This window comes from Heteronotia binoei, chromosome 8 (assembly GCF_032191835.1).
Source record: "Heteronotia binoei isolate CCM8104 ecotype False Entrance Well chromosome 8, APGP_CSIRO_Hbin_v1, whole genome shotgun sequence".
Taxonomy (NCBI): Eukaryota; Metazoa; Chordata; class Lepidosauria; order Squamata; family Gekkonidae; genus Heteronotia; species Heteronotia binoei.
In genome coordinates, this window is record NC_083230.1 from 126,245,040 (window position 1) to 126,370,259 (window position 125,220).

A 125,220-nucleotide genomic window follows, 5' to 3' on the forward strand; every position below is an offset into this window, starting at 1 on the left:
CAGAGCTCTCTTATCTGGGAGAACCGGGTTTGATTCCCCACTCCTCCACTTGCATCTGCTGGCATGGCCTTGGGTCAGCCAGAGCTCTCTTATCTGGGAGAACCGGGTTTGATTCCCCACTCCTCCACTTGCAGCTGCTGGCATGGCCTTGGGTCAGCCATAGCTCTGGCAGAGGTTGTCCTTGAAAGGGCAGCTGCTGTGAGAGCCCTCTCCAGCCCCACCCACCTCACAGGGTGTCTGTTGTGGGGGAGGAAGGGAAAGGAGATTGTGAGCCGCTCTGAGTCTCTTCGGAGTGGAGGGCAGGATATAAATCCAATATCTTCATCTACCTCACAGGGTGTCTGTTGTGGGGGGGGGGAAGGGAAAGGAGATTGTGAGCCGCTCTGAGACTCTTCGGAGTGGAGGGCGGGATATAAATCCAATATCTTCATCTACCTCACAGGGTGTCTGTTGTGGGGGGGGGGGAAGGGAAAGGAGATTGTGAGCCGCTCTGAGACTCTTCGGAGTGGAGGGCGGGATATAAATCCAATATCTTCATCTACCTCACAGGGTGTCTGTTGTGGGGGGGGGGGAAGGGAATGGAGATTGTGAGCCGCTCTGAGACTCTTCGGAGTGGAGGGCGGGATATAAATCCAATATCTTCATCTACCTCACAGGGTGTCTGTTGTGGGGGAGGAAGGGAAAGGAGATTGTGAGCCGCTCTGAGACTCTTCGGAGTGGAGGGCGGGATATAAATCCAATATCTTCTTCTTCTTCTTCTTGGTCGCGGTTTGTGGCCCGAGGGGTTGGGGAGCCCTGCTGTAGAGCAGGGGTGGCCAACGGTAGCTCTCCAGATGTTTTCCCCCCTATAACTCCCATCAGCCCCAGCCATTGGCCATGCTGGCTGGGGCGGATGGGAGTTGTAGGCAAAAAAACATCTGGAGAGCTCCCGTTGGCCACCCCTGCTGTAGAGTTTTCAGGGCGAGAGCAGAGGTGGTTTGCCGTTTCCTGCCTCTGTTGAGCGGCCCAGGATTTTTGTTGGTGGTCCCCTCTCCAAATCCTAACCAGGGTTGATTCAGTCTGTTTTCTGAAATCTGATCGGAGCGGGTTAGCCTGAGCCGTCCAGGTCAGGGCAAGGGAGGGACGGTGGCTCAGTGGTAGAGCATCTGCTTGGGAAGCAGAAGGTCCCAGGTTCAATCCCCGGCATCTCCAACTAAAAAGGGTCCAGGCAAGTAGGCATGAAAAACCTCAGCTTGAGACCCTGGAGAGCTACTGCTGGTCAGGGGAGGGACGGTGGCTCAGTGGTAGAGCATCTGCTTGGGAAGCAGAAGGTCCCAGGTTCAATCCCTGGCATCTCCAAAAAAGGGTCCAGGCAAATAGGTGTGAAAAACCTCAGCTGGAGACCCTGGAGAGCCGCTGCCAGTCTGAGAAGACAATACTGACTTTGATGGACCAAAGGTCTGATTCAGTATAAGGCAGCTTCATATGTTCATATATGTTCAAAAGACATGCAGTTTGCCCTCGCCTGCCTCCACACAGCAACCCTGGACTTCTTTCGTGGTCTCCCATCCAAGCACTAACCACAGACAATCCTGCTAAGTTTCTCGTACCCAGGCCTCCGATTCAGCAGGAGCTCACAGGAGCGCAGCTCCTGAACCATTCTGAGGGTTCCCCCTCCTCCTCCCCACCCACCTCGTCCGTTGAATAGGAGGTGCAGCTGCATAACAATCCCTGGATTAAGGAGAGTGGGCAGCCAGCCAGCCAGCCCCCAGGGGCTTTGCCACACCCCCAGCAGCCCTCATTAACCCCTGGAGGAGCCCACACCACCCTTTCTCCAACCCTTATGTGATTTTGGGTGGCAGGTGGCTTGCTGGCCTTTTGACTGGAGGAATGGCCCAGGAGGGTCCCGGACGAGCAAGGCCTGTTTGGGCTGGCTGGATCTCTAGCCAAACCAAACGGGCCTCGCTTGCCCGGGGCTCTCCTTTCTTGCATTGGGTTGATTTTGGCTGGGGGGGGGATATGCTAATGAGTCATGCCAATGAGCTCCAGCACCTATTTTTCTAAAAAACGACCCCTGCTCGTATCTAATGAGAGCAGGCTATCGTGGGCCATCCAAGTCACTTAACTGGGTCTTAAGTTGGGAACAAACTTTTTAGGCTGGAGGGTGGTTGCCCCCCCTCCCCCTCCTGGGAGCTTGTTCCGCCGCTGTCCTTCCTTGCTGGAAGATGCTCGCCCTCCACCTCCAAGTCTCCTTCCTTGCCTCCCAGGTCTCCGCGTCATCGCTCAGAAGTTCCCGGAAGGCCTGGTCACCGGCTCCTTTCCCACCTCTTGCTTCCCGGCCGGCCAGCCCGGGAGCGCCCGGAAAAAAGCCTCCCCCAGGCAACCCCCGCCCCCACCCTCGGAAAATAAATGGAGATTTACAGCAGAGGATCTACAGAAGATACAGTACTACCTAGAAGAGGATCAGCTGCCTTCAGACACTGCCAGTAAGTCCCTGCACTTCTCTGAATGCCTCTGGATTCTAATGTCAGGAGGCAACATCTGGGGAAGGCCTCAGCCTCTGTTCCCTGCTTTTGGACCTCCAGAGGAATTGGTTGGCCACTGGGTGAGACAGGAGGCTGGACTAGATGGACCCTCCCTGGTCTGACCCAGCAGGGCTCTTCTGATGTTCTTAGGAAGGCCTCAGCCTCTCTGCCCTGTTGTTGGTCCTCCAGAGGAACTGGCTGACCACTGGATGAGACAGGAGGCTGGACAAGTTGGACCCGCACTGGTCTGATCCAGCTGGGCCCTTCTGATGTTCTTCTCAGGGGAAGGCCTCGACCTCTCTGCTCTGTTGCTGGCCTTTTGGAGGAACTGGTTGGCCACTGGATGAGACAGGAGGCTGGACTAGATGGAACCCTCCCTAGTCTGATCCAGCAGGGCTCTTCTGATGTTGTTAGGAAGGCCTCAGCCTCTGTGCCCTGTTGTTGACCCTCCAGAGGAACTGGCTGGCCACTGGATGAGACAGGAGGCTGGACTAGATGGACCCTCACTGGTCTGATCCAGCAGGGCTCTTCTGATATTCTTATGAAGGCCTCAGCCTCTATTCCCTGCTGTTGGCCCTCCAGAAGAATTGACTGGCCCCTGTGTGAGACAGGAGGCTAGACTAGATGGACCCTCACTGGTATGATCCAGCAGGGCTCTTCTGATGTTCTTATGAAGGCTTCAACTGGTTGGCCACTGTGTGAGACAGGAGGCTGGACTAGATGGACCCTCCCTGGTCTGATCCAGCAGGCTCTTCTGATGTTCTTATTAAGGCCTCAGCCTCTCTGCCCTGTCGTTGGCCCTCCAGAGGAACTAGTTGGCCACTGTGTGAGATAGGAGGCTGGACTAGATGGACCCTCACTGGTCTGATCCAGGAGGGCTTTACTGAGGTTCTTATGAAGGCCTCAGCCTCTCTGCCCTGTTGTTGGACCTCCAGAGGAACTGGGTGGCCTCTGTGTGAGGCAGGAGGCTGGACTAGATGAACCCTTACTGGTCTGATCCACCAGGGCTCTTCTGATGTTCTTATGGAGGCCTTGGCCTCTCTGCCCTGTTGGCCCTCCAGAGGAACTGGTTGGCCACTGTGTGAGACAGGAGGCTGAACTAGATGGACCCTCACTGGTCCGATCCAGCAGGGCTCTTCTGATGTTCTTCTGTGCTTGGTTCACTCTGCCTTCTTCCCATTTCAGTAAACAATGGATCTGAGATTGCTCCTTCTCCAGTCCTGTAAGAATCAATGTCCTTCTAGGGAACTCTCTGCCAGCTGCTTAAAGTCTGCCATGTATTCTGGCATATTTTGTTTTTATTCTTGATTACCATTCTTCCCCCACAGCATCTGGAAGGCACTTTTTGTTATACTTTCTATTAAGGCACCCAGGATCAAGAAGGTCCTGTTGGTGGAACTCCTGTTGGCACCTGAGTTTTCGGTGCTATGTGACACAGAGTGTTGGATTGGATGGGCCACTGGCCTGATCCAACGTGATGGTTTCTCTTATGTTCTTATGCCTGGAAAGTGATGCTCTGTATTCTTGGTGCTTGGGGGGAACAGTGGAAAGGCTTCTGGAAGTCTGGCCCTGCTGGGGGACTTCCTGATGGCACCTGGTTTTGGCCACTGTGTGACATAAAACATTGGGCTGGAGGGGCCACTAGCCTGATCCAACATGGCTTCTCTTCTGTTCTTATGTGGCACAGAGTGTTGGACTGGATGGGCCACTGGCCTGATCCAACATGGCTTCTCTTATGTTCTTTTGTGACACAGTGCGTTGGACTGGATGGGCCATTGGCCTGATCCAACATGGCTTCTCTTATGTTCTTTTGTGACACAGTGCGTTGGACTGGATGGGCCATTGGCCTGATCCAACATGGCTTCTCTTATGTTCTTTTGTGACACAGTGCGTTGGACTGGAGGGGCCATTGGCCTGATCCAACATGGCTTCTCTTATGTTCTTATGTGACACAGAGTGTTGAACTGGAGGGGCCACTGGCCTGATCCAACATGGCTTCTCTTATGTTCTTATGTGACACAGAGTGTTGGACTGGATAGGCCATTGGCCTGATCCAACATGGCTTCTCTTATGGTCTTATGTGACACAGAGTGTTGGACTGGAGGGGCCACTGGCCTGATCCAACATGGCTTCTCTTATGTTCTTATGTGACACAGAGTGTTGGACTGGATAGGCCATTGGCCTGATCCAGCATGGCTTCTCTTCTGTTCTTATGTGACATGAGTGTTGGACTGGAGGGGCCATTGGCCTGATCCAACATGGCTTCTCTTCTGTTCTTATGTGACACAGAGTGTTGGACTGGATGGGCCATTGGCCTGATCCAGCATGGCTTCTCTTCTATTCTTATGTGACACAGAGTGTTGGACTGGATGGGCCATTGGCCTGATCCAGCATGGCTTCTCTTATGCTCTTATATGACACAGAGTGTTGGACTGGATGGGCCATTGGCCTGATCCAACATGGCTTCTCTTACATTCTTATGTGACACAGAGTGTTGGACTGGATAGGCCATTGGCCTGATCCAACATGGCTTCTCTTATGGTCTTATGTGTGCTAAGCTAGGGGGTGGTCTTAGGGAAAGAGGTCAGTTTTCTTCGCGGAAACACTCCTGCCTCACTCCTTGTTTCCGTTCCGTTTCCTCTAGGCCGCCTCAGTCGTGGCTCTTCCGCCCGAGACTCCAGGGCTGTCGCTGTCAAGAGCAGCCAGAACCTGCCGACCAACACTTCGGCCGTGGCCCTTCCCGCCCGGTCCCTCAGCAGCAGCAGCCTTCAGAACAAGCCTTGGAAATAGACGGTGTCTTTTCCCCCCACTCAAATAAAAAGAGACTCCCGTTCCTGGGGGCCCTTTGATCACTCCTGCCCGTCTGTCGCTTTTAGGCGAATGGTGTGCACAGGCCATGAGGAGGCGGTGTTTGGGGGCGTAGGGAAGGTAGGGGGTACGGAGTAACTGGGGTGGGGGGGGAATGCCGCAGAAGGAAACTCTCGGGGCAAACTAGCCAACCTTTCCGGGCCTCCTAATTCTGATTGGAGTCTGTGTTTTGTAAAAAAACCCCAAACATTTTAAGTAGGAATGTGTTTGAATGTATGTTTCCTGAGAATTTGGGAGTCCCAGAAACGATCTTGAAGCAAAAAACATGGCTGGGGTTTTTAAGAGAAGCAGAGGAGAGAAACGGCCGGTTAAGTCACGAAAGGTGTGGTGGGTAAGGCTGGAACAACATTTTGAGCCCTGGAGTTTGAATCCCTGAAGGGGATTCTGACAAGCAGACAACCCGAGCGCTTCTTCCGTGGCCTTTCGCCCAGCACCATGTTTTGAAGATAACTTACCAGCCCCACTGCTGAACGAAGACCGAGCTTAGATGTGACGGCTGGAGAGCCACGAATGGATTTTCTTGGTTTTTTTTTTTTTTTTTACAAAGATGGAAACCCCCGTGTGTGTGCTGGGGGAGCCATGGTTCTGACGGGGCCCCCAGGGCGTGGAAAGAGGGCTTCCTCCCTCCCCGTGCCATGGTTCCAGATGGAATAAGGGCCACCCACATTAGAAGCTGTTTCCACTTTCAGACGCTAAGAAAACACAGGCCTTAGCTTGGCGCAAGCAAGGGATCTCCTTCTGGCTACAGCCTGGTGGTGATGAACACAGGGCCAGGCTGGGTCACACTTCTGTTGCTCCAGCTTCCGGTTCCCCCCGTGGGCCAAAACTGGACAGTAAACTCAGGGCTTTTTTGTAGCAGGAACTCTTTTGCATATCAGGCCACGCCCCTCTGATGTAGCCAATCCTAGAGCTTACAATAGGCCCTTCAATAAAAGCCCTGTAAGCTCCAGGAGGATTGGCTACATCAGAGGGGTGTCACCTAACATGCAAAGGAGTTCCTGCTACCAAAAAAAGCCCTGGGTATACTTATGACACATGGATGGTCTCCCCCTCTGATTTTTCTCCTCCCATTCTTAACAGAAGTGCAACATGGGACAATGCAATAGGGTGTGGAAGAAAAGCAGGGGGAAGGAGCCGCTTTAAAACCCTTTTCCCCTTCCCTATTCAAAAATCCACATGTTCGCTCCAAACAGGGGAGAAGAAAACAGGAAGAACAGCAGCTCTTTCCTCCCTGCCAAAGCAGACTGTCTCCCCGCGAGGTGTTTCTGTTTGGTTTGGCCTTGTGTTTCGCGGCTCCCAAGACAGCAGATTTATCTCCTGCCCTGCATCTCACCCAGTTTGGACTTGGAGGGTTTCTTTTGGGCAGGAGCAAATCCCCAGGCCGCGTGCCCTCCCAATCCGTTCCTTTCGTTGGGTTTGCCACGCAGCAGAACCAATCCCCCTGGTATGTTTTGCGCCAGTTTCAGAGTGACATTGGTGCCTAAGCTCTTCTTCCCGCCCACATCGCATCTGCTAGGTAGGTGGTGGAGAGAGATCCTTTGGCTTCCAAAATATAGGTACGCTGTAGCCCTGTCCCATGTTGATCATAGGCCGGCATATTTGTCTTCCATAAGATGGTTGTTGACTGGCTGCCGTTGGGGTTACGGTTGTCTCCATGCTGGGCAGTCACACGAGCCACTCGCTTCCTACTGTCGCCCTGATCCAAACGAACATCGTCACAGCTTACGTCCTGGTCCTGTTAAGCTCTTCGGTCTTCTCTCTTCCCCCCCACTTCCCTTCCCTAATGTGAAAGTTACCTCTCGCATGATCGAAACCAAATGGGGGTTCTCTGGACACAGCGTTTGTATGTAGTATCAAAGATTTCAGGTTTTCACGGCTGGCATCATCATTAGGGTTTGTAGAATATTTCAGGCTCAAGTGCCGTGTTCTACTGGAGAAAGTTTTCCTTCCAGACATTTCGTTCTCAGCTGCAGAGAACATCCTCAGTGGCGTTGCAGCTGGAGCAGGCGCTCTGACCTTCTTGGCTGCTGTGCATTGAGTGAGGCCAGAGCTGCTGCAGAGCTGCTATTTCTAGGCTGGAGGGGGTGTTATTGCCCTCTCACCACACCCCCTCCAGCCTAGAAATAGCAGCTCTCCAGCAGCCCTGGCCTCACTCAATGCACAGCAGCCAAGAAGGTCTGAGCGCCTGCTCCGGCTGCAACACCACTGAGGATCTCCGCAGCTGAGAACGAAACGTCTGGAAGGAAAACTTTCTCCAGTAGAACACGGCACTTGAGCCCGAAAGATTCTACAAACTCTAATTTGTATGTAGTGCTCGGAAGAAAAAGCCGGTTCCCAAGCGACGCTTCCAGAACCATGTTCCGCTGCTTGGATGGTCTCTGGAAGACACAGGAACGGAGAGCACGTGTGCAGTTTGGAGGGGATTTCCATGGGCCCGATTCTAGCTCGCTCCACCGGAAGACAACTGGCGCAGGTTTCGGTTTTAGTGTGTTGTTTTCCAGGAAGGTTCTTACTCATCAATTGTTCGCACAGCGTCTCCCAGAACTGAAAACATAGAACCCCCTGGGAGGCAAGTCATATTTGGTGTCTGCCTCTTCCCCAGAGTTAGATTCTTCAGTATATGCTTTCAAAAGTTCTCTATGCCACTTACTGAAACTTCATACTCTTCCACCTCCACCGCAAAGCGTCGGTCAAAGAATTGTCTTGCGTGGAACACAACGAACTGGGAGAGAGCTCTTTGTCGCAGGGGAAACTGCCTTTGTAGTCCAAAAAGAAGAAATTTCCTTCTTAACTTCGAATGTCTGTCATTCCCGGAGTGGTGCTTGAAAGTGCATATTCGGGGAGGGGGTTAGATTTGGGTTGTATCCCATGGCTATGTTGTACTAACCGCAGTGTTTTCTCCTGGGGCGATAAGTGAGAGGCGCTAGGAGAGAGTTCCGCTGTCTGCAAGGGATCTGCAGGATCCAACCCACTGCAGTGGCCGCACATGGGTTTTCTCTGATGCTCCCGTCAAGTGGATAAAAATCGTTTCCTGAAAACACCCCACGAACGACCAATTCCAGCGCTGGGGATTTTGACCAATCCTGTTCTAGAATCATCCCTGTAAAGACTAGCATTCCACCGACAGCAGAGCTTGAGAAAGGCGGATCCTAAGCTCAGGGTGCACCCACAGAGCCACAGAGAGTGCTATCCTCTGTCAGTAATACAAACTAGTTCAAAAGCATACCACTCTTATCGGCGCGCCCGTTTGTACTTCTCAGCCACTGGGATCAACGTTGCAAATGGCATCGAAGTCTAAGAAGCAACGAAACGCAATAGAGTTTGCCGCCGATTCCTGTAGAACGTTTCTTTTCTGTCGTCAGCGAAGCCACGCTTTGGGGAGGCTCTCTTTTTTTTATACATTTTTTAAAAAAAAGATTCCTATTTTTATACGAACTGCAGTGAGATCGCAGCACCTGAACGCTGCAGTCCCCTGTGGGAATCAATAATGTTAGCATTCGTCAGCCGCACACCCAAAGTCTGTGTGCCCGAACGTGAGCCCGAGGTGCTGACCATTTCTTTGTGGTACGTTTGCGGGATCAGTGCGGCCTGCAGGATTTAAGGTCCAAGCGGAGAAGCCAACAGCATGATTATGTTTCCGTTGTGGGATGCTGGCTGCTTTTTAAGCTGTTTTTTCGTGTGCTTCAAAATCGTGTGCTATCTAAATCGACTGTCGATGGGCAGCCGGTTTTCAGTAGCCTCCATCTGAAGATCGGGATCTTTCAACCGACTTCTGCTATGTCATTGGGCAAGTCCTTCCACCGAGGTTGTGTTGTGGTGTGACCAGCTCTAAGAAGTCCACCCCCCCTCCCCTGAACTTCCTTTCCCCCATGTTCTTAATGGCTGCAAATATCCAGTCCGATCGGACACAGATACTTGACTGTCGCAAACTGAGTTGTGTTAAAAGTTCCTGTATTTATTATGAATGGTACGACTGGTGTTTCTTGGTGGGATTGATTTCAATGCATGTCCTGCTCCTGTTGAGTCTGCAGTGGTCCCACCCCATTCTTTTAACGCTCGTGTAGCTCAACAGGTACAGCATTTCCCTCTTGAGCTAGAATTTTTTATTCTGTTGGCAACACTGAGGTTGTTTTTTTTTAAAAAAAAAATTTGCACCTGTTGCCTTGTAAAGTGTGAATAAGCTTACCAGGCAATGCAATATTGCTAGGACCCGTGTGCACTAAAATAATTGACTGGCTTAACTCCCACTGTCCACCAAAGGGATCCTGGGAGTTGTAGTAAATAACAGGCTCTAAGGAGCTCCAGTTGAGAACTCCTAATGCCTTGGACGGCTCTTGAGATTCCTCGGTGCGAATTCGGGAGGACAAAACTGATTTGAAATTAGCTTTGAAAACTCTGAGCTTTTTTGAATTCTCACTTTCTTTGCTTGTCCGTTCCAGTTGCTTGGGGTATTCCCCCCCCCCCCCCCCGTTCTGCATGCGTTTTGCTTCCTGTAGCAGTCGATTCAATATTACATTGCCGTATTCCGGGATATCTCCCCGTGGGTTTTTATGCCAAACATAAAGCAATGCAATATCAAACCGACCAACTAGAGGAAGCAAAGCACATACGGAACTGAGGAAAAACTCTGAAGCGACGAACTCGCAAGTGAAGAAAATCAGAATGCAGAAAAGCCTACAGATTTCTACTTAGTCTGATACGGCTTCTTGTTTTTTGCGAAGCCTAAATACGATTTCATTTTCGTGCAGTTGTTTTGCTATAGATTTCTTGTTCAATTGAAACCTGTTTTATGAAGAAAAATACCTCTAGGTCCCATTCCCCCCCCCCCCCCATTGGGTTTTTATTTTTTTATATTTGTTTTGCTTTGAAGTATGTAGCCAAGCCTCAAACCTTTTCTCCGGACTCCTCAAAACTTTAGCTTGCATCAGAAAGGCAGAGCTCTGACAACTTCCTTCAAGGACAGCATTATTATTTAATCCTTGACAGCGAAAGGACACGCCTTTGATGTTTTTGCTGGCTTTGTGGGTTTTGAATATTTTGCTCATTAGGTTAATTATGTCATACCGCTGCTGCTTTCAAGGACTGGGGTGGGTCAGATTGTTGTGTCTAGTTTGGCTTTCTTTCCCCCCAGCTCAATAAAAAGAAAAACGTTCCCTACGGCTTTCAGCATTTCTTTTTTTTGAGAAAATGTTTATAAGGATAACCAAACGAGTACTGAGATTTTAACTGCCAAAGGAGCTGGGAGGGTTTAAATGTCCCTTGAGAGGGAAACATCGACTGAGTGGTGACATGATAAGAGGTTTACAAGATGATGCATGGGATAGAGAAGGTAGAGAAAGAAGTCCTTTCCTCCCTTTCTCACAATACGAGAACTCGTGGGAACTCGATGAAATTGCTGAGCAGTCGGGCTAGAACATATAGAAGGAAGCCCTTCACCCAAAGGGTGATTAACGTATGGAATTCCCTGCCACAAGAGGTGGTGGTGGTTAAAAGTATAGACGGCTTCAAGAGGGGATTAGAGAAACATATGGAGCAGAGGTCCATCAGTGGCTATTAGCAACAGTATATTGATGGAACTCTCTGTCTGGGGCACTGATGCTCTGTCTTCATGGTGCTTGGGGGGGGGGCACAGCGAGAGGGCCTCTAGTGTCCTGGCCCCATTGATGGACCTCCTGACTGCACCTGGTTTTCTGGGCCACTGTGTGACACAGAATGTTGGACTGGATGGGCCGTTGGCCTGAACCAACGTGGCTTCTCTTAAGTTCTTATGTGACACAGAGTGTTGGACTGGATGGGCCACTGGCCTGACCCAGCATGGCTTCTCTTATGTTCTTACGTGACACAGAGTGGTTGGACTGGATGGGCCATTGGCCTGACCCAACATGGCTTCTCTTCTGTTCTTATGTGACACAGAGTGTTGGACTGGATAGGCCTGATCCAACATGGCTCCTCTTATGTTTTTATGTGACACAGAATGTTGGACTGGATGGGCCATTGGCCTGACCCAACATGGCTTCTCTTCTGTTCTTATGTGACACAGAGCGTTGGACTGGATGGGCCTGATCCAACATGGCTCCTCTTATGTTCTTAATGTGTTTCGCATTTAGGGGAGGGATGGTGGCTCAGTGGTAGAGCATCTGCTCGGTAAGCAGAAGGTCCCAGGTTCAATCCCTGGCATCTCCACTAAAAAAAGGTCCAGGCAAATAGGCGTGAAAAACCTCAGCTTGAGACCCTGGAGAGCTGCTGCCAGTCTGTGTAGACAATACTGACTTTGATGGACCAAGGGTTTGATTCAGTATAAGGCAGCTTCATATGTTCATATGTTCAAACTGGAAAGCTTTCTAGTTCTATCACAGGCAATCAAACAAATCCTGCCGAATCTAGCGGGTGGCCAAGAGTAGAGGCAAGCCACAACTGGCTTTCCGCACCCAGGCCACCTCTTAAGATTGCCACGTGAATGAATCCCAAGACTAGTGTGAAAGCAAAATGCCCTTTGAAAAATGCTTCGAGATTCTGGAGCAGAAAGGTTTTCTCCCTTTACAAGTTGCAACCGATTTATGGCAACATCATAAACAAGAGACATACAGAGGCGGTTTGCCATTCCCTAGAGAGCCAGTTTGGTGTAGTGGTGAAGCACGCGGACTCTTATCTGGGAGAGCTGGGTTTGATCCCCCACTCCTCCCCTTGAAGCTGCTGGTCCCTTTAATTCCTTAAATTAAAAATTCCACCAAGAATGCAAAAGAGGAATTTTTTTCCCCCAGAAGAGAAGTCTACGCCAAATGGCTTTATTGATTCAGGAACATGATCACGATTGCATTAGGGGATTACGCTGGCTAGTTTGACTCCCAGACATGGCCACTGGAGCGCGGTTCTGGTTTAGTAAGGGTGGTCTCGTGTGTGCTCCATGATGACCATCAGGCCAAGCCAGGTCTCCTCAGCGGTCGGGATGATTTGACTGGCAGGGAGCATGAAGCCGTACCGGCCCGTGTCTCTCAGCTCAAACGTGTACGAGTACTTGATGCCTTGCTCGTAGGTCCAGTCGATGGTGCCCCCACTGGCTTGGTCTAGAAGGAAGCACACGAAAGGAAGGGAGAGAGTCATGTCTGGGCTGCATGACTGCCAGTACCTCTTCCTTCAAGAAATGACGGATCGACATCTGGAGGAGAGGTCCATCAGTGGCTATTTGCCACAGCGTATTGTTGGAACTCTCTGTCTGGGGCAGCGATGCTCTGTATTCTTGGTGCTTCAGGGAGGGCACAGTGGGAGGGCTTCTAGTGTCCTGGCCCCACTGGTGGACCTCCTGATGGCACCTCGGAGGTTTTTTGGGGCCACTGTGTGACATAGAGAGTTGGACTGGATGGGCCATTGGCCCGATCCAACATACGTTGGATCCTTCTGTTCTTAAGTCTGGGGCAGTGATGCTCTGTATTCTTGGTGCTTGGAGGGGGCAACAGTGGGAGGGCTTCTAGTGTCTTGGCCCCACTGGTGGACCTCCTGATGGCACCTGGGGGATTTTTTGGGGCCACGGTGTGACACAAAGTGTTGGATTGGATGGGCCATTGGTGTGATCCAACATATGTTGGATCCATATGTTCTTAAGTCTGGGGCAGTGATGCTCTGTATTCTTGGTGCTTGGAGGGGGCAACAGTGGGAGGGCTTCTAGTGTCCTGGCTCCAATGGTGGACCTCTTGATGGCACCTAGGGGTTTTTTGGCCACTGTGTGACACAGAGTGTTGGACTGGATGGGCCATTGGCCTGATCCAACATGGCTTCTCTTATGTTCTTCTGTGACACAGAGTGTTGGACTGGATGTGCCATTGGCCTGATCCAACATGGCTTCTCTTATGTTCTTAACTGTTTATTAAACAACACAGGTGCTTTTGGGACTCGGAGCTGTTAAGATTCTAAGCAAGAGGCGGGGCGAAGCACATGATGCTTGAATTCCATTTTCTATATGGCTTACCGGAAATCACACAAACTATCAGGGCGCTTTTTTTGTAGAAAAAGCCCAGCAGGAACTCATTTGCCTGTTAGGCCACACCCCCTGTTGCCAAGCCAGCCGGAATTGTGTTCCTGTGCATTCCTGCGCAAAAAAGGCCCTGCAAACTATTCATGGTAGACTGGGGATTCGAACTCAGAACTCCAACGTACTGGACTGGACCTCCAAGACCCGTTCCCAAACAGAAGGGGTTTTGTGCCAAAAAAAACTCAGGTAGCAGAAAGATCTGTGGCATCCACCCCATAATTACAGAGAACTCTCTGAAATTATGAGCTCTTTAAAAATAGATGAAGGGCCACAGAAAGATTTATTGCCTGGGCAATGAGATCTCTTCTTCACTCCCAGTATCTTTCACCTTTCTGCGTGTGCCACCAGTTTCCAGTTTTAACTCTCGCCTAGCTAAAAGACTTTTGGGACAGGAAAGAAAACCTCTTACAGAGGGACTTAGAACTGCTGCAACTTAAAAACATCGCTCAACCCTCCACCCACCCGATGTTGCAACTTGTAGAAAAGACTGTCTCTAGGAAAGCCAAATTCTGAAACTAAACCACATGACATAAATACATTATACGTTTTGTCCTGCCTAAGGATGGGCACGAACCACAAAAATGCTGTTTGGTTTGCGGTTCATGACTCAACATCAACCCAGCCGGTTCCCAGATGAACCAAACCAGTTTATTTCAGTTTATGGAGAGCAGAAAGCATGGGTATAAAGGGACTCTGAGTCATTTAAACCCCTTCTGTTCACTCGGAAGAGGGTTTAAATGGCTTGGAGCCCTTTTAAACCTTTGCAGCAAAAAAACAGCTGAGCAGCAGGGAGCAAAAAGCAGAGGTTTAAAGGGACTCCAAGCCCTTCCGAGTGCTCAGAAGGGGTTTAAAGGGCTCGGAGCCATTTAATCCCTTGCAGCAAAAAACAGCTGAGCAGCAAGGAGCAAAAAGGGGTTTAAAGGGACTCCAAGCCCTTTAAACCCCTGCTTTCTGCCATTCACAAACCACTATGAACTGCCTACAAACTGCTTAAAACTTTATGGCACTAGGCCTGCCACAGACTTTAGTTCACAAGGAAGGAACTGGCTAAAATTCATCACAAATTTTTCATTCATGAGCAGGTCCTGGCCTCTGCCTGTAGATTTAATTTAATTTTTTTATTTATACCCCGCCCTATCCCACAAGTGGGCTCTGGGCGGCTTATGACATTAAAAACCTAGCCCCACTGGTGGACCTCATGATGGCACTTGAGTTTTTTGGCCACTGTGTGACACAGAGTGTTGGGCTGGATGGGCCATTGGTCTGACCCAACATGGCTTTTCTTATGTGACACAGAGCGTTGGACTGGATGGGCCATTGGCCTGATCCAACATGGCTTCTCTTCTGTTCTTATGTGACACAGAGCGTTGGACTGGATGGGCCATTGTCCTGACCCAACATGGCTTCTCTTCTGTTCTTATGTGACACAGAGCGTTGGACTGGATGGGTCACTGGCCAGATCCAACATGGCTTCTCTTCTGTTCTTATGTGACACAGAGTGTTGGACTGGATGGGCCATTGGCCTGATCCAACATGGCTTCTCTTCTGTTCTTATGTGACACAAAGTGTTGGACTGGATGGGCCATTGGCCTGATCCAACATGGCTTCTTTTATGTTCTTATGTGACACAGAGTGTTGGACTGGATGGGCGATTGGCCTGATCCAACATGGCTTCTCTTCTGTTCTTATGTGACACAGAGTGTTGGACTGGATGGGCCATTGGCCTGATCCAACATGGCTTCTCTTATGTTCTTATGTGACACAGAGAGTTGGACTGGATGGGCCATTGGCTTGATCCAACATGGCTTCTCTTATGTTCTTATGTGACAGAGTGGTGGGCTGGATGGGCCATTGGCCTGATCCAACATGGCTTCTCTTATGTTCTTATGTGACACAGAGTGTTGGACTGGATGGGCCATTGGCTTGATCCAACATGGCTTCTCTTATGTTCTTATGTGACACAGAGTGGTGGGCTGGATGGGCCATTGGCCTGATCCAACATGGCTTCTCTTATGTTCTTATTTGACACAGAGTGTTGGACTGGATGGGCCACTGGCCTGATCCAACATGGCTTCTCTTATGTTCTTATGTGACACAGAGTGGTGGGCTGGATGGGCCATTGGCCTGATCCAACAGGGCTTCTCTTATGTTCTTATGTGACACAGAGAGTTGGACTGGATGGGCCATTGGCCTGATCCAACATGGCTTCTCTTATGTTCTTATGTGACACAGAGTGTTGGACTGGATGGGCCATTGGCCTGATCCAACATGGCTTCTCTTGTGTTCTTACATTCTTAACCTTACAGAAACTTTAAACAAACCACCTCCAGACCAGATCATGTCATAATTACAGAATTAACAAAGACCATGATCCACATCACTGGCAACAAGTCGTCAACCACATTTAGGCTGATAGCGTTTGGCATAACATAAGCACCTGGATGGTAAGGTGCTAATAAGATGTTGGGGGAGGCGATGACTTCAGGGGACATCCGCTGGATCAATCGAAAGCCAGTACGAAGAACTCCATCAGACAGGCCCTGAGAAACTTGGATAAATCCCGCCGGGCCTGGATCTCCAGCGGGAGCTCATTTCACCAGGTGAGGGCCAAGACCAAAAAGGCCCCGGCCCTTGTTGAAGCCAGTCGGGCATCCTTAGGACCAGGGATCACAAGAAAGATGTCCAGCTGACCTCAGAACCTGGGGTGGGGGGTGGGGTGAGATGGTCCCGAAGATATGCAGGCCCCAGGCCGTAAAGGGCCTTAAAGGTAAGAACCAACACCTTGAAACAGATCCCGTACTCGAGGGGTAGCCGGTGCAGTTCACGCGGCGCCAGATGCATCCGTGCCCATAAAGGCCTTGATGCTAATAACCTGGGCTTGGGCATCCTTTTTGAATGCAACTGAACCAGCCTGTGGCCTAGGAACCGTTCATTCCCTGCCCAGCGGCCTTCCATGTGTCTGTTCAGAGCCTATGTGCAGCCAGGCGGTGGCGCAGAAGGTAGCTAAGGGGATGGCTTGAGCATTGCAGCCTAACTTGCAGCCATTGCTTCCAAGTCAATAAAGAATGCAAAAGCCGGGAAGACATGAGAACTGTTGACTGCCCTCCGGTGGACTGGAGGACCGCTATAGCGACTTACAGATAGTGGTGATGATGCTGCCGTATTTGTATTTGGTCCCGTGCAGGGAAGAAAGAGCATCGACCGCCTTCTTAGCGAGCGCATCCTGGAAGAGAAGAGGAAAGGAAGAATAAGTTCTGAGACAGTGGGCTTTCCCTGAAGCTCATTTTCCTCACTTGTGTTGCCATTTTGGTGTAGCGGTGAAGTGTGCGGGCTCTTATCTGGGAGAACCGGGTTTGATTCCCCACTCCTCCACTTGCAGCCTTGGGTCAGCCATAGCTCTCTTATCTGGGAGAACCGAGCTTGATTCTCCCCTCCTCTACTTGCAGCTGCTGGAATGGCCTTGCGTCAGCCAGAGCTCTTTTATCTGGGAGAACTGGGTTTGATTCCCCACTCCTCCACTTGCAGCTGCTGGAATGGCCTTGGGTCAGCCAGAGCTCTGTTATCTGGGAGAACCAAGTTTGATTCCCCCCTCCTCCACTTGCAGCTGCTGGAATGGCCTTGGGTCAGCCAGAGCTCTCTTATCTGGGAGAACCGGGCTTGATTCCCCCCTCCTCCACTTGCAGCTGCTGGAATGGCTTTGGGTCAGCCAGAGCTCTCTTATCTGGGAGAACCGGGTTTGATTCCCCCCTCCTCCACTTGCAGCTGCTGGAATGGCCTTGGGTCAGCCAGAGCTCTCTTATCTGGGAGAACCGGGTTTGATTCCCCCCTCCTCCACTTGCAGCTGCTGGAATGGCCTTGGGTCAGCCAGAGCTCTCTTATCTGGGAGAACCGGGTTTGATTCCCCACTCCTCCACTTGCAGCTGCTGGAATGGCCTTGGGTCAGCCATATCTCTCTTATCTGGGAGAACCGGGTTTGAGTCCCCACTCCTCCCCTTGCAGCTGCTGGAATGGCCTTGGGTCAGCCATAGCTCTTGCAGAGCTGTCCTTGAAAGGGCAGCTTCCGGGAGAGCTCTCTCAGCCCCACCCACCGCACAGGGTGTCTGTTGTGGGGGAAGGTGATAAAGGAGATTGTGAGCTGCTCTGAGACTCTGAGATTCAGAGTATAGGGCAGGATATAAATCCAATATTTTCTTCCGGTTTTTCTTCTTTCTGTTCCACATGTTCCCTCTTGTGGTTGCTTGAATACTACATTGCTTTATGCCCTGCATAAAAAACCTGTAGTTTAAAATTTTGAGAGAGATACGCTGGACAATGACTCTATGTAATATCAAATCGACCACTGAAGGAACCAGCATGTGCATACAGGGGAAAAACCTCAAAGAAACAGGAACTTACAAACAAGAAAAATGGGACTGCAGATAAGCCCAATCTGGGGCAGGAAGAAAGTGTACAGCAGGGGTGTCAAACCTGTGGCCTGGGGGCCGAATCAGGCCCCCAAGGGGCTCCTGTCAGGCCCCCAAGCAACTGGCTCTTGTCTGCTTCCTTCTCCCTCTCTTGCTTCCTTCTGCATCACAGCTTGCTTTGCCAGGCTGACTCAATCACAGGAGCTACAGAACATAGCCTCTATTTTCTCTATTGGCTGAGGCTCCTCCCCCTCCTGGTCCCCTTTGCCCAGTCCCCTGGATTCCATGGAAGAAATACAATGAAAGCACCTTTAAGACCGAGTGCTAATGTTTGAAGTATGTTTTAAGGGGTTTCTTTAAATCATAGAATGCTAGAACTGGAAGAGACCTCCAGGGTCATCTAGTCTAACCCCATGCACAATGCAGGAGCTTCACAGATACCTCCCCACCACCACCACATACATCCCCAGTGACCCCTGCTTAGGGTTACCAAGTCCAATTCAAGAAATTAGGGGGTGGCTCAGTGGTAGAGCATCTGCTTGGTAAGCAGAAGGTCTCAGGTTCAATCCCCGGCATCTCCAACTCAAAAGGGTCCAGGCAAATAGGCGTGAAAAACCTCAGCCTGAGACCCTGGAGAGTAGACTGCCAGGGGAGGGCTGGTGGCTCAGTGGTAGAGCACCTGCTTGGTAAGCATAAGGTCCCAGGTTCAATCCCTGGCATCTGCAACTAAAAAGGGTCCAGGCAAATAGGCGTGAAAAACCTCAGCTTGAGACCCTGGAGAGCCACTGCTGGTCAGGGAGAGAGGGTGGCTCAGTGGTAGAGCACCTGCTTGGTAAGCAGAAGGTCCCAGTTCAATCCCCGGCATCTCCAACTAAAAAGGGTCCAGGCAAGTAGGTGTGAAAAACCTCAGCTTGAGACCCTGGAGAGCCACTGCTGGTCAAGGGAGGGATGGTGGCTCAGTGGTAGAGCCTCTGCTTGATAAGCAGAAGTTCCCAGGTTCAATCCCCGGCATCTCCAACTCAAAAGGGTCCAGGCAAGTAGGCATGAAAAACCTCAGCTTGAGACCCTGGAGAGCCGCTGCCAGTCTGAGTAGACAAGACTGACTTTGATGGACCAAGGGTCTGATTCAGTATAAGGCAGCTTCATATGTTCAAATATGGGGACTTTGGGGGTGGAGCCAGGATACTTTGGGGTGGAGCCAGGAGCAAGGGTGTGACAAGCACAACTGAATGCCAAAGAGAGTGCGTAGCATGAAAGTCTTCCGAAAACAGCAGCTGAGAAGGAAGAGGTCGAAGGGGCAGCCAGCACTGCCGAGCCCTACCAGCTCCGGGGCATCTGCGGCCTTTTTGGTGGTGTAGCCGAAAGGGTAGAGGAGAAGCTGGGAGTAGCTGTGGATGGAGATGAAGGTTTTAATGTTGCCGTGGCTCTTCACAAAGTCCACAATGGCTTTCACTTCGGGCTCGGAGTTGGCGTAGGGTCCGCGGTACGTCTCCGAGCAGGGGTTCCCGCTGGAGCCGGCCACTGCAAAAAGCAAAACTCTCGGTGACGGTTGCTGTTCATGTGTCAAACCCCACTGCATCCTTTCTGTAACCTCCTGATCCAACAAGTCCATGTCTGATAAGGACTGGATGGTGTGCAGGGCTTTTTCCATAGCAGGAACTTCTTTGCATATTAGGACACACCCCATTTATGTAGCCAATCCTCCAAGAGCTTACAGGGTTCTTCTTACAGGGCTTCCTGTAAACTCCAGGAGGATTGTATACATCAGGGGCGTGTGGCCTAATATCGAGGCTTTTTTTTGTAGCCGGAACTCCTTTGACTATTAGGCCACACACCCCTGATGTAGCCAATCCTCCTGGAGCTTACAGCAGGCCCTGTACGAAGAGCCCTGTAAGGAATTCTAGCAGGACCTCCTTTGCAAATTAGGCCACACACCCCTGATGCAGCCAATCCTCCTGGAGCTTCCAGCAGGCCCTGTACGAAGAGCCCTGTAAGGAATTCTAGCAGGACCTCCTTTGCATATTAGGCCACACACCCCTGATGCAGCCAATCCTCCTGGAGCTTCCAGCAGGCCCTGTACGAAGAGCCCTGTAAGGAATTCTAGCAGGACCTCCTTTGCATATTAGGCTACACACCCCTGATGCAGCCAATCCTCCTGGAGCTGACAGTAGGCCCTGTACGAAGAGCCCTGTAAGGAATTCTAGCAGGACCTCCTTTGCGTATTAGGCCACACACCCCTGATGCAGCCAATCCTCCTGGAGCTGACAGTAGGCCCTGTACGAAGAGCCCTGCAAGCTCTTGGAGAACTGGCTACATCAGGGGTGTGTGGCCTAATATGCAAAGGAATCCCTGCTACAAAAAATGGGTAGGAGTTTCATGGCACTGTTATAGCTCCTGTGAAGAAATGCAAGTTTGCAGGGCTTTTTCTTTCCACCACAGCTCCTCTAAAGAATCTTGGGAACAGTAATCTAGTGAAGGTATAAGAGACCCCCCACCCCTCCAAACCAGGCGTCCCCAACATGGTACCTGCGGGTGTCATGGAACCCTTTGATCCCTCTCCTGACGCCTGCCAAGTGTTTTTAGAAAGCGTGTGAGGCCAGGAGGGCTTCTGATTGGCTGCAGGATTTTTTGAAAAGTTGGTTTGCAAAGTTCCACTCGGCCCTAAAGCTCACGCTCAGGCCTGGCTCTGCCATAGGCAAGCTAGGTTATCACCTAGGGCACCACCCTTCTGGGGGTAAAGAATTGTGCGCCCCACCACGGGACTTGGTAACGTTATCCGTGCGAGGGGAACGGTCTGAACTCCCTCAATGGAAAAGGAAAGGAAATAAAAAGGAAAGTACCTCCGAACCCTGCATCCCAGTTCCGGTTGGGGTCTACTCCGACGCAGGACGAGCCGCTGTTGATAGATCTGGTCTTGCGCCACATGCGATTCTGGAGCGGTTAAGGAAAAGGAATCCTTTTTAGTTTACTGTGCTGCTCGGAGCTTCTGGCTTCTGGCTTTTGGTTACTTTAGGCTGGTTTCTTTTTCAAAATCTATTCACTGCAGGCGTGCCTTTTGGCCAGTGACTAACCCTGCCCTGTCGCCTCCAGGTAGTGAGAAATACAACCACACGGTTATACTGACCAAATAACAAAACTATATTAACGATAAAGCAAGGTACAATTGCATTAATAGCAATAAGCAGCAAGGAGTTCCGACGTGCAGGGGATCAACTTGAAACATCCTGCTTCCATCATTCTTCATGGATGGAGTGCTCCATTCATACTAGATATGCAAAGAGAGCCAGTTTGTTATGGAGAGCCAGTTTGGTGTAGTGGTGAAGTGTGCGGACTCTTATCTGGGAGAACCGGGTTTGATTCCCCCCTCCTCCACTCGCAGCTTCTGGAATGGCCTTAGGTCAGCCAGAGATCTCGCAGAGCTGTCCTTGAAAGGGCAGCTTCTGTCAGAGCTCTCTCAGCCCCACCCACATCACAGGGTGTCTGTTGTGGGAGAGGAAGGGAAAGGAGATTGTAGGCCACCCTGAGAATCTGATTCAAAGTGAAGGGCAGGGTATAAATCAAATATCTTCTTAGAGAGCCAGTTTGGTGTAGTGGTTAAGTGCGCGGACTCTTATCTGGGAGAACCAGATTTGATTCCCCACTCCACGTGCAGCTGCGGGAATGGCCTTGAGTCAGCCAGAGCTCTCTTATCTGGGAGAACCAGGTTTGATCCCCCACTCCTCCGCTTGCGGCTGCTGGAATGGCCTTGGGTCAGCCAGAGCTCTCTTATCTGGGAGAACCGGGTTTGATCCCCCACTCCTCCGCTTGTGGCTGCTGGAATGGCCTTGGGTCAGCCAGAGCTCTCTTATCTGGGAAAACCGGGTTTGATTCCCCACTCCTCCCCTTGCCCCTGCTGGAATGGCCTTGGGTCAGCCACAGCTCTCTTATCTGGGAGAACCGGGTTTGATTCCCCCTCTCCTCCACTTGCAGCTGCTGGAATGGCCTTGGGTCAGCCACAGCTCTCTTATCTGGGAAAACCGGGTTTGATCCCCCACTCCCTCCACTTGCAGCTGCTGGAATGGCCTTGGGTCAGCCAGAGCTCTCTTATCTGGGAGAACCGGGTTTGATTCCCCTCTCCTCCACTTGCAGCTGCTGGAATGGCCTTGGGTCAGCTAGAGCTCTCTTATCTGGGAGAAGCGGGTTTGATTCCCCCCTCCTCCACTTGCAGCTGCTGGAATAGCCTTGGGTCAGCCAGAGCTCTCTTATCTGGGAGAACCGGGTTTGATTCCCCCACTCCTCCACTTGCACCTGCTGGAATGGCCTTGGGTCAGCCAGAGCTCTCTTATCCTGGAGAACCGGGTTTGATTCCCCCGCCTCCACTTGCACCTGCTGGGATGGCCTTGGGTCAGCCAGAGCTCTCTTATCTGGGAGAACTGGGTTTGATTCCTCACTCCTCCCCTTGCAGCTGCTGGGATGGCCTTGGGTCAGCCATCACTCTCGCAGAGCTGTCCTTGAAAGCAGGGCCAAATCTAAGGGGGGGCAAAGGGGGGTGCTTTCCCCTGGCGCCGACAGAGGGGGGGCGCCAAATTGGGTATGGGAGTCCATTGTATTCTATGGGACCATTAGAATGGCCATAAGGGGGTGCCATTTTTTAATTCCCCCCCCCCCTCAAAAAACATGTCGATCCGGTCCTGCTTGAAAGGGCAGCTTTTGGGAGAGCTCTCTCAGTCCCACCCAGCTCCCAGGGTGTCTGTTGGGGGGGGGGGGGGAGGAGAAGATATAGGGGATTGTAAGCCGCTCTGAGAAAGGCGGGGTATAAATGTGCAGTCTTCTTCAGGCTCAAGGCATAGTGTGTGAGCAGAGTGCCTGTCTTTAACTTCTGGAAGCGCCGTTTGTGCCTTTGTGAATGTATTAATAATATCTGCGGTTACAATACGTTGTGGAAATACCGCTGTTAGTTGTTTGAAGTGGAAACTTTCTGCATGTCTACTGTGAATGCAGCACCCCATGCATGAAGAATGATCGAAGCCGGATCACTCCGCGTCGGGACGCCTTGCTGCTTCGTGTTGTTAATGCAATTGTACCTTTACTGTATTGTTAATATCATTTCATTATTTGAAGAAGAAGATGAAGATATTGGATTTATATCCCGCCTCCACTCCGAAGAGTCGAGGGGCTCACAATCTCCTTTCCCTTCCTCCCCCACAACAGTCACCCTGTCAGGTAGATGAAGATATTGGATTTATATCCCGCCCTCCACTCCGAAGAGTCTCAGAGCGGCTCACAATCTCCTTTCCCTTCCTCCCCCACAACAGACACCCTGTGAGGTAGATGAAGATATTGGATTTATATCCCACCCTCCACTCCAAAGAGCCTCAGAGCGGCTCACAATCTCCTTTACCTCCCCCCCCCCCCACAACAGACACCCTGTGAGTAGATGAAGATATTGGATTTATATCCCACCCTCCACTCCAAAGAGCCTCAGAGCGGCTCACAATCTCCTTTACCTCCCCCCCCCCCACAACAGACACCCTGTGAGGTAGATGAAGATATTGGATTTATATCCCGCCCTCCACTCCAAAGAGCCTCAGAGCGGCTCACAATCTCCTTTACCTCCCTCCCCCACAACAGGCACCCTGTGAGGTAGATGAAGATATTGGATTTATATCCCGCCCTCCACTCCAAAGAGCCTCAGAGCAGCTCACAATCTCCTTTACTTTCTTCCCCCACAACAGGCACCCTGTGAGGTAGATGAAGATATTGGATTTATATCCCGCCCTCCAAAGAGTCTCAGAGTGGCTCAACAATCTCCTTTCCCTCCCCCCCCCCCACAACAGACACCCTGTGAGGTAGATGAAGATATTGGATTTATATCCCTCCCTCCACTCCGAAGAGTCTCAGAGCGGCTCACAATCTCCTTTCCCTTCCTCCCCCACAACAGACACCCTGTGAGGTGGGTGGGGCTGGAGAGGGCTCTCCCAGCAGCTGCCCTTTCAAGGACAACCTCTGCCAGAGCTATGGCTGACCCAAGGTCATTACAGCAGCTGTAAGTAGAGGAGTGGGGAATCAAACCCGTTTCTGCCAGATAAGAGTCCGCACACTTAACCACTACACCAAACTGGCTCTCCATTTGGTCGCTATAACCCAGTGACTGTATTTCTCTCTGTCTTGAAGTGACCTCTCTCTTGTTTTAACCTCCAGGTAGTAGGCAATGATAACGGAGAGAACCACAGAAGTAGCAACGCAGTGCAAAAAAGAGACCATGGCTGACTGAGTAACAATGTGATCGTACTGTTCTATTGATTTTGAAATGTGATGTATGACATCATTTATGAATAATATTACAATTTGAAAATTAGTTTATCCTGTTGTTAGTTAACCAACTATGGTCTAACCTCCTGGTAGGGTTGCCAAGTCTCTCCGCCGCTGTGGCAGAGGACTTGCTCCCATGTGCACGGCTAGGGTTGCCAATCCCCAGGTGGGGGCAGGGGATCCCCTGGTTTGGAAGCCCTCCCCCCACTTCAGGGTCATCAGAAAGTGGGGGGAGGGGAGGGAAATGTCTGCTGGGAACTTTATTATTCCCTAAGGAGATTTATTCCCATAGAAAATAATGGAGAATTGGTCTGCGGATATCTGGGGCTCGGGGGGGGGGCTGTTTTTTGGGGTAGAGGCACCACATTTTCAGTATAGCATCTAGTGCCCCTCCCCAAAATACCCCCCAAGTTTCAAAAAGATTGGACCAGGGGGTCCAATTCTATGAGCCCCAAAAGAAGGTGCCCCTATCCATTATTTCCTATGGAAGGAAGGCATTGAAAAGGTGTGCCATCCCTTTAAATGTGATGGCCAGAATAGGCTTCCCAACCCTCCCGCCCTGGCGGGGGACCCCAGGATTTACAGCCTCTTCCCTCGCTCTCCAAAGAAACGGAAGCGGGGGGAGGGGGGGAAACGGCGCCAAGGAGCGTGGCGAGCCGCCCCATCTTGGAGGATCAGCTAAGGTGAACCGGAGAAGAGGCGGCAGCAGCGCAGCGGCATCACCCGCTCCGCTCCGCCTCTGAGGAAAAATCAGAGAAGGGGAGGGTGGAGGCAGGCCAGGAGTGTGGCAAGCCGCGAATCTGGGTCCTTCTAGGACCCGGACTCGCGGCTCGCCACGCTCCTGGCCTTTCTCCACCCTCCTCTTCTCCGCTTCACCGTAGCTGCTCCTCCGAGATTGAGCCCATCTCGGAGGAGCAGTTACGGTGAAGCGGAGAAGAGGCAGCAGCGGCGTCGCCTGCTCCGCTCCGCCTCTGAGGTGAAATCAGAGAAGTGGAGGGAAGGAAGACATTTAAAAAGGTGTGCCATCCCTTGAAATGCGATGGCCAAAACTCCCGTTGGGGTTCAGTGATGCTTGTCACACCCTTGCTCCTAACTCCACCCCAGTGTCTCCTGGCTCCACCCCCAAAGCCCCCAGAGATTTCTTGAATTGGACTTGAAACCCTAGGCCAGAACTCCCTTTGGAGTTCAATTATGCTTGTCACAGCCTTTATCTTGGCTCCACCCCCAAAGTCTCCTGGCTCCACCCCCAAAGTCCCCAGATATTTCTTGAATTGGACTTGGCAACCCTATGCACGGCGCAATGCCAACACAGAAGTGACATCATTGCACTGGGGACATTGTGCCAGAAACGCTCTAGGACTCCTCTGGCTCCACTCCCAAAATCTCCGGATGTTTCCCAACTCAGAGCGGGCAACCCTACCCAGAGGTTTCAAAGAGAAGGCCGTACCTTGGAGTGAGTAAAAGCAAAGCCATCGGGGTTTGTGACGATTTCCAGGAAGATATCAAACTTGTTCAAGATGGAGGTCAGGGACGCGTCCTTGCCGTAACCATCTAGAATCTGAAGGAAAGGAAACAAAGGTTGAGATGAATTTTGTTACTGATTGATTTGTGTTACTTCTAGTATGCCTTTCTCACTGAGACTCAAGGGGAATCACACCAGGTAAGTCAGAGATCCCCAACGTGGTGTTCAGGGGCACTGTTCCATCCCTTGACACCTTTTATGGTGCAGGCCACATCAAGGCTGTGTCGGTTTTTAAGAAGAAGACTGCAGATCTATAGCCCACCCTTCTTTCTGATTCAGAGTCTCAGAGCTGCTTACAATCTCCTTTATTTTCTTCCCCCACAACAGACGCCCTATGAGGTGGGTGAGGCTGAGAAGGCTCTCACAGCAGCTGCCCTTTCAAGGATACCTCTGCGAGAGCGATGGCTGACCCAAGGCCATTCCAGCAGCTGCAAGTGGAGGAGTGGGGACTCAAACCTGGTTCTCCCAGAGAAGAGCTACCGTTGGCCACCCCTGCGCTACACCAAAAAGGCAGTGCTTTGGCAGCAGCTGCCCTCACAACACTGGAGGTAAACTGTGGCGGCCATTTTGTGGCTGGCTCTGTCTCCTGCAGCAGCCATTTTCTGGCAGCTGTTTTGTGGTTGTGTCTACTGTGCTACTGTGTTATAATTCTAAAGGCACCCAGGCCCCAGCGGGTCAAGGAGGTTGGGGACTTTACAGTATTGTACCCTCCTGAGGTAGGTTCCTTCCTTTCCCAAGCCCTCCCTCTCTAGGCTCCACCCCCAATTTCCCCAAAATGTCCCAAACAAAAGCTGGCAATATGAGATGGTGCATCATGCATAACACAAAATGTGTCAGAGCTCAAACCTATCCAGAAGCTCTGCATTCTGTGATCTGTAGGCATGGCTGTAAATAAAATATATTTGCATATATTTTCTCTCACACTCTCACACACACTCTCACTCACTGTCTCTCACTCTCACACACTCTCTCACTGTCTCTCACTCTCACACACACACTCTCACACACACTCTCTCTCACTGTCTCTCACACACACTCTCTCACACGCACACACTCTTTCTCATACACACTCTCACACACATTCTCTCACACACACTCTCTCTCTCACTGTCTCTCACACACACACACTCTCTCACTGGCTCTCACTCTCTCACACACTCTCACTCTCATACACACCCACTCTCACACACTCTCTCACACATTCACACACACTCTCTCTCTCACTGTCTCTCACACACACACTTTCTCACTGGCTCTCACTCACTCACGCTCTCACACACTCTCACTCTCATACACACATACTCTCACACTCTCTCACGCACACTCTCTCTCATACACACTCTCACACACATTCACTCACACACACTCTCTCTCACTGTCTCTCACACACACTCCCAATCTCATACACACTCTCTCTCTCACACACACTCTTTCTCACACACTCTCACACACATTCTCTCACACACACTCTCACTGGCTCTCACACTCTCACTCTCTCACACTCTCACTCTCACACACTCTCACTCTCATACACACCCACTCTCACACACTCTCACATTCACACACACACACTCTCTCTCTCACTGTCTCTCACACACACACACTTTCTCATTGGCTCTCACTCTCTCACACTCTCACACACTCTCACTCTCATACACACATACTCTCACACTCTCTCACGCACACTCTCTCTCATACACACTCTCACACACATTCACACACACACTCTCTCTCACTGTCTCTCACACACACTCCCAATCTCATATACACTCTCTCTCTCACACACACTCTTTCTCACACACTCTCACACACATTCTCTCACACACACTCTCACTGGCTCTCACACTCTCACTCTCTCACACTCTCACTCTCACACACTCTCGCTCTCATACACACACACTCTCACACACACTCTTTCTCTCATACACTCACACACATTCTCTCACACACACTCACACACGCTCTCTCTCTCATACACTCTCACACACATTCTCTCACACATTCTCTCACACACGCTCTCTCTCACTGTCTCTCACACACACACTCTCTCTCTCACACACACACACACTCTTTCACACTCTCCCCTGCACCTTTGTTGAAGGGGCTTTTGAGAAGGTGGCCGCAGGCTTCAGTGGGGCCCATGGGGGGTGGGGAGGCTCTCAGACTCTGAGATAATTTGCAAGAAGGGCCCCAAGATTTCAGCTGCCTAGGAGCCTTCACAGGCTTTAATCCAGCACTGCTAGGAACTTGGACAAAAAAATAAATGCCAAGGTTCTGAGGGTGCTGAATTTTGCACCTCTTCCTAATTTCTGTGTTTGCACAGGACCATCACTGGAATCCTTACTCCTCTGGGTGTACAGCCCGTGAATATATTTACTATCAAGGAGTCAATCAGAGAGCTGCCCTCTAAGCCCTTCTCTTCCTTCCATCCCAATCCACGATGTGTGTTTGAGAACGAAACTGGAGCGGGTACCTTCTTGGCAAACACGATCCCGCTGGCCTGTGTGACCCATTCGCGAGAGTGGATGCCGGTGTCGATCCAGATGGCTGGCCGCTTGACTCCCCCGGTGCTGAACTGTGAAAAGGAAAGACACAAAGCGCTGTATTCCTGCCTCCTTCTGAGGGGGTAAACCTGAACAGACATCTCAACCCCACACAATCTAAAGTGGGGGTGTCAAACTTGCGGCCCAGGGGTCGAATCAGGCCCCCAAAGGGCTCCTATCACGCTCCTGAGCAACTCACCGTCATCTGCTTCCTTCTCCCTCCCTCGCTTCCTTCTGCATCGCACCTTGCTTTGCCAGGCTTGCTCAATCGCACAGGAGCTACAGAGCAAAGCTCCTCCCTTGGGGAGGAAATGGAAGGAGAGCTAGCTTTGCCAGGCTCTCTCAATTGCACAGCAGAGATACTGAGCCAAGCCTCTCTTCCTTCTGTTGGCTGAGGCTCAGCAAGCCAGTGAGGTGGATTAGGCAGAGTGTGTGTGTTTGTCTGTGTCCTTTATAACTCCATGACCTGGCATTACATTATATGGCCTGACAAGGTCAAGATCCAGCCCTCGTAGCAAATTAGTTTGACGCCCCTGATCTAAAGGCTCTGTCACTATGATGGGGAAAATGTGTGCAAACTGTGTGACATAAAATCAACCATTTTGGCTAAAATCTAGCTCTACAAAAGGGATCCCCAAAAAGATATCTGCTGAGCAGTTGGGTTAGAACGGATAAAAGGAAGTACTTCTTCACCCAAAGGGTGATTAACATGTGGAATTCACTGCCACAGGAGGTGGTGGCGGCCACAAGCATGGCCACCTTCAACAGGGGGTTAGATAAAAATATGGAGCAGAGGTCCATCAGTGGCGATTAGCCACAGTGTGTGTGTGTGTGTGTGTGTGTGTATATATAAATTGTTGCCACTGTGTGACACAGAGTGTTGGACTGGATGGGCCATTGGCCTGATCCAACATGGCTTCTCTTATGTTCTTATGTGACACAGAGTGTTGGACTGGATGGGCCATTGGCCTGATCCAACATGGTTTCTCTTATGTTCTTATATGACACAGAGTGTTGGACTGGATGGGTCATTGGCCTGATCCAACATGGCTTCTCTTATGTTCTTATGTGACACAGAGTGTTTGACTGGATGGGCCATTGGCCTGATCCAACATGGCTTCTCTTACGTTCTTATGTGACAAAGAGTGTTGGACTGGATGGGTCATTGGCCTGATCCAACATGGCTTCTCTTATGTTCTTATGTGACACAGAGTGTTGGACTGGATGGGTCATTGGCCTGATCCAACATGGCTTCTCTTATGTGACACAGAGTGTTGGACTGAATGGGTCATTGGCCTGATCTAACATGGCTTCTCTTATGTTCTTATGACACCTTTCCCAATACCCACCGAATGTTTTTCAAAAGTGGAAGGCTCCAGGTACAACACTCATTCGAGCAGGACGTCTGAGGGCCATTGGAGATCTGACAGAAATGCTGTTGTCAGCAGCTGCTGCCACTGCGGTGTTGGTTTTATTCTCTCCCTCTCCTCTTTCCCAGTGTGTGTGTGTGTGTTTTTTTTTAACATGAACCCTCTTCTTCCCTGCGCTTTACTTCTGCGTGTATGGCTCCACCTCTTATAGCTGCCATTTTGCATTTGGCACTGCCTTCCTGGGCAGCCATTTTGTGATTATGGCCACAAAGGTTGGGGAGGGACCCCCTGCTCTACAAGAAAGCCCAGAAAAACCACTCAACAACTTTATAACTATTGGGCACAGGTAGGGTTGCCAGATGGCCTTCCTTAGCCATCTTATAGTTCATCCCTTTTCTTTGGATACCTTCTGTCCTAGTCACCTGGTCCACTCCAGAAACCCAAAAGTCACCTCTCCCTTTGCCTTAGGGAGCCATAAAAAAGGGACATCTTGAAGGAAAAGGGACATGTTTTAGAAGAACAGACAATGGCACCTGGGGTTTTTTGGCCATTGTGTGATCCATTGGCTTCTCTTACGTTCTTACGTGACACAGAGTGTTGGACTGGAGGGGCCATTGGCCTGATCCAACATGGCTTTTCTTCTGTTCTTATGTGACACAGAGGGTTGGACTGGATGGGCCATTGGCCTGCTTCAACATGGCTTCTCTTCTGTTCTTATGTGACACAGTGTTGGACTGGATGGGCCACTAGCCTTATCCAACATGGCTTCTCTTACATTCTTATGTGACATAGAGTGTTGGACAGGATGGGCCATTGGCCTGATCCAACATGGCTTCTCTTCTGTTCTTTTGTGACACAGAGTGTTGGACTGGATGGGCCATTGGCCTGCTTCAACATGGCTTCTCTTCTGTTCTTATGTGACACAGTGTTGGACTGGATGGGCCATTGGCCTGATCCAACATGGCTTCTCTTATGTGACAGAGTGTTGGACTGGATGGGCCATTGGCCTGATCCAGCATGGCTTCTCTTATGTTCTTATGTGACACAGAGTGTTGGACTGGATGGGCCATTGGCATGATTCAACATGGCTTCTCTTCTGTTCTTATGTGACACAGAGTGTTGGACTGGATGGGCCATTGGCCTGATCCAGCATGGCTTCTCTTATGTGACAGAGTGTTGGACTGGATGGGCCATTGGCCTGATCCAAAATGGCTTCTCTTATGTTGTTATGTGACACAGAGTGTTGGACTGGAGGGGCCACTTGCCTGATCCAACATGGCTTCTCTTCTGTTCTTTTGTGACACAGAGTGTTGGACTGGATGGGCCATTGGCCTGCTTCAACATGGCTTCTCTTCTGTTCTTATGTGACACAGTGTTGGACTGGATGGGCCATTGGCCTGATCCAACATGGCTTCTCTTATGTGACAGAGTGTTGGACTGGATGGGCCATTGGCCTGATCCAGCATGGCTTCTCTTATGTTCTTATGTGACACAGAGTGTTGGACTGGATGGGCCATTGGCATGATTCAACATGGCTTCTCTTCTGTTCTTATGTGACACAGAGTGTTGGACTGGATGGGCCATTGGCCTGATCCAGCATGGCTTCTCTTATGTGACAGAGTGTTGGACTGGAGGGGCCACTTGCCTGATCCAACATGGCTTCTCTTATGTTCTTATGTGACACAGAGTGTTGGACTGGAGGGGCCACTGGCCTGATCCAACATGGCTTCTCTTATGTTCTTATGTGACACAGAGTGTTGGACTGGATGGGCCATTGGCCTGATCCAACATGGCTTCTCTTATGTTCTTATGTGACACAGAGTGCTGGACTGGAGGGGCCACTGGCCTGATCCAACATGGCTTCTCTTCTGTTCTTAAAGAGCCCTCTGCTAAGTGAAGGTAAGGATGGCTGCCTGACCAGTCCGGCCATCCTAAACCAGACCCAACACCATGTTGCCTGAATCAATGCCTGAATTAAGGGTAGAGGCGAATAAGCAGGCGTGAGTCTCAGTCTCTTGACACTACTGAAATATAAATTAAACAAGGTCCAGAACTTACGTCAATTGACACTTGGGAGTGGCTTACCTTCAAGATGTTGACTGGGCGACCCTCAGTACTCTGGCCAATCTGGATTTTACTGACCAAGTTGGGCTTCTCAGCCGCCAGGAGATCCATGAAGCCATAGATCTAGTGGACAAAAAGAAAATCAGCACTTGTGGGGGAGGGTATGCTCTAACATTCCACCAAGAAAGGAACTTTCCAAATCGATAATGCCCACAGGATGGGATCTCGTTTCCGTGGAGACTGATGTGGCGATATTAGTCATTTACTGTAGGGTGGGCCAAAGCAGTTCTCCATCTAAGGAGCCAGGTTATACCTGAGCGAGGGCTTCACTGAATCTTTCGACCAGAAATAGTAATTTGGGGGGTTGAACAAAGCAGGAGTCAAGTGGCACCTTTAAGACCAACCTAGTTTTATTCAGAACGTAAGCATTCGCGTGCTCTCTAAGCACACCTCATCAGACGAGGGGATCGGGTATTGTGGGCTGAAATACAAACAGTTTGTCGATCAAGTATGCAGACGGATCACATGGTAAACCAGTGTGGCTTGGCCATTTGGTCTGGGTAGTTGTAAAAGATAATAGAGCCCTCTACCAATTGGTACTTCTTCACCCAAAGGGTGATCAACATGTGGAATTCACTGCCACAGGAGGTGGTGGCGGCCACAAGCACAGCCACCTTCAAGAGGGGTTTAGATAAAAATATGGAGCAGAGGTCCATCAGTGGCTATTAGCCACAGTGTGTGTGTATATATAAAATTTTTTGCCACTGTGTGACACAGAGTGTTGGACTGGATGGGCCATTGGCCTGAGCCAACATGGCTTCTCTTATGTTCTTATGGTGTTTCTGTAAATCTAGGTGAATCACAAAAGGGTGGGTATTTCCTAGTTGTAGTGTGAAAAGGTTTTCAAATATTTTCTTGCTTTGATAGCAAAGAATATTTATCTCCCCCCCCCCCCGTGGCGCAGAATGGTAAAGCAGCAGTACTGCAGTACTGTGGTCTGAACCCTCTGCTCACGACCTGAGTTCGATTCCGGTAGAAGCTGGTTCAGGTAGCCGGCTCGAGGTTGACTCAGCCTTCCATCCTTCCGAGGTCGGTCAAATGAGTCCCCAGCTCGCTGGGGGGAAAGGGTAGATGACTGGGGAAGGCAAGGGCATACCACCCCGTCAAAAGTCTGCCGTGAAAACGTTGTGAAAGCAACGTCACCCCAGAGTCGGAAACGACTGGTGCTTGCACAGGGGACCTTTCCTTTCCTTCTCTTGACTTACCTCATCCAGACTGTGGTAGGAAGCATAGTTAAAGGTCTCAATCGAGAGGGGCATAAAATGACGGATTGACATGTGGAGTTGTTCCTCATCCACCAGTTCCTGAAAGGGACCCAGGGAGAAAGAACTGGTGAGAAACAGTCAGCTGCGCAAACACCGTCCAAAGGAAAAATCAATCTTTGTTTTCTAGTTTCCCTCTCACAGGACATGTTATTTCAGAGTTATCCTTGGATTCTGAAGTATTGAACCCAGTCTGGAAATGTTCCATAGACGAGGGTTTTCTTGAGCTGTTTGTCCATATATCCTTCGTGGTCTCATGAAAGAAAAACATTTATGCTCACTCAGTTACATTCAGCCAGTATCATAATGCCCCTGTATAAATCGATGGTGCGGTCTCATTTGGAATACTGTGTGCAGTTCTGGTCGCCGCACCTCAAAAAGGATATTATAGCAGTGGAGAAAGTCCAGAAAAGGGCAACTAGAATGATTAAACGGCTGGAACACCTTCCCTATGAAGAAAGGTTGAAACGCTTAGGGCTCTTTAGCTTGGAGAAACGCCGACTGCGGGGTGACATGATAGAGGTTTACAAGAGTAGAGAAAGAAGTACTTTTCTCCCTTTCTCACAATACAAGAACTCGTGGGCATTCGATGAAATTGCTGAGCAGCCAGGTTAAAACGGATAAAAGGAAGTACTTCTTCACCCAAAGGGTGATTGGCATGTGGAATTCACTGCCACAGGAGGTGGCGGCGGCCACAAGCATAGCCACCTTCAAGAGGGGTTTAGATAAAAATATGGAGCAGAGGTCCATCAGTGGCTATTAGCCACAGTGTGCGTGTATATATAAAAAATTTTGCCACTGTGCGACACAGAGTGTTGGACTAGATGGGCCATTGGCCTGATCCAACATGGCTTCTCTTATGTTCTTATGTTTTCTCTTGGCCATACTGCAAGGCCGATTTGTGGGCATGCTGTATTCGGGCAGAGTTTGTAAATTTTATTTATTTTATTTTGTTCCACTTAAATCCCGCCGAGGCGGGCTCAGAGCGGCTCCCACAGACATGCGCGTGCATGAATAAACATAATAGTGCAACATTAAAATCATAAAACATAAGAGTAAAATATACATAAATACATAAAAATATTTCGGTGCTCTGATCTTACGATTTCCAAATTGGTATTTCTCTGTACAGCATATCTTAAGTTCTCCTCTCTGCAGCAGCAGATTGTTGGTGGTGGTTCATATATTGATTTAAACCGTAGTGGCCAGCAGCCTAGTACACAAATTCCTGGTGGAAGAGTTCTCTCTTACACACCCTGTGGAACTGTATGAGCTCTTGCAGGGCCCTGACCTCTTTCGGCAATTCATTCCACCAGCGTGGGGCCACTACAGAGAAGGCTCTGGTATCTGGTCAGCTTCGGTCCTTAGGATTTATTCGGTTGGAGTGTGAAATCTGGTCAGATTTGAGAGAAAGGTATTTGTCCTCCCTCTTAATAGGTTACGTGAACTGACCACCTCAAATTATCATCACATTTTTCCTCGTAAATGAGGATTGGAAGACTACCTTAGCAGTTGCTAAGTATTTAGCTGCAGTGATTGTGGCTCTAGGGGTCTGATGTTTGAGGTAGAGGCACCAAATTTACAGCATAGCATCCCGTGCCTCTCCTCAAAACCCCCTCTGAGTTTCAAAACGATTGGACCCAGGGGTCCAGTTCTATGAACCCCAAAAGAAGGTGCCCCTAGCCTTGGAAAGCATTTAAAAACCACAAATTCATTAATCTTTGGAGTTCAGTCACAACCTTGCTCCTGACTCCACCCCCAAAGTCCCCAGATATTTCTTGAGTTGGACCCTGCAACCCCACTGGCTGCGCAGATTGTTAAAAATGTTGTTTTGGCAGTAGCTGCCACCATAGGAAAAAAGGATCTTTACTGTGTGGCTGAAGGTAAGCTCTATGGCAGCCATTTTGTATCTGGCCGCACCTCTTGAGGCAGCCATTTTGTGGACATGCCCACCATTTTGTGTTAGAATTCCAAAGGTGCCGGGAGGCTCAAAAAACGACTGGAGACCCCTGCTAGACAAGGGGGAGTGGGAGGACGTTCCCGGACAAGCCAGTGCCTCACCCCCACTTTGCCATCTGAAAAGCCTCCGCCGACTGACCTGAAGGTCCTCGATCATGACAGAGTAGTTGATGTCATGGTACTCCAGGTAGGCCTTGACCCCCTGCAGGCTGGCGAATGGGACACGAACGTCGATGGGGAGCTCGGAGTGAACAGGAGCCCGCCAGAAATCCAGCTGGGAGGGAAAAGAGGAGATGGAACATGTCCATTTAGATCAGGGGTCACCGCACCTCAAAAAAAAAATTATAGCATTGGAAAAGGGCAGGAAAGGGCAACTAGAATGATTCAAGGGTTGGAACACTTTCCCTATGAAGAAAGGTTAAAACGCTTGGGACTCTTTAGCTTGGAGAAACGTCGACTGCAGGGTGACATGATGGAGGTTTACAAGATAATGAATGGGATAGAGAAGGTAGAGAAAGAAGTCCCTTTCTCCCTTTCTCAGAATACAAGAACTCGTGGGCACTCAATGAAATTGCTGAGCAATCAGGTTAGAACGGATAAAAGGAAGTCCTTCTTCACCCAAAGGGTGATTCACATGTGGAATTCACTGCCACGGGAGGTGGTAGCAGCTACAAGCATAGGAGGCTTCAAGAGGGGATTGTGTTTTAACAATTTATTAATAACATATGGTTACAATATTTAATTGTCTTTTTCTATACTAACCCATATGATATTTCCACCACCCCCTCCCTCCAATATTTGACTTCAAGAGGGGATTGGATCAACATCTGGAGCAGAGGTCCATCAGTGGCTATTAGCCACAGGATATTGATGAAACTCTTTTTCTGGGGCAGTGATGCTCTGCATTCTTGGTGCTTGGAGGGGGCACAATGGGCGGGCTTCTAGTGCCCTGGCCCCACTGGTGGACCTCCTGATGGCACCTGGGTTTTTTGGCCGCTGTGTGACCCAGAGTGTTGGACTGGATTGGCCATTGGCCTGATCCAACATGGCTTCTCTTATGTTCTTATGTGACCCAGAGTGTTGGACTGCATGGGCCACTGGCCTGATCCAACATGGCTTCTCTTATGTTCTTATGGCCCCACTGGTGGACCTCCTGATGGCACCTGGGTTTTTGCCCACTGTGTGACACAAGAGTGTTGGACTGCATGGCCACTGGCCTGATCCAACATGGCTTCTCTTATGTTCTTATGTGACACAGAGTGTTGGACTGCATGGGCCACTGGCCTGATCCAACATGGCTTCTCTTATGTTCTTATGTGACCCAGAGTGTTGGACTGCATGGGCCACTGGCCTGATCCAACATGGCTTCTCTTATGTTCTTATGTGGCACAGAGTGTTGGACTGGAGGGGCCACTGGCCTGATCCAACATGGCTTCTCTTATGTTCTTATGGCCCCACTGGTGGACCTCCTGATGGCACCTGGGTTTTTGCCCACTGTGTGACACAAGAGTGTTGGACTGCATGGGCCACTGGCCTGATCCAACATGGCTTCTCTGATGTTCTTATGGCCCCACTGGGGACCTCCTGATGGCACCTGGGTTTTTTGGCCACTATGTGACCCAGAGTGTTGGACTGGCTTCTCTGATGTTCTTATAATATATTTTTCTCTCTTATTCTAAATTTCATATATATATATATATATATATATATATATATATATATATATATATATGTGTATGTATGTATGTATATATATATATATATATATATATATATATATATATATTTAAAAAGCTACCATCCTGATGGAAATATATATTAAATTCAGAGGCTTGGAGTTTGCATAAAGGAGTCAGATATGATTGCTTATCAAAAGAAGTAAAGTCTACTAGAAAACATCAGGATAGGGTACTTGGGATAAAAAAACATAACCCAGTTTACCAGCTAGTCTAACTATGTCTGTCCTCTCCGTGGCTACATTATACAACCCTTTGTCTAACTTCTTGCTTGCAGGAAGCAGTTGCAAACAGGAAATAACACAATTCAGCTTGCATATAACATCAAAGCATTTCACACCTAACATCCTTTCTGACCAATGTTGTATTTGTATCCTTCCCAGGCTTAGAAGACTCGGATCACAATTGGGTTTAGGTTACAATACATCACTTCCTCTATCAGGTAAATAGTTAACTCTATAATGTCTGAAATGTGCATAGCTTGTATTCCAACACATCCACACCCGCTTCTAGCCATTACCTGCTCAAGCTCTTCCAAATCCTTCACTTTCTCTACTTGGGCTTCATCTGCAGCCAAGATCCTCAGCACCTGGTGACTGTAGAGGCAGAATAGTTACGGACGCTTCTGTTGTCATCACCCTTCAGTAGCCGCAGCAACTTTCAAGAAGGGTAAGTCTTTCTGTGGATGGTTATCTGGGTTTGTAGGCAGTCTTCTACCCTGACCTGGATAGCCCACGCTAGCTCGATCGCATCAGATCTTGGAAGCTATGTAAGGTTGGCCCTGGTAGGACGTGGGATGGGAGACCACCAAGGAAGCCCAGGGTTGTGACAGAGACAGGCCAGGGCAAATCACATCTGTATGCCTTTTGACCTGACCTGGATGGCCCAGGCTAACTGGATCTCATCAGACCTCAGAAGCTAAGCAGGGTCAGACCTGGTTAGTTTTTGGATGGGAGACCACCAAGGAAGTCTGTGCAGAGGCAATCGATGGGAAACCACCTCTGAACATCTCTCACATTGAAAACCCTACAAGGATTGCCATAAGGATTGCTAGTTTACACAAGAGAATCCTTTCTACAAGGGGTGTCAAACATGTGGCCCAGGGGCCCAATCAGGCCCCCGGAGGGCTCCTATCAGGCTCTCGAGCAACTGGCTGTCATCTGCTTCCTTCTCTCTCTCTCTTTCTTCCTTCTGCATCACAGCTTGCTTTGCCAGGCTTGCTCAATCACACAGGAGCTACAGAGCAAAACCTCAATTTTCTCCATTGGCTGAGGCTCCTCCCTTGGGGAGGAAAGGTGGGAGGGATGGCTTGCTTTGCCAGGCTCTCTCAATCGCACAGCAGAGCTACTGAGCCAAGCCTCTCTTCCTTCTGTTGGCTGAGGCTCCTCCGCCTGCTGTTCTCCTGGGGAAGGAAGGAAACAGCCATAGCTTCTTTTGCCCAGTTCCCTGGATCCCATAGGAGAGATACAAAGAAAGCACCTTTAAGACCAACGAGTGCTAATGTTTTAAGTGTGTTTTTTAAATGTTTTTTTTAATCTTTAATTGTGTTTGTCTGTGTCCTTTATAAAGTTTTTATCTCTGCTACCTGGCATTACATTTCATGACTCACATGACCTGGCTCAACAAGGTCTCATTTATGTCAGTTCTGGCCCTCAGAACAAATGAGTTTGACACCCCTGCTTTCTACTGTGAAGCACACAAACATTTCCTATCCCCCCCCATCAACCTGTCCTTTGAACGAGGAACCATTGTTGTGTTGCAATGACAGTACTCTGTCACTAGATGCCGCTATAGTGCTTTCGACTTCATGGCAGCAATTTACGTTATACTGACACCTACCGGCAGAACACAGAAATATGTTCTCACTGAACAAAGGAAAAACTTTGGAAACCAGACTTTTCATTCCTTTCTGTGGCCGACAAATCAAATATAGAGGCCCAGAATGAAAGCTGTTGCAGACAAATGGCCAGCCATCAAAGAAGCCAGCCGCGTGCTAGGACTTTCAAAGAAAAAATTGCTCCAAATTGTAGTTAGAGACTCCCGTGTGGGTTTTCCCCACAAACAAAGACCCACAAGAGCCAAATTAGATGTGACAAGGCAGCCACATTACATTCAAAGGAGGGAGAGATCCCACGAAACAGGAACTGATCGGGAAAATACTGGAAACAGCAGAGATGGACTGTTTATCGCTATTGCTTGCTGGGAAATCCAAGGAAGAAGCAAGAGAATACTGGGAGAAGTTATATGTACGGCTAGACCAGGGATGGGGAACAGTGGCTCTCCAGATGTTTTTTTGCCTACAACTCCCATCAGCCCCAGCCATTGGCCATGCTGGCTGGGGCTGATGGGAGTTGTAGGCAAAAAAACAACTGGAGAGCCACTGTTCCCTACCCGTGGGCTAGACACTTGAATTGCTTTGGTGTGAACTGTGGTTAATATTCTTCAATTTATACGGTTGAAATGCAAGCTAAATTGGTAACCTAAATGGGAACTTACAATATAATCCTACATGACTACTGTGATGAGAGGCTTAAGCGTGTAACAGTACGACGAAATTTTCTTTTATTTGAATGTTTACAGCGGCGTGCAGAATGTACTCTATTTCTCTTTACAGATGTATCATTCCTTTCCTAGTTTCCCTTTCCCTCTCTTTTTTTTCTTGAAAATAAAAACTTCCTACTTAAAAGGAAAACCAAAAACAGAGGAGGGAGAGATTTATCTTAACGTGAAAATGGCTGTGCAGAGGTGAGCTGACGTCTCCATACTCCAACGTATAAAGCCCACGTTCTCCCGCTGGAAAAACTTCCAGTAGCGAAGTTGTGCCAGGTGGAAAGTACCAGGATGAGGTGAGGTGGGGTGAGGGGAGACGCCATGTCCTCTCATCTGCACACTCCTTTCCATCATGAAACTTGTCTGCGTAGCCTGTAGTTTAAGTGGCCAACAGACATGGTCCCTTCTGTCCACATCTGTCCCGTGCATTTAGAGTTGCCAATCTCCAGCTGGGCACCTTGTAGGTGTTCCTTCAAATATGCTGGCTGTTTGGCCTAACACTTAAGAGAAATTGCTAAGAGGATTGTTGCCGCTTGAAGAAGCTCACGCGAAACAAGGGTTCGGTACGACCTCGTCCTTGGAAACTTGGATTATTGGCTGCATCAGACATTAAACATCTGGAGTACTCCACCAGGATTGCATGGAATGAGATGGGAAGTTTTACCATAGGATGAAAAGAAAGACTCTTGGTGCTAGAAAAGCTTCCTTTTCTATTAAGGACTTAAAGCTATGGTTTTTTAAATTTATGATGGTGGAATTTGTGTTTATTTTTGTTGACCTTGTATAATTTAAAAATAGAAGCTGGTTTTCACGGTGGGTTATGTACCTTTGATTTTTTAATCTCCAGGTGGGGGCAGGGGCTCCCCCAGTTTGGAGGCCCTCCCTCCGCCTCCCATCAGAAAGCAGGACGGGGTGGGGGGGGAGGGAAATGCCTGCTGCAAACTCCATTATTCCCTATGGAGACCGATTCTCATAGGGTATAATGGAAAATTGTTCTGTGGATATCTGGGGCTCTGGGGGGCAGGGTTTTTTTTGGTAGATGTACCAGATTTGCAGCATAGCATCCAGTCTCTCTCTCAAAAATACTCTTCAAGTTTCAAAAGGATTGGACCAGGGGGTCCAATTCTATGAGCCCCCAAAGAAGGTGCCCCTATCCTTCATTATTTCCAAATGGAGGGAAGAGCCTGTTCGTTAGCTAGGTGCAGTGTGCTACCATCTGCCATACTTCTTGGAAGATTCCAAGATTGGGGAGGGACGGTGGCTCAGTGGTAGAGCATCTGCTTGGTAAGCAGAAGGTCCCAGGTTCAATCCCTGGCATCTCCAAAAAAAGGGTCCAGGCAAAGAGGTGTGAAAAACCTCAGCTTGAGACCCTGGAGAGCTGCTGCCAGTCTGAGAAGACAATACTGACTTTGATGGACCGAGGGTCTGATTCAGTAGAAGGCAGCTTCATATGTCCATATGTCCATTCCATAAAACTCCCTATGCAAACAGACTGTGCACTTGTGCACGTCCAGAGATAGAAACTTTAGAACACGCGTTCCTAAACTGTACTTTTCCCTCTGATCTGCGCTCCACACTCATCGACCCCTGTTTGAGTGAGCAAACAGCGGAGCCCGACAAATATAACATTGTCTTCCCGTCGTCAACTCGGAACCGACTGCTACTGTTGCAAATTTTTTATATCTAGCATCTAGGAGGTGCTTGCTGTATTTGCAAATTGCCATTTAATGGATGGATTCGTTCCCCGTTGCGTTCAATATCGTGCCCATAAAGGTTATTATATTGAACTGTGTTGTAACAAATGCTCTAAACCCATTTTGCTTGCTTCCAGCTGTGCACCAAAAGTGGCGCTCGGTGTCCCTTGGCTTGGACCGACTGCAATACTTCTTTGGCTACGCTTGCGTCTACCTACCCCACAAAGTTCTCGGTGCCGAAGGCAACAGCCAGGAGAGCAGCAAACACCAATAGGGCCCTCATCTTCTCCAGAGCCGAACACGTCCTGAGAAAGAGGGATCTCCCAGAAACGCCTTATATACCATCCTTAGCTGTGGTAGTTTTGGCACAGTCTGGCAGTGCCCGGTTTCCGGCCTCAGCCAGCTGTCCTCCTTCCCAGGATGCCATCGGAAAAGAGCTGACGCCTCCGTCTCTTTTGCTGATTGATGAAGTGGGGAAGCCGCCACCTGTCTCATCTGGGGAGAGGCCGAAGGTTCGCTATCGGCTCTGCGATGCAACAGGGGCGATTGAATCCCCAGCGCTGCACAGGTGTGAGATAAAGAGGCGCATAACTGAGCCAAGGGTCAAGGGATTTTGGTAGGGTTGCCAGCTCGGGGTTGGAGATCAGGTGGGTGGAACCTAGAGAAGGGAAGATTTGAGAAGGGAAGGTTTGCCAGCCCTGGGTTAGCAAATTCCTAGATACCTATGGCTAGGATTGCCAAGTCCAATTCAAGAAATATCTGGGGACTTTGGAGGCGGAGCCAGGAGACTTTGGGGGTGGAGCCAGGAGCAAGGTTGTGACAGGCATCATTGAACTCCAAAGGGAGTTGTGGTCATCACGTTTAAAGGGACCGCACAGCTTTTAAATGTCTTCTCTCCATTGGAAATAATGAAGGATAAGGGCACCTTCTTTTGAGGCTCATAGAATTGGACCCCCTGGTCCAATCCTTTTGAAACGCGGAGGGTACTTTAGGGAGATGCGCTGGATGTTCTGCTGCAAATACGGCACCCCTACCTCAAAAAACAGGTTCCCCAGAGCCCCAGATACTCTTGAATCAGTTCTCCGTTATACCCAATGGGAATCAGCCTCCATAGGGAATAATGGAACGTCCAGCAGACATTTCCCTCCCCTCCCCCTCTTTCTGAATATGCTGAAGTGGCGGGAGGGCCTCCAAACTGGGGGATCCCCTGCCCCCACCTGGGGATTAAGCAACCAAAAGAGTCACACGGTAAGGGGGGTAAGGAGATGAAGCCCAAGGCTCCGTCTATAACCGGCTTAATACTGTTTCAAAAAGATATTTACCTCCATCGATAAAGCCAAGCTGAACGAAAATATGAAACCAATTTATCGTTCGAGGCAACAAGCCTTAGCCTCCAAGATAAACACATGCAATTTGTCCACTGAAATTGATCTTCTTCCTTAGCCAATTAATCAGTAGCCAATTAATCAGTAGTACGACAGACAAGATTAACCGGTTTGACTTCTTGTTTCCCTCAAAATCCTTTATCCCAGCAGCAGCTTGCTTCATGCACAGCTCATCAATTCTACAACACTTCACTCTCTAACGTCAATCCAAGTTGAATCAATTAATCACTTCTACAACACTTCACTCTCTAACGTCAATCCAAGTTGAATCAATCAATTCTACAACACTTCACTCTCTAACGTCAATCCAAGTTGAATCAATTAATCACTTCTACAACACTTCACTCTCTAACGTCAATCCAAGTTGAATCAATTAATCACTTCTACAACACTTCACTCTCTAACGTCAATCCAAGTTGAATCAATCAATTCTACAACACTTCACTCTCTAACGTCAATCCAAGTTGAATCAATTAATCACTTCTACAACACTTCACTCTCTAACGTCAATCCAAGTTGAATCAATCAATTCTACAACACTTCACTCTCTAACGTCAATCCAAGTTGAATCAATTAATCACTTCTACAACACTTCACTCTCTAACGTCAATCCAAGTTGAATCAATTAATCACTTCTACAACACTTCACTCTCTAACGTCAATCCAAGTTGAATCAATTAATCACTTCTACAACACTTCACTCTCTAACGTCAATCCAAGTTGAATCAATTAATCACTTCTACAACACTTCACTCTCTAACGTCAATCCAAGTTGAATCAATCAATTCTACAACACTTCACTCTCTAACGTCAATCCAAGTTGAATCAATTCATCAATTCTACAACACTTCACTCTCTAACTCAATCCAAGTTGAATCAATTCATCAGTTCTACAACACTTCACTCTAACTTCAATCCAAGTTGAATAAGTTCATCAATTCTACAACACTTCACTCTCTAACTCAATCCAAGTTGAATCAATTCATCAATTCTACAACACTTCACTCTCCAATCCAAATTCAATCAATCCTGAATTTGAATCTATAACCTCGGGGAAGTCAACATTGGAGGGAGGGGAGATAAAAATATCATATGGGTTAGTACTGGAATAGTTAAAAAATAATTAAGTTTTGTAACCATATGCTATTAATAAATTGTTAAAACACAAATTCAATCAATCCAGCATGAAGCAAGCTGTTGCTGGGGTAAAGCATTTTCAGCTAAACAGGAAGCTAAGGAAGACTTGTCGGGTTGCCAATCCCCAGGTGTAGGCAGGGGATCCCCCAGTTTAGAGGCCCTCCCCCCACTTCAGGGTCATCAGAAAGCAGGGAGGAGGAGGGAAATGTCTGCTGGGCTCTCCATTATTCCTTATGAAGACCGATTCCCATAGGGTATAATGGAGATTTGATGCCCAGGTATCTGTGGCTCTTGGGAGCTTGTTTTTTGAGATAAAGGCACCAAATTTCCAGCATAGTATCCAGTGCCTCTCCTTAGACAATCCTCCAAGTTTCAAAAGGTTTGGACCAGTAGATCCAATTCTATGAGCCCCCAAAGTGGGTGCCCCTATCCTCCATTATTTCCAATGGAGGGAAGGCAAAAGTGTGCAGTGCCTTTCAATGCAATGGCCAGAAGTCCCTTTGGAGTTCAACGATGCTTATCACAACCTTTCTCCTGGCTCCACCCCCAATGTCTCCTGGCTCCACCCCCAATGTCTCCCGGCTCCACCCCCAAAGTCCCCAGAAATTTCTTGAATTGGATTTAGCCACTGATGGACCTCTGCTCCAGATGTTTATCCAATCCCCTCTTGAAGCTGGCTATGCTTGTAGGTGCCACCACCTCCTGTGGCAGTGAATTCCATGTGTTAATCACCCTTTGGGTGAAGAAGGACTTCCTTTTATCCGTTCTAACCCGGCAGTTCAGCAATTTCATTGAATGTCCACAAGTTCTTGTATTGTGCAAAAGGGAGAAAAGGACTTCTTTCTCTACTTTCTCCATCCCATGCATAATCTTGTAAACCTCTATCCTGTCACCCTGCAGTCGACATTTCTCCAAGCTCAAGAGCCCCAAGCATTTTAACCTTTCTTCTTAGGGAAAGTGTTCCAACCCTTTAATCATTCTAGTTGCCCTTCTCTGGACTTTTTCCAATGCTATAATATCCTTTTTGAGGTTCAGTGACCAGAATTGTACACAGTATTCCAAATGAGACCGCACCATCGATTTATACTTTTTCAATTACTTTCTCCTCTGTGGCCACAGCGGCATGAGGAAGATTTCCATCTGTCTGCTTTGTAGATTTTGGTTCTTTTCGCATTCTTTATGGGGGAAAATATTAGAAAGTCTGTCAAATCTTAGAGTTTGGCAAAATTCTCACAAGGGCGGGGTTGAACAATGGAGCCCAGAAGTATTTTTTTGGGGGGGGGGAGGAGCACAGTAAAATTTAGAGGTTCAGGAGCTCTGCTTCTGTGAGCTCCTGCCCAAAATGAGGCCCAAAAATTATCATAAAAAGAACTGGGAATGACCTCGGCCTGGGAATGGTACTGTGGAGAATCCTACCATTTTAGAAGAAGAATTGCAGTTTTATACCCCACCCTTCTTTCTGAATCAGAGTGTCAGAGCTGCTTACAATCTCCTTTATTTTCTTCGCCCACAACAGACACCCTGTGAGGTGGGTGGGGCTGAGAGAACTCTGACAGAAGCTGCCCTTTCAAGGACAACTCCTGCAAGAGCTCCATGTGTTAATCACAGATGCAAGCAGATGCCATGTTTATAATTTTGTATGGTGAGTCCCTCCGGCCAAAAAATTGTTAAAAACAGCTGTGAAGTGACTACAAGTTTTAATGTATGGAAGTACCTATTGAAAATGTAATACACTTTTCTGTTTGAAGTCATAGAGTCATAGAATCACAGAGTTGGAAGGGACCTCCAGGGTCATGTAGTCCAGCCCCCTGCACAATGCAGGAAACTCACAAACCCCTCTCCCTAAATTCACAAGATCTTCATTGCTGTCAGATGGCCATCTAGTCTCTGTTTCAAAACCTCCAAGGAAGGAGAGCCCACCACCTCTCGAGGAGGAAGCCTGTTCCACTGAGGAATCGCTCTAACGGTCAGGAAGTTCTTCCTCATGTTGAGCTGGAAACTCTTTTGATTTAATTTCAACCCACTGGTTCTGGTCCTACCTTCCGGGGCCACAGAAAATAATTCCACACCATCCTCTATAGGACAGCCCTTCAAGGACTTGAAGATGGTGATCATATCACCTCTCAGCCGCCTGAGAGTCAAAGTCAGTCTTGTCTACTCTCCAGGGTCTCAAGCTGAGCTTTTTTATGCCTACTTGCTTGGGAGCAGTGACCATAACGTTATTGATTTCACCATTTGTATAAGTAGGGAATTGCCCCAAAAGATCGGCACAACCATGTTTAACTTTAAAAGGGGTACATTCTCTGAGATGAGGAGGCATGTGAGGAGGAAACTGAAAGGAAAGGTAAATACGGTCAAAACCCTTGGGGAAGCTTGGAGGCTATTTAAAGCTACAATTCTAGAAGCTCAGTTAAAATATATACCACAAGTTAGGAAAGGCACAAACAGGTATAAGAGAAGGCCTGCATGGTTAACAAACAAAGTAATGGAAGCTGTAAAAGGTAAGAAGGACTCCTTTAAGCAGTGGAAAACTAGGTCAAGTGAGATTAATAAAAGGGAACACAGGCTGTGGCAAATCAAATGCAAGACTGTGATCAGGCAGGCAAAAAGGGACTATGAGAAACGTATTGCAAAAAACATGCAAAAAGACCAACAATGAAAATTTCTTCAAATATATTAGAATCAGGAAACCAGTCAGGGAGGCAGTGGGGCCCTTGGATGACCAAGGGGTCAAAGGATTACTGAAGGAGGATAGGGAAATGGCTGAGAAGCTGAATGCATTTTTTGCCTCTGTCTTCACTGTGGAAGATGAGAAGTGTTTGCCCGCTCCAGAACCTCTACTTTTGGAAGGAGTGTTGAAAGACCTGAGTCAGATTGAGGTGACAAGAGAGGAGGTCGTACAACTGATTTACGAATTAAAAACTAATAAGTCACCAGGTCCGGATGGCATACATCCAAGAGTTCTGAAAGAACTCAAAGTTGAACTTGTGGATCTCCTGACAAAAACATGTAATCTTTCATTGATATCTGCCTCCATTCCTGAGGACTGGTCTGGAAGGTAGCAAATATCACCCCCATCTTTAAAAAGGGTTCCAGAGGAGATCCGGGAAATTACAGGCCAGTCAGTCTGACTTCAATACCGGGAAAGTTGGTAGAAACCATTATCAAGGACAGAATGAGTAGGCACATTGATGAACATGGGTTATTGAGGAAGACTCAGCATGGGTTCTGTAAGGGAAGATCTTGCCTCACTAACCTGTTACATTTCTTTAAGGAGGTGAACAAACATGTGGACAAAGGAGACGCGATAGATGTTATTTACTTTAACTTCCAGAAAGCTTTTGATAAAGTTCCGTATCAAAGGCTCCTTAGTAAGCTCGAGATTCATGGAGTAAAAGGACAGGTCCTCTTGTGGATCAAAAACTGGCAAATTAATAGGAAGCAGAGAGTGAGTATAAATGGGCAGTCTTCGCAGTGGAGGACGGTAAGCGGTGGGATGCCGCAGGACTCAGTACTGATTCCATGCTCTTTAACTTGTTCATTAATTATTTGGAGTTGGGAGTAAGCAGTGAAGTGGCCAAGTTTGTAGATGACACTGAATTGTTCAGGGTAGTGAGAACCAGAGAGGATTGTGAGGAACTCCAAAGAGATCTGTTGAGGCTGGGTGAGTGGGCGTCAACGTGGCAGATGAGGTTCAATGTGGCCAAGTGCAAAGTAATGCACATTGGGGCCAAGAATCCCAGCTACAAATACAAATTGATGGGGTGTGAACTGGCAGAGACTGACCAAGAGAGAGATCTTGGGGTCGTGGTAGATAACTCACTGGAAATGTCAAGACTGTGTGCGATTGCAATAAAAAAGACCAACACCATGCTGGGAATTATTAGGAAGGGAATTGAAAACAAATCAGCCAGTATCATAATGCCCCTGTATAAATCGATGGTGCGGTCTCATTTGAAGTACTGTGTGCAATTCTGGTCACCACACCTCAAAAAGGATATTATAGCATTGGAAAAAGTGCAGAAAAGGCCAACTAGAATGAATAAAGGTTTAGAACACTTTCCCTATGAAGAAAGGTTAAACCGCTTGGGGCTCTTGAGCTTGGAGAAACGTTGACTGCGGGGTGACATGATAGAGGTTTACAATATTATGATTGGGATGGAGAAAGTAGAGAAAGAAGTCCTTTTCTCCCTTTCTCGCAATACAAGAACTCGTGGGCATTCATTGAAATTGCTGAGCAGTCAGGTTAAAACGGATAAAAGGAAGTTCTTCTTCACCCAAAGGGTGATCAACATGTGGAATTCGCTGCCACAGGAGGTGGTGGCGGCTACAAGCATAGCCAGCTTCAAGAGGGGATTGAATAAAAATATGGAGCAGAGGTCCATCAGTTGCTATTAGCCACAGTGTGTGTGTGTGTGTGTGTGTATTGGCCACTGTGTGATACAGAGTGTTGGACTGGATGGGCCATTGGCCTGATCCAACATGGCTTCTCTTATGTTCCTTCCTTCCTTCCTTCCTTCCTTCCTTCCTTCCTTCCTTCCTTCCTTCCTTCCTTCCTTCCTTCCTCTGATCGTCATGTCTTGTGGCTCTCAAACATCTGACCATGTGCTGTGTCTCTCAAGCATCTGACATTTATTCTGTGTGGCTCTTATATTAAACAGGTTTGGCCATCTCTGGTGTATGTAATACATATAAAAGATAATATACAAACATAGCAGGATTTTTCACAGACTTTACTAGATAGACATCATAAAGAACAGTTATACGGAGTATTTAATAGGACACGGGGCGATTTTGCTGTAACAGTTCTAACCTCCACACCCTGGTCCTTTTTGTTTATTATCCCGTGGTGACTGGCAAATTTATGTCGATCGCTCTCCCCGAGTCCCTGCTTGGTTAGAAAGAATGGTCCCGGACGTGTTCCAAGATCTTCAGGAGAGCCACCCAAGTTTCTTCCGCCGTTGGGATGATCTGATCCGCAGGTAGGACAAAGCCGTAGCGGCCCGTGTCCCTCAGTTCGAACGTGTAGGAGTATTTGACCCCGTTTTCATAGCTCCAGTCAATGGTCGTCCCGTCAGCTCGATCTGCAAGAAAAGATGGCAGCACGAAAGCCTGACAAAGCCCCTTTTCTTGGGGTATCCGATTCTACTTAACCCTGAACCTTAAACCCCACTGAGTCTGACCCCATGACCCTCATCCAGTCCTCCTTTATACAATTTCAGAGGGAGGCCATATTGATCTGCAGCAGAAGAGCTGGATTTGAGTCCAGCAAGATTTTGGGGGCATCAGCTTTTGCGACTCAAAGTTCCCTTCACCGGATACTAGCAGGACTGGAGGAGGAAGAGGAGAAAGAGATTGGATTAATATCCCACCCTACGCTCAAGAGTCTCAGAGCAGCTTACAATCTCCTTTCCCTTCCTCTCCCGCACAACAGACACCCTGTGAGGGAGGTGCGGCTGAGAGAGCTCTGACAGAAACTGCTCTTGAGAGGAACAGCTCTGGGAGAACTGTGACTGACCCAAGGTCACCCAGCTGGCCACATGTGGAGGAGGAGTGGGGAATTAAGTTTGGTTCCCCTAGTGAATACGTTCCTTGTATTTTGTATAAGAGACTGACTGGATTCCCTTTTCTAAATTGTGTTTCTATAATATATGGCATTAGTATTTGATATAACTTTTTCGTATTGGTTTGTTCTTCTTGAGCCTGGTTTTCATGGAAGCATTGTGCTTTGTATTCCCTCCGACTACCTGGAGGTTGGCAACTCTATCGCCTGAACGCATGCAGGCTGGCGGGGGGCTCCATTGCCTCTTGGTGCTCTCCCTGGCTCCTGACCCTTGCAGGGGGCTGAACGAGCCAGTTGGGAAACGGGACAGAAATGCAGCCCCGCTACTCACAGATGGTGTCGATCGTGCTGCCGAAAGTGTACGCCGTGCCGTAGACGTCCGCCAAAGCCGAAACAGCCTTCCGAGCCAAGTTATTCTGGAAGGGAGATTAGAGTCGAGTGAAGAGTTTAGAGCAGGGGTGGGGAACAGGCTCTCCAGATGGTTTTTTTTGCCTACAACTCCCATCAGCCCCAGCCATTGGCCACGCTGGCTGGGGCTGATGGGAGTTGTAGGCAACAAACATCTGGAGAGCCAACGTTCCCCACCCCTGGTCAAGAGGACTGGGGTCACCTTCCCCGCGGCAGAACTGAAGAAGGGGATGGCATTCCTCTTCTGCTTTTTTCCTTGATTTGCAGGATTTCATTGCCACATTTATGGTCAGTGTCCGTCTTTATAGACATGTTTCGGGAGGGTTAAAACCAATGTTCCCTCTAAACTGCAAGAGTCTTTTGAGCAAAAATTCTACTTTGCGAGCTACTGGCATTAAAGTTGTGAGCTGTGTGCTCTGGGGTCATCCTTCCTGAGCGAAGACAAAAATGCGTGAGCTGGAGGCTAAGCATCTGTGAGCAGACTCACACTAACTCAGCTTAGAGGGAACACTGGTTAAAATGCTTGGGGCTCTTCAGCTTGGAGAAACGTCGACTGAGGGGTGACACGATCGAGGTTTACAAGATTATGCATGGGATAGAGAAGGCAGAGAAAGAAGTACATTTCTCCCTTTCTTACAATACGAGAACTCGTGGGCAATCAATGAAATTGTTGAGCAGTCGGGTAGGAACGGATAAAAGGAAGTCCTTCTTCACCCAAAGGGTGATTAACACATAGAATTCACTGCCACAGGAGGTGATGGTGGCTACAAGAGGGAATTGAATAAACATCTGGAGCAGAGGTCCATCAGGGGCTATTAGCCACAGTGTATCGTTGGAACTCTCTGTCTGGGGCAGTGATGCTCTATATTCTGGGTGCTTGGGGGGCAACAATGGGAGGGCTTCTAGTGTCCTGGCCCCACTGGTGGACCTCCTGATAGCACCCGATCTTTTGGCCACTGTGTGACACAGAGTGTTGGACTGGATGGGCCATTGGCCTGACCCAATATGGCTTCTCTTATGTTCTTATGTGACACAGAGTGTTGGACTGGATGGGCCACTATCCTGATCCAGCATGGCTTCTTTTATGTTCTTATGTGACACAGAGTGTTGGACTGGATGGGCCATTGGCCTGATCCAACATGGCTTCTCTTATGTGAAACAGAGTACTGGACTAGATGGGACATTGGCCCGATCCTACATGGCTTCTCTTATGTTCTTATGTGACACACAGTGTTGGACTGGATGGGCCATTGGCCTGATCCAGCATGGCTTCTCTTATGTTCTTATGTGACACAGAGTGTTGGACTGGATGGGCTATTGGCCTGGTCGAACATGGCTTCTCTTAAGTTCTTACGTGACACAGAGTGTTGGACTGGATGGGCCATTGGCCTGATCCAACATGGCTTCTCTTATGTTCTTATGTGACACAGAGTGTTGGGCTGGATGGGCCATTGGCCAGATCCAACATGGCTTCTCTTATGTTCTTATGTGACACAGAGTGTTGGGCTGGATGGGCCATTGGCCAGATCCAACATGGCTTCTCTTATGTTCTTATGTGACACAGAGTGTTGGGCTGGATGGGCCACTGGCCTGATCCAACATGGCTTCTCTTATGTTCTTATGTGACACAGAGTGTTGGGCTGGATGGGCCACTGGCCAGATCCAACATGGCTTCTCTTATGTTCTTATGTGACACAGAGTGTTGGACTGGATGGGCCACTGGCCAGATCCAACATGGCTTCTCTTATGTTCTTATGTGACACAGAGTGTTGGACTGGAGGGGCCACTGGCCTGATCCAACAGGGCTTCTCTTATGTTCTTATGTGACACAGAGTGTTGGGCTGGATGGGCCACTGGCCAGATCCAACATGGCTTCTCTTATGTTCTTATGTGACACAGAGTGTTGGGCTGGATGGGCCACTGGCCAGATCCAACATGGCTTCTCTTATGTTCTTATGTGACACAGAGTGTTGGGCTGGATGGGCCACTGGCCAGATCCAACATGGCTTCTCTTATGTTCTTATGTGACACAGAGTGTTGGACTGGAGGGGCCACTGGCCTGATCCAACAGGGCTTCTCTTATGTTCTTATGTGACACAGAGTGTTGGGCTGGATGGGCCACTGGCCAGATCCAACATGGCTTCTCTTATGTTCTTATGTGACACAGAGTGTTGGGCTGGATGGGCCACTGGCCAGATCCAACATGGCTTCTCTTATGTTCTTATGTGACACAGAGTGTTGGACTGGAGGGGCCACTGGCCTGATCCAACAGGGCTTCTCTTATGTTCTTATGTGACACAGAGTGTTGGACTGGAGGGACCACTGGCCTGATCCAACATGACTTCTCTTATGTTCTTATGTGACACAGAGTGTTGGACTGGATGGGCCACTGGCCTGATCCAACATGGCTTCTCTTGTGTTCTTATGTGACACAGAGGGTTGGACTGGATGGGCCACTGGCCTGATCCAACATGGCTTCTCTTATGTTCTTATGTGACACAGAGTGTTGGGCTGGATGGGCAGCTGTCCTGATCCAACACGGCTTCTTTTATGTTCTTATGAGATGTGGCTCTGTGGAACAGCCTGTGCTTTGCAGGCACTAAATTCCAAATTTTATTTCCTTCTTATTTTGCTTACATTTCTACCCCACTCCTCCCCCTGACCCTAGAGCAGGTGTGTCAAACTCATTTGTTATGAGGGATGGATGGGACATAAATGAGACCTTGTCTGGCCGGGCCATGTGTGTCATAAAATGTAGTGCCAGGTGGCAGAGATATAAACTTTATAAAGGACACAGACATACACAGTTAAAGAATTTGTATCTCTCCTGCGTGATCCAGGGAACTGGGCAAAGGAAGCTCTGGCTCTTTCCCTCCTTCCCCAAGGGATGAGGAGGGGGCGGAGCCTCACTCAATAGAAGGAAAAGAGGCTTGGCTCAGTAGCTCTGCTGCGTGATTTAGAGAGCCTGGAAAAGCAAACTCTTCCGCCTTCCCTTCCTCCCTAAGGAAGGACCCTCAGCCAATGGAGAAAACAGAGGGTTTGCTCCTGTGCGATTGAGGAAGTCTGGCAAAGCAAGCTGCAACACAGACGGAAGCAAGAGAGAGGGAGTAGGAAGCAGACTTGCTGACAGGCCTGATAGGGACACTCCAGATTAGGGTTGCCAATCCCCAGGTGGGGGCAGGGGATCCCCCGGTTTGGAGACCCTCCGCCCACTTCAGGGTCATCAGAAAGCGGGAGAAGGGGAGGGAAATGTCTGCTGGGAACTCTATTAGTCCCTATGGAGATTTATTCCCATAGAAAATCATGTAGAATTGATCCGTGGGTATCTGGTGGGGGGCTGTTTTTTGGGGTAGAGGCACCAAAATTTCAGTATAGCATCTAGTGCCTCTCCCCAAAATACTCCCCAAGTTTCAAAAAGATTGGACCAGGGGGTCCAATTCTATGAGCCCCAAAAGAAGGTGCTCCCATCCTTCATTATTTCCTATGGAAGGAAGGCATTGAAAAGGTGTGCCGTCCCTTTAAATGTGATGGCCAGAACTCCCTTTGGAGTTCAATTATGCTTGTCACAGCCTTGATCTTGGCTCCACCCCTAATGTCTCCTGGCTCCACCCCCAAAGTCTCCTGGCTCCACCCCCAAAGTCCCCAGATATTTCTTGAATTGGACTTGGCAACCCTACTCCAGAAAGGGACCAGAGAGAACTCCAGTTTTCTGGCTTATACCTCTGAGGATGCTAGTCGCAGTTACTGGCGAAACGTCAGGTCTCACAATGCCGAGACCACGGCCACGCAGCCCGGAAAATCCACAACAACCAGTTCAATGCATCTTTATCAGACTACAGTTCCCACGATTCTTTGTGCATAACCCTAACAGCAGGGCGTTTTTGGTAGGGGAGGGGAAAAAATCCCAGCAGGAACTTATTTGCATATTAGGCCACACCGCCTGATATCACTGCTGTTTCACACAGGGCTTTTTAGTAGGAAAACCCCAGCAGGATCTCATTTGTATATTAGGCCACACCCCCAGAGGCCAAGCCAGCCAGAACTGTGTTCCTGTGCGTCCCTGCTCAGAAAAAGCCCTGCCTAACACTAAAACAGAGATCGGTGCACAAGAGGGGACCACGTCTTACCAATTCCTGCTGGTCAGCGGCCGGTTCTGCCTTGTAGCCATAGGGGTACATCAACATCTGGGAATAGCTGTGGATGGACAGCACGGATTTCACGTTTCCGTGGCCTAGGATGAAGTTCACGATGGATTTCACTTCGCTCTCTGAGTGAGGGAAGGGCCCATGGTATGTTTCATCACAAGGATTACTGCTGGATCCGGGGCCTGTGGCAGAATCCAGAAGGAAGCCAAATTAGAACCCAGTGCCCATTAAAAAGGCAGGCGACTTCATTTGGCATTACTTGCAGTTTCCGAACAGTCCTCACGGGGTGGCCCCACCTGTAGCACATTGCAGTAGTCGATACTTTTGTTTGCATTTTCTTAGGCCCAGTTCACGGATTGCAGCAGCTACAGATTGTTTGAGAGGGGGGGATGTGGGAAAGTTCCCACGTGATTCTGTATACCGAAAATTAGTGATGTGGCCTGGGATCGTGCCATAAGGAGTATCTGCCATATCACACCAGCGGCAGATGAAAGTGCCATTAAGTTGCAGCCAATATATGGTGACCCTGGAGGACTGGAGGGGCCACTAGCCTGATCCAACATGGCTTCTCTTATGTTCTTATGTGACACAGAATGCTGGACTGGATGGGCCATTGGCCTGATCCAACATGGCTTCTCTTCTGTTTTTATGTGACACAGAGTGTTGGACTGGATGGGACACTGGCCTGATCCAACATGGCTTCTTTTATGTTCTTATGTGACACAGAGTGTTGGACTGGAGGGGCCATTGGCCTGATCCAACATGGCTTCTCTTATGTTCTTATGTGACACAGAGTGTTGGACTGGATGGGACACTGGCCTGATCCAACATGGCTTCTCTTATGTTCTTATGTGACACAGAGTGTTGGACTGGAGGGGCCACTGGCCTGATCCAACATGGCTTCTCTTCTGTTCTTTTGTGACACAGAGTGTTGGACTGGATGGGCCACTGGCCTGATCCAACATGGCTTCTCTTATGTTCTTCTGTGACACAGAGTATTGGACTGGAGGGGCCATTGGCCTGATCCAACATGGCTTCTCTTATGTTCTTATGTGACACAGAGTGTTGGACTGGAGGGGCCACTGGCCTGATCCAACATGGCTTCTCTTATGTTCTTATGTGACACAGAGTATTGGACTGGAGGGGCCATTGGCCTGATCCAACATGGCTTCTCTTATGTTCTTATGTGACACAGAGTGTTGGACTGGATGGGCCACTGGCCTGATCCAACATGGCTTTTCTTATGTGACACAGAGTGTTGAACTGGATGGGCCACTGGCCTGATCCAACAGGGATTCTCTTATGCTCTTATGTGACACAGAGTGTTGGACTGGAGGGGCCACTGGCCTGATCCAACATGGCTTCTCTTATGTTCTTATGTGACACAGAGTGTTGGACTGGATGGGCCACTGGCCTGATCCAACATGGCTTCTCTTATGTTCTTATGTGACACAGAGTGTTGGACTGGGTGGGTCACTGGCCTGATCCAACATGGCTTCTCTTATGTGACACAGAGTGTTGGACTGGAGGGGCCACTGGCCTGATCCAACATGGCTTCTCTTATGTGACACAGAGTGTTGGACTGGGTGGGTCACTGGCCTGACCTAACATGGCTTCTCTTATGTTCTTATGTGACACAGAGTGTTGGACTGGAGGGGCCACTGGCCTGATCCAACATGGCTTCTCTTATGTTCTTATGTGACACAGAGTGTTGGACTGGATGGGCCATTGGCCTGATCTAACATGGCTTCTCTTGTGTTCTTATGTGACACAGAGTGTTGGACTGGATGGGCCACTGGCCTGATCCAACATGGCTTCTCTTGTGTTCTTATGTGACACAGAGTGGTGGACTGGATGGGCCACTGGCCTGATCCAACATGGCTTCTCTTGTGTTCTTATGTGACACAGAGTGGTGGACTGGATGGGCCATTGGCCTGATCTAACATGGCTTCTCTTATGTTCTTATGTTCTTATCTTGTTGGGCCGGGCCGTGTGTGTCATAAAATGTAATGCAGAGATATAAACTTTACAAAGGACACAGAAGTACACAATTAATAATGTATTTTTTAAAAAATAAAACACGATTAAAACTTTAACAGTCATTAGTCTTAAAGGTGCTTTCTTTACATATCTCCCATGGGATTCAGGGAACTGGGCAAAGGAAGCTCTGGCTCTTTCCTTCCTTCCTTCCCCAAGGGAACAGGAGGGGAAGGAGCCTCAGCCAATAGAAGGAAATGAGGCTTGGCTCAGTAGCTCTGCTGTGCAATTGAGAGAGTCTGGCAAAGCAAGCTCTCCCTCCCCCCCCTTCTTCCCCAAGGGAGGAGCCTCAGCCAATGGAGAAAATAGAGGTTTTGCTCTGTAGCTCCTGTGCGATTGAGCAAGCCTGGCAAAGCAAGCTGTGATGCAGAAGGAAGCAAGAGAGAGGGAGAAGGAAGCAGACGACGGCCAGTTGCTTGGGGACCTGATAGGAACCCTCCAGGGGCCTGATTCGGCCCCCAAACTATATGTTTGACACTCGTGCCGTAGGGCTTTTAAGGCAAGAAACATTCAGAAGTAGTTTCCCAGTGCCTGTCTCTACATAACAACCCTGGATTTCCTTGGTGGTCTTTCACCAAGTGCTAATGAGGGGTTCCAAGATATGACAAAATTGCCAGGTCAGACCATATCACAGTGGTAATGTATAAATTGCCCTTGCATACAATAACTGCTAGATTTGAAGAGAACCCGGCATTGGGAGCCAGTAAAGTAGACCAGTGTTGTTAGTAGTGCTTTTTTTTGTAGCAGGAACTACTTTGCATATTAGGCCACACACCCCTGATGCAGCCAATCCTCCTGGAGCTTACAGTAGGCCCTGTACAAAGAGCCCTGTAAGGAATTCTAGCAGGACCTCCTTTGCCTATTAGGCCACACCCCCTGATGCAGCCAATCCTCCTGGAGCTTCCAGCAGGCCCTGTAGGAAGATCCCTGTAAGGAATTCTAGCAGGACCTCCTTTGCCTATTAGGCCACACACCCCTGATGCAGCCAATCCTCCAGGAGCTTACAGTAGGCCCTGAACTAAGAGCCCTGTAAGCTCTTGGAGGATTGGCTACATCCAGGTTGTGTGGCCTAATATACAAAGGAGTTCCTGCTACAAAAAGCACTGTTTAGGCCACACCTCCTGATGTAGACAACCTCCTGGAGCTTACAGTAGGCCCTGTACTAAGAGCCCTGAAAGCTCTTGGAGGATTGGCTATATCAGGGGTGTGTGGCCTAATATGCAAAGGAGTTCCTGCTACAAGGAAAAGCCCTGGTTGTTAGTTATCTTGAGTTGCCAACCGGTATCAATAGTCCACAATACCAGAAAGTAATAGTTATCAAAGAGGGTGTTAACAGCGAACCCCCCAAAAAACAACACACTCACCTCCAAAGCCAGCATCCCAGTTCCGGTTGGGATCGACGCCAATGCAAGACGATCCAGCATTGACAGATCTGGTCTTTCGCCACATGCGATTCTGAAGAAGAAGACCATAGATTTATACCCCACCCTTCTCTCTGAATCAGAGTCTCAGAGCGGCTCACAATCTCCTTTACCTTCCTCCCCCACAACTGACACCCTGTGAGGTAGCTGGGGCTGAGAGAGCTCTGACAGAAGCTGCCCTTTCAAGGATAGCTCTGCGAGAGCTATGGCTGACCCAAAGCCATTCCAGCAGCTGCAAGTGGAGGAGTGGGGAATCAAACCCGATTCTCCCAGTTTGGTGTAGTGGTTAAGTGTGCGGACTCTTTTCTGGGAGAACCGGGTTTGATTCCCCACTCCTTCACTTGCAGCTGCTGGAATGGCCTTGGGTCAGCCATAGCTCTGGCAGAGGTTGTCCTTGAAAGGGCAGCTGCTGTAAGAGCCCTCTTAGCCGCACCCACCTCACAGTGTGTCTGTTCTGGGGGAGGAAGGTGGGAGAGCCAGTTTGAAGAATAAGATATTGGATTTATATCCCGCCCTCCAATCCGAAGAGTCTCAGAGCGGCTCACAATCTCCTTTATCTTCCTCCCCCACAACCCAAGGCCATTCCAGCAGGTGCAAGTGGAGGAGTGGGGAATCAAACCCGGTTCTCCCAGTTTGGTGTAGTGGTTAAGTGTGCGGACTCTTATCTGGGAGAACCGGGTTTGATTCCCCACTCCTCCACTTGCACCTGCTGGAATGGCCTTGGGTCAGCCATAGCTCTGGCAGAGGTTGTCCTTGAAAGGGCAGCTGCTGTAAGAGCCCTCTCCAGCCCCACCCACCTCACAGGGTGTCTGTTGTGGGGGGGCGGGAGGTAAAGGAGATTGTGAGCCGCTCTGATACTCTTTGGAGTGGAGGGCGGGATATAAATCCAATATCTTATTCTTCAAACTGGCTCTCCCACCTTCCTCCCCCAGAACAGACACCCTGTGAGGTGGGTACGGCTGAGAGAACTCTGACAGAAGCTGCCCTTTCAAGGACAACCTCTGCGAGAGCTATGGCTAGCCCAAGGCCATTCCAGCAGCTGCAATTGGAGGAGTAGGGAATCAAACCCGGTTCTCCCAGAAAAGAGTCCGCACACTTATCCACGACACCAGTGCTGGCTCTCAAGAAGACACACACACGAGCTGTATTCAGACACTGAACCGATGTTCTCAGCTGTGCTAAATTTGAAGAGAACTCAGCATTGGAAGCCAGTTAAGGGCTTTCTTATTCCTTAGGTGTTCTCAGATACTAGCAAAAAGGTCTCTGTTGGCCTGGGATCCTGCGAATCTGGCCCTGAACGTTTCAGACCCTTTCCTTCTCAGAAGACTTTACCGTAGTGTGAGTGTAAGCAAAGCCGTCCGGATTGGTGACAATCTCCAAAAAGATGTCCATGGAATTCAGCACAGCAGTTAGTGCAGCATCTTTGCCATATTCGCTGGCAATCTGTAAAAAGAGGAGAGATCCCTGTTAATTGTAGGGGGCGGAAAGGAAAAGGTAGTCCCCTGTGCAAGCAACGGGTTGTTACCTACCCGGGGGTAGCATCACATCGGGACTTTTTCTTGGCAGACTTTTTACAGGGTGGTTTGCCCTTGCCTTCTCCAGTCATCTACACTTCCCCCCGTCCCCCAGTAAGCTAGGGTAGTCGTTTGACTGACCTCAGAAGGATGGAAGGCTGAGTCAACCTCGAGCCGGCTACCTGAAAACCCAGCTTCCGCTGGAATCAAACTCAGGTCGTGAGCAGAGCTTAGGACTGCAGTACTGCAGCTTTACTACTCTCCGCCATGCAGTTCTCACTGTTGTCAGTACTTCTCACTAAAATAGTGATAATCTAGCCATAGTTCCAAATGCCACACAACACCATTGGTGCTGGCATGGGCGGTGACCAGTAGATGTTCAGATACTCGCACTTCCATATTTCACAAACCGTTTTGGAACAGCAATAGATCTAGCAATAAGATCCCGTGTTTTGCATTTAGGTGAAGGCAGTCCCCTGTGGAAGCACTGGGTCGTTACCGACCCATGGGGTAACATCACATCACGACATTTTCTTGGTAGGCTTTTTATGGGGTGGTTTGCCATTGCCTTCCCCCCAGCAAGCTGGACACTCATTTTACCACCCTCGGAAGGATGGAAGGCTGAGTCAACCATGAGCCGCCTACCTGAGCCCAGCTTCCGCCAGGATCAAACTCAGGTCATGAGCAGAGCTTAGACTGCAGCAGTGCAGCTTTCCACCCAGCGCCGCAAGGCTCCCACCTTTTGAAAAATACCTGCGATCAAGTACCCGCAGCTCCCAATGTCTCATAGGTAACCCCATCCGATAACTGGGTGGTGGGAAAGCAGTCTACTACATTTTCATTTTGGTGACTACCGTCCTCTGGCTGTTCCCAGCCTCACCAAACCCGGCCTGTGCCTCCTTCCGTGTTACCTTGTTGGCTGTCCAGAGCCCTGTGGCTTGGGTAATCCACTCTCGGGAGTGAATGCCGGTGTCGATCCAGATGGCGGGGCGCCGGTCTCCTCCTGTGCTGAACTGCAAGAGGAATCAACAACCACAACTCTTCTTTCAGTGGCGATAAAAACCATAGTCCCCTCCAGTTCCCACCCGGTGGGCCAGTGCGTCATAAAAATGAGAGCCAGTTTAGTGCCGTGGTGAAGTGTCTGGACTCTTATCTGGGAGAACCGGGTTGGATTCCCCACTCCTCCACTCGCAGCTGCTGGAATGGCCTTGGGTCAGCCACAGCTCTCGCAGAGCTGTCCTTGAAAGGGCAGCTTCTGTCAGAGCTCTCTCAGCCCCTCCCACCTCACAGGGTGTCTGGTTTGAGGGAGAAAAAAGTAAAGGAGATTGTGAGCCACTCTGAGATTCAGAGAGAAGGGTGGGATATAAATCCAATATTTTCTTCAGAGGGCCAGTCTACTGTAGTGGTGAAGTGTGTGGACTCTTATCTGGGAGAACTGGGTTTGATTCCCCCACTCCTCCACTCGCAGCTGCTGGAATGGCCTTGGGTCAGCCACAGCTCTCGCAGAGCTGTCCTTGAAAGGGCAGCTTCTGTCAGAGCTCTCTCAGCCCCACCCACTTCACAGGGTGTCTGGTTTGAGGGAGAAAAAAGTAAAGGAGATTGTGAGCCACCCAGAGACTCTGAGATTCAGAGAGAAGGGTGGGATATAAATCCATTATCTTCTTCAGAAAGCCAGTCTGGTGTGTAGTGGTGAAGTGTGTGGACCCTTATCTGGGAGAACCGGGTTTGATTCCCCCACTCCTCCACTCGCAGCTGCTGGAATGGCCTTGGGTCAGCCACAGCTCTCACAGAGCTGTCCTTGAAAGGGCAGCTTCTAGGGAGTGCTCTCTCAGCCCCACTCACCTCACAGGGTGTCTGTTGTGGGGGGAGAAGATATAGGAGATTGTAAGCCGCTCTGAGACTCTGATTCAGAGAGAAGGGCATGGTATAAACCTGCAGTCTTCTTTTTCTTCTTCTTCTTCCCTTATCAAATGTATATCTCAGCCACTTTTATGACCCACATGGCCTGGCCCGATAAGGTCTCGCTTGTGTCATATCCATCCCGCATAACAACTGAGTTCCACACCCCCGCTTTAAAAGGTTAACAGCACAATCCTAGCTTCTTGGAGGTAAGTCCTACTATGTGAATCGGTAGATCCAGCTGGGCAGCCGTACTGAATAAAACTTTGTTGGTTTTAAGGTGCGACTGAACTCCTACTTTGTTCTATGCTAATCGGCGTTGTTGACTACCAAGTAAGTGCGCACAAGATTCTCCTTTCAGAGCCAACGTAGATAATGGATTTCCATCAGTCTCTGAAAAATAAACTTAACTTAGGAAAAGGAAAGGTCCCCAGTGCAAGCACCAGTCGTTTCCGACTCTGGGGTGACGTTGCTTTCACAACGTTTTCACGGCAGGCTTTATACGGGGTGGTTTGCCCTTGCCTTCCCCAGTCATCTACCCTTTACCCCCAGCAAGCTGGGGACTCCTTTGACCTCAGAAGGATGGAAGGTTGAGTCAACCTCGAGCCGGCCAACTGAAAACCCAGCTTCCGCCGGGGATCAAACTCAGGTCGTGAGCAGAGTTTAGGACTGAAGTACTGCAGCTTTAACACTCTGCGCCACGGGGCTCTTTAAAGAAAAGGTCCCCTGTGCAAGCACCAGTCATTTCCGACTCTGGGGTGACGTTGCTTTCACAACATTTTCACGGCAGGCTTTTGACAGGGTGGTTTGCCCTTGCCTTCCCCGGTCATCTACACTTTCCCCCCAGCAAGCTGGGGACTCATTTGACCTCGGAAGGATGAAAGGCTGAGTCAACCTCAGGCCGGCTACCTGAACCAGCTTTCGCTGGGATCGAACTCAGGTCGTGTGAGCAGAGAACTCAGATCACAGTACTGCAGTACTGCTGCTTTACCACTCTGCACCATAGAGAGCCAGTTTGGTGTAGTGGTCAAGTGTGTGGACTCTTACCTGGGAGGAACTGGGTTTGATTCCCCACTCCTCCACTTGCAGCTGCTGGAATGGCCTTGGGGCAGCCATAGCTCTCACAGGAGTTGTCCTTGCAAGGGCAGCTGCTGTGAGAGCCCTCTCAGCCCCACCTACCTCACAGGGTGTCTGTTGTGAAGGGAGAAGATATAGGAGATTGTGAGCCGCTCTGAGTCTCTGATTCAGGGAGAAGGGCGGGGTATAAATCTGCAATTCTTCTTCTTCTTAACTTAGGGTAGCTGTAATTTAGATGGAACAGGAATTTGTAACCCCTCCGTTCCCACTCAGTTGTTAACTGAAACCTATCTGCTGCTAGCATTTTTAAAGGTGGGGGAAAAAAATCTCTCCCCCCTCACATGGACGGCGATTGGTACCTTAAGCCTGCAAGTCACGTACCTTGAGGACGTAGATTGGCCGTCCTTCGTAGCTCCGTCCAATCAGGAGTCGGCTGACTAGGTCCCGGTTTGCAGCCACAAAATCCTCCATCCAGCTGTAGATCTGAAAGGAAAAGATCGCTGCTGAGCCTTGACAGGTGGATCTCCGGAGGGTCTTGTTTTAGCTTTATTTTATTTATAGTTTTATTTATAAAGTTTACATCCTGCTTCACTGTCTGTATCACGGCATCTGATGGGCTGACATGGACACCTTCTGGCAGTCTTCTAGCTCTGGGGGTGTGCTGGGCATCTTTCGTTATTCAACTTATTATGGAGGAATGCTGACTGAGGAGTGACATGATGGAGGTTTACAAGATTATGCCTGGGATGGAGAAAGTAGAGAAAGAAGTCCTTTTCTCCCTTTCTCACAATACAAGAACTTGTGGGCATTCGATGAAATTGCTGAGCAGATGGGTTAGAAGGGATAAAAGGAAGTCCTTCTTCACCCAAAGGGTGATCAACATGTGGAATTCACTGCCACAGGAGGTGGTGGCAGCTACAAGCATAGACAGCTTCAAGAGGGGATTGGATAAACGTATGGAGCAGAGGTCCATCAGTGGCTATTAGCCACAGCGTATTGTTGGAACTCTCTGTCTGGGGCAGTGATGCTCTGTATTCTTGGTGCTTGGGGGGGGGGCAGTGGGAGGGCTTCTAATGTCCTGGTCTCACTAGTGGACCTCCTGGTGACACCTGGGTTTTTTGGCCACTGTGTGACCAGTGTTCCCTCTAAGCTGAGTTAGTATGAGCTAGCTCACAATTTTTTAGCCTCCAGTTCACACATTGTCTCAGCTCAGAAAAAAATGGCCCTACAGCAAACTAATTGATGCAGTAGCTCACAACTTTAATGCCAGTAGCTCACAAAGCAGAATTTTTGCTCACAAGACTCTGTAGCTTAGAGGGAACATTGTGTGTGATACAGAGTGTTAGACTGGATGGACCATTGGCCTGATCCAACATGGCTTCTCTTATGTTCTTATGTGACACAGAGTGTTGGGCTGGAGGAGCCACTAGCCTGATCCAACATGGCTTCTCTTATGTTCTTATGTGACACAGAGTATCGGACTGGATGGGCCATTGGCCTGATCCAAAAAGGCTTCTCTTATGTTCTTAGGAGAGACAGAGTGTTGGACTGGATGGACCACTGGCCTGATCCAACATGGTTTCTGTTATGTTCTTCTGTGACACAGAGTGTTGGGCTGGAAGGGCCACTAGCCTGATCCAACATGGCTTCTCTTATGTTCTTATGTGACACAGAGTATTGGACTGGATGGGCCATTGGCCTGATCCAACATGGCTTCTCTTATGTTCTTATGTGACACAGAGTGTTGGACTGGATAGGCCATTGGCCTGATCCAACATGGCTTCTCTTATATGCTTATGTGACAGAGTGCTGAACTGGATGGACCATTGGCCTGATCCAACATGGCTTCTCTTCTGTTCTTATGTGACAAAAGTGGTGGGCTGGAGGGCCACTGGCCTGATCCAACATGGCTTCTCTTATGTTCTTATGAGACACAGAGTATTGGACTGGATAGGCTATTGGCCTGATCAACATGGCTTCTCTTATGTTCTTATGTGACACAGCGTGTTGGACTGGATGGGCCACTGGCCTGATCAACATGGCCTCTCTTATGTTCTTATGTGACACAGAGTATTGGACTGGATGGGCCACTGGCCTGATCCAACATGGCTTCTCTTATGTTCTTATGTGACACAGAGTGTTGGACTGGATGGGCCACTAGCCTGATCCAACATGGCTTCTCTTATGTTCTTATGTGACACAGAGTGTTTGGACTGGATGGGCCACTGGCCTGATCCAACATGGCTTCACTTATGTTCTTATGTGACACCGGGTGTTGGACTGGATGGGCCACTGGCCTGATCTAACATGGCTTCTCTTATGTTCTTATGTGACACAGAGTGTTGGGCTGGAGGGGCCACTGGCCTGATCCAACATGGCTTCTCTTATGTTCTTATGTGACACAGAGTGTTGGACTGCATGGGCCACTGCCTGATCCAACATGGACTTTCTCTTATTGTTCTTATGTGACACAGAGTGTTGGACTGCATGGGCCACTGGCCTGATCCAACATGGCTTCTCTTATGTGACACAGAGTGTTGATTGGATGGGCACTGGCCTGATCCAACAGGGATTCTCTTATGCTCTTATGTGACACAGAGTGTTGGACTGGAGGGGCCACTGGCCTGATCCAACATGGCTTCTCTTATGTTCTTAGAAATGCAGTCCATGGCCGAACCACGAACCAAACCACTTTGACAGGGAAGGCTCTTCAGATTAGTCTACTCTCTCTCCTCTCGGCTGCATCCTGAATGTGAACTGGATCTCCTTGAATAAATGTCCTCTTTTTTTTGCAATATACTTCTTAGGAGAGTCATTGACTGCCCCTCAGGATCACGCTTCTATGACTGGGCAAAGTCTGTTACGCTAACCAAATGTCCAATAGACTCTATAGCACAGGCAGCCAACATGCTTAATGTAAGAGCCATATAGAATAAGCGTCAGATGTTTGAGAGCTGCAAGACATGAATGTCAGATGTTTGAGGGAGCCACAAGACGGAAGGGAGGGAGGGAGGAAGGGATGGAGGGAGGGAAGGAGAAAGAAAGGAAGGAGGGAGGAAGGGAGAGAGGGATGGAGGGAGGAAGGAGAAAGAAAGGGAGGGAGGGAGGAGGAAGGAAGAGAGGGAGGGAGGGAAGGAGAAAGAAAGGAAGGGATGGAGAAAGGGAGGGAGGGAGGGGAGGGAGGGAAGGAGGAAAGGAGGGAGGGAGGGAGGGAAGGAGAAGAAAGGGAGGAAGGGAGGGAAGGAGGAAGAAGGGAGGGAGGAAGGGAGCGAGGGAGGGAGGGAGGGAAGGAGGGAAGGAGAAAGAAAGGGAGGAAGGGAGGAGGGAAGGAGTAAGGAAGAAAGGGAGGGAGGGAGGGAGGGAGGGAAGGAGAAAGAAAGGGAGGAAGGGAGGGAGGAAGGGATGAAGGGAGGGAAGGAGGAAGAAAGGAAAGAAGGGAGGAAGGAAGGAAGCAAGGAGGAAGGGAGAAAGGAAGGGAGGGGGGAGGGAAATGGCTGGGAGGGAGAGATGGAAATAAAGCAACTTTAAATGCATTCTCCAAGCTGCTAGCTGGCTTGGCTTGGAAAAGTGATTTAAAGAGACAAATGTTTTCTCCAAGATAGCTGACATGGCAGTGGCGGCTTCGAGATCTGCAGAATATGTGTGAAAGAGCCACATGTGGCTCCCGAACCACAGTTTAGGCACACCTGCACTAGATCCTATGGTATTATATCGCTTTGAAGCCCCTCCCCCAAACCCTGCCCTTTTCAGGCTCCACCCCCAAATCTCTAGGAAGCCCCAGCCAATGCAGATTTGAAACTCTGGGCAGATGCCTTATCTGTCAAATTGCCATACCAATGACTCTGAAAATGTGACTCCACAGCCAACCCAATGGTATGCTGGGGCAAGAAGAGGAAGAGAAAATATGAATAGATTTAAAGTACCTCCTGAATGGTGTGGTAGGAAGAGTAGATGAATTTCCCAGAGCTCCTTTCAGACTTCCTGGACAGCAACATTGTTTTCTTTTCGTTATCCAGCAATCCTGTTTTTAAACATATCCCAAAGAATCATAGAGCTGGGAGGGACCTCCAGGGTCATCTAGGTCCAATCCCCTGCAGGAAATCCAAAAATACCTCCACCCCACACACACACAATGACCCCCTCTTCTCCATGCCTGTTGTTGTTGTTCAGTCGCACAGTTGAGTCTGACTCTTTGCGACCCTAGGGACAAAGTCAAGCCAGGCCCTTCTGCCTTCTACCACCCTCCCAAAATCTGTCCAGCCATCTCATCTTTTGCCCTCCCCTTCTTCTTTTGCCTTCTGTTTTTCCTAGCATCAGGATCTTCTCCAGTGAGTGCTGCCTTCCCATTTGGTGGCCAAAGTATTTGAGCTTCAGCATCTGACCTTCCAGGGAACAGTCAGGGTTGATATCCCTTAGGACTGACTGATTGGATCTTCTTGCAGTCCAAGAACTCTCAAGATTCTACTCCAGGGAGTGCTCCCTTCTCCTTGGGTGGCCAAAGTATTTGAGCTTCAGCTTCAGCATCTGACCTTCAGGGAACAGTCTGGGTTGATTTCCCTTAGGACTGACTGATTGGATCTTCTTGCAGTCCAAGGAACTCTCAAGATTCTACTCAGTGAGTGCTCCCTTCTCATTGGGTGGCCAAAGGATTTGAGCTTCAGCTTCAACATCTGACCTTCAGGAACAGTCTGGGTTGATTTCCCTTAGGACTGACTGATTTGATCTTCTTGCAGTCAAAGGGACTCTCAAGATTTTTCTCCAGGGAGTGCTCCCTTCTCATTGGGTGGCCAAAGTATTTGAGCTTCAGCTTCAGCATCTGACCTTCCAGGGAACAGTCAGGGTTGATTTCCCTTAGGACTGACTGATTGGATCTTCTTGCAGTCCAAGGAACTCTCAAGAGTCTTCTCCAGGGAGTGCTCCCTTCCCATTTGGTGGCCAAAGTATCTGAGCTTCAGCTTCAGCATCTGACCTTCCAGGGAACAGTCAGGGTTGATTTCCCTTAGGACTGAATGATTGGATCTTCTTGCAGTCCAAGGGACTCTCAAGAGTCTTCTCCAGGGAGTGCTCCCTTCCCATTTGGTGGCCAAAGTATCTGAGCTTCAGCTTCAGCATCTGACCTTCCAGGGAACAGTCTGGGTTGGTTTCCCTTAGGACTAACTGATTGGATCTTCTTGCAGTCCAAGGGGCTCTCAAGAGTCTTCTCCAGCACACAGCCCTCGCCTTCCTTTCCATGCTAGAAGATGGCAAAAACCCAAACTGGCCTGAGGGAAATTGCTGCTTGCCCCCAAAGTGGTGCTCAGAGATGTTCAGCGATGTTGTTAATTTGACCTCCCCTTCCCTGGACACCACCTCGAAAGCTTCAATGGACAAAAGGCTAGAAGTTTCTGCTGCTACTGCTGCAACAGAATAAGCCAGCCAATAGGGGCTCCAAGCATATGAAATATGCAAAGATAGAAACCCCAAAATGTCACAAGTTACCAGCAGACATCAATCTATTGAAACATAATCATAGTAAATACAGATGATGATGACAACAATAAGAAGATGACGATTTTGGATTTATATCCCACCCTTCACTCTGAATCTCAGAGTCTCAGAGCAGGCACAACCTCCTCTACCTCCCCCCACTCCATAACAGACACCCTGTGAGGTGGGTGGGGCTGAGAGCTCTCCCAGAAGCTGCCCTTTCAAGGACAGCTCTGTGAGAGCTACAGTTGACCCAAGGCCATTCCAGCAGTTGCAAGTGGAGAAGTGGGAATCCAACCTGGTTCTCCCAGATAAGAGATGCACTTAAGCACTACACCAGATAGAATAGGTGGTCACATCTTTGCTACTGCAATAGAGACAACGTGGTCTAGCGGTTAGAGTATCGACTAGAATCTGGGAGATCCAGGTTCGAATCTAACCTCTGCCAGGGGAACCCACTGGGTGACCTTGGACCAGTTACCCACACTCTCAGCCTAAACCTACCTCATAGGGTTATTGTGGTGGTAACATGTAGGAGAGGAGAACAATGTAAACCGCTTTGGGGCACCAATACGGACAAAGGTGGGTTATAAATGAACTAAACGGGTGGAATTCTAGCAGGAGCTCCTTTGCATATTAGGCCACACACCCCTGATGTAGCCAATCTGCCAGGAGCTTACAAAAAAAGAGCCCTGTAAGCTCTCGGAGGATTGGCTACATCAGGGAGGGTGTGGCTTAATATGCAAAGGAGTTCCTGTTAGCATTCCACCCCTGGAAGTAAATAAACTCTTACCTGTAGATCCTCTATCATGATGGTATAGGGGATGTCCTCAGACTCCAAGAAGACCTTGACAGATTGAAGAGTCTGGAAAGGCACTCTCATGTCCACCGGGAGACCGGGCTTAGCTGGACCACGCCAGAAGTCGAGCTGATCTCGAAAAGCGAAAGAAAGTTAGTACACTCAGCCTTTTTTTCACCATTGCTTGAAAGGCACACTCACCTAAGCTGACTGGGAGCCTTCTGGGATATTTTTAGGTGCCATCAGAATTATTGATTATTGATTATTAGAAGATAGTACATGAACTATTGAAATATTGAAAAGACAGGTTAAATTTAAACTGTTAAATATTGAAATATTGAAATATTGAAAAGACAGGTTAAATTTAAACCAGAACTCTTTTTATTGAACATATATCCCAATGACGTTACAAAAGAGTCAAATATCTAATGGCGCATATTAATGCAGCAGCGAGAATATTGTTTGCATAAAACTGGAAGCACCCGGGGACCGCCTACAAAGTAGGAACTGACTGGAACATTCTGGAGACAGCTGAGATGGACTATCTATCTTCTCTGCTTCGTGGCAAATCTAAGGAGGAAGCGAAAAAAACTTTGGGAGCCATTATACATCCGGCTTGACACTCCCAGTTCATCTTCTAAATGCTGATCTTCTAAACGGGCAGTCTTCGCAGTGGAAGATGGTAAGCAGTGGGATGCCGCAGGGCTCAGTACTGGGTCCCATGCTCTTTAACTTGTTCATTAATGATCTGGAGTTGGGAGGGAGTAAGCAGTGAAGTGGCCAAGTTTGCAGATGACACTAAAGTATTCAGGGTGGTGAGAACCAGAGAGGATTGTGAGGAACTCCAAAGGGATCTGTTGAGGCTGGGTGAGTGGGCGTCAACGTGGCAGATGAGGTTCAATGTGGCCAAGTGCAAGAAATGCACATTGGGGCCAAGAATCCCAGCTACAAATACAAGTTAATGGGGTGTGAACTGGCAGAGACAGACCAAGAGAGAGATCTTGGGGTCGTGGTAGATAACTCACTGAAAATGTCAAGACAGTGTGCGTTTGCAATAAAAAAGGCCAACACCATGCTGGGAATTATTAGGAAGGGAATTGAAAACAAATCAGCAGTATCATAATGCCCCTGTATAAATCGATGGTGCGGTCTCATTTGGAGTACTGAGTACAATTCTGGTCACCGCACCTCAAAAAGGATATTATAGCATTGGAAAAAATCCAGAAAAGGGCAACTAGTAGGATTAAAGGTTTGGAACACTTTCCTATGAGGAATGGTTAAAACGCTTGGGGCTCTTTAGCTTGGAGAAATGTCGACTGCGGGGTGGCATAAATGGAGGTTTACAAGATGATGCATGGATGGAGAAAGTAGAGAAAGAAGTACTTTTCTCCCTTTCTCACAATACAAGAACTCGTGGGCATTCATTAAATTGCTGAGCAGTCGGGTTAGAACGGATAAAAGGAAGTACTTCTTCACCCAAAAGGTGATTAACATGTAGAATTCACTGCCACAGGAGGTGGTGGTGGCTACAAGCATAGCCAGCTTCAAGAGGGGATTGGATAAAAATATGGAGCAGAGGTCCATCAGTGACTATTAGCCACAGTGTGTGTGTGTGTGTGTATCCAACATGGCTTCTCTTATGATCTCAGATGATAAATGCTGCTGTTTGCTATTGTATATATTGGTATAAAGACCCAATCTAGATACGTATAAAGTAGAACTTACAGCATCCATATAGTATTTGTTATTTCTAATGTACTTTGATCTATAGGGATGGGACGGTGGCTCAGTGGTAGAGCATCTGCTTGGGAAGCAGAAGGTACCAGGTTCAATCCCAGGCATCTTCAAAAAAGGATCCAGGCAAAATAGGTGTGAAAAGGCTCAGCTTGAGACCCTGGAGAGCAGCTGCCAGTTTGAGAAGACAATACTGACTTTGATGGACCAAGGTCTGATTCAGTATAAGGCAGCTTCATATGTTCATTGAATCTTTGTGATCGCTTTTATTGGTGTATCGAGATGCAGAATGCAAAAAAAAAAAAAAAAAGCGAAAGAGAGTTAGTACACTCCAGCCTTTTCCATCAGGGTGGGGGTTTCTTGAGCAGGAACGCACAGGAATGCAGTTCCGGCTGGCTTGGTGTCAGGGGTGTGGCCTAATATGCAAATGAATTCCTTTTGGGCTTTTGTACAAAAAAGCCCTATGTGAAACAACAGTGACATCATGTCTAATATACCAGGGGTGGCCAAGGGCAGCTCTCCAGATGTTTTTTTTGCCTACAACTCCCATCAGCCCCAGCCAGCATGGCCAATGCCTGTGGCTGATGGGAGTTGTAGGCAAAAAAGATTGGAGAGCTACCACCTGCCACCCCTGTAATATCCAAATGAGTTCCTGCTGGGCTTTTTCTACCAAAAAAGCCCTGTTTTTCACCATTGCTTGAAAGGTGCCCTCACCCTAAGTAGACTGTTTAGGAGCCTTCTGGGATATTTCTAGGTGCCATCAAGCAGAGAGATCGTGCTGCCTGCTCCATTATGCCTAAGACTTGTTTGGTGTAGTGGTGAAGTGTGCGGACTCTTATCTGGGTGGGGTTGATTCCCCCCTCCTCCACTTGCATCTGCTGGAATGGCCTTGGGTCAACCAGAGCTCTCTTATCTGGGAGAACCGGGTTTGATTCCCCACTCCTCCACTCGCAGCTGCTGGAATGGCCTTGGGTCAGCCAGAGCTCTCTTATCTGGGAGAACCGGGTTTGATTCCCCACTCCTCCACTCGCAGCTGCTGGAATGGCCTTGGGTCAGCCAGAGCTCTCTTATCTGGGAGAACCGGGTTTTGATTCCCCACTCCTCCACTCGCAGCTGCTGGAATGGCCTTGGGTCAGCCAGAGCTCTCTTATCTGAGAGAACCAGGTTTGATTCCCCACTCCTCCACTCACAGCTGCTGGAATGGCCTTGGGTCAACCAGAGCTCTCTTATCCGGGAGAACCAGGTTTGATTCCCCACTCCTCCACTCGCAGCTGCTGGAATGGCCTTGGGTCAGGCAGAGCTCTCTTATCTGGGAAAACCGGGTTTGATTCCCCACTCCTCCACTCGCAGCTGCTGGAATGGCCTTGGGTCAGCCAGAGCTCTCTTATCTGAGAGAACCAAGTTTGATTCCCCACTCCTCCACTCACAGCTGCTGGAATGGCCTTGGTCAACCAGAGCTCTCTTATCTGGGAGAAGCAGGTTTGATTCCCACTCCTCCACTCGCAGCTGCTGGAATGGCCTTGGGTCAGCCAGAGCTCTCTTATCTGGGAAAACCGGGCTTGATTCCCCACTCCTCCACTCGCAGCTGCTGGAATGGCCTTGGGTCAGCCAGAGCTCTCTTATCTGAGAGAACCAGGTTTGATTCCCCACTCCTCCACTCACAGCTGCTGGAATGGCCTTGGGTCAGCCAGAGCTCTCTTATCTGGGAGAACCGGGTTTGATTCCCCACTCCTCCACTTGCAGCTGCTGGAATGGCCTTGGGTCAGCCAGAGCTCTCTTATCTGGGAGAACTGGTTTGATTCCCCACTCTCCACTTGCACCTGCTGGAATGGCTTTGGGTCAGCCAGAGCTCTCTTATCTGGGAGAACCGGGTTTGATTCCCCACTCCTTCACTTGCACCTGCTGGAATGGCCTTGGGTCAGCCAGAGCTCTCTTATCTGGGAGAACCAGGTTTGATTCCCCACTGCTCCACTTGCACCTGCTAGCATGGCCTTGGTCAGCAGAGCTCTGGCAGAGGTTGTCCTTGAAAGGGCAGCTGCTGTGAGAGCCCTCTCCAGCCCCACCCAACTTACAGGGTGTTTGTTGTGGGGAGGAAGAGAAAGGAGATTGTAGGCCGCTCTGAGACTCTGTCCTTGAAAGGGCAGCTGCTGTGAGAGCCCTCTCAGCCCCACCCACCTCACAGGGTGTCTGTTGTGGGGGAGGAAGGGAAAGGAGATGTGAGCCACTCTGAGACTCTTCAGAGTGGAGGGCAGGATATATATCCAATATCATCAACTTCTTCTTCTTGTTTCCATAGGGTACAATGGAGAATCAATCTGTGGGTATCTAAGGCTCTGTGGGGGCTGTTTTCTGAGGTAGAGATGCCAGATTGTCATCATAGCATCTGGAGCCTCTCTTCAAAGGAACCACAAGTTTCAAAACGATTGGACCAGGGGGTCCAATTCTATGAGCCCCCAAAGAAGGTGCCCCTATTCTTCATTATTTCTTATTGAAGGAAGGCATTGAAAAGGTGTGTAGTCCCTTTCAATGCGATGGCCAGAGCTCCCTTTGGAGTTCCATGATGCTTGTCACACCCTTGCTCCTGGCTCCACCCCCAAAGTCTCCTGGCTCCACCCCCAAAGTCTCCAGAGATTTCCCGAGTTGGACCTGACCATCCTAGCTGCTTCCCTCCTTACCTGCAAATCTCCCCTTTCCCCAGCTCCCTCAGTGCGCGGAGGTGTTCTCCATTCTCTGGTCTGATGCGGAGAACTTGGTCTCTGGAGAAGAAAGAGACATGGAGTAGCTGGAATACACTTTGAGGGTCAGCTGAAACAAGGTGTTGTGAAGAAGACACGGAAGGCCCAAGTTCCATCTTTCTCTGCCTCTCTCTGTCTGCCTTGCGAGGTTGTTGTGAGGATGAAATGAGATGGCATCATCCCTAAAGGAAGGATGGCCTAAACCAGGAGTGGCCAAACTGTTGCTTGGGAGCCACACGTGGCTCTTTCACACATATTGTGTGGCTCTCGAAGCCCCATCCACCCCGTTGCAGGCTTGGAGGAGGGATTTCTCTCTCCATTTCACTTCTCCATTCCAAGCCAGCCAGTGGCTTGGAGAATGCCTTTAAAGTTAATGCTGCTTTCTTTCCACCTCTCCTCCCCCCTCCTTGCATCTATTTCCTTCCTTCCTTCCTTCCTTCCTTCCTTCTTCCTTCCTTCCTTCCTTCCTTCCTTCCTTCCTTCCTTCCTTCCTTCCTTCCTTCCACATCATGCCTTGCAGTTCTCAAAAATCTGACGTTTGTTCTTTGTGGCTCCTTCCTTTCCTGTCTTGTGGCTCTCAAACATCTGACGTTTATTCTATGTGGCACCTTCCTTCCTTCCTTCCTTCCTTCCTTCCTTCCTTCCTTCCTTCCTTCCTTCCTTCCTTCCTTTCCTTGTGGCTCTCAAACATCTGACGTTTATTCTATGTGGCACCTTCCTTCCTTCCTTCCTTCCTTCCTTCCTTCCTTCCTTCCTTCCTTCCTTCCTTCCTTTCCTTGTGGCTCTCAAACATCTGACGTTTATTCTATGTGGCACCTTCCTTCCTTCCTTCCTTCCTTCCTTCCTTCCTTCCTTCCTTCCTTCCTTCCTTCCTTCCTTTCCTTGTGGCTCTCAAACATCTGACGTTTATTCTATGTGGCACCTTCCTTCCTTCCTTCCTTCCTTCCTTCCTTCCTTCCTTCCTTCCTTCCTTCCTTCCTTTCCTTGTGGCTCTCAAACATCTGACGTTTATTCTATGTGGCACCTTCCTTCCTTCCTTCCTTCCTTCCTTCCTTCCTTCCTTCCTTCCTTCCTTCCTCCCTCTCTCCCTCCCACCCACGTCACGCCTTGCAGTTCTCAAAAATCTGACATTTGTTCTTTGTGGCTCCTTTCTTTCCTGTCCTTGTGGCTTTCAAACATCTGACGTTTATTCTATGTGGCACCTTCCTTCCTTCCTTCCTTCCTTCCTTCCTTCCTTCCTTCCTTCCTTCCTTCCTTCCTTCCTTCCTTCCTTCCTTCCTTCCTTTTCTTGTGGCTGTCAAACATCTGACGTTTATTCTATGTGGCACCTTCCTTCCTTCCTTCCTTCCTTCCTTCCTTCCTTCCTTCCTTCCTTCCTTCCTTCCTTCCTTCCTTCCTTCCTTCCTTCCTTCCTTCCTTTTCTTGTGGCTCTCAAACATCTGACGTTTATTCTATGTGTCTCTTACATGAAGCAAGTTTGGCCACCGCTGGCTGAGACCCTCCTAAACAAAGCGCTTTGGGCACTAGAAGATCTGGGGGGGGGGGTGATAAATATGGTGCTAAATCATCCCCCTTCCTGCATTCGGCTCCCCCTCCTCTTCCATTACTCACCCAACAAAAAGCTGCTCTCCGAAGGCAGCCGAAAGCAAGAAGCCGAAGATGAGCAGTCGCTCCATGGCCAGCAGTGAGAAAGGCCAGCTGCGTCTGCCGTCCTATATAGGCCCCTGTTTCCCCCCTCCCCCCCCCCCTGCTGGTCTTTCTCAGAGGCCCTGCCATTTGGGGCATATTATTCATGCTGCCTGTTTCGGCCACAAGACTCAAGATAACTCTTCAGCGGGTTCATGAGAAGCTGGGAAGGCTTGCTGGAAGGCCTCAGGTTTATTTGAAGAGGACCTGGAAGGTGAGGTTTGTAGACCTGCGAAGTAAGAAACGGGGCAGAGCCCACCTTCTTTTTCTCTCATTGCTTCTCTTTTCTAGTAGCCCCATGGGCAAGGTTGGAGTTGCCAACTCCAGGTTGGAAAATCCCAGGAGATTGGGGGGCGGAGCTAGGGTGGGTCTCCGTGGTGTACAATGTTATAGACTCCACCCCCCCCTCCAATGCAGCCATTTTCTCTGGCAGAACAGATCTCTGTAGCCTGGAGATCAATTGTCATTCCAGGAGATCTTCAGGCCCCACCTGGAGGCTGCAACCTGAAAAATCTCTGGAGATTTTGGGGGCGGAGCCAGGAGACGGTGGGGCTTGGGGAGGGGAGGAGCCTCAGGATGGTCCAAGGCCACAGACTCCACCCTTCCACGCAGCCCTTTTCTCCAGGGGAGGCTGATCTCTGCCAGCTGGAGATCGGTTGTAAAAGCAGGAGATGGCTTGCCTGTCCTTTGTGGGTCAGGGCCTTCAGCAACCGTTTTGTCTTCCAGTGAGTAACCCTGCAGCTGCTGGGAACGCTGAAGGACACAGCGATAAATAAGCCTTGAAGTGTTGACTGACCTGTCCGTGTGCCAGAAGAAGGAAATGGTAATCTTCAGGCCTCAGGTGACCCTGGATTTTGTTGATCGTGAGGTTGCCTTCGGTTAGAGATGGGGGTTTACTAGGGTTGCCAAGTCCAATTCAAGAAATATCTGGGGACTTTGGGGTGGAGCCAGGAGACTTTGGGGGTGGAGCCAGGAGACATTAGGGGCGGAGCCAGGGACAAGGCTGTGACAAGCATCATTGAACTCCAAAGGGAGTTCTGGCCATCAAATTTAAAGGGACGGCACACCTTTTTAATTCCTTCCTTCCATAGGAAATAATGAAGGATAGGGCACCTTCTTTTGGGGCTCATAGAATTGGACCCCCTGGTCCAATCTTTTTGAAACTTGGGGGTTATTTTGGGGAGAGGCACTAGATGCTCTACTGGAAATTTGGTGCCTCTACCCCAAAAAACAGCCCCCCTCAGAGCCCCAGATACCCGCGGATCAATTCTCCATGATTTTCTATGGGAATAAATCTCCACAGGGAATAACAGAGTTCCCAGCAGACATTTCCCTCCCCTCCCCCCCGCTTTCTGAGGACCCTGAAGCGGGGGGAGGGTCTCCAAACCGGGGGATCCCCTGCCCCCACCTGGGGATTGGCAACCCTAGGGTTTACGGCTGCCACCTCCAGGTTGGGAAATTCTGGAGATTCAGGGATGCAGTCTGGAGAGGGTGGAGTTTGGGAATGGGAGGGACTTCGGTCAGATACGATGCCATCGAGTCAACCCCAAGGCAGCCATTTTCTCCTGGGGAACTGCTCTCTGTAGAGTGGAGATCAGTCGTCATTCCAGCTGATCTAGATGGCCTTATGCCCATTGAGATCGCTCTGCTCTAGGACGGGTGTCACTCTGGGACTCACATTTCTCCTAGGCCCAGAGCCGGCTCGGCCTCTAGGCAAATTAGGTGATTACCTAGGGCGCCAGCCTCTGGGGGCACCAAATTGGGCACCCCCATGTGACTGGGTGACATTACCAGCGCAGAGGAGGGCACCAGAAGTAGGGTTGCCAATCCCCCGGTGGGGGCAGGGGGTCCCCCGGTTTGGAGACCCTCCCCCCACTTCAGGGTCGTCAGAAAGCAGGGGGAGGGGAGGGAAATGTCTGCTGGGAACTCTGTTATTCCCTGTGGAGATTTATTTCCATAGAAAATCATGGCCTGCGGGTATCTGGGGCTCTGGGGGGGGCTATTTTTTGGGGTAGAGGCACCAAATTTTCAGTAGAGCATCTAGTGCTTCTCCCCAAAATACCCCCCAAGTTTCAAAATGATTGGACCAGGGGGTCCAATTCTGTGAGCCCCCAAAAGAAGGTGCCCCTATCCTTCATTATTTCCTACGGAAGGAAGGCATTGAAAAGATGAGCCGTCCCTTTCAGTGGGATGGCCAGAACTCCCTTTGGAGTTCAATGATGCTTGTCACAGCCTTGATCTTGGCTCCACCCCTAATGTCTCCTGGCTCCACCCCCAAAGTCTCCTGGCTCCACCCCAAAGTCTCCTGGCTCCACCCCCAAAGTCTCCTGGCTCCACCCCCAAAGTCCCCAGCTATTTCTTGAATTGACTCGGCAACCCTAACCAGAAGCTAGCCGTGCCTAGATCCATTTCCTCTCTGGGGAACTGATCTTTGTAGTCTGTAGATCTTGGGTTGCAGAAGTCCAGGTGGTGGCTGAAGATCTCCTGTAGGGGTTGCCAGCCTCCAGGTGGGACCTGGGGACCCTCTGGAATCACAGCTCACCTCCAGACTACAGAGATCAGTTTCTCTGGTTGGGGGGGACATGGATTCTTTGGAGGGTAGAATCTGTGGCATTGTGCCCCACTGAGATCTCTCCCCTCCTCAAACACCAGCCTCTTGTGGCCCAGGGGACGAATCAGGCCCCTAGAGCAGAGGTGGCCAACGGTAGCTCTCCAGATGTTTTTTTTGCCAACAACTCCCATCAGCCCCAGCCAGCATGGCCAATGGCTGGGGCTGATGGGAGTTGTAGACAAAAAACATCTGGAGAGCTACCGTTGGCCACCCCTGCCCTAGAGGCCTCCTATCAGGCCCCCAAGCAACTGGCTGTCATCCGCATCCTTCTCTCGCTCTCTTCCTTCCTTCTGCATCACAGCTTGCTTTGCGAGGCTTGCTCAATCGCACAGGAGCTACAGAGCAAAACCTCTACTTTCTCCAATGGCTGAGGCTCCTCCCTTGGGAGGAAGGGGGGAAGACAGAGCTTGCTTTGCCAGGCTCTCTCAATTACGCAGCAGAGCTACTGAGCCAAGCCTCTTTTCCTTCTCTTGGCTGAGGCTCCTCCCTTGGGAAGGAAGGAGGGAGGGATAGCTTGCTTTGCCAGGCTCTCTCAATTACGCAGCAGAGCTACTGAGCCATGCCCCTTTTCCTTCTCTTGACTGAGGCTCCTCCCTTGGGGAGGAAGGAGGGAGGGATAGCTTGCTTTGCCAGGCTCTCTCAATTACACAGCAGAGCTACTGAGCCATGCCCCTTTTCCTTCTCTTGGCTGAGGCTCCTCCCTTGTGGAGGACGGAGGGAGGGATAGCTTGCTTTGCCAGGCTCCCTCAATTACGCAGCAGAGCTACTGAGCCAAGCCTCTTTTCCTTCTCTTGGCTGAGGCTCCTCCCCCTGCTGGTCCCCTGGGGAAGGAAGGAAAGAGCCAGGGCTTCCTTTGCCCAGTTCCCTGGATCCCATGGGAGAAGCACAAAGACCAACAAGTGCTAATGTTTTAGGTGTGTTTTTTAACGTTTTTTAAAAAAATCTTTAGTTGTGCCTGTCTGTGTCCCTTTATAAAGTTTATATCTCTCCTTCCTGGCATTACATTTTATGACACACACGGCCCAGCCAGACAAGGTCTCATTTATGTTAGATCTGGCCAGGGCCTTTTTTGTAGAAAAAGCCCAGCAGGAGCTCATTTTCATATTAAGCCACACCCCCTGACAGCACCATTGTTTAGTATAGGGCAGGGGTGGCCAAGGGTAGCTCTCCACATGTTTTTTTGCCTACAACTCCCTACAATGGCTGGGGCTGATGGGAGTTGTAGGCAAAAAACATCTGGAGAGCTACCGTTCGCCACCCCTGGTATAGGGCTTTTTTGTAGAAAAAGCCCAGCAGGAGCTCATTTGCATATTAGGCCACACCCCCTGGCGCCAAGCCAGCCGGAACTGCGTTCCCGAGGAAGAAGCCTGTTCCACTGAGGAACCGCTCTAACGGTCAGGAAGTTCTTCCTAATGTTGAGCCGGAAACTCTTTTGATTTAATTTCAACCCGTTGGTTCTGGTCCTACCTTCTGGGGTCGCAGAAAACTATTCCACACCATCCTCTATATCAGGGGTGGCCAACGGTAGCTCTCCAGATGTTTTTTTGCCTACAACTCCCATCAGCCCCAGCCAGCATGGCCAATGGCTGGGGCTGATGGGAGTTGTAGGCAAAAAACATCTGGAGAGCTACCGTTGGCCACCCCTGGTATAGGGCTTTTTTGTAGAAAAAGCCCAGCAGGAGCTCATTTGCATATTAGGCCACACCCCCTGGCACCAAGCCAGCTGGAACTGCGTTCCTGTGTGTTCCTGCTCAAAAAAAAAAAAAAACCCCTGGATCTGGTTCTCATCATGAATGAGTTTGACACCCATGAATAAGCTTTGGTGTGTTAGCTTTCATGCGAGCACACAAAAGCTTGCATGGTAGATAAAACTTGGTTGGACGCAAAGGTTGTAACGTACTCAGACAGGAGACGCGAGTCGGGCAACATTCTTTATTCAGAGCACGTTGCAAGAGAGAGAACACGCAGGCCGGGCCCCGCTTATATACAAAACCCCGGTTCAGCCTACTGGACAGGTCAGGCCAATAGTGGCCTGTTGAACTTCCCGCCGCTGCTGGTGATGGGCGGGGCTCGTCGTGCCTTGCGCTGGGTGTCCAGGCACCTGGTCGCCGTCGCGCAAGGCCTGACGCGCTGCCGATACACTACACCCCTCCCCTCCTAGTGAATGCACATAGTCTTGAAGATAAGCTGGAGGTCGCCGTTCCCTGGTGGACCGGCGTAGGGTTTCCGGGGGGGCTCCGGCTGTCGGTGGTTCCGTTGGCGGTGGCGTCGGCTGCAGCTGCTGGTCCGGTTCTGCCGGTCTATCGGTCGCTGCCGGCCCGGCCGCTTCCTGTGTCGGGATATTTGATGGAGGGGATGCGTCCTCCGGTTGAGCCCTGGGCGGCTCCTCCCTGGGTTCCCCTTCTTCCAACCCCACTGGTTCCTCCGGTATTGTGCGGCGGCGTATTTGGTCAATGTGCCGCCTTACTACCTGGCCCCCCTCTGTGGATATGTCGTAGTGGTGGGAACCCGTGACCCTCAGTACTCGTCCCACCACCCACTCGGGGCCCCTGGCGTAGTTTCATGTGTACACCGGATCGCCCGCAAAGAACCCCCGGGCTGCATCCCTGACCTCGGGGTCCCCGCGAATGTCTGAAGCCCTGTCTGGGTGCAGCCTGTCGAGTCGTGTGATGAGCTTGCGCCCCATTAGGAGTTCTGCGGGACTCACCCCGGTGACGGGGTTGGGGATCACCCGGTTGTCGAATAGGAAGGCCGCTAGCCGGTGTTCCCAATCTCCCTGTACTATCCGGCTTAAGGCCTCCTTTGTAGTGCGCACCATGCGCTCGGCTTGGCCGTTGGTGGCCGGATGGAACGGGGCGGACCGTATGTGTTTGATGAGGTACCTCTGGAGGAACGCCTGGAATTCCCCCGAGGTAAACGCCGCCCCGTTATCCGAGACGATGGTGTCCGGGATGCCGTGGGTGCATAATGCCCTGCGTAGGGCCCGGATGGCGGAGGCTGAGGATGTGGATGCTACGGGAAAAACCTCCAACCATTTAGTGTAGGCGTCCACGATGATCAGGAAGATTTGCCCCTGAAAGGGCCCGGCGAAATCGAGGTGAAGCCTCGACCACGGCTTCCTGGAGGGTTCCCAACGTGTGGCGGGCGCGCTAGGCGGATCGGGCCTCGACTCTTGGCAGGCCTGGCACCCCCGCACCCAGCTCTCGATTTCCCCGTCCATCCCCGGCCACCATACGTAGCTTCTGGCTAGGGCCTTCATGCGGACTATGCCGGGGTGGGTCTCATGTAAGGACTCTAGTACCCGCTTTTGTAACGGGGGCGGCACCACCACCCTGCTTCCCCATAAGAGGCACCCTTTGTGGGCTGTCAGTTCCTCCCTCCTGGTCTTGTAGGGTTTGAATTCCTCCCCCATGTTCCCCTCCGGCCACTCCCTCACCACCCAGTCGAGCACCCGTGCCAGTATCTTGTGTTTCTGAGTGGCCTTGGCGACCTCCGCCGCGTGTAGGGGTTGCTCCGGGAGGCTTTCCACTAGCATGATATGGTGCGCGGGGGCGGGGTCTGGACCCTCCTCGGGTAGCGGCAACCTACTGAGGGCGTCTGCGTGGCCCATGGATTTGCCCGCCCGGTGGACCAGAGTGTACATGTAGGAGTTCAGGAACTGGTTCCACCTCAGTACCCTCTGGGACAGAATTTGGGGGATCTGGCGGTCCGGCGCTAGGAGACCCAAGAGCGGTTTGTGGTCGGTGGCGATCGTAAACCTACGCCCATAAAGATAATCATTGAACTTGTGGACTCCCGCTACTATGGCCAGCGCCTCCTTATCGATCTGTGCGTAATTTCGCTCGGCCTGCGTGAGGGTGCGAGAGTAATATGCTACTGGCACCTCCCTCCCGTCCGGGAGTTGGTGCCCGAGGACGGCGCCCACCCCATATGGCGATGCGTCGCAAGCCAGTATGACCGGAAGGTTCTCGTCAAAGTGGTGGAGCACCGCATTGGAGACCAGCGTGTCCTTCACCGCCTGAAACGCGGCGGCTTGGCGTTTGCCCCATACCCAAGGGGCATTTTTGTCTAGCAGCCTGTGTAGGGGTTCCGCCAGGGCTGCCTTGTGTGGGAGGAACGTGTGGTAAAAATTTAATAGGCCCAAGAAGCTTTGGAGTTCGGCCTTGCATTTTGGGGCCGGGGCTTGCACAATGGCTCGTGTTTTCTCCTCCGTTGGGTGGATCCCTGCTGCGTCTACAGCGAACCCCAGGAACTCCACTCGCGGGACGCCCAGTAAGCACTTTTCCCGCTTGACCTTGAGCCCTGCTGAATGGAACCGGCGGAGTACTTCTCGGAGGCGGTTGTTGAATTCCTCTGGGTCCGGGGCGGCGATTAGAACATCGTCAAAAAACGGTTGGACTCCGGGGATTCCTTTAAGGAGAGCATCCATTATGCTTTGGAAAATCCCCGGAGCCACGCTCACCCCGAACTGTAGCCTCCGCACCCTGAAAGCCCCCCTGTGCGTAACTATGGTTTGGGCCTCTGCCGTTTTTTCGTCTACCGGGAGCTGTTGATAGGCCTGTGCCAGGTCCAGCTTCCCGAAGATTTTAGACCCGGCAAGGGCCGCCAGGACGTGGCTTACTACCGGGACTGGGTACGGATTGTCTTGAAGTGCCCTGTTTATGGTGCATTTGTAGTCGGCGCATATGCGCACCTCTCCGTTGGGCTTAACCGGTGTGACTATTGGGGTCTCCCACGTGGCGTAATCTACTGGCTCCAGTACCCCCTGGGCCGTTAATCGGTCCAGTTCTGCCTCAATCTTAGGCTTGAGCGCGAACGGCACCCGCCTGGCCTTGAGCCTAATAGGTCGGACTGTGGGGTCCAGCGGTAGGAAGATGGCCGCCCCCTTGTAACTGCCCAGGGACCCATCGAACACATCGGGGAACTCTTGGCATACGTCCCCGACCCCGCTGGTGGATAGGATTTGCCCCACCCCCTCCAACCGTATACCCAGGGGTTTAAACCATGCCAGCCCCAGCAGGGTGGTTAGCTGGCGCTTGACCACCAAAATGTCCAACCGCCCCTTGAAGGACCCCCGCTCTACATGCACCCGGGCCCACCCCGTGGTCTGGACCGGGTTCTTCTGGAAGTCTCTTAGAACAAAGTCTGCTGGTCTTGTCTGAAACCACCTCCCGGGGCACAGGTCTCTCAGGGTCTCCTCCGATATAATCGAAATGGAGGAACCCGAGTCCACCTCCATTTTGCATGGAGCGCCCTCGATGCGGACCGCCATTTTGATTTTGTTGGGGACGCATGGGGGCAAGTTCAGTACCTGTAGGGAGGTGGATGCGGTGGAGTGGTAGTCCGCCGACTCTTGGTGTGTGGCTGGCCTTCGACGGCCCGTTCTGGCCCGGCAGGCCCTCACGGTGTGCCCGGTCTTTCCGCAGCTCCGGCAGTCCCAGGTCCTGTATTGGCAGTCCCGCCGGTCGTGGGGGCCCCCGCAACTGGCGCACTTGGGGGCAGGCGGCCTTTCCGCCGATGGGGGTCGTTCGGCCGCTCGGGGGCGCTGCGAAGCTCGGTTGGGCGGGCCGACTGGTGGCCGGCGCAGCTGGTGGGCTTCTCCCTCTTCTGGGCGATCCGGGTCCAGGTCCTCGTGGTGCACGGCATCCGACCGACCCCTGGGGAAGGTCTTCGAGGTCCGCTCGAACGCCACAGCCTCGCTGAAGGCGCTCTGTAGGGTGAGCTCTTCCTTGGCGAAGAGCTTCTGTTGGAGCCTCTCGTCGCGGAGACCCCACGTGAAGCGATCGGCCAGGGTCTCCTCCAACTGGGGGAAGTTGCAGTTCCCGGCGATCTTGCGTAGAGCCGCCAGGTAGTCGGCGGCCGATTCCCCCACTGCCTGGTCCCTTCTGTGAAACAGGAACCGACGGGCCACCCGCGAAGGCTGTGGCAAGAAATGGCCAGTGAGGAGTCTGATGATCTCCTCGTAGGACTTCTCCGTGAGGCGGACGGGAGCCGAGAGACCCTTGGCGATCTCGAACGTGGCTGGCCCGCAGACGCTTAGGAGAACGTCCCTCTTCGTGCCGGCGTCGGTGATCTTGTTGGCCCTGAGGTAGAACTCGACCCGCTCCGCGTAGGACTCCCAGCCCTCGGGATTGGCGGGGTCGAATGTCTCGATGTAGCCGGTGGTCCCGCTCTGGGTGGCCATGGCGGCGGTGGTGGCCGGTGGTTGCCCTCGATCTCCGTAGTAGCCGATGAGGCTAGGATCCCACCTTCGTCGCCAGTGTAACGTACTCAGACAGGAGACGCGAGTCGGGCAACATTTTTTATTCAGAGCACGTTGCAAGAGAGAGAACACGCGGGCCGGGCCCCGCTTATATACAAAACCCCGGTTCAGCCTACTGGACAGGTCAGGCCAATAGTGGCCTGTTGAACTTCCCGCCGCTGCTGGTGATGGGCGGGGCTCGTCGTGCCTTGCGCTGGGCGTCCAGGCACCTGGTCGCCGTCGCGCAAGGCCTGACGCGCTGCCGATACACTACAAAGGTACTACTGGACTCTGGCTTTGTTCTATTGCTTCAGACCAACAGGGCTGCCCAGCTGGATCAGGACTCACTGGCGACTAGGGTTGCCAACCCCCAGGTAGAGAGGAACCGTTGTGCAAAAAGGAAACTGACTAGTGACTTTTTGCGGTTGCAGTGTTCGAAGTGTTGGCTCCAAGATGTAATCGCTTGCAAGGTGTGGCTTCTGTCGCTATTAGGAGAATTGTGCCCACGGAATGAAATGGACAATTGCTTACATGCCATAAACGGAGCACTGGTTCTAGAACAGTGGTTATTTGTCAGACCGTCTTTCCCCATACGAACCCCAGAGAGCACTGAGGTCAGCCGGGAAAAATCTAATGGCTATCCCTGGGCCGAAAGAGATTAAACATCAAAATATCAGAGCACGGGCCTTTTCAACGGCGGCCCCTGCCCTATGGAACCAACTCCCTGAGGAGGTGCGGGCCCTGCGGAACCTTGACCAGTTCCGCAGGGCCTGCAAGACCACCCTTTTTAAACTTGCTTACTCAGACTGCTGAAGAAGGCTGTTAAATAAGGATCCGCCAATGCGGCTTAAAGATCTAGACCGCTGTATATAAACTGGCAGAACTAGCGTCAAACATCATCAGCACTGTCAGACTAGACTATTTAATTGTATAGACTGGTTTTTAATGTTGTTAAATAATGTTTTATATTGTTAAATTTAAAGGTTTTATTATACTGTATGTTATTGAGAAATGTTGTTAGCCGCCCTGAGCCTGCCGAGGCGGGGAGGGCGGGATACAAATAAAATTTATTATTATTATTATATTATTAGACGAAGGTTCGAGCGAAACACGTCTTATTGTACCTAGGAAACGTGTCGCTTTAACGCTGAAGACGTTCGTTCATCTTCCTTCTCGCTGAGAGAATTGTCTACGCCGGTTGGTACTGCTGTACCAAGAAAAGAAGAAATATTTCATCTTGTGGACTCTTGGCCAAAGGGGTCGTGTTTGAGTATGTATTATTATCATTTCATTTTTTTTAATTTGCTGTTATAAATAACATCTGCATTGGCATTGCATATATGGAAGAGCATTGAATTACTGTAAGTGGTTTATTGACACGGTTCTCTCCAGGTTTCAACCTATTTCTGTGTTTATTCCCTTATTTACCCAATTCCCAGGTAAGGGCAAGGATCCTCTGGTTTGGAGGCCCTCCCCCTGCTTCAGGGTCATCAGAAAGCCAGGGAGGGGGGGGAGATGGAAATGTCTGCTGGGCACTTTATTATTCCCTATGGAGACCGATTCTCATAGGTTATAATGGAAAACTGATCTGCAGATTTCTGGGGCTCGGGTGTGGGGGGGGGGGTAGAGGCACCAAACGTTGAGGTAGAGGCCTCACTTCAAAACGCCCTCCAAGTTTCAAAAAGATAGGACCAGGGGGCCCAATTCTGTGAGCCCCCAAAGAAGGTGCCCCTATCCTCCATTATTTCCAAGTGGAGGGAAGGCATTTATGGCCTGGGACCTGCCTACCTGAAGGACCGTCTCTCCCCACATGTTCCCCAGAGAGTACTGAGGTCGGGAACCCAAAACCTTCTCGCTATCCCTGGGCCAAAAGAAGCCCGCCTTAAGTCTACTAGGGACAGGGCCTTCTCTGTTATGGCCCCTATATGGTGGAACCAGCTACCGGAGGAGGTGAGGGCCCTGCGGGACCTTACTCAGTTCCGCAGGGCCTGTAAGACAACCCTCTTCCGGTTAGCTTACACCTAACTGATACCGGGACTAATGTAGCTTTATCAGACTCTTGCTATTTATGTTGTTATAAGGTTTGATGTTTTAAGGTTTTAAATGTTTTGATTGTTTTAACTGCTTATATATTTAAACGCTAATCTAATTTTATGTCTTATTATCTGTTGTGAGCCGCCCTGAGCCACTTCTGTGGGAAGGGCGGGATATAAATCATAAATAAATAAATAAATAAATAAATTTAAAAGGTGCGTGGTCCCTTTAACTGTGATGGCCAGAACTCCCTTGAGAGTTCAATGTTGCTTGTCACACCCTTGCTCCTGGCTCCACCCCCAAAGTCTCCTGGCTCCACCTCAAGACCCCAGATATTTCTTGAATTGGACTTGCCCAACCCTACGAGTAGCTCTTTTCAAGTATCTCTCTCTCTCTCTCTCTCGGCTTGGCTTCGCGAACGAAGATTTAAGAAGGGTGCAATAGTCCACGTTTGCTGCAGGCTCACTGGTGGCTGACAAGACCAATGCGAGACAGGCAGGTCCGGCCATAGCAGCTGCAGGGAAAAGTCTGATTTTCAAGTATATAAACTGTTATTAACTTTTGACAGTCCAACCCTTCCTTCATTATTTCTGCGGCAGAAAGGTTTGCTAAACTCCAAAGGAATTTGACCCAGAAGAGTTTTTGCCAGCATAACACAATCTCCAGTTTTTGATTTGAAAATTCCGTACTCTCCTCGGTCCGCGGCAGCGGATAAACCTCCTACAGGAACTCCAGCTAGCGCCTCTCGTCATGATTTAATCCGCTGGGTCGACTCTCCCATCCCCACAGAAATCAATGCGGAGCGTCCTTGATTTAAAGACGCCCTTAAGGAGGACCAGATTATTCTTTTAGAGGTCTGCCAACTTCAGACCGAGTGGTATGTAGGATCATAGAATCATAGAGTTGGAAGGGACCTCCAGGGTCATCTAGTCCAACCCCCTGCACAATGCAAGAAACTCACAAATACCTCCCCCTAAAGTCACAGGATCCTCATTGCTGGCAGATGGCCATCTCCAAGGAAGGAGAGCCCACCACCTCCTGAGGAAGCCTGTTCCACTGAGGAATCACTCTAACGGTCAGGAAGTTCTTCCTAATGTTGAGCCAGAAACTCTTTTGATTTAATTTCAACCCGCTGGTTCTGGTCCTACCTTCTGGGGCCACAGAGAACAATTCCACCCCATCCTCTATAGGACAGCCCTTCAAGGACTTGAAGATGGTGATCCTCTCACCTCTCAGCTGCCTCCTCTCCAGCCTAAACATCCCCAGCTCCTTCAACGTTTCCTCATAGGGCTTGGTCTCCAGACCCCTCACCATCTTCGTCGCCCTCCTCTGGACCCGTTGCAGCTTGTCTAGATCCTTCTTAAAATGTGGTGTCCGAAACTGAACACAATACGCCAGGTGAGGTCTTACCCAGGGATGGAATTCTAGCAGGAGCCCCTTTGCATATTTGGCCACACACTCCTGATGTAGCCAATCTTCTAAGAGCTTACAAAAAAGAACCTTGTAAGCTCTTGGAGGATTGGCTACAACAGGGGTGTGTGGCCTAATATGCAAAGGAGCTCCTGCTAGAATTCCACCCCTGGTGTTACCAGAGCAGAGTATAGCGATACCATCACTTCATGTGATCTGGACGCTAGACTTCTGTTGATACAGCGAAAATTGCATTTGCCTTACATGGGCTACTGTAAGCTCTTGAAGACGGGTTTGTGGCCTAGTATATTTTGTAGTCCATTTGCTTCCAAAGAGAAGACAGACCAGATGCCAAACGTTGCTGTCCAGCATTTCATCGATTTTTTTAATTAATTCATCCATTCATTTCTACACGGCCTTTTGTCACCAAAATGGCTTACGTCATTCTCCCCACACCCCCGTTTTAGCCTCACAACAACCTTGTGAGGTAGGTGAGACGGAGAGAGTGTGACTGAACCCAAAGTCACCCGGCGGCCTCAAGGGCTTTGTTTCGTTGGCCACGATCCCTTCCTCCCCTGCCTGCCCCCCGTCTTCCTCCTCCTCCTCTCAGTAGGGCTGGTCCCGCAAGTATGCCATGGTGGTCTTCAGGGCCAGCCAAGTCTCTTCCGCTGTGGGGACGATCTGATTGGCTGGCAAGAGGAAACCGTGCCGCCCCGTGTCTCGCAGCTCGAAGGCAAAGGAGTACTTGATGCCGTAGTCATAAGACCAGTCGATGCTGCCCCCGCTGGCTTGGTCTGAAAAGGAAAACGACGACGGCAAAGAGGTGACTGAACTCCAAATCCCATCTGGGACAGCCTTACATAGCAAAGTAAGGTAAAGGAGATTGGAAGAGAGCCAGTTTGGCGGAGTGGTGAAGTGTGTGGACTCTAATCTGGGAGAACCGGGTTTGATTCCTCACTTCTCCACTTGCAGCTGCTGGAATGGCCTTGGGTCAGCCATAGCTCTCTTATCTGGGAGAACCGGGTTTGATTCTCCACTCCTCCACTTGCAGCTGCTGGAATGGCCTTGGGTCAGCCATAGCTCTCTTATCTGGGAGAAACGGGTTTGATTCCCCACTCCTCCACTTGCAGCTGCTGGAATGGCCTTGGGTCAGCCAGAGCTCTCTTATTCGGGAGAACCAGGTTTGATTCCCCACTCCTCCACTTGCACCTGCTGGAATGGCCTTGGGTCAGCCAGAGCTCTCTTATCTGGGAGAACCGGGTTTGATTCCCCACTCCTCCACTCACAGCTGCTGGAATGGCCTTGGGTCATCCAGAGCTCTCTTATCTGGGAGAACTGGGTTTGATTCCCCACTCCTCCACTTGCAGCAGCTGGAATGGCCTTGGGTCAGCCAGAGCTTTCTTATCTGGGAGAACTGGGTTTGATTCCCCACTCCTCCACTTGTAGCTGCTGGAATGGTCTTGGGTCAGCCAGAGCTCTCTTATCTGGGAAAACCGGGGTTGATTCCCCACTCCTCCACTTGCACCTGCTGGAATGGCCTTGGGTCAGCCATGGCTCCCTTATCTGGGAGAACCGGGTTTGATTCCCCACTCCTCCACTTGCAGCTGTTGGAATGGCCTTGGGTCAGCTAGAGCTCTCTTATCTGGGAGAACCGGGTTTGATTCCCCACTCCTCCGCTTGCAGCTGCTGGAATGGCCTTGAGTCAGCCAGAGCTCTCGTAGAGCTGTCCTTGAAAGGGCAGCTGCTGTGAGAGTCCTCTCAGCCCCACCCACCTCACAGAGTGTCTGTTGTTGGGGAGGAGGATAAAGGAGATTGTGAGCCGCTCTGAGACTCTGAGATTCGGAGTGGAGGGCGGGATATAAACCCAATGTCTTCTTCTTCTATGTCATTTCTGTTTTTAAAAAGATAGCAATTGTTTCCTTTTCTAATAAACATCTCGTCTTTCTGAATAGAAAACTGGGTTTCTCAATGACCACTTACTTAGTAATGCTACCATAAGAAAATGAAAAGGTAAGAAGAGCCCTGCTGGATCAGACCAGTGAGGGTCCATCAAGTCCAGCCTCCTGCCTCACACAGTGGCCAACCAGTTCCTCTAAAGGGCCAACAACAGGGCACAGAGGCTGTGGCCTTCATAAGAAGAGCTCTGCTGGATCAGACCAGGGAGGGTCCATCAAGTCCAGCCTCCTGTCTCACACAGTGGCCAACCAGTTCCTCTGGAGGGCCAACAACAGGGCACAGAAGCTGAGGTCTTCATAAGAACATCAGAGAGCCCTGCTGGATCAGACCAGGGAGGGTCCATCTAGTCCAGCCTCCTGTCTCACACAGAGGCCAACCAGTTCCTCTGGAGGACCAACTACACGGCACAGAGGCCGAGGCCTTCATAAGAACCTCAGAAGAGCCCTGCTGGATCAGACCAGTGAGGGTCCATCAAGTCCAGCCTCCTGCCTCACACAGTGGCCAACCAGTTCCTCTAAAGGGCCAACAACAGGGCACAGAGGCTGAGGCCTTCATAAGAAGAGCCCTGCTGGATCAGACCAGGGAGGGTCCATCTAGTCCAGCCTCCTGTCTCACACAGGGGCCAACTAGTTTGTTCCCTGGCAACACTGAACTCTTTTAAGTCTTTTAGAGGAGGATTCGACAGGATTCTTTGAAATCCTTTTAACATTCCATGGGATGGCAGGGAACGTTTTAAAAAGAGGCAGCCATATTGGGAGTCCATGTGTTTGAAATGCTCCCAGAGGCTGGCAATCTCTCTCCCTTTTTTGCCATTCTGGTCAGCTTCGGTCATGACAACTGTCCATGTATCCAATGCCAAAGTACTTACAGATCACGGAACAAATTGGCCCAACTTTGTATTTGGTGCCGTAGAGGGACGTCAAGGCGCCGGTAGCTGCTTTCACGACTTCATCCTAGAAGAAAAGAGGAACCCGATTAAGGGACTGCAGCACACACATCTGCCACCAAGAATGGTGGGATCTACAAAACCGTGAAAAGCTATGAGACTGCACAAGGAGAGTCAGTTGGGTATAGTGGTTAAGTGTGCAGGCTCCTTCTCCGGCCGCGTTTGGGGAGAGAGAAACAAGGTCTGCCGTTGGGTTGCGGGAGGGGACACGTCCATGAAATGCAGCCAATGGCACTGTGCTGTTCCGTTTCAGTATGCAGAAAGTAAGCTACTGAACAGGTGACAGCACTTCTTGTGATGTCAGAGGGCGTGGCCTAATATGCAAACGAGTCCCTGCTGGGCTTTTTGTACCCAAAAAGTCCTAGATACAAATTAAAAGGTCAAAGTCGTTCACACCCCATCAACTTGTATTTGCAGCTGGGATTCTTGGCCCCAAGGTGCATTACTTTGCCCTTGGCCACATTGAACCGCATCTGCCACGTTGACGCCCACTCACCCAGCCTCAACAGGTCCCTTGGGAGTGCCTCACAATCCTCTCTGGTTCTCACCAGCCCTGAACAATTTAACGTCATCTGCAAACTTGGCCACTTCACTGCTCACTCCCAACTCCAAATCATTAAGGAACAAGTTAAAGAGCATGGGACCCAGTACTGAGCCCTGCGGCACCCCACTGCTTACCGTCCTCCAGAGTTATCTCAGAGTTGGAGCGCCCACCCTGCCGCCCATGGCCCTCGCTGCAGCCTGCAAGCACTTTCCCAAAAGCCCCTTTGACTAAGCTGTGAGGGAGAGGCAGGGAAAGGCAAACTTGGTGACACCGCCGGAAGTAGCTGCAACCAGGCAAGTCGGGCAAAGAGCGGTTCAGTTGCTGGCTGTATGTGAGGGCTGCAAGCAGGGTGGGGAACGGAAGGGAGGGAGCCTGGCCGGGGCCCCTAAAGGCAAGGGGGCCCACAGGCCAGTGCCAACGTGACCTAATTGTTAATCCAGCCCTGTCTCCCCCCACCATGCCTTACCAGCTCTTGAAAATCCTTGGGGTTGCTGCACTTGTACCCATAAGGGTACATCATCAGCTGGGAATAGCTGTGGATGCTAATGAAGGCCTTGACGTTCCCGTGGTTCTTGACGAACTCCACGATGGACCGGACCTCCGCCTCGGAGTTGGCGCTGGGCCCGTGGTAGGAGTCGGAACAGGGGTTGCTGCTGGCTCCGGGGCCTGCCGAAAGGAGGAGGCCGAAGCGATGAAATTCAAAGAGGAGGGGAGTTCAGAGAAGAAGAACAAGAAGACCGTAGATTGATACTGTGGCTCAGGGGTAGAGCACCTGCTTGGTAAGCAGAAGGTCCCAGGTTCAATCCCCGGCATCTCCAACTGAAAAGGGTCCAGGCAAATTGGTGTGAAAAACATCAGCTTGAGACCCTGGAGAGCCACTGCTGGTCAGGGGAGGGACAGGGGCTCAGTGGTAGAGCATCTGCTTGGTAAGCAGAAGGTCTCAGGTTCAATCCCCGGCATCTCCAACTCAAAAGGGTCCAGGCAAATAGGTATGAAAAATCTCAGCTTGAGACCCTGGAGAGCCACTGCCGGTCAGGGGAGGGACAGTGGTTCAGTGGCAGAGCATCTGCTTGGTAAGCAGAAGGTCCCGGGTTCAATCCCCGGCATCTCCAACTAAAAAGAGTCCAGGCAAGCAGGTGTGAAAAACCTCAGCTTGAGACCCTGGAGAGCCACTGCTGGTCAAGGGAGGGATGCTGGCTCAGTGGCAGAGCATCTGCTTGGTAAGCAGAAGGTCCCAGGTTCAATCCCCGGCATCTCCAACTCAAAAGGGTCCAGGCAAGTAGGCATGAAAAACCTTAGCTGGAGACCCTGGAGAGCCACTGCTGGTCAAGGGAGGGACGGTGGCTCAGTGGTAGAACATCTGCTTAGGAAGCAGAAGGTCCCAGGTTCCATCCCCGGCATCTCCAACTCAAAAGGGTCCAGGCAAATAGGCGTGAAAAACCCCCGCTTGAGACCCTGGAGAGCCATGAAGCGGGCTATAGCTCAGTGGTAGAGCCTCTGCTCGGTAAGCAGAAGGTCCCAGGTTCAATCCCCGGCATCTCCAACTTAAAAGGGTCCAGGCAAGTAGGCATGAAAAACCTCAGCTGGAGACCCTGGAGAGCCACTGCTGGTCAGGGAGAGAGGGTGGCTCAGTGGCAGAGCATCTGCTTGGTAAGCAGAAGGTCCCAGGTTCGATCCCCGGCATCTCCAACTTAAAAGGGTCCAGGCAAGTAGGCATGAAAAACCTCAGCTGGAGACCCTGGAGAGCCACTGCTGGTCAAGCGAGGGATGATGGCTCAGTGGTAGAACATCTGCTTAGGAAGCAGAAGGTCCCAGGTTCAATCCCCGGCATCTCCAACTCAAAAGGGTCCAGGCAAGTAGGCATGAAAAACCTCAGCTGGAGACCCTGGAGAGCCACTGCTGGTCAAGGGAGGGATGATGGCTCAGTGGTAGAACATCTGCTTAGGAAGCAGAAGGTCCCAGGTTCAATCCCCGGCATCTCCAACTCAAAAGGGTCCAGGCAAGTAGGCATGAAAAACCTCAGCTGGAGACCCTGGAGAGCCACTGCTGGTCAAGGGAGGGATGATGGCTCAGTGGTAGAACATCTGCTTAGGAAGCAGAAGGTCCCAGGTTCAATCCCCGGCATCTCCAACTCAAAAGGGTCCAGGCAAGTAGGCATGAAAAACCTCAGCTTGAGACCCTGGAGAGCCGCTGCCAATCTGAGTAGACAAGACTGACTTTGATGGACCCAGGACCTGATTCAGTATAAGGCAGCTTCATATATTCATATGTTCTCTCTGAATCGGAGTCTCAGAACGGCTTTCCTTTTCCCTCTCCGCAACAGACACCCTGGGAGGCAGGTGGGGCTGAGAGAGCTCTGACAGAACTGCTCTTGAGCGAGAACTGTGACTGAGCCAAGGTCACTCCAGCAGCTGCGTGCGGAGAAGTGGGGAATCAAACCTGTTTCTCCCAGGTAAGAGTCCGCACTACACCAAACTGGCTGCTCCGATCGCAGGGACAGCAATACAAGGCATGGGCGGATGACAGAAATCTGGGACGTGAGACTCAAAGGACAGAGGCTGGAAGCGAAGAATCCATCTTGCCACTATAAACGTTTTATCTGCACTTCTATTTGAAATGCTGTTGGAACGGCTTGATGTTTTAATGGGACCAAGTTTCAGTCTAGGGGCAACTTTAAGACCAGCAAAGTTTAATTCTGGGTAAAAGCTTTTATGTGCAGGCACACTTCTTCAGATATATGCGCATGCACGCAAAAGCTTCTAGCCAGGGTTCGTTGTGTAGGAAAAGAGGTGCCGGAGCTCATTAGCACACCTTATTTGCATATGCCGCAAACCCATGACATCATGGGAAGGTGTACTAGATCATGTCAGCTCAGCATCTACCTTCAAAGGCTTCTTGAATTAGAATGGCCATCATGAAATATGGAATTCACTGCCACAGGAAGTGGTGGCGGCTACAAGCATAGCCGGGATTATAAAAAATATGGAACAGAGGTCCATCAGTGGCTATTAGCCACAGTGTGTGTGTGTATATATATGTATGTGTGTGTGTATGTATGTATACACACTCACACATATATGTTGGGCTGGATGGGCCATTAGCCTGATCCAACATGGCTCGTCTTATGTTGTTATGTGGCACAGAGTGCTGGGCTGGATGGGCCATTAGCCTGATCCAACATGGCTTCTCTTATGTTCTTATGTGACACAGAGTGTTGGGCTGGATGTGTCATTGGCCTGATCCAACATGGCTTCTCTTCTGTTCTTATGTGGCACAGAGTGTTGGACTGGATGGGCCATTGGCCTGATCCAACATGGCTTCTCTTATGTTCTTATGTGACACAGAGTGTTGGACTGGATGTGTCATTGGCCTGATCCAACATGGCTTCTCTTCTGTTCTTATGTGGCACAGAGTGTTGGACTGGATGGGCCACTGGCCTGATCCAACATGGCTTCTCTTATGTGACACAGAGTGTTGGACTGGATGTGCTGTTGGCCTGATCCAACATGGCTTCTCTTCTGTTCTTATGTGGCACAGAGTGTTGGACTGGATGGGCCACTGGCCTGATCCAACATGGCTTCTCTTATGTGACACAGAGTGTTGGACTGGATGTGCTGTTGGCCTGATCCAACATGGCTTCTCTTCTGTTCTTATGTGACACAGAGTGTTGGACTGGATGTGTCATTGGCCTGATCCAACATGGCTTCTCTTCTGTTCTTATGTGGCACAGAGTGTTGGACTGGATGGGCCATTGGCCTGATCCAACATGGCTTCTCTTCTGTTCTTATGTGGCACAGAGTGTTGGACTGGATGGGCCACTGGCCTGATCCAACATGGCTTCTCTTCTGTTCTTATGTGGCACAGAGTGTTGGACTGGATGGGCCACTGGCCTGATCCAACATGGCTTCTCTTATGTTCTTATGTAATGTTGAAATATTTTATTGTTTTGCTGTTGGCTGCTTGGGACCTTATTTTGGCAGAAAGGTGGCACAGAAAGGTTTTTAATAAAGTAGAATAAATCAAAATTCTCTATTGGCACTAGAGTTGCCAGGTCGAGTTCAAGAAATATCTGGGGACTTTGGGGGTGAGGCCAAGAGACTTTGGGGGTGTTGCCAGGAAACATTAGGGTGGAGCCAGGAGCAAGGTTGTACAAGCACAACTGAACAACAAAGGGAGTTCTGGCCATCACATTTAAAGGGACCACACACCTTTTACATGCCTTCCCTCCGTTGGAAATAATGGAGGACAGAGGCGTTTTCTTTTGTGGTTCCTAGAATTGGACTCCCTTTTTCAATCTTTTTGAAACTTGGAGGGTATTTTGGGAAGAGGCATGTCTGCTGGGCACTCCATTCTTCCCTAAGGGGACTGATTCCTGTAGGGCAGGGGTGGCCAATGGTAGCTCTCCAGATGTTTTTTGCCTACAACTCCCATCAGTCCCAGCCATTGGCCATGCTGGCTGGAGCTGATGGGAGTTGTAGGGGGAAAACATCTGGAGAGCTATCGTTGGCCACCCCTGCCATAGGGTATAATGGAGAATTGATCTACGGGTATCTGAGGCTTTGAGGGGGGAGCTGTTTTTTGAGGTGGAGGCACCAAATTTGCAACATAGCATCCAGTGCCTCTTCTCAAAATACCCTCCAAAGTTTCAAAAAGAAAGTGCCCCTCTCCTTCATTATTTCCAATGTAAGGAAGGCATTGAAAAGGTGTGCCGTCCCTTTCAATGTGATGGCCAGAACTCCCTTTGGACTTGAATCGTGCTTGTCCCAACCTTGCTCCTGACTCCACCCCAAAAGTCCCCAGATATTGGGGCTTTGTGGGAGGCTGTTTTTTGAGGTAGAAGCACCAGATTTTCCGCATAGCATCCGGTGCCTCTCCCCAAAAGACCCTCCAAGTTTCAAAAAGATTGGACCAGGGAGTCCGATTCTATGTGACCCCAAAGAAGGTGCCCCTATCCTTCATTATTTCCAATGGAGAGAAGGCATTAAGAACATAAGAACATAAGAGAAGCCATGTTGGATCAGGCCAACGGCCCATCCAGTCCAACACTCTGTGTCACACAGTGGCAAAAAAAATTATATATACACACACACTGTGGCTAATAGCCACTGATGGACCTGTGCTCCATATTTTTATCTAAACCCCCCTTGAAGCTGGCTATGCTTGTAGCCGCCACCACCTCCTGTGGCAGTGAATTACACATGTTAATCACCCTTTGGGTGAAGAAGTACTTCCTTTTATCCGTTTTAACCTGTCTGCTCAGCCATTCAAAAAGTGAACTCCCATTGGAGTTCAATCGTGCCCTTACTCCTGGCCCCACCCCCAAAATCTCCTGGCTCCACCCCCAGAGTCCTCAGATATTTCTTGAATTGTTTTTTCCTCCAAGATATTTCTTGAATTGGATCTGGCAACTTTAAACTGGAAAGAAAGAAATCCCCACTACTCTGTGTGTGTGTTTGTGTGTGTGTGTGTGTAATGGAACAGTCTACTCCTCCCCTAATATCTGTGCGATTTAGTTTGGTCCTTCTGGGTGGAACTCTGAAGATATTGGCGGCTGGAGTTCTCTCCTTGCAAACGAACGGCTGGTGTTTGGAACCGGATTGTCTCTGCTGAAGGGACCTGAAAACAGGTGCCTGGGTGAGGGCTCCAACCTGGGTACCCAGCCAAAGCGGGACATGACAGCTACAGTATCGGCCCCAAGCAGAGCTGCCAGTCTTCAGATGGGGGTCAGGGGATACCCCGGTTTGGATACTCCCTCTACTTCAGGGTCAACAGAAAGCCGGGGGGGCGGATATCTTCTGGACACTCCATTATTCCCTATGGAGACCGATTCCCATAAGGTATAATGGAGAATTGATCAATGGATATTTGGGGCTCCGGGGGAGGCTGCTTTTTGAGGTAGAAGCACCAGATTTTCAGCATAGCGTCCGGTGCCTCTCCTCAAAAGACCCTCTAAGTTTCAAAAAGATTGGACTGGGGGGGTCCAATTCTATGAGCCCCCAAAGAAGGTGCCCCTATCCTTCATTACTTCCAGTGGTGGGAAGGAATTGAAAAGGTGTGTCGTCCCTTTAAATGTGAATGTGATGGCCAGAGCTCCCTTTGGAGTTCAATTACAATTGTCACAATCTTGCTCCGGGCTCCACCCCCAAAGTCTCCCAGCTCCACCCCCAAAGTCCCCACGTATTTCTTGAATTGGACCTGGCAATCCTAGCCCCAAGACGAAACCAACCTCCAAAGCCAGCGTCCCAGTTTCTGTTGGGGTCCACTCCGACGCAGCTGCTGCCGGGAACCTGGGACCGGGTCTTCCGCCACATGCGGTTCTGAAAGAAGAAGAAGAAGAAGACTGCAGATTTATACCCTGCCCTTCTCTGTGAATCAGAATCTGAGTGGCTTACAATCTCCTTTATCTTCTCCCCCCACAACAGACACCCTGTGAGGTAGGTGGGCCTGAGAGAGCTCTGACAGGAACTGCCCTTTCAAGGACAGCTTTGCCAGAGCTATGGCTGACCCAAGGCCCTTCCAGCAGCTGCAAGGGGAGGAGTGGGGAATCAAACCTGGTTCTCCCAGGTTAGAGTCTGCACACTTAACCTCTACACCAAACTGGCTTTCTAAGACGACACTGGATTTATATCCCACCCTTCACTCTGAATATCAGAGCAGCTCACAATCTCCTTTCCCTTTCTCCCCCACAACAGACGCCCTGTGAGGTGGGTGGGGATGAGCGAGCTCTAACAGAAGCTGCCCTTTCAAGGACCACTCCTACGAGACCTCTAGCTGACCCAAGGCCATTCCAGCAGCTGCAAGCGGAGGAGTGGGGAATCCAACCCGGTTCTCCCAGATAAGAGAGCTCTGGCTGACCCAAGGCCATTCCAGCAGCTGCAAGTGGAGGAGTGGGGAATCAAACCCGGTTCTCCCAGATAAGAGAGCTCTGGCTGACCCAAGGCCATTCCAGCAGCTGCAAGTGGAGGAGTGGGGAATCAAACCCGGTTCTCCCAGATAAGAGAGCTCTGGCTGACCCAAGGCCATTCCAGCAGCTGCAAGTGGAGGAGTGGGGAATCAAACCTGGTTCTCCCAGATAAGAGAGCTCTGGCTGACCCAAGGCCATGCTAGCAGGTGCAAGTGGAGGAGTGGGGAATCAAATCCTGTTCTCCCAGATAAGAGAGCTCTGGCTGACCCAAGGCCATTCCAGCAGGTGCAAGTGGAGGAGTGGGGAATCAAACCCGGTTCTCCCAGATAAGAATTCGCGCACTTCACTACTACACCAAACTGGTTCTCTGAAAGCAAATGTGATGGCCAGAACTCCCTTTGGAGTTCAATTATGCTTGTCACAACCTTGTTCCTGGCTCTGCATCGAAGTCCCCAGGTATTTCTTTAATTGGACCAGGAAAAAGCAAAAGGCAAAGGGTGGGCAGTTCGTCTTGCATCTTTCAGGTCTGAGAGAGGAGCTGGAGCAGCAATCGGGGGTCTCACGAAGGACTCACTTTGGTATGAGTGAAGACGTAGCCGTCGGGATTGGCCACAGGCAACAGGAAAATATCCATGCAGTCCAACACGGAGGTTAAGACCGGATCGTTCCCATAGTCAGAGGCAATCTAGGGAGGGATAAATAGCTATTTTTGACACTTCTCTCCCAGTGTGCTTGAGTCCAGCCAGGCAGACCTGCCTCCAGGCTTCCATGCTAGGGTTCCCAACCTCCAGCTAGAGCCTGGAGATCTCTCGGAATTACGGCTGATCTCCCTGAAACACCGTCAAATTTTCAGGTATTGCCAAACCTGGAGTTGGCAATCCTAATAAGAACATCTGGATTAGCCTAGGGAGGGTCCATCTAGTCCAGCCTCCAGTCTGACACAAGGGCCAACCATTTCCTCTGGAGGGCCAACAACGGGTCAGAGAGGCTGAGGCCTTCATAAGAACCTCAGAAGAGCCCTGCTGGGTCAGACCAGGGAGGGCCCATCTAGTCCAGCCTCCTGTCTCACACAGAGGCCAGCCAGTTCCTCTGGACGGCCAACAACAGGGCAGAGAGGCCGAGGCCTTCCCCTGAGAAGAACATCAAAAGAACCCTGCTGGATCTGACCAGTGAGGGTCCATCTAGTCCAGCCTCCTGTCTCACACAGTGGCCAGCCAGTTCCTCTGGACGGCCAACAACAGGGCAGAGAGGCTGAGGCCTTCATAAGAACATCAGAAGAGCCCTGCTGGATCAGACCAGTGAGGGTCCATCTAGTCCAGCATCCTGCCTCACACAGTGGCCAACCAGTTCCTATGGAGGGCCCACAAAAGGGCAGAGTGGCTGAGGCCTTCGTAGGAACATCAGAAGAGCCCTGCTGGATCAGACCAGGGAGGGTCCATCTAGTCCAGACTCCTGTCTCACACAGTGGCCAACCAGTTTCTCTGGAGGGCCAACAACAGGGCAGAGAGGCCGAGGCCTTCCCCTGAGAAGAGCATCAGAAGAGCCCTGCTGGATCATACCAGGGAGGGTCCATCTAGCCCAGCCTCCTGTCTCACATAGTGGCCAGCCAGTTCCTCTGGGGGGGGGGCAACAACAGGGCGGAGAAGCCAAGGCCTTCATAAGAACATCAGAAGAGCCCTGCTGGATCAGACCAGTGAGGGTCCATCTAGTCCAGTCTCCTGTCTCACACAAAGGCCAACCAGTTCCTCTGGAGGGCCACCAACAGGGCAAAGAGGCCGAGGCCTTCATAAGAACATCAGAAGAGCCCTGCTGGATCAGACCAGTGAGGGTCCATCCAATCCAGCCTCCTGTCCCACACAGGGGCCAACCTGTTCCTCTGCAGGGCCAACAACAGGGCACAGAGGCCAAGGAATTCATGAGAACATCAGAAGAACCTTTGTAGATTAGACCAGGGGTTCATCTATTTCAGCATCCCATCTCACGCAATGGTCAACCAGTTCTTCTGGATAGTCAACAAACAGGGCAAAGAGGTCTAGTATTATCTCCAGGTATCAAGCACGGCTCCACGTTTCTCTTTGTCCTTAGTTTTTAAGAAGCTAAGCCAATCCTCCAAGAGCTTACAAGGCTCTTTTTTGTAAGCTCTTGGAAGATTGGCTACATCGGGGAGATGTGGCCTAATATGCAAAGGAGTCCTGCTAGATTTCCACCCTGGGTGTTCTTTTTAATGGATGCTCTCGTTGCAGGCGATGGTGGCTGAGGAAACCCGAGAGATGGAACTCAACTGGAAGAACCGCTTGACTGACATTGTCCCCAGCCATTAGTAATCTTCAGAAACTCGTCCAGTAATCAAAACAGCCCGTCTGCCCCCAGAACTGACCTTATTTGCAGTCCAGAGAGCTGTGGCTTGGGTGACCCATTCTCGAGCGTGAATTCCAGCGTCGATCCAGATTGCTGGACGATTGGTCCCCCCAGTGCTGAACTAGCAAACAAAAGTGGAAGGTGTCATGAAACCTCTTGCATTTCCCATTAAGAGATCGTACCCAAGCATTGGGTAAGGTTGCCAGCTCCAATTCAAGTAGCATCTGGGGACTTTGGGGGTGGAGCCAGGTGACTTCAGGGGTGGAGGCAGGAGAAAAGTTGTGACAAGCATAATTGAACTCCAAAGGAAGCTCTGGCTATCTCATTTAATGGGACCGCACACCTTTTAAATGCCTTCCCTCCATTAGAAATAATGAAGGATAGGGGCACCTTCTTTTAGGGCTCATAGAATTGGACCCCCCTGGTCCCATCCTGTTGAAACTGGGAAGGTGTTTTGAGGAGAAACACCAGATTCTATGCCGAAAATGCGGTGCTTTTACCTCAAAAAGCAATCCCTCCAGAGCCCCAGATACTGACAGATAAATTCTCCATTATACGCTATGGGAATCCATCTCCATGGGGAATCATGGAGTGCCCAGCAGACATTTCCCTCCCTCCCCCCGCTTTCTGATGACCCTAAAGCGGGGGGAAGGCCTACAAACCGGGGGATCCCCTGCCCCCACCTGGGGATCGGCAACCCTAGGATTGAGTTCCATCAACAAAACTGAACGCTGAATAAAATCATCATCTTCCACAAGCGTCCAGCCAGCTCTTGACCTCGTATCACCCCACATAGCAAGACACAAGAGCAGCTATTGCCCATTCCTGGGATTTCGATTCAAAGGGGCGGAGTGGGAGGGGGGGAGGAGAAGAAGAGACAATACCTTCAGAACGTTGAGGGGCCTCTTCTCATAGGACTCTCCAATCTGGACTTTGCTCACGAGCTGGGGATGCTGGGCCGCTACATTATCCATTGCTTTATAAATCTAAAATCCAAAATGCAGATTTCATATTATTGGCAGAGGGAAAAATCTTTATGGACGGAGGTGGTAATGGAATCCGGTTCAGTTCAGCAAAATGTATTGTGTCAAGCCATTGGCCATTATAATTACAGCAGCTTAGAAGTTAAGAGTGGTAATGGAATTGTGAACAAGACCTTCATAGGATTTGGTCTGGAGACCGTGTCCTGTGAAGAAAGGTTGCGGGAGCTGGGGATGTTCAGCCTGGAGAGGAGGCAGCTGAGAGGTGAGAGGATCACCATCTTCAAGGACTCGAAGGGCTGTCAAATACAGGATGGTACAGAATCGCTTTCTGTGGCTCCAGAAGTTAGGACCAGAACCAGTGGGTTGAAATTACATCAGAAGAGTTTCCGGCTCAACATTAGGAAGAACTTCCTGACCGTTAGAGCGGTTCCTCAGTGGAACAGGCTTTCTCAGGAGGTGGTGGGATCTCCTTCCTTGGAGGTTTTTACACAGAGGCTAGATGGCCATCTAACGGTAATGCTGATCCTGTGAATTTAGGAGGAGGTGTTTGTGAGTTTCCTGCATTGTGCAGGGGGTTGGACTAGTTGACCCTGGAGGTCCCTTCCAACTCTATGATTCCTTGGGAGGTGGTGGGCTTTCCTTCCTTGGAGGTTTTTCAACAGAGGCTAGGTGGCCATCTGACAGCAATGAAGATCCTGTGAATTTAGGGGGAGGGGTTTGTGAGTTGCCTGCATTGCGCAGGGGGTTGGACTAGATGACCCTGGGGTACCCTTCCATCTATTATTCTATGATAGGCCTGTGAAAGCTGTTCTACAGCCAAGTTAAGCTGAAGTGCTTGGGACATATAAAGTTAATGGGTATCTTCAGAAGGTTTCCTTTTTAAAGCAAAGACTGGAATGTTTTATTTCTACAGAGAAACACATAGATAATGTAAAATAAAATATAGAAGTAGAAGATGATATTGGATTTATATCCCACCCTCCACTCTGAATCTCAGAGTCTCAGAGCCGCTCACAATCTCCTTTACCTTCCTCCCCCCACAACAGACACCCTGTGAGGTAGGTGGGGCTGAGAGAGCTCTCCCAGAAGCTGCCCTTTCAAGGACAGCTCTGCGAGAGCTCTGGCTGACCCAAGGCCATTCCAGCAGCTGCAAGTGGAGAAGCGGGGAATCAAACCTGGTTCTCCCAGATAAGAGCCCGCGCACTTAACCACGACGCCACACTGGCCCAAAGTCACCCAGCTGGCTGCACATGGAGGAGTGGGGAATCAAACCCGGTTCTCCCCAATTAGAGTCCAGTGCTCTAATCCAAATGGAAGGGGTGGTGTATAAGAAGAAAGGTCGCCCACTTACAGATTCTAAGGGGTGATAAGCAGCGAAGTTGAAACTGCTCCGGCTGCGTTCACGCCGCTGATTGAGCTCCATCTCTCGGGTTTCCTCATCCACCATTGCCTACAACAAGAGCATCCATTAGAAAGAACAACACCAGGGGTGGAATTCTAGCAGGAGCTCCTTTGCATATTAGGCCACACCTCCCCGATGTAGCCAATCTTCCAAGAGCTTACAAAAAAGAGCCTTGTAAGCTCTCGGAGGATTGGCTTAGCTTCTTTCAAGCTAAGGACAAAGAGAAATGTGGAGCCGTGCTTGATCCCTGGAGATAAGCAGAATAGAGCCAAATTGAAACCGTATCCCTTGGTGAGCTGCCTGAAGAAGGATTCTCTGAAAGGAGACAGAAGCAGCAGTCCAGTTCCAGCCACACCAGTTTGGGAACTACAATCACACCTGCATTGGTGAATGGGGAGGGACGGTGGCTCAGTGGTAGAGCATCTGCTTGGTGAGCAGAAGGCCCCAGGTTCAATCCCCAGCATCTCCAACTGAAAAGGATCCAGGCAAGTAGGCATGAAAAACCTCAGCTTGAGACCCTGGAGAGCCGCTGCCAGTCTGAGTAGACAAGACTGACTTTGATGGGCCAAGGGTCTGATCCAGTAGAAGGCAGCTTCATAGGTTCATATATGTTGGGGAGGGATGGTGGCTCAGTGGTAGAGCCTCTGCTTGGTAAGCAGAAGGTCCCAGGTTCAATGCCCGGCATCTCCAACTCAAAAGGGTCCAGGCAAGTAGGCATGAAAAACCTCAGCTTGAGACCCTGGAGAGCAGGGGAGGGATGGTGGCTCAGTGGTGGAGCCTCTGCTTGATAAGCCGAAGGTCCCAGGTTCAATCCCTGGCATCTCCAACTCAAAAGGATCCAGGCAAGTAGGCATGAAAAACCTCAGCTTGTGACCCTGGAGAGCCGCTGCCGGTCTGAGTAGACAAGACTGACTTTGATGAACCGAAGGTCTGATTCAGTAGAAGGCAGCTTCATATTGATTCATCCCCAGTCAGGGTCAATGGAGATATTCTATTCCGCCTACCTGGACATCTTCGATGAGGATGGAATACTTGATGCAATGGGTCTCCAGGAAGACTTTGATGGCTTGGAGACAAGTGAAAGGGACTTGGACATCCGCTGAGCGATTGGGGTAGGAAGGGAAGTGCCAGAAATCAAGCTGAGAAGTAAAAAGTGGAAATAAGTTGCCGGATCACTGGAAGAAAAAAAGCCTTCAGGGTGCAATTAACAAGATGCCCAAGCTCAACTCTAGACATGAAAAGAGATTATAACCCAATTGCAATGGAGGCACAGCTGGGTGGGATTTAAGAAGTTACAACGCCATGCAATCTACCCTCCAATCCATCCATCTCTCCCCAGGAGAAACGGAATACAATTTTTAAAAGAATTAATGAATCAGTGGTTTATGTAGTCTAAGCGGTCCCGTCGCGCAGAGTGGTAAAGCAGCAGTACTGCAGTACTGTGATCTGAACTCTCTGCTCACGACCTGAGTTCTATCCCAGCAGAAGCTGGTTCAGGTAGCCAGCCCAAGGTTGACTCAGCCTTCCACCCTTCCGAGGTGAGTCAATTGAGTCCCCAGCTTGCTGGGGGGGAAAGTGTAGATGACTGGGGAAGGCAATGGCAAACCACCCCGTAAAAAGTCTGCCGTGAAAACGTTGTGAAAGCAACGTCACCCCAGAGTCAGAAACGACTGGTGCTTGCACAGGGGACCTTTCCTTTCCTTCCCTTCACCCCAAGTGAAGAATAGTTGCAAAGAGCTCCATGGTGCAGAGTGTTAAAGAGCTCCATGGTGCAGAGTGTTAAAGCTGCAGTACGGCAATCCTAAGCTCTGCTCATGACCTGAGTTCGATCCCAGTGGAAGCTGGATTCAGGTTGCCAGCCCAAGGTTGACTCAGCCTTCCATCCTTCCGAGGTCGGTCAAATGAGTCCCCAGCTTGCTGGGGGGAAAGTGTAGAGGACTGGGGAAGGCAGTGGCAAACCACCCTGTAAAAAGTCTGCGGTGAAAACGCTGTGAAAGCAACGTCACCCCAGAGTCGGAAACGACTGGTGCTGGCACAGGGGACCTTTCCTTTCCTTATGTAGTCTGGATTTCAGTTGTAATTCTGAGCTATCTCCAGCCCCCATCCGGACGCTGGCAACCTTTTTGGCATCCCATCCTAGCTCTGGCATTTTGTTTCTAGTTATCCTGGCTCCACGAAGGGATAAACATTCCTCTCGGGTTGTAAAACGCAAAAGGCCAGCTGCCAGTGTGCCTAGAGAATGCCGGGAGAAGCAATCTTTTAGGCTCCGCCAGCATCTGAGTCCCTGGTTGCTCCTCTATCATTTAATTTATAGAGCCGGAAGGAACCTTGGCTCACCCCGCTGGGAACGCTGCTTTTATATGGCCCCGCCTTCATCCAGAGATACCCAGGGGATCCCCCCCCCCCGCTTAGAGGCCCTCCCCCCACTCCAGAGTCATCAAAAAACAGTGGGGGTGGGGAAGGGTTATGTCTGCTGGCCACTCCATTATTCCCTGTAGAGACAGATTCCCATAGTGTATAATGGAGAATTGATCAGTGAATATCTGGGTTCTGGGGGGGGGCTGTTTTTTGAGGTAGAGGCACCACATTTGCAGCATAGCCTCCAGTGCCTCTCCTCAAGACACCCTCCCAGTTTCAAAAGGATTGGACCAGGGGGTCCAGTTCTATGAGCCCCCAAAGGAGGTGCCCCTCTCCTTCGTTCTTTCCAGTGGAGGGGAGGCATTGAAAAGGCGCGCGGTCCCTTTAAATGTGATGGCCTCCGTCCTCAGCATGACAGAAGCACGAAGCAGCAGGTGGATCTACAGTGACAGCATCTGACAGGTCAGGTCAGATCAACCTTAAGAGTGAGCCGCTTCTGGCTGGACTGTGACCAGGGGAAAGCACCTGCTGAAGTCAGCAACTGTATGGACTGCCGCGATTGGCTGTGCTGTATATATAAGGACTACTGTGCCAGACAGCATCTCTCTCTGTCGAGAGTTGGTTCCTGGCGTAGCACTTTGTCACTCAGCTTAATGTTATTCACCGCACAAGTTGTATTGTATATAGTCTGTAAATACACTACTTTGGAGAGCCAGTTTGGTGTAGTGGTTAAGTGTGCGGACTCTTACCTGGGAGAACCGGGTTTGATTCCCCACTCCTCCACTTGCACCTGCTAGCATGGTCTTGGGTCAGCTAGAGCTCTGGCAGAGGTTGTCCTTGAAAGGGCAGCTGCTGTGAGAGCCCTCTCCAGCCCCACCCACCTCACAGGGTGTCTGTTGTGGGGGAGGAAGGGAAAGGAGATTGTGAGCCGCTCTGAGACTCTTCGGAGTGGAGGGCGGGATATAAATCCAATATCTTCATCTACCTCACAGGGTGTCTGTTGTGGGGGAGGAAGGTAAAGGAGATTGTGAGCCGCTCTGAGACTCTTTGGAGTGGAGGGCGGGATATAAATCCAATATCTTCATCTACCTCACAGGGTGTCTGTTGTGGGGGAGGAAGGGAAAGGAGATTGTGAGCCGCTCTGAGACTCTTCGGCGTGGAGGGCGGGATATAAATCCCAATATCTTCATCTACCTCACAGGTTGTCTGTTGTGGGGGGGGAGGAAGGTAAAGGAGATTGTGAGCCGCTCTGAGACTCTTCGGAGTGGAGGGCGGGATATAAATCCAATATCTTCTTCTTCTTCTACTTTTATACTAGGTGCTGGTGTGTGGCTCAACTTCTTCCCAGAGTCTACTCTTGGACAGTTCTCTGTTTTAGACTCTGCACATGTGCCACCAATAGGAACTCCCTTTGGAGTTCAGTGATGCTTGTCACAGCCTTGCTCCTGACTCCGCCCTAAGTGTCTCCTGGCTCCATCCCCAAAGTCTCCTGGCTCCACCCCCAAAGCCCCCAGATATTTCTTGAATTAGACTTGGCAACCCTAGTTGGAGTCTCTGCTTGGCATGCAGAAGGTCCCTGGTTCAATCCCCGGCATCTCCAGGTAAAAAGATCAGGCAGTAGGAGATATGAAGGACCTCTGCCTGAGACCCAATCGGAGTAGACAATGCAGACTTTGATGGCCCAAGGGTCTGATTCAGTAGAAGGCAACTTCACGTGAGCGATTCTGTGGATACCAATGCCAGCAGGGCCTTCTCTTCCTCTGCCCCACGCAAGTGGCATATCCACCATCAAATGATAATCCCCTGCAACCAACAGTGAAATCCTAGATTCAGATGGGTAGCCACATTGGTCTGAAACTGCAGAACAAAGAATCCAGGAGAAGAAGAAGAAGAACTGCAGATTCATACCCCGTCCTTCTCTCTGAATCAGAGACTCAGAGCGGCTTACAATCTCCTATATCTTCTCCCCCTGCAATAGACGCCCTGTGAGGTGGGTGGGGCTGAGAGGGCTCTCTCACAGCAGCTGTCCTTTCAAGGACAGAGTCTAAGAGCGGCCTCCCATTTTTTCCCCACAACAGACACCCTGTGAGGCGGGTGTGGCTGAGAGAACTCTCACAGCAGCTGCCCTTTCAAGGACAGACTCTCAGAGCGGCCTACAATCTCCTTTCCCTTCCTTCCCCACAACAGACACCCTGTGGGGTGGGTGGGGTGAGAGGGCTCTCACAGCAGCTGCCCTTTCAAGGACAACCTCTGCCAGAGCTATGGCTGACCCAAGGCCATGCTAGCAGGTGCAAGTGGAGGAGTGGGGAATCAAACCCAGTTCTCCCAGATAAGAGAGCTCTGGCTGACCCAAGGCCATTCCAGCAGCTGCAAGTGGAGGAGTGGGGAACCAAACCTAGATCTCCCAGATAAGAGAGCTCTGGCTGACCCAAGGCCATTCCAGCAGCTGCAAGTGGAGGAGTGGGGAATCCAACCCGGTTCTCCCAGATAAGAGAGCTCTGGCTGACCCAAGGCCATTCCAGCAGCTGCAAGTGGAGGAGTGGGGAATCAAACCCGGTTCTCCCAGATAAGAGAGCTCTGGCTGACCCAAGGCCATGCTAGCAGCTGCAAGTGGAGGAGTGGGGGAATCAAACCCGGTTCTCCCAGATAAGAGTCCGAACAGTTCACCACTACTCCAAACTGGCTCTCCTACACCAAACTGGCTCTCTGAGCACCTTTAAGGCCAACAAAGTTTTGTTCTAGGTATAAGCTTTTCTGTGCATGCACACTTCTCCGTATCCAAAGAAGCATGCGTGTGCACGAAAGCTTATACCCAGTGCAATCCTAAAAAAAGAATTACACCCTTCAAAACTCATGGACTAGTGGATTTATATGGGCGTAACTCTCCTCAGTGTTCTGGAGGAATCCCAAGTATGAGCCCTTCCTTCCCACACCCCAGCCTTTTTGGCAACCCTGACGCATCTTTCATCTGCACAAGGTTGGCTCAGGATCTTACTGGGTGCTGGGAGTAGGCGGGGTAAGGAGGCGTCCAATTTGTATGTTACTTGGGGTGACGAAATACGAGGGTTGTTAGGTCCAATTCAAGAAATATCTGGGGACGTTGGGGGTGGAGCCAGGAGCAAGGTTGTTTCCAACATAATTGAACTCCAAGGGGAGTTCTGGCCATAACACTGAAAGGGACCGCAAACCTTTTAAATGCCTTCCCTCCGTTGGAAATAATGAAGGATAGGGGCACCTTCTTTGGGAGCTCATAGAATAGGATCCCCTGGTCCAATCATTTCGAAACCCGGAGGGTCTTTGGAGGAGAGGCACTGGATGCTATGCTGCAAATTTGGTGCCTCTACCTCAAAAAACAGCCCTTCCAGTGCCCCAGATACCCACAGATCAATTCTCCATTATATCCTATGGGAATTGATCTTCATAGAGAATGGAGCGCCCAGCAGACTTTTCCCTCTCCACCTCACTCCCACATTCTGATGACTGTGCCCCACCTGGGGATTGGCAACCCGACAAAATACCATGAGACGGTTTCGGGCTCAGTACCGGGACAGCAGACTGATGGGTTTGCTCTGGAGTTGAATTCTAGCAGGAGCTCCTTTGCATATTCGGCCACACCCCCTCCCGATGTAGCCAATCCTCCAAGAGCTTACAAAACAAGAGCCTTGTAAGCCCAGGATTGGCTACATCATGGGGGGGGGGGTGTGACCTCATGTACAAAGAAGCGCCTGCTAGAATTCCACCTGATTTTACTGCACCAAATGTAGCCTTGGCTGGTGAATCAGGCCTCGGGGCGTTCTGCTTCGTCAGCTGGTCCGTGAGCTGTCCCTCTGAGGGAATCGTTATCCAACACCTTCACAAATACCAGCGACCCACCTGGAGAGATTCTTGCGTTTCCAGCTGCTTCAGTAGGGCGACCTGTTCAGCGTTGCAAGGCTCGACCCGGAGGACTTGGTCGCTAGAAAAAACAGCAACAACAGCGTGTGGTTACCCCGCCTTACTTTCTGATAACCTTAAAGCAGGAGGGAGGGCCTCCAAACCAGGGGATCCAGTTGCAGATTAACAATACCATCTAAGTGACATAAGGACATAAGAGAAACCATGTTGGATTAGGCCAGTGGCCCCTCCAGTCCAACACTCTGTGTCACATAAGAACATAAGAGAAGCCATGTTGGATCAGGCCAAAGGCCCGTCCAGTCCAACACTCTGTGTCACAGAAGAACATAAGAGAAGCCATGTTGGATCAGGCCAGTGGCCCATCCAGTCCATCACTCTGTGTCACATAAGAACATAAGAGAAGCCATGTTGGATTGGGCCAATGGCCCATCCAGTCCAACACTCTGTGTCACAGAAGAACATAACAGAAGTCATCTTGGAACAGGCCAATGGCCCATCCAGTCCAACACTCTGTGTCACAGAAGAACATAAGAGAAGCCATGTTGGATCAGGCCAATGGCCCATCCAGTCCATCACTCTGTGTCACATAAGAACATAAGAGAGGCCATGTTGGATCAGGCCAATGGCCCATCCAGTCCAACACTCTGGGTCACATAAGAACATAAGAGAGGCCATGTTGGATCAGGCCAATGGCCCATCCAGTCCAACACTCTGGGTCACATAAGAACATAAGAGAAGCCATGTTGGATCAGGCCAATGGCCCACCCAGTCCAACACTCTGTGTCACATAAGAACATAAGAGAAGCCATGCTGGATCAGGCCGATGGCCCATCCAGTCCATCACTCTGTGTCACATAAGAGAAGCCATGTTGGATCAGGCCAATGGCCCACCCAGTCCAACACTCTGTGTCACATAAGAACATAAGAGAAGCCATGTTGGATCAGGCCAATGGCCCATCCAGTCCATCACTCTGTGTCGCACAGTAGCCAAAAAAAACCCAGTCGCCATCAGGAGGTTCATCAGTGGGGCCAGGACACCAGAAGCCCTCCCACTGTGCCCCCCCCAAGCACCAAGAATACAGAGCATCACTGCCCCAGACAGTTCCAACAATATGCTGTGGCTAATAGCCACTGATGGACCTCTGCTCCATATTTTTATCCAATCCCCTCTTGAAGCTGGCTATGCTTGTAGCCGCCACCACCTCCTGTGGCGTTGAATTCCACGTGTTAATCACCCTTTGGGTGAAGGACTTCCTTTTATCCGTTCTAACCCGACTGCTCAGCAATTTCATCGAGTGCCCACGAGTTCTCGTATTGTGAGAAAGGGAGAAAAGTCCTCCTTTCTCTGCCTTCTCTATCCCAGGCATCATCTTGTAAACCTCTCTCATGTCACGCCACAGTCGACGTTTCTCCGAGCTAAAGAGCCCCAAGTGTTTTAACCTTTCTTCACAGGGAAAGGGTTCCAACCCTTGAAGCATTCTAGTTGCCCTTTTCTGCACTTTCCCCAACCGAATTGTCCGGCGGTATAACCGGATGGGCAGGCTGGGCCCACCAACCTCGTCAGCCTAAGAGAAGGAAAACTCTAACATCAAACCCGGGCAGATAGAGCTCGTTAATGTAACACCTACCACCTGGAGGACTCACTGCCGGCGTCCCGGCTTACTGGGCCATGGCAGATGACCCCCAGGTGAAAGGGTGGAGCCAGTACCGCGCACACTGCGCTTCACCTAAAAAATTCCTCTGCGCAGGCCTGAAGGGCATATCCACACACACAACCCACAACGCATCAAGTCCTGCAGCGATAGGCAAGGGGCGAAACGGCAGGTGGAAGGTGCCACTGGAAGCCGCAGTCCCGATCCTGCATGTAGGCGGTTCAGGATATTGGTCGCCTGATGCTAGCACCTGTCACATCAACCATCACCAGTGGTCTGACCTAGCCTCAGATCGCAAAGCATGGAGGCACACCATCCACCAGGCTGTCTCTTCCTTTGAGAACACACACATAGCTGGTCTTGAGGACAAAAGGAGATTGAGGAAGAATCGCACTGCTACAGGACCAACCCTAAATCAGACTTTTCCCTGCAGCCGCTGTGGCCGGACCTGCCTGTCCCACATTGGTCTTGTCAGCCACCAGCGAGCCTGCAGCAAACGTGGACTATTGCACCCTTCTTAAATCTTCGTTCGCGAAGCCAAGCCGAGAGAGAGAGAGAGTACAGGGCTCCCCAACCCCCAGGCCGGGGACCAGTACCGGGCTGCGGCCTGTTTGAAAAGGGCCGCGCAGCCACGCCACGCCACGCCCCCTCCGCGGCACCTTCTCTTCCTCCCGTTTTCACCATTTTAAGGCAGGGGAAGGAAAGGAGGCAAAGGCAGCCTTACTGCTGCTGCAGCTGCTGCAGTTTTCCCACCCATCAGCTGTTTGGGGGGGTCGGCCTGGGAGGTGCTACATGGCCCCTTCCCTGGCCTTAAAATGTGAAAACCGGGGGGGGGGGGGGGAGGGGAGGAGGAGGCGAGGCTGTGGGGGGGGGGTGAAGGAGGGAGGAGGAAATGGGGAGGAAAACAGGAGGAGGCGGTGAGGCTGCATGGGGGGCAAAGGAGGGAGGAGGAAACGCTGTGGTGGGGTGGGGGAGGAGGCTGAATTGGGTGCCCTCACCCTGCCGGCCCTGGGGCCGTGGTTGGCAGGCCGTCCCTGGTGCCGGACCCCGAGGCCAAAAAGGTTGGGGACCACTGCTATAGTACAGAGGTGGCCAACGGTAGCTCTCCAGATTTTTTTTTTGCCTCCAACTCCCATCAGCCCCAGCCAGCAGGGGCAATGGTTGGGGGTGATGGGAGTTGTAGGCAAAAAACATCTGGAGAGCTACCGTGGGCCACCCCTGCTTATAGTACCTTCTTTGATGTTTAAAACAATTTTATTGGTAACATATGGTAATAAATCTATTTCTTACATCTTTAAAAACTTCTTTTATCTACCCCATATATTACTTTTTACCCACCCCTCCCCCCTGTTACTTGACCCCCGACGGTGTTATTTACTTAAAATGCAAATATTTAAAGGTACTCTTAACTATTAAAACAAAAATTTATATTCTTCTCTTTTTTTAAACTTAATCATCGAAAATTGTCCAATGTCCTTTTATTTTCCACTCTTTTTCTACATATCTTCTAAACTTTTTCCACTCCCTCTTAAAAACTTCTAAATCATAGTCTCTTAATATTCTTGTTAATTTGTCCATTTAACTCCATGTCATAACTTTTATAATCCAATCCTATTCCTCTGTTATTTTTTCTTGCTTCCACAACTGCGCATACAATGTCCTAGCAGCTGAAAGCAAGTACCAAATTACAGTTCTATCTTCTTTTGGAAATTTTTCCATTTGTAATCCCAACAGAAAAGTCTCTGCAACTTTCTTAAATTCATATCCCAAGATCCTAGAAATTTCTCGTCGAATCATCTGCCAATACTTTTTTGCTCTTTCACAAGTCCACCACATATGGTAGAAAGAAGTCCTTATAGTATCTTTTTTGATGTACGGTGACCAGAATTGTACACAGTATTCCATTGTGCACAGTATTGCACAGAAAGCGATATAAAACACCAATGCCAGTGTTTAAAAGCTACACTCTCCATATGTATGCTTCCAGGATTACAATTATGATCTTGCTTAAAATCAGCCTTATGCAGCATTCCTTTAAACAAAGTCAGTTTCCCGAAAGTACAGTTTGCACTGAATGCATAACACGTAGGCTCACCATTTGCAAAGTCCTGTGTGTGTCTATACTGTCAACCTTCGTTTCCACCCGTTCGAGTCCACTCTGTGGGAGAATTGAAATGTCCTCTTCTTTCTCAGCAACTCGAAGCCCTTTCCCAAACTCCACATTCGCTTCAGTCGCCTTCATCAAAAGGGGCACCTTTGACCATCTCATCAATAGTCTGGAGAACCAAAGCTGATTTAAACTGACAGCTGACACGCTTTTAGAGCCAGTCGCGTTGGTCTGAAGCAGTCGAACCAAGCAAGAGTCAAGTGGCACCTTTAAGACCAACGAAGCTGTATAGAGAATGTAAGCTTTCGTGTGCTCTAAGCAACGTTCCCTCGAAGCTGCGGAGTCTTGTGAGCAAAAATTCTCCTTTGCGAGCTACCGGCATTAAAGTTGTGAGCTACTGCCTAAATTGTTGTGCTCTGGGGTCATCCTTCCTGAGCTAAGGCAAAAATGTGTGAGCTGGAGAATAAAAATGGGCGAGCTGGCTCACGCTAACAGCTTAGAGGGAACACTGGCTGTAAGCACACTTCATCAGACAACAGTATGGAATGACAAGCAGTCCTCAATATAGAGAAAGTGGGCAGTGAACATAAGATCAGGCCAACGGCCCATCCAGTCCAACACTCTGTGTCACAGAAGAAAGTAAGAGAAGCCATGATGGATCAGGCCAGTGGCCCATCCAGTCCAACACTCTGTGTCACATAAGAACATAAGAGAAGCCCTGTTGGATCAGGCCAATGGCCCATCCAGTCCAACACTCTGTGTCACATAAGAACAGAAGAGAAGCCATCTTGGATCAGGCCAATGGCCCATCCAGTGCAACACTCTGTGTCACATAAGAACATAAGAGAAGCCATGTTGGATCAGGCCAATGGCCCATCCAGTCCAACACTCTGTGTCACATAAGAACATAAGAGAAGCCATGTTGGATCAGGCCAATGGCCCATCCAGTCCAACACTCTGTGTCACACAGTGGCCAAAAAAATTATAAATATATATATATGGATGGACCTCTGCTCCATATTTTTATCTAAACCCCTCTTGAAGGTGGCCATGCTTGTGGCCGCCACCACCTCCTGTGGCAGTGAATTCCACACGTTAATCACCCTTTGGGTGAAGAAGGACTTCCTTTTATCCGTTTTAACCCGACTGCTCAGCAATTTCATCGAATGCCCACGAGTTCTTGTATTGTGAGAAAGGGAGAAAAGGACTTCTTTCTCTGCCTTCTCCATCCCATGCAGTACTTCTTCACCCAAAGGGTGATTAACATGTGGAATTCACTGCCACAGGAGGTGGTGGCGGCCACAAGTATAGCCACCTTCAAGATGGGTTTAGATAAAAATATGGAGCACAGGTCCATCAGTGGCTATTAGCCACAGTGTATGTGTGTATATAACATTTTTTGCCACTGTGTGACACAGAGTGTTGGACTTGATGGGCCGCTGGCCTGATCCAACATGGCTTCTCTTGTGTTCTTATGTTCTTATGCATTATCTTGTGAGTTCGTACGCAGAGTCATGGGTATGTTTTTTAGCAGACAAAGGATCACAAATTGGGGTCTGGTGTTTGTGTTAGTTAGTGTCAACTGGGCTGAAACAACAACGGAAGGGTAATATGAAGCAGTTTGATGTCCATGTACTAAACCCATTGAGTATCCTGGGTGCGTAGCGCAATAAATGAGAATGTTGTAATGTTTTTGTTGTTCAGTCTCTGGGTTAAAATGAGGGCATCAGTTTCTCAGAGGTTTGATTTAAACATGTAACACACATGTAAACGTGATTCTAGTTTGCCATTAGACGTGCTTGTGGAAGCTTTGTGGAGTGGCAGTTTAAAAGGTCTGTGTTTAGAAACTCTTTGGTTCCTAGCTACTGTGTGTAACTCTTGGGATGAGTACAGAGTTGAATGTTTCTGTTTGGTGGTAGAACAAAGTTAGAGGCCCAACAAGGTTTTACTCAGAATGTCAGCTTTCAAAGTTGGAATCCAATAGTACCTTTAAGACCAACACAGTTTTATTCAGAATGTCAGCTTTTGACACAAACTTCGTCCCATTGCCTGGGGTGGCCAAACTTGCTTAACATGAGAGCCGAACAGAATAAATATCAGATGTCTGTGAGCCGGAAGACATGCATGCAGAGGTTTGAGAGCCACGAGACAGGAGGGAAGAGAGGGAGAAAGGAAGGGAAGCAAATAGATGGAAGGAGGGGGGAGAGGGGTAGAAAGAAAACAACTTTAAATGCATTCTCCAAGCTCCCAGATGTTGGCCCGGAGAAGTGATTTAAAGAGACAAATGCCTTCTCCGTGCTGGCCGATGGGACAGTGGGGGCTTCGAGAGCCGCACAATCTGTGTGAAAGAGCCAGATGTGGCTCCCGAGCCATGATTTGGCCACCCCTGCTTCAGACCAACACAGCTGCCCACTAGGATCTGTTCGGTGGGATACCCTTGTTTCCAGGGCGTTTTTTGTAGGAAAAGCCCATCAGGAACTAATTAGCATATTAGACCACACCCCTGATATCACCATCGTTTTGCATGGGGCTTTTTTTGTAGAAAAAGCCCAGCAGGAACTCATTAGCCTATTAGACCACACCCCTGACATCACCATTGTTTCACACAGGACCTTTTTTTTGTAGAAGAAGCCCAGCAGAAACTCATTTGCATATTAGGCCACACCCTCTGACACTAAGCCAGCCAGAACTGCATTCCTTTGCATTCCTGCTAAAAAAAAACCCCTGCCTGTTTTGAGCACTAAACCTAGACCAAGCAGACAGCGAGACGAGACCTTAGTATTCCAGTAAAACAAAGCAGCAGACAAGCGCACCTTTAAGACCAACTAAGTTTTATTCAGAATGTGAGCTTTCGTATGCTCTTAAGCAGACTTCATCAGACATATGGGAACGGGAATCGCTGCGTCCATTCCCATATGTCTGATGAAGTCTGCTTCAGAGCATACGAAAACGGCACAATCTCTTCAGCAATGGAACACAAGATATCCTCTTTGCACGAAGGAAAAGGGACTGGTCCGCATTACAAGGACTTACCTGTTGGATTGCGCCTGTTCGGATCTTCTGTCCTGTGCTGGAGTTGTTCCGTGGATTTAAAAAGACTATTGCGATTGAGTTCACAGCATGCCGTTGCGTTTTGAAACTTTAGCACAGGTGTTTTGTTACGATTATGTTCGGGGTGGTGTAGACGGTTTTTGTACGTGGGGCGGCTGCTTTTGCTGTCGCTATCTTGGCTATGTTTCTCACTTTTGCACTGAACCTCCAGCTGCAGGGTTGCCAATCCCCAGTTGGGGGCAGGAGATCCCTGTTTGGAGGCCTTACCCGTTTCAGGGTCATCAGAAAGCCGGGGGGAGGGAAATGTCTGCTGGGTACTCCATTATGACCTATGGAGACCAATTCCCTACAGGGGTGGCCAACGGTAGCTCTTCAGATGTTTTTTGCCTACAACTCTCATCAGCCCCAGCCAATGGCCATGCTGGCTGGGGCTGATGGGAGTTGTAGGCAAAAAACATCTGGAGAGCTACCGTTGGCCACCCCTGCATGGAGAATTGATCTATGGGTATCTGGAGCTGTCGGGGAGCTGTATTTTGAGATAGAGGCACCAAATATTCAGCTTAGCATCCGACGCCTCTCCTCAAAACACTCTCCCAGTTTCAAAATTATTCGGCAAAGGGGTCCGATTCTATGAGCCCCCAAGCAAGGTGCCCCTATCCTTATTTCCTAATGGAGGGAAGGCATTTAAAAGGCGTGCGGTCCCTTTCAGTGTGATAGCCAGAACTCCCTTTGGAGTTCAATTATGCTTGTCACACTCTTGGTCCTGGCTCCACCCCCAAAGTCTCCTGGCTCCACCCCCAAAGTCCCCAGTTATTTCTTGAGTTGGACCTGGCAACCCAATCCAGCTGGGCCCTGGAAAACTCTCACTTTTAAAACTAATTTCCAAACTGCAGAGATCAGCTTCCTTGGAACAAACAGCTGTTCTGGCGGATGGATTCTACGGTAGGGTGATGATGATGAGATGTCCCCTTCTTAGAGAACATGTCCTCTTTTTTGTGTCTCTTTTGGGCTCTTTAAACAAAAACGGATGAAAATGTCCTCTTTTGGGGTCAGAAGGTTAAGCATTCCTAGTTTAATAGCAAATTATCACAGCTGAAACAGGGAAAGGAAGGAAGGAAAGGTCCCCTGTGCAAGCACCAGTTGTTTCCGACTCTGGGGTGACGTTGCTTTCACAACATTTTCACGGCAGACTTTTTACGGGGTGGTTTGCCATGGCCTTCCCCAGTCTTTTACACTCCCCCCCCCCTGCAAGCTGGGGACTCATTTGACCGACCTCGGAAGGATGGAAGGCTGAGTCAACCTGGAGCCGGCTACCTGAAAACCCAGCTTCCGCCGGGGATCAAACGCAGGTCGTGAAAAGAGCTTAGGACTGCAGTACTGCAGCTTTAACACTCTGCGCCACGGGGCTCTTTGCTGAAACAGGAGGGGTATTTAAAATGAAATTTGTCACAGCGAGCAGTCATTTGATGTTGACAGTTTGGTCCTCTTTTCTGCATTTCAAAAGGTGACCAGGGCTTTTTTTTGTAGCAGGACCTCTTTTGCATATTAGGCCACACGCCCCTGAGGTAGCCAGTCCTCCAGGAGCTTACAGTAGGCCCTCTAAGAAGAGCCTTGTAAGCTCCAGGAGGATTGGCTACATCAGGGGTGTGTGGCCTAATAGGCAAAGGAGTTCCTGCTACAAAAAAAAGCCCTATTGTGGTAACCCTACTGTATGGCACTAGAGCCCGCTGAGGTCCCCTCCTTCCCAAACTCCTCTGTCTCTAGGCTCCACCCTCAAAGAGAGCCAGTTTGGTGTAGCGGTGAAGTGCGCGGACTCTTATCTGGGAGAACCAGGTTTGATTCCCCACTCCTCCACTTGCAGCTGCTGGAATGGCCTTGGGTCAGCCATAGCTCTCGCAGGAGTTGTCCTTGAAAGGGCAGTGTTTGCAAGAGCTCTCTCAGCCCCACCCACCTCACAGGGTGTCTGTTGTGCGGGGGAGGGGGGAAGGTAAAGGAGATTGTAACTGCTCTGAGATTCATCGTATAGGGCGGGATATAAATCTAATATCTTCTTCTTCTTCTTCAATCTCCCGGGAACTCCCCAAACCCAAAATTGGCAACCTGGAATCTGAAAAGAGAACTCACCCGGCAAATGTTTGCACGGCCCATGCAACCCCGACAAGGGCTCCAAAAAGCAGAATCCACCTCATGTCCTTAGACTGGGCCAGAAACAGAGACCTGGAGCTTCAGGGAGGCTGCATTTATAGGCGCATCTCACCAGCGCCTTTGCCCAGAGAGAGCCGTCCGGCAAGACTCCATCTGCTCGAATTCTCACACACCTCTCATGTTGCGCAGGACCTTGACAGATAAAGGAGTTGCCCTCCTACCGGCCAAGGGGTGTGTACCCTGCTAATGAGAGGGAAAGATTGTTGACGTGAGGCCGCGCCAAATAACACAGACAGCTGCAGGGTGATGTGACTCGCTGTGCCCTAGCTGATGGATGGCGTCGAGTCATCCCAAGGCACACGCCTCCCCTTTAGGGTGTTCCATGTTCTTTTTAGTGCTTCGCTCGGGGGGGCAGAGACTCCGCTTGCCATGCAGAAGGTCCCAGGTTCAATCCCTGCCGTCTCCGGTTTAAAGAAGCAAGAGGCAGGCAATGTGAAAGACCCCCTTTGTGAGACCTTGGAGAACCGCTGCCAGTCGGAGAAGACATAACCGCCTTTCATTTAGCCAGGGGCCGTGGCTTGGTAGTACAGGAACCGCTTTGAACATCAGAGAAGAAGAAGAAGACTACAGGTTTATACCCCGTCCTTCTCTCTGAATCAGAGACTCGGTGGCTCACAATCTTCTCCTCTCCTATATCTTCTCCCCCCACAACAGACACCCTGTGAGGTGGGTGAGGCTGAGAGGGCTCTCACAGCAGCTGCCCTTTCAAGGACAACCTCTGCCAGAGCTCTGGCTGACCCAAGGCCATGCCAGCAGGTGCAAGTGGAAGAGTGGGGAATCAAACCCGGTTCTCCCAGATAAGAGAGCTCTGGCTGACCCAAGGCCATTCCAACAGGTGCGAGTGGAGGAGTGGGGAATCAAACCCAGTTCTCCTAGATAAGAGTCCGCACACTTAACCACTACACCAAACTGGTTCTCTCAATAATAAGATATTGGATTTATATCCTGCCCTTCACTCTGAATCTCAGAGACTCAGAACAGCTTACAATCTCCTATATTTTCTCCCCCCACAACAGGCACATCCTGTGAGGTGGGTGGGACTGAGCGAGCTCTTACAGCAGCTGCCCTTTCAAGGACAACTCCTGCGAGAGCTATGGCTGACCCAAGGCTCATTTCAGCAATGGAAGGGAGGTGTGCAGAAGCCTCTCTCCACCTGCAGCGGGGGGGAGGGGGGAGAGGGGGCAAGAGACCCAGCGGTGGAAAGTATTGTCAAGTATTTGTAACTCAGATAAAGGAATACAGCTGGTGTGGTTCTATATTGAAACCGTTTTTGGTGGTTGATAAGCTTGTACGGAAGACCAGCTTATGAACCACCAAAAGGGTTTCAATATAGAACCGGCAGGATGCAGCCCCGTGGCACAGAGTGGTAAAGCTGCAGTGCTGCGGTCCTAAGCTCTGCTCACAATCCCGGCAGAAGCTGGGTTCAGGTAGAAGGCTCCAGGTTGACTCAGCTTTCCATCCTTCCGAGGTCGGTCAAAATGAGTACCCAGCTTGCTGGGGGGGTGGGGGCGGGAAGTGTAGATGACTGGGGAAGGCAAGGGCAATCCACCCTGTAAAAAGAGTCTGACATGAAAACGTGAAAGCAACGTCACCCCAGAGTTGGAAACGACTGGTGCTTGCACAGGGGACTACCTCTACCTTTATTGAAGACCGGAATTTGCTTGCTTGCTTGCCTGCTTGCTTGCTTGCTTGCTTCCTTCCTTCCTTCCTTCCTTCCTTCCTTCCTTCCTTCCTTCCTTCCTTCCTTCCTTCCTTCCTTCTTTTTTTTAATAGATAAAGGATATATGGATTTGGATTTGTATGATGATAGATAGATAAGAAATTTGGAATTTGCTCTTAAATACTTTGTAAAACAGTAGGATTTTATAATAATACCAATAGGTCATAAAATGTTTGTGGAATCTAAAGGCCATTGGCCTGATCCAACATGGCTTCTCTTATGTTCTTCTGTGACACAGAGTGTTGGACTGGATGGGCCATTGGCCTGATCCAACATGGCTTCTCGTATGTTCTTCTGTGACACAGAGTGTTGGACTGGATGGGCCATTGGCCTGATCCAACATGGCTTCTGTTATGTGGCACAAAGTGTTGGACTGGATGGGCCATTGGCCTGATTCAACATGGCTTCTCTTACGTAATAAGTCTGATCCAAGCGGGCAGCCATGTTGGTCTGAAGCAGTTGAACAAAGCAGGAGTCAAGTGGCACCTTTAAGACAAACCCATTTTTATTTAGAACGTCAGCTTTCGTGTGCTCTAAAGCACACTTCATCAGACGAGGAATCCAGCACAGTGAGCAAAGCCATAGAGAGCTGAGCAGAGCCATCCATAGCTGGTAGGCAGTGGCCCAGAAGCTGGAAGGCAGTGGCCCAGAATGCAACATGGGACAGATTTAAGAACCAATGAAAGTGAAGTAAAATTATCTGGTAGGCAGTGGTTTAGAATGTAAAATGTACACCATTTTACATTCTAAACCACTGCCTTCCAGATAATTTTACTTAATTGTTGCATTCTGGGCCACTACCACTGCCTACCAGCTATGTATGGCTTTACTCACTGTGCTGGATTCCTGGAGCAAATGAAAGCTTACGTTCTAAATAAAAATTGGTTGGTCTTAAAGGTGCAATTGGCTCCTGCTTTGTAATAATTCTGAATACTTGCAGGTGTAACGAACTTTTCTCCCTTTCTCACAATACGAGAACTCGTGGGCATTCAGTGAGATTGCTGAGCATTCGGGTTAGAACGGATAAAAAAACGTCCTTCTTCACCCAAAGGGTGATTAACGTGGAATTCACTGCCACAGGAGGTGGTGGCGGCCACAAGCACAGCCACCTTCAAGAGGGGTTTAGATAAAAATATGGAGCAGAGGTCCATCAGTGGCTATTAGCCACAGCATATTACTGGAACTGTCTGGGGCAGTGATGCTCTGTATTCTTGGTGTTGGTGGGGGGGGGGGGCAAAGTGAAAGGGCTTCTAGTCCCACTTGTGAACCTCCTGATGGCACTTGGGATTTTTTTGGTCAATGTGTGACACAGAGTGTTGGACTGGATGGGCTATTGGCCTAATCCAACATGGCTTCTCTTATGTTCTTATGTGACATATGTTGGACTGGATGGGTCACTGGCCTGATCCAGCATGGCTTCTCTTATATTCTTCTGTGACACAGAGTGTTGGACTAGATGGGCCATTGGCCTGATCCAACATGGCTTCTCTTATGTTCTTATGTAACACAAAGTGTTGGACTGCATGGGCAATTGGCTTGATCCAACATGGCTTCTCTTATATTCTTATGTGACACAGAGTGTTGGACTGGATGGGCCATTGGCCTGATCCAACATGGCTTCTCTTATGTTCTTATGTGACACAGAGTGTTGGACTGGATGGGCCATTGGTCTAATCCAACATGGCTTCTCTTATGTTCTTCTGTGACACAGAGTGTTGGACTGGATGGGCCATTGGCCTGATCCAACATGGCTTCTCTTATGTTCTTATGTGACACAGAGTGTTGGACTGGATGGGCCATTGGCCTGATCCAACATGGCTTCTCTTATGTTCTTATGTGACACAGAGTGTTGGACTGGATGGGCCATTGGCCTAATCCAACATGGCTTCTTTTATGTGACACAGAGTGTTGGACTGGATGGGCCATTGGCCTAATCAAACATGGCTTCTCTTATGTGACACAGAGTGTTGGATTGGAGGGCTCATTGTCCTGATCCACCATGGCTTCTCTTATGTTCTTATGTGACACAGAGTGCTGGACTGGATGGGCCATTGGTCTAATCCAACATGGCTTCTCTTATGTTCTTCTGTGACACAGAGTGTTGGACTGGATGGACCATTTGCCTGATCCAACATGGCTTCTCTTATGTTCGTATGTGACACAGAGTGTTGGACTGGATGGGCCATTGGCCTGATCCAACATGGCTTCTCTTATGTGACACAGAGTGTTGGACTGGATGGGCCATTGGCCTAATCCAACATGCCTTCTCTTATGTGACACAGAGTGTTGGACTGGATGGGCCATTGGCCTAATCCAACATGGCTTCTCTTATGTTCTTCTGTGACACAGAGTGTTGGACTGGATGGGCCATTGGCCTGATCCAACATGGCTTCTCTTATGTTCTTATGTGACACAGAGTGTTGGACTGGATGGGCCATTGGCCTGATCCAACATGGCTTCTCTTATGTGACACAGAGTGTTGGATTGGAGGGCCCATTGTCCTGATCCACCATGGCTTCTCTTATGTTCTTATGTGACACAGAGTGCTGGACTGGATGGGCCATTGGTCTAATCCAACATGGCTTCTCTTATGTTCTTCTGTGACACAGAGTGTTGGACTGGATGGGCCATTTGCCTGATCCAACATGGCTTCTCTTATGTTCGTATGTGACACAGAGTGTTGGACTGGATGGGCCATTGGCCTGATCCAACATGGCTTCTCTTATGTTCTTATGTGACACAGAGTGTTGGACTGGATGGGCCATTGGCCTAATCCAACATGGCTTCTCTTATGTGACACAGAGTGTTGGACTGGATGGGCCATTGGCCTAATCCAACATGGCTTCTCTTATGTGACACAGAGTGTTGGATTGGAGGGCCCATTGGCCTGATCCACCATGGCTTCTCTTATGTTCTTATGTGACACAGAGTGCTGGACTGGATGGGCCATTTGCCTGATCCAACATGGCTTCTCTTATGTTCGTATGTGACACAGAGTGTTGGACTGGATAGGCCATTGGCCTGATCCAACATGGCTTCTCTTGTGTTCTTATGTGACACAGAGTGTTGGACTGGATGGGCCATTGGCCTAACCCAACATGGCTTCTCTTATGTGATAGAGAGTGTTGGACTGGATGGGCCATTGGCGTAATCCAACATGGCTTCTCTTATGTGACACAGAGTGTTGGATTGGAGGGCCCATTGGCCTGATCCACCATGGCTTCTCTTATGTTCCTATATATATATATATATATATTTCTTTTAAAGCAAAACAACTGTAATCTACCTCTTTTACTTTGTGTATCCTATCCCTTACTCTTCCCTCAATTTCCCGTATAAAAATGTTGTGTATGGAACCTAATGGTGCAAGGACTGAACGGGGAGTTCCTGCCTGGCGTACGGAGCTTGGGGAACTGAGAACAATAGGCAGCAAGATCTAAATCCCTGCTGCCCTGCACCAATCACGGGCCCCCGGCCAGTTCAAATGATCTAATGGTGTGCTTGCGTGGGAACCCAGAGTTGTACATAGTTGTGGCTCCCTTGGCCGGTTCCCCCAGTTCGAGCTGGGCAGCCATTACAATGCTGTTCCTAATAAAGAGCTATATATCACTGCTACCTTGTCTCATCAATGCTTACAACTCAACGATATTATAAAAAACTCAATACAATTTCTACATGTGAAAGAGCTGTCAAGTCACAGCCGACTTTTGACAACCCCAAGCTTTCAAGGCAAGAGAGGAACAGAGGTGGTTGGCCATGGCCAGACTTCCCTGAGAGACTCGAGACTTCCCTGAGAGCCAGTTTGGTGCAGTGGTGAAGTGTGCGGACTCTTATCTGGGAGGACCGGATTTGAATCCCCACTCCTCCACTTGCAGCTGCTGGAATGACCTTGAGTCAGCCAGAGCTCTCTTATCTGGGAGAACCGGGTTTGATTCCCCACTCCTCCCCTTGCAGCTGCTGGAATGGCCTTGGGTCAGCCAGAGCTCTCTTATCTGGGAGAACCGGGTTTGATTCCCCACCCATCCACTTGCACCTGCTGGAATGGCCTTGGGTCAGCCATAACTCCCTTATCTGGGAGAACCGGGTTTGATTCCCCACTCCTCCACTTGCAGCTGCCGGAATGGCCTTGGGTCAGCCAGATCTCTCTTATCTGGGAGAACCGGGTTTGATTCCCCACTCCTCCACTTGCAGCTGCTGGAATGGCCTTGGGTCAGCCAGAGCTCTCTTATCTGGGAGAACCGGGTTTGATTCCGCACTCCTCCACTTGCAGCTGCTGGAATTGCCTTGGGTCAGCCATAGTTCTCGCAGGAGTTGTCCTTGAAAGTTTTCATGCATTTTAAAAGACTCCTCCAAAAGCCACCATGAGGTGCAGTAATTTGCATGAGAACTGACAGCGCTTGAAATTTTTACATATCATTGCTTGCCTCATCTAGTAATTTAAATTTGTATTGTTTTTGCAGCGTCGATGCGATTTCCAAGCAATTGTATGCATTTAACTAAGCGCTGGCATCCCGACTGCCCTCGGCTCGGCCCCCCTCCCCCCTCTGCCAAATTGAAACGCTTAAATGTAAAAAAGGAAAATAATTAAAGCAGAACAGTGGCAGGCGATTCGAAGACTCTACAACTCCGGATCAAACTGAATGTAAAAACAGCCTGTATTTTCGAGTCGGCCCCCTTTCCCAATGACACAAGGGCACGCAGCAGTGTGTCGAACGGAGGACGATTGCCACTCCACCTTGCCTTTATTGTCACGCCTCAGTCTCTGCCTGGAGCTGAAGGCCAGGCCCCTTGTCTCGAACTCCGGTCCCAGCGGACCGATCCCCGCCAGGCCTAGGTGGAAGCAGGCCAGGGCTCCATCCGCTCCAGAAAGCACCCCTTTGGGATGAGCTCTCTTTGGGGAGGCGGGTTTTCTTCGTAGAAGTGCTGAGCCAGCCACTCCTTGGTCCGCTGGGCCTTGCAGTGAAGGCACGGGTGATCCCTTGTCCAGTGGCTCCCGGGAGCCTCGGCCACCTGGCTCTTCTCCTTCCCCTTCAGGCTGATGACGCTGAGGCTGTCCTCCGTCCGGCTGGCCCTCCAGGAGGCCACCTGGGAGCCCAGGGAGGCCGTCTCGGAGGAGTCGCTGTTGCAGAAGGTCTGCTGGCTGAGCCTGGAGAGGCGCTTGCTCAGGCGCCTCTGGAGGGAGACGGAGCTGGAAGGGCTCTCCGGCGACGCTTTCTTCGGCTCTCCAAACACCTTCCGGAACAGGCCGCGGATGCCAAAGCGGCAGGCCCAGCAGCAGGCGCAGCTGGCGACCTTCTCTTCGACGCCGGAACCTGGTGGCAGTGGACAAAGTTGGGGGGGGGGGGGGAGAAGCAGTCAAGCTGTGAGCCCTGACTTGCAGGGCTTTCTTTGCAGCAGGACCTCCTTTGCATATTAGGCCACACAACCCTGAGGCAGCCAATCCTCCTGGAGCTCTCAGCAGGCCCTGTACAAAGAGCCCTTTAAGGAATTCTAGCAGGACCTCCTTTGCATATTAGGCCACACCCCCTGATGTAGCCAATCCTTCTGGAGCTCTCAGTAGGCCCTGTACGAAGAGCCCTGTAAGAAATTCTAGCAGGACCTCCTTTGCCTATTAGGCCACACACCCCTGATGCAGCCAATCCTCCTGGAGCTTCCAGCAGGCCCTGTACGAAGAGCCCTGTACAGAATTCTAGCAGAAGCTCCTTTGCCTATTAGGCCACACCCCCCTGATGCAGCCAATCCTCCTGGAGCTTCCAGCAGGCCCTGTACGAAGAGCCCTGTAAGGAATTCTAGTAGGACCTCCTTTGCCTATTAGGCCATACACCCCCTGATGCAGCCAATCCTCCTGGAGCTCTCAGTAGGCCCTGTAAGGAATTCTAGTAGGACCTCCTTTGCATATTAGGCCACACACCCCTGATTCAGCCAATCCTCCTGGAGCTCTCAGTAGGCCCTGTATGAAGAGCCCTGTAAGGAATTCTAGCAGGACCTCCTTTGCATATTAGGCCACACACCCCTGATGCAGCCAATCCTCCTGGAGCTCTCAGTAGGCCCTGGAAGGAATTCTAGCAGGACCTCCTTTGCATATTAGGCCACACCCCCTTGATGCAGCCAATCCTCCTGGAGCTTACAGCAGGCCTTGTACGAAGAGCCCTGTAAGGAATTCTAGCAGAAGCTCCTTTGCCTATTAGGCCCCACCCCCTTGATGTAGCCAATCCTCCTGGAGCTCTCAGTAGGCCCTGTACGAAGAGCCCTGTAAGGAATTCTAGCAGGACCTCCTTTGCCTATTAGGCCACGCCCCCCTGATGCAGCCAATCCTCCTGGAGCTTCCAGCAGGCCCTGTAGGAAGAGCCCTGTAAGGAATTCTAGCAGGACCTCCTTTGCCTATTAGGCCACACACCCCTGATGCAGCCAATCCTCCTGGAGCTTACAGCAGGCCCTGTACAAAGAGCCCTGTAATGAATTCTAGCAGGATCTCCTTTGCCTATTAGGCCACACACCCCTGATGTAGCCAATCCTCCTGGAGCTTCCAGCAGGCCCTGTACGAAGAGCCCTGTAAGTAGGGTTGCCAAGTCCAATTCAAGAAATATCTGGGGACTTTGGGGATGGAGCCAGGAGACTTTGGGGGTGGAGCCAGGAGACATTGGGGGCGGAGCCAGGAGCAAGGGTGTGATAAGCAGATTTGAACTCCAAGGGAGTTCTGGCCATCACATTTAAAGGGACAGCACACCTTTTAAAATGCCTTCCTTCCATAGAAAATAATGAAAGATAGGGGCACCTTCTTTTGGGGCTCATAGAATTGGACCCCCTGGTCCAATCCTTTTGAAACTTGGGGGGTACTTTGGGGAGAGGCACTAGATGCTATACTGAAAATTTGGCACCCCTACCTCAAAAAACAGCCCCCCCAGAGCCCCCAATACCCGCAAATCAATTCCCCATCATTCTCTATGGGAATTGTTCATGGAGGTGCATAATGGCTGTGCGGGAGG

The 125,220-nt window shown here is 50.1% G+C and overlaps 4 protein-coding genes across 6 annotated transcripts in view; 1 reads left to right on the top strand and 3 right to left on the bottom strand.

Moving 5' to 3' along the window:
- The window catches only part of CEP41 (centrosomal protein 41), a 43,720-nt gene extending 38,362 nt beyond the window's left edge, over nt 1-5,358 (top strand). For all 3 annotated transcript variants that reach the window (XM_060244629.1, XM_060244627.1, XM_060244628.1), the window contains exons 10-11: nt 2,247-2,465; nt 5,149-5,358. In XM_060244629.1, coding sequence (XP_060100612.1) covers nt 2,247-2,465; nt 5,149-5,294 — 365 coding nt within the window. In that variant the 3' untranslated portion in view covers nt 5,295-5,358. The remainder of the gene's footprint in view (nt 1-2,246; nt 2,466-5,148) is intronic.
- Nucleotides 5,359-12,216: 6,858 nt separating this feature from the next.
- LOC132576661 (carboxypeptidase A1-like) lies at nt 12,217-41,171 on the bottom strand. Its single transcript, XM_060246030.1, has 11 exons — nt 41,071-41,171; nt 37,123-37,204; nt 35,012-35,146; nt 32,857-32,955; nt 31,613-31,714; nt 28,088-28,189; nt 25,540-25,650; nt 20,642-20,732; nt 19,123-19,322; nt 16,537-16,621; nt 12,217-12,436 (listed from the first exon to the last, which is right to left on the bottom strand). Exons 1-11 carry the CDS (start codon nt 41,133-41,135, stop codon nt 12,249-12,251), a joined length of 1,260 nt encoding a protein of 419 aa, XP_060102013.1. The 5' UTR covers nt 41,136-41,171; the 3' UTR covers nt 12,217-12,248.
- A 6,915-nt stretch (nt 41,172-48,086) lies between these two features.
- LOC132575776 (carboxypeptidase A1-like) lies at nt 48,087-82,115 on the bottom strand. Its single transcript, XM_060244467.1, has 14 exons — nt 81,874-82,115; nt 80,058-80,227; nt 79,364-79,481; nt 78,571-79,018; nt 72,113-72,193; nt 67,696-67,832; nt 65,362-65,458; nt 61,820-61,921; nt 59,374-59,475; nt 58,281-58,391; nt 56,892-56,982; nt 53,473-53,672; nt 49,269-49,353; nt 48,087-48,458 (listed from the first exon to the last, which is right to left on the bottom strand). The coding sequence occupies exons 1-14, from the start codon at nt 82,113-82,115 to the stop codon at nt 48,271-48,273; spliced, it is 2,172 nt and encodes a 723-aa protein (XP_060100450.1). The 3' UTR covers nt 48,087-48,270.
- Nucleotides 82,116-86,512: 4,397 nt separating this feature from the next.
- On the bottom strand, nt 86,513-116,516 carry LOC132576660 (carboxypeptidase A2-like). Its single transcript, XM_060246029.1, has 11 exons — nt 116,434-116,516; nt 107,479-107,560; nt 102,252-102,386; nt 101,197-101,295; nt 99,747-99,848; nt 98,882-98,983; nt 97,079-97,189; nt 95,827-95,917; nt 90,067-90,266; nt 88,979-89,063; nt 86,513-86,948 (listed from the first exon to the last, which is right to left on the bottom strand). Exons 1-11 carry the CDS (start codon nt 116,496-116,498, stop codon nt 86,761-86,763), a joined length of 1,260 nt encoding a protein of 419 aa, XP_060102012.1. The 5' UTR covers nt 116,499-116,516; the 3' UTR covers nt 86,513-86,760.
- Between the last annotated feature and the right edge of the window lie 8,704 nt (nt 116,517-125,220).

What these genes read in the sequence shown, in the direction of transcription:
- LOC132576661 (XM_060246030.1), bottom strand. Translation starts at nt 41,135, where the DNA reads ATGAGGGCCCTATTGGTGTTTGCTGCTCTCCTGGCTGTTGCCTTCGGC. An exon ending in GCCCAGTCAACATCTTGAAG is followed by an intron (nt 28,190 to 31,612) that starts GTAAGCCACTCC and finishes TCCTTTTCACAG; the next exon opens with TTCAGCACCGGGGGAGTCAA. An exon ending in CCGCAGATGCCCCGGAGCTG is followed by an intron (nt 16,622 to 19,122) that starts GTAGGGCTCGGC and finishes CTTCTCTTCCAG; the next exon opens with GATGCGCTCGCTAAGAAGGC.
- LOC132575776 (XM_060244467.1), bottom strand. Translation starts at nt 82,115, where the DNA reads ATGCCGTGCACCACGAGGACCTGGACCCGGATCGCCCAGAAGAGGGAG. An exon ending in GCGGAAAGACCGGGCACACC is followed by an intron (nt 80,228 to 81,873) that starts GTGAGGGCCTGC and finishes TTATGGGCGTAG; the next exon opens with GTTTACGATCGCCACCGACC. An exon ending in ACCTCGGGGGAATTCCAGGC is followed by an intron (nt 79,019 to 79,363) that starts GTTCCTCCAGAG and finishes AAACTACGCCAG; the next exon opens with GGGCCCCGAGTGGGTGGTGG.
- LOC132576660 (XM_060246029.1), bottom strand. Translation starts at nt 116,498, where the DNA reads ATGAGGTGGATTCTGCTTTTTGGAGCCCTTGTCGGGGTTGCATGGGCC. An exon ending in CTGGGACGCTGGCTTTGGAG is followed by an intron (nt 90,267 to 95,826) that starts GTTGGTTTCGTC and finishes TCCTTTCGGCAG; the next exon opens with GCCCCGGAGCCAGCAGCAAC. An exon ending in CCAAGGATTTTCAAGAGCTG is followed by an intron (nt 89,064 to 90,066) that starts GTAAGGCATGGT and finishes CTTTTCTTCTAG; the next exon opens with GATGAAGTCGTGAAAGCAGC.